A 118,391-nucleotide genomic window follows, 5' to 3' on the forward strand; every position below is an offset into this window, starting at 1 on the left:
ACCTATCTATCCACTCACATACAGACCCACACTGACCTATCTATCCACTCACATACAGACCCATACTGACCTATCTATCCACTCACATACAGACCCACACTGACCTATCTATCCACTCACATACAGACCCACACTGACCTATCTATCCACTCACATACAGACCCACACTGACCTATCTATCCACTCACATACAGACCCACACTGACCTATCTATCCACTCACATACAGACCCATACTGACCTATCTATCCACTCACATACAGACCCATACTGACCTATCTATCCACTCACATACAGACCCACACTGACCTATCCACTCACATACAGACCCACACTGACCTACTATCCACTCACATACAGACCCATACTGACCTATCTATCCACTCACATACAGACCCACACTGACCCATCTATCCACTCACATACAGACCCATACTGACATATCTATCCACTCACCATACAGACCCATACTGACCTATCTATCCACTTACATACAGACCCCACACTGACCTATCTACTCACATACAGACCCACACTGACCTATCTATCCACTCACATACAGACCCACCACTGACCTATCCACTCACATACAGACCCCACACTGACCTATCCACTCACATACAGACCCCATACTGACCTATCCACTCACATACAGACCCATACTGACCTATCCACTCACATACAGACCCATTACTGACCTATCCACTCACATACAGACCCCACACTGACCTATCTACTCACATACAGACCCACACTGACCTATCCACTCACATACAGACCCACACTGACCTATCCACTCACATACAGACCCACACTGACCTATCCACTCACATACAGACCCATACTGACCTATCCACTCACATACAGACCCACACTGACCTATCCACTCACATACAGACCCACACTGACCTATCCACTCACATACAGACCCATTACTGACCTATCCACTCACATACAGACCCACACTGACCTATCCACTCACATACAGACCCACACTGACCTATCCACTCACATACAGACCCACACTGACCTATCCACTCACATACAGACCCACACTGACCTATCCACTCAACATACAGACCCACACTGACCTATCCACTCACATACAGACCCATACTGACCTATCCACTCACATACAGACCCACACTGACCTATCCACTCACATACAGACCCACACTGACCTATCTATCCACTCACATACAGACCCACACTGACCTATCTATCTACTCACATACAGACCCACACTGACCTATCCACTCACATACAGACCCACACTGACCTATCCACTCACATACAGACCCACACTGACCTATCCACTCACATACAGACCCACACTGACCTATCCACTCACATACAGACCCACACTGGACCTATCTATACACTCACATACAGACCCACACTGACCTATATATACACTCACATACAGACCCACACTGACCTATCCACTCACATACAGACCCATACTGACCTATCTATCCACTCACATACAGACCCACACTGACCTATCTATCCACTCACATACAGACCCATACTGACCTATCTATCCACTCACATACAGACCCACACTGACCTATCCACTCACATACAGACCCACACTGACCTATCCACTCACATACAGACCCATACTGACCTATCCACTCACATACAGACCCATACTGACCTATCCACTCACATACAGACCCATACTGACCTATCCACTCACATACAGACCCACACTGACCTATCCACTCACATACAGACCCACACTGACCTATCCACTCACATACAGACCCATACTGACCTATCCACTCACATACAGACCCATACTGACCTATCTATCCACTCACATACAGACCCATACTGACCTATCCACTCACATACAGACCCATACTGACCTATCCACTCACATACAGACCCATACTGACCTATCTATCCACTCACATACAGACCCATACTGGACCTATCCACTCACATTACAGACCCATACTGACCTATCCACTCACATACAGACCCATACTGACCTATCTATCCACTCACATACAGACCCATACTGACCTATCTATCCACTCACATACAGACCCATACTGACCTATCCACTCACATACAGACCCATACTGACCTATCCACTCACATACAGACCCATACTGACCTATCCACTCACATACAGACCCATACTGACCTATCCACTCACATACAGACCCATACTGACCTATCTATCCACTCACATACAGACCCATACTGACCTATCTATCCACTCACATACAGACCCACACTGACCTATCTATCCACTCACATACAGACCCATACTGACCTATCCACTCACATACAGACCCACACTGACCTATCCACTCACATACAGACCCACACTGACCTATCTATCCACTCACATACAGACCCACACTGACCTATCCACTCACATACAGACCCACACTGACCTATCTATCCACTCACATACAGACCCATACTGACCTATCCACTCACATACAGACCCACACTGACCTATCTATCCACTCACATACAGACCCATACTGACCTATCCACTCACATACAGACCCACACTGACCTATCCACTCACATACAGACCCATACTGACCTATCCACTCACATACAGACCCACACTGACCTATCCACTCACATACAGACCCATACTGACCTATCTATCCACTCACATACAGACCCACCACTGACCTATCTATCCACTCACATACAGACCCACACTGACCTATCCACTCACATACAGACCCATACTGACCTATCCACTCACATACAGACCCACACTGACCTATCCACTCACATACAGACCCACACTGACCTATCCACTCACATACAGACCCACACTGACCTACCTATCCACTCACATACAGACCCATACTGACCTATCCACTCACATACAGACCCATACTGACCTATCTATCCACTCACATACAGACCCATACTGACCTATCCACTCACATACAGACCCACACTGACCTATCCACTCACATACAGACCCACACTGACCTATCTATCCACTCACATACAGACCCATACTGACCTATCTATCCACTCACATACAGACCCACACTGACCTATCCACTCACATACAGACCCATACTGACCTATCTATCCACTCACATACAGACCCATACTGACCTATCCACTCACATACAGACCCCCCACTGACCTATCTATCCACTCACATACAGACCCCCCACTGACCTATCTATCCACTCACATACAGACCCATACTGACTTATCCACTCACATACAGACCCACACTGACCTATCTATCCACTCACATACAGACCCACACTGACCTATCTATCCACTCACATACAGACCCACACTGACCTATCTATCCACTCACATACAGACCCACACTGACCTATCTATCCACTTACATACAGACCCACACTGACCTATCCACTCACATACAGACCCACACTGACCTATCTATCCACTCACATACAGACCCATACTGACCTATCCACTCACATACAGACCCATACTGACCTATCTATCCACTCACATACAGACCCACACTGACCTATCCACTCACATACAGACCCATACTGACCTATCCACTCACATACAGACCCACACTGACCTATCTATCCACTCACATACAGACCCACACTGACCTATCCACTCACATACAGACCCACACTGACCTATCTATCCACTCACATACAGACCCACACTGACTATCCACTCACATACAGACCCACACTGACCTATCTATCCACTCACATACAGACCCACACTGACCTATCCACTCACATACAGACCCACACTGACCTATCTATCCACTCACATACAGACCCATACTGACCTATCTATCCACTCACATACAGACCCACACTGACCTATCCACTCACATACAGACCCACACTGACCTATCTATCCACTCACATACAGACCCACACTGACCTATCCACTCACATACAGACCCACACTGACCTATCTATCCACTCACATACAGACCATACTGACCTATCCACTCACATACAGACCCACACTGACCTATCCACTCACATACAGGACCCATACTGACCTATCCACTCACATACAGACCCACACTGACCTATCCACTCACATACAGACCCATACTGACCTATCTATCCACTCACATACAGACCCCACACTGACCTATCTATCCACTCACATACAGACCCACACTGACCTATCCACTCACATACAGACCCATACTGACCTATCCACTCACATACAGACCCACACTGACCTATCCACTCACATACAGACCCACACTGACCTATCCACTCACATACAGACCCACACTGACCTATCTATCCACTCACATACAGACCCACACTGACCTACCTATCCACTCACATACAGACCCATACTGACCTATCCACTCACATACAGACCCATACTGACCTATCTATCCACTCACATACAGACCCATACTGACCTATCCACTCACATACAGACCCACACTGACCTATCCACTCACATACAGACCCCCACTGACCTATCTATCCACTCACATACAGACCCATACTGGACCTATCTATCCACTCACATACAGACCCACCACTGACCTATCCACTCACATACAGACCCATACTGACCTATTCTATCCACTCACATACAGAACCCATACTGACCTATCCACTCACATACAGACCCCCACTGACCTATCTATCCACTCACATACAGACCCCCACTGACCTATCTATCCACTCACATACAGACCCATACTGACTTATCCACTCACATACAGACCCCACACTTGAACCTATCTATCCACTCACATACAGACCCACACTGACCTATCTATCCACTCACATACAGACCCACACTGACCTATCTATCCACTCACATACAGACCCACACTGACCTATCTATCCACTCACATACAGACCCACACTGACCTATCCACTCACATACAGACCCACACTGACCTATCTATCCACTCACATACAGACCCATACTGACCTATCCACTCACATACAGACCCACACTGACCTATCTATCCACTCACATACAGACCCACACTGACCTATCCACTCACATACAGACCCACACTGACCTATCTATCCACTCACATACAGACCCACACTGACCTATCCACTCACATACAGACCCACACTGACCTATCCACTCACATACAGACCCACACTGACCTATCTATCCACTCACATACAGACCCACACTGACCTATCCACTCACATACAGACCCACACTGACCTATCTATCCACTCACATACAGACCCACACTGACCTATCTATCCACTCACATACAGACCCACACTGACCTATCTATCCACTCACATACAGACCCACACTGACCTATCCACTCACATACAGACCCACACTGACCTATCCACTCACATACAGACCCACACTGACCTATCTATCCACTCACATACAGACCCACACTGACCTATCCACTCACATACAGACCCATACTGACCTATCCACTCACATACAGACCCACACTGACCTATCCACTCACATACAGACCCACACTGACCTATCTATCCACTCACATACAGACCCACACTGACCTATCCACTCACATACAGACCCATACTGACCTATCCACTCACATACAGACCCACACTGACCTATCCACTCACATACAGACCCACACTGACCTATCTATCCACTCACATACAGACCCATACTGACCTATCCACTCACATACAGACCCACACTGACCTATCCACTCACATACAGACCCACCACTGACCTATCCACTCACATACAGACCCACACTGACCTATCTATCCACTCACATACAGACCCACACTGACCTACCTATCCACTCACATTACAGACCCATACTGACCTATCCACTCACATACAGACCCATACTGACCTATCACTCACATACAGACCCACCACTGACCTATCCACTCACATACAGACCCACACTGACCTATCTATCCACTCACATACAGACCCACACTGACCTATCCACTCACATACAGACCCACACTGACCTATCTATCTACTCACATACAGACCCACACTGACCTATCTATCCACTCACATACAGACCCACACTGACCTATCCACTCACATACAGACCCACACTGACCTATCTATACACTCACATACAGACCCACACTGACCTATCCACTCACATACAGACCCATACTGACCTATCCACTCACATACAGACCCACACTGACCTATCTACCACTCACATACAGACCCACACTGACCTATCCACTCACATACAGACCCACACTGACCTATCCACTCACATACAGACCCATACTGACCTATCCACTCACATACAGACCCATACTGACCTATCCACTCACATACAGACCCATACTGACCTATCCACTCACATACAGACCCACACTGACCTATCTATACACTCACATACAGACCCACACTGACCTATCTATCTACTCACATACAGACCCACACTGACCTATCTATCCACTCACATACAGACCCACACTGACCTATCCACTCACATACAGACCCATACTGACCTAATCCACTCACATACAGACCCACACTGACCTATCTTATCTACTCACATACAGACCCACACTGACCTATCTATCTACTCACATACAGACCCACACTGACCTATCTATCCACTCACATACAGGACCCACACTGACCTATCTATCTATACACTCTACATACAGACCCACACTGACCTATCCACTCACATACAGACCCATACTGACCTATCCACTCACATACAGACCCATACTGACCTATCTATCCACTCACATACAGACCCATACTGACCTATCTATCCACTCACATACAGACCCACACTGACCTATCCACTCACATACAGACCCATACTGACCTATCTATCCACTCACATACAGACCCACACTGACCTATCCACTCACATACAGACCCATACTGACCTATCCACTCACATACAGACCCACACTGACCTATCTATACACTCACATACAGACCCATACTGACCTATCTATCCACTCACATACAGACCCACACTGACCCATCTATCCACTCACATACAGACCCACACTGACCTATCCACTCACATACAGACCCACACTGACCTATCCACTCACATACAGACCCATACTGACCTATCTATCCACTCACATACAGACCCATACTGACCTATCCACTCACATACAGACCCATACTGACCTATCTATCCACTCACATACAGACCCATACTGACCTATCCACTCACATACAGACCCACACTGACCTATCCACTCACATACAGACCCATACTGACCTATCTATCCACTCACATACAGACCCATACTGACCTATCCACTCACATACAGACCCACACTGACCTATCCACTCACATACAGACCCATACTGACCTATCTATCCACTCACATACAGACCCATACTGACCTATCCACTCACATACAGACCCACACTGACCTATCTATCCACTCACATACAGACTCACACTGACCTATCCACTCACATACAGACCCATACTGACCTATCTATCCACTCACATACAGACCCATACTGACCTATCTATCCACTCACATACAGACCCATACTGACCTATCCACTCACATACAGACCATACTGACCTATCTATCCACTCACATACAGACCCATACTGACCTATCCACTCACATACAGACCCACACTGACCCATCTATCCACTCACATACAGACCCACACTGACCCATCTATCCACTCACATACAGACCCACACTGACCTATCCACTCACATACAGACCACACTGACCTATCCACTCACATACGACCCATACTGACCTATCTATCCACTCACATACAGACCCATACTGACCTATCCACTCACATACAGACCCATACTGACCTATCTATCCACTCACATACAGACCCACACTGACCTATCCACTCACATACAGACCCACACTGACCTATCCACTCACATACAGACCCATACTGACCTATCTATCCACTCACATACAGACCCATACTGACCTATCCACTCACATAACAGACCCACACTGACCTATCCACTCACATACAGACCATACTGACCTATCTATCCACTCACATACAGACCCATACTGACCTATCCACTCACATTACAGACCCACACTGACCTATCTATCCACTCACATACAGACTCACACTGACCTATCCACTCACATACAGACCCATACTGACCTATCTATCCACTCACATACAGACCCATACTGACCTATCTATCCACTCACATACAGACCCATTACGACCTATCCACTCACATACAGACCCATACTGACCTATCTTATCCACTCACATACAGACCCACACTGACCTATCCACTCACATTACAGACCCATTACTGACCTATCTATCCACTCACATGTACAGACCATTACTGACCTATCACTCACATACAGACCATACTGACCTATCCACTCACATACAGACCCATACTGACCTATCCACTCACATACAGACCCATACTGACCTATCCACTCACATACAGACCCAACTGACCTATTCCACTCACATACAGACCCACACTGACCTATCTATCCACTCACATACAGACCCACACTGACCTATCTATCCACTCACATACAGACCCATACTGACCTATCTATCCACTCACATACAGACCCACACTGACCTATCTATCCACTCACATACAGACCCACACTGACCTATCTATACACTCACATACAGACCCATACTGACCTATCTATCCACTCACATACAGACCCACACTGACCTATCTATCCACTCACATACAGACCCATACTGACCTATCCACTCACATACAGACCCACACTGACCTATCTATCCACTCACATACAGACCCATACTGACCTATCTATCCACTCACATACAGACCCACACTGACCTATCTATCTACTCACATACAGACCCATACTGACCTATCCACTCACATACAGACCCATACTGACCTATCCACTCACATACAGACCCATACTGACCTATCTATCCACTCACATACAGACCCATACTGACCTATCTATCCACTCACATACAGACCCACACTGACCTATCTATCTACTCACATACAGACCCATACTGACCTATCCACTCACATACAGACCCACACTGACCTATCTATCCACTCACATACAGACCCATACTGACCTATCTATCCACTCACATACAGACCCACACTGACCTATCTATCTACTCACATACAGACCCATACTGACCTATCCACTCACATACAGACCCACACTGACCTATCCACTCACATACAGACCCATACTGACCTATCCACTCACATACAGACCCATACTGACCTATCTATCCACTCACATACAGACCCACACTGACCTATCCACTCACATACAGACCCATACTGACCTATCCACTCACATACAGACCCATACTGACCTATCTATCCACTCACATACAGACCCACACTGACCTATCCACTCACATACAGACCCATACTGACCTATCTATCCACTCACATACAGACCCACACTGACCTATCCACTCACATACAGACCCATACTGACCTATCCACTCACATACAGACCCACACTGACCTATCTATACACTCACATACAGACCCATACTGACCTATCTATCCACTCACATACAGACCCACACTGACCCATCTATCCACTCACATACAGACCCACACTGACCTATCCACTCACATACAGACCCCACACTGACCTATCCACTCACATACAGACCCATACTGACCTATCTATCCACTCACATACAGACCCATACTGACCTATCCACTCACATACAGACCCATACTGACCTATCTATCCACTCACATACAGACCCATACTGACCTATCTATCCACTCACATACAGACCCATACTGACCTATCTATACACTCACATACAGACCCATACTGACCTATCTATCCACTCACATACAGACCCACACTGACCCATCTATCCACTCACATACAGACCCACACTGACCTATCCACTCACATACAGACCCACACTGACCTATCCACTCACATACAGACCCATACTGACCTATCTATCCACTCACATACAGACCCATACTGACCTATCCACTCACATACAGACCCATACTGACCTATCTATCCACTCACATACAGACCCACACTGACCTATCCACTCACATACAGACCCATACTGACCTATCTATCCACTCACATACAGACCCATACTGACCTATCCACTCACATACAGACCCACACTGACCTATCCACTCACATACAGACCCATACTGACCTATCTATCCACTCACATACAGACCCATACTGACCTATCCACTCACATACAGACCCATACTGACCTATCTATCCACTCACATACAGACCCATACTGACCTATCTATCCACTCACATACAGACCCATACTGACCTATCCACTCACATACAGACCCATACTGACCTATCTATCCACTCACATACAGACCCATACTGACCTATCCACTCACATACAGACCCATACTGACCTATCCACTCACATACAGACCCATACTGACCTATCCACTCACATACAGACCCATACTGACCTATCCACTCACATACAGACCCACACTGACCTATCTATCCACTCACATACAGACCCATACTGACCTATCCACTCACATACAGACCCACACTGACCTATCTATCCACTCACATACAGACCCACACTGACCTATCTATCCACTCACATACAGACCCACACTGACCTATCTATCCACTCACATACAGACCCATACTGACCTATCTATCCACTCACATACAGACCCACACTGACCTATCTATCTACTCACATACAGACCCATACTGACCTATCCACTCACATACAGACCCATACTGACCTATCCACTCACATACAGACCCATACTGACCTATCTATCCACTCACATACAGACCCATACTGACCTATCCACTCACATACAGACCCATACTGACCTATCCACTCACATACAGACCCATACTGACCTATCCACTCACATACAGACCCATACTGACCTATCCACTCACATACAGACCCACACTGACCTATCTATCCACTCACATACAGACCCATACTGACCTATCTATCCACTCACATACAGACCCACACTGACCTATCTATCTACTCACATACAGACCCATACTGACCTATCCACTCACATACAGACCCACACTGACCTATCCACTCACATACAGACCCACACTGACCTATCCACTCACATACAGACCCACACTGACCTATCCACTCACATACAGACCCACACTGACCTATCCACTCACATACAGACCCACACTGACCTATCCACTCACATACAGACCCACACTGACCTATCCACTCACATATATAAAGCCTGTCTTCCATAGACTCCATTATATGCAAATAATTTAAATTTACCTTTTTCTCTGTAATAATAAAACAGTACCTGTTCTTGATCCCAACTAAGATATAATTACCCCTTATTGGGGCAGAACAGCCCTATTGGGTTTATTTCATGGTTAAATGATTCCCTTTTCTCTGTAATAATAAAACAGTACCTGTACTTGATCCCAACTAAGATATAATTACCCCTTATTGGGGGCAGAACAGCCCTATTGGGTTTATTTCATGGTTAAATGATTCCCTTTTCTCTGTAATAATAAAACAGTACCTGTACTTGATCCCAACTAAGATATAATTACCCCTTATTGGGGCAGAACAGCCCTATTGGGTTTATTTCATGGTTAAATGATTCCCTTTTCTCTGTAATAATAAAACAGTACCTGTACTTGATCCCAACTAAGATATAATTACCCCTTATTGGGGCAGAACAGCCCTATTGGGTTTATTTAATGGTTAAATGATTCCCTTTTCTCTGTAATAATAAAACAGTACCTGTACTTGATCCCAACTAAGATATAATTACCCCTTATTGGGGCAGAACAGCCCTATTGGGTTTATTTAATGGTTAAATGATTCCCTTTTCTCTGTAATAATAAAACAGTACCTGTACTTGATCCCAACTAAGATATAATTACCCCTTATTGGGGGCAGAACAGCCCTATTGGGTTTATTTAATGGTTAAATGATTCCCTTTTCTCTGTAATAATAAAACAGTACCTGTACTTGATCCCAACTAAGATATAATTACCCCTTATTGGGGCAGAACAGCCCTATTGGGTTTATTTAATGGTTAAATGATTCCCTTTTCTCTGTAATAATAAAACAGTACCTGTACTTGATCCCAACTAAGATATAATTACCCCTTATTGGGGGCAGAACAGCCCTATTGGGTTTATTTAATGGTTAAATGATTCCCTTTTCTCTGTAATAATAAAACAGTACCTGTACTTGATCCCAACTAAGATATAATTACCCCTTATTGGGGGCAGAACAGCCCTATTGGGTTTATTTCATGGTTAAATGATTCCCTTTTCTCTGTAATAATAAAACAGTACCTGTACTTGATCCCAACTAAGATATAATTACCCCTTATTGGGGCAGAACAGCCCTATTGGGTTTATTTAATGGTTAAATGATTCCCTTTTCTCTGTAATAATAAAACAGTACCTGTACTTGATCCCAACTAAGATATAATTACCCCTTATTGGGGCAGAACAGCCCTATTGGGTTTATTTAATGGTTAAATGATTCCCTTTTCTCTGTAATAATAAAACAGTACCTGTACTTGATCCCAACTAAGATATAATTACCCCTTATTGGGGCAGAACAGCCCTATTGGGTTTATTTAATGGTTAAATGATTCCCTTTTCTCTGTAATAATAAAACAGTACCTGTACTTGATCCCAACTAAGATATAATTACCCCTTATTGGGGCAGAACAGCCCTATTGGGTTTATTTCATGGGTAAATGATTCCCTTTTTAATAGAAAGAGGTTTTGCACACAAAAAGTAATACAGGCACAGTGGTAGTATTTAGAAGAATATAGTCCTTTATATAGTATACAGATGGTGTAACAGCAGCCAATTTTAATTAGATTACAAACAGTACATAAATAATACATACCCCAAAATGTGCATAAGTAAAGAATTTCACACAGGTTAGCGGATACACTCGCCAAAGGATGAGAATTACCCCAACGTTTCGGCAAAGAGCCTTTCTCAAGGGGAATCCTGATGCATAAGTTCATGTGGAAAATATAAATTCCCTCCCTCATTAAACGCCAGTTTTTCCTCATAACGAACACCTGGCTTACTTCCGGGTACGTGACGTCACGTGTGCTGACATCACTTCCACAGGAAGACTTTCCCACAGGGTAACGCAGCTTTTTCGCGTAATTTTACACGTCCATATAGGTGTGCGACTTCTGGTGGGTCCCTGGGGTCCCAGTCCGACACTGACACCCACTGAGAGTTCCACGTCCTCATAAAAAGGTTCCTTTACTGTAAGGAAAATGGAATTCATCTTCCGTTGGTCTTGGTCAATGTTGAGTTGGACTATGAGTTTACATGGAGAGAATAAATTGGCCCCTTTCTGCTGGGGCTTTACTTTCCTTCTTCTCTGGGTCAAACGGGAAAGAGATTTGGAAGAACTGACCTTGAAGGACTTGATGGATAAATATGTTTCAGCCTTGCTTATTGGGTAGATAAGCCCTGGGTGACTTTTTGGTTCTTCTGCTGCTCTTCTCCTATCCCAAAAACTGTAAGGTCACGGGTAACTAGAGTCCTTATTGTCACTGTACTCAAACATTCATTTTATTTTATCGCCAGCCTAACAGGTTCCAGTAAATGAGAATGGGAAATATTTTACATTATTATTATTATTACTTCTAATCTCTCACCACCTCAGTAGGGAGCAGTAAAGACAACTCCAGAAAAGCCATCTGAAGGGCTTGGTGAGAAGAGATGCCATGATCTAAATGTTACTGAGCCCCACAGCAAATTCAGTTTGGGGGCAAAAGTTGACCTATTCTATCAAGATATACTGTAATTGCTCTAGAATTTGGGCCTTATTGGGCCCCCTACACTCCTGGGCTGCTCCTGGTTTGCTTCCTCTCTAGTTCCGCCCCCTGGCTAGGATATAATGTATCCCAGAATGTTTCCTTCATTTATGTTTATAACTCGTACAATATCTCATGCCTTATTTAAAGTCATATTCCCATTTTCACAAAAATAATCGACCTCCTCTGGTTCTACAGTTGTGAAGTGATGGTCTTCTGTAATCTAATAGGAAGAGATACTTAGACTGAAGTTCCGATATTTCTTTACAGGATCCCAGGTCCTGGAATCCAATCTCACACCAAATCGAGTCACTTGAACTTCTCATGTTCATAAAAATATGTTCAAAAGTTTCTAAGAAAAGCAATGCTATAATGTAAATCTTTCCATAGGTCCAACTTAGAGTTTCTGTTCCAAGTACCAATGAAAGAACAAAATCAAACATCCATCACGCGTTTCTTTTTGGTTGGCTTCGGGGAACTTCACAGCATGAAAATGATGTTTTTTTACATGATTCTGATCATCTATATCAGGGATCCCCAACCTTCTGTACCTGTGAGCCGCATACAAATGGAAAAAGTATTGGGAAGCAACACAAGCATGGAAAAAGTTGCTGGAGGTGCGAATAAGAACTATAATTGGCTATTTGTTATCCTGACTGGCAGCCTACAGAAGCTATTGTTTGGCAATTACACTGGGTTTTAATGCAATCAAAGCTTGCCTCCTACCCAGAAATTCAAAAATAAACACCTGCTTTGAGGCCACTGGGAGCAACATCCAAATAGTTGGGGAGCAACATGTTGCTCACGAGCCTCTGTTTGGGGATCACTGATCTATATCATGGTATTTAATGCCAATTTCCTGGTTATTATCTTGGTTGCGGCCTGCCCAACCCTCCATTTTCCAATGTATTTCTTCCTCAGCCAACTCTCCCTTTCCGAAATTCTATTCACCACTAATATTGTCCCCAACATGCTAAGGCTCATCCTGATTGGTGGAGGGACTATGTCAGTGAGAGGATGTATTGCACAGTTATGTCTTCTCGGCGCCCCAACCATAACCCAATGCTTACTTCTGGCCACCATGTCCTTTGACCGCTATGTGGCCATATGTATACGTCCATAATGACCTTCAAACTGCAGTTGAACATTGTCACCTTTTGCTGGATCTCTGGTTTCCTGTTGGCCCTTGTCATTGATATAGTTTCAAGCAGATTGATACTTTGTCCTTCCAACAAGATTAACCCTTTCTATTGTGATATCGCCCCACTCATAGCCCTTTCCTGCTCAGACACTACATATGTAGAACTGGTCGTTGCTCTGATTTCTGCCTTTCTAGCTTTCTCCCCATTTCTATTCATTACTATCACTTACATCTTCATCTTGGCCAACATTCTTCGGATCCCCTCAAGTTTCGGGAGGCAGAAGGCCTTCTCCACCTGCAGTTCCCACCTGGCCGTTGTGTGTATGTATTATGGGACCCTGACAGTGATTTATTTATATCCACCTGGGAACCATTCCCTAAGTATAAATAAGTTTCTCTCCTTATTGTACACACTGGTGACCCCATTGTCCAACCCAATTATCTACTGCTTGAGAAACCATGACATCCGAAGGGTCGTACATAACTTTCCTGCTAACTGCAGAAATAATGCTTGTGGGGTGGGCTTGCCTAGGCTATAGCTTGATATTTCTATTCTGCAATCTCCTCCTAAGGTAAAATCAAGACATTAATGTATACAATCTTTGCTGTTGAAGAGCTAAGCTTAGGGGTCAAAAAATTAATGGAGAAGTTATGTATTTCAAAGAAGTTGATGTTTTAGTCTGGTTATTTCTATGCTACTGTGTCATTTTAATCTGATTAATTACTTAAGTGCAGGTAAGTGCCAGCAGCCCAGAGCATGTCCTGCGAAAAAGGGGAAAATAAGGAGGAGCATTGTCACTCCATGGTGGCTTTGGGTTAAAAATCTTAACATGTTCAGAAGACTAAAGCTGGCAAAGTTCAGCTTTAGTATTAACAAAATGTATTTTTGTATAGGTTTATGCTTTATAGTCATAGTCATGGACGATGAGACTTATTGGGACAATATTACGTGTGTACAAATGGGTGGTTACTTGGGGTCTGCACCTTTTGCTCCATCCCACCACTTTCAAATCCCTAACCCCATTTTTCTTACAACTCTACTTAAACACTGAGTGGTAGGGGCTATTTTAGGGTTGATTAAGACCGGAAATGTTGCCTTTAGATGACTTCTTCTTTTTTGAGCCAATAAGGTCACTTTTGAAGCAGTTCTGTTGAGTGTTCAGTGTGCTGCAGTTCCCTGGACTTGATATACATGACGAACCCCTGGCAGATGGGACGCCTGATACCCAAAAGGGTTTGAAAGAGTTTTTAATAAGTGACATCCATCCATGGCCTTCTTTCCAATACCGGAGGTTCAATGAGGAGGGGAAAACTCTACTTTATATATCTAACTGCTGCTGCCTGACCTTATAAAGATCTTATAAAGAAGCATCACTGCCTCATTTTCTTTGTGGCTTAAAAACCACCAAGACGTAAATAAATTCAATCCTCACAGTTGTTGGAACTTGTTATTGCCTCACTGGGAGCAAAGCGACACCAACCACTGCCACCTTAGCATCTCAACCACCATAGAGCACCACTGCCACCTTAGCATCTCCCCGACCATAGCATCACTGCCACCTTAACATCTCCACCACCATAACATCACTGCCACCTTAGCATCTCAACCACCATAGAGCACCACTGCCACCTTAGCATCTCCCCGACCATAGCATCACTGCCACCTTAACATCTCCACCACCATAACATCACTGCCACCTTAGCATCTCAACCACCATAGCACCACTGCCACCTTAGCATCTCCCCGACCATAGCATCACTGCCACCTTAACATCTCCACCACCATAACATCACTGCCACCTTAGCATCTCCACCACCATAGCATCACTGCCACCTTAGCATCTCCACCACCATAGCATCACTGCCACCTTAGCATCTCCACCACCATAGCCTCACTGCCACCTTAGCATCTCCACCACCATAGCACCACTGCCACCTTAGCATCTCCCCGACCATAGCATCACTGCCACCTTAACATCTCCACCACCATAACATCACTGCCACCTTAGCATCTCCACCACCATAGCATCACTGCCACCTTAGCATCTCCACCACCATAGCATCACTGCCACCTTAGCATCTCCACCACCATAGCATCACTGCCACCTTAGCATCTCCAATACCATAGCCTCACTGCCACCTTAGCATCTCCACCACCATAGCATCACTGCCACCTTAGCATCTCCACCACCATAGCATCACTGCCACCTTAGCATCTCCACCACCATAGCATCACTGCCACCTTAGCATCTCCACCACCATAGCACCACTGCCACCTTAGCATCTCCACCACCATAGCATCACTGCCACCTTAGCATCTCCACCACCATAGCATCACTGCCACCTTAGCATCTCCACCACCATAGCATCACTGCCACCTTAGCATCTCCCCCACCATAGCATCACTGCCACCTTAGCATCTCCCCCACCATAGCATCACTGCCACCTTAGCATCTCCACCACCATAGCATCACTGCCACCTTAGCATCTCCACCACCATAGCCTCACTGCCACCAAAGTTGAGACTCTTGCAATATTGAGTAGACGACGTGTAAGGTGGTGCAATGGATGGAAGCTTTTGGGATTATTACATTTACATTAACATTTATTTATAAAGCGCCAACATATTCCGCGGCGCTGTACAATAAGTGGGTTACATACATTGGACATACAGAGTAACATATAAAGCAATCAATAACCGATACAAGAGGTGAAGAGGGCCCTGCCCAAAAGAGCTTACAATCTACAATACTGTATATTACCCAGCTAAACCAGCCCTCATGGGCTTCCCACACAAACTTGCTCCTCCTGCTTTTAACATTACCAATGGGCATGAGCATTAACCCCGCTCATCCCTCCATACTACTCCTGGAGCACTAGAACATTATCTGGCCCAGTCCCGGCACTTAAGGGCCAATGCCCAAACCTTTGTGCACTTTTGCTCAGCGCAGAATATGCCAGTAGGGCTTTATAAACAGAGCAGCACAGGGTGGGGCATTTGTAAATGAAACAATCTAATAAAGGCTGGCACTGCTGAGAGTCGAACTCAGGATCTCCTGTTTACTAGACAGGCGCTTTAACCAACTAAGCCACAGCGCCACCTGCTGTAGCTCAAAGGAACATATTCAATATTTTCTAAAGTTCTTGTTGAGAATTCAGTTTTTACATTTGACCTTAAAATTTGTGTAAATCTCAGGGACAAGATAGTTGAAAGCGTCTATTTATTTACAAATGTTACTCACTTTGGAAGATTCAGCGCAACACTAAGGGGCTGATTTACTAATCCACGAATCCGAATGGGAAAAATTCGGATTGGAAAACGAACATTTTGCGACTTTTTCGTATTTTTTGCGACTTTTTCGTAGCCATTACGAATTTCGTGAATTGTCGCAACTTTTTCATAGCCATTACGAATTTCGTGAATTGTCGCAACTTTTTCATAGCCAGTACGACTTGAGCACGTATTGAGCACTCGAAAAAGTCGCAAAATACAGATCATTACGAAAAAAACTCATTCGGACGCTTTTCAGACGTTCGTGGATTAGTACATGTGCCCCTAAGTATTCACATTAGGGCTTCGTATACAGTGGGTGGTTAAAAAGAGACAGCCAGGATGGCCAAGTGGTCAACAACTGCCCCCAGCTATCTCTAACTGCCCCCTAGCTATCTCCAACTGTCCCCTAGCTATCTCATATTGCCCCCTAGCTATCTCATACTGCCCCCTAGCTATCTCCAACAACTGCCCCCTAGCTATCTCATACTGCCCCCTAGCTATCTCATACTGCCCCCTAGCTATCTCCAACAACTGCCCCCTAGCTATCTCATACTGCCCCCTAGCTATCTCATACTGTCCCCTAGCTATCTCTAACTGTCCCCTAGCTATCTCATATTGCCCCCTAGCTATCTCATACTGCCCCCTAGCTATCTCCAACTGCCCCAGCTATCTCTAACTGCCCCCTAGCTATCTCATACTGCCCCCTAGCTATCTCCAACTGCCCCCTAGCTATCTCATACTGCCCCTTAGCTATCTCCAACTGCCCCCTAGCTATCTCCAACTGCCCCCTAGCTATCTCATACTGCCCCTTAGCTATCTCCAACTGCCCCCTAGCTATCTCATACTGCCCCCTAGCTATCTCTAACTGCCCCCTAGCTATCTCCAACTGCCCCCTAGCTATCTATAACTGCCCCCTAGCTATCTATAACTGCCCCCTAGCTATCTCCAACTGCCCCCTACCTATCTCCAACTGCCTCGTAGCTATCTCCAACTGAGATAAATGAGCATATGTATCTTGACATTTGTGAATTTAACCCTTTAAGTGCCAGCAGAATTCCACATTTCAGTTCCCCTCAGTGCCAGACGTTTTGTAAACATTCTGTAACTCTCTCATTTTAGGGGCATTTACTGGGGGAGGGTTAAGTTTAGGTGGGCAAATTATATATCATTTTTCAGGGGAACCTAAGCTTTCCAAATCTGTATTTCTACTTCTGGAACAAGATTTAGAGCTCAAAAGACAAAAAAAAAAGAAAAATTTATATTTTTCATGATATAGGGATTTATACCAGAAACATATTTTATTTTATGGACACAAATACAACTAATTTGGAAAGTCTCGAACGTGCCAATACCTGATATGTATAGTTTTATGGAGATTTCTGACTTCTATAGATCAATAACTCCCAGCAGTAAATTACCAAATTTTCAAAGCATTACAGCAGAATACGGCATACTTTACATTCCAAAGCCAAAACTCCTGGAACATTAGGTTTACCCCAGGAAACCATATATTTTTGAAAAGTACAGATTCTGCCGAATCCAAAATGGGTGACCGTGTCTTTCAACTCCTAAGTACCAAACAGCAATGCTTTCCTGAATTTAGAAGCTTCTATAAAAATTATGGAAATTCTAAAGAATTGCATCAAAGGTTCCACTTTCAATCCCCAATAACATTAGCGAGGAGGATGGGATTCAAACTCACACATGAAGAGCACAATGGATTAGTAGTCCATCACCCTAACCACTCAGCCACCTTGTCTTTCACTTTGGAGCTAAACCAGCCCTCATGGTCTTTCCACCAAAACTTGCTCCTCCTGCTTTTAACATTACCAATGGGTATGAGCCTTAACCCAGTTCATCCCTGAATCCCTCCATACTACTCCTGGAGCACTAGAACATTATCTGCCCAATCCCAGCGCTTAAGGGCCAATTCCCAAACCATTGTGTGCTTTCGCTTAGCGCAGAATATGCCAATAGGGCTTTAGAAACAAAGCACAGAACAGAATGTGCAAATTAAACTATCCTCCAAAGGCTGGCACTGCTGAGATTCGAACCCAGGACCTCCTGTTTACTAGACAGGGGGTTTCAACCAACTAAGCCACAGCGCCACCTGCTGCAGCTCAAAGGAATGTATTCAATATTTTCTAAATGTCTTGTTAGGAATTCAGTTTTTACATTCGATCATAAAATTCGTGTAAATCTCAAGGACAGGATAGGTCTGTTCTCTGTAGGTATCTGCCAGTTAAAGCATGGTTGAGGATTCCCCTTGAGAAAGGCTCTTTGCCGAAACATTGGGGTAATTCTCATCCTTTGGTGAGTGTATCCGCCAACCTGTGTGACCTTTTTTGTATTATTTGTATTATTTATGTACTGTTTGTAATCTTGTAATTAAAATTGGCTGCTGTTACACCATCTGTATACTATATAAAGGACTATATTCTTCTAAATACTACCACTGTGCCTGTATTACTTTTTGTGTGCAAAACCTCATTCCATTTAAAATTACTGTTTTTGGTGCCCTATATGGGGGTACTGTTTGTTGTTTTTTTGCACCAAAATATCTAGATTACTGTTCTTATGTGTGCGTGAGTGCCCTCCATTTATGTATATTTACTAAATGATTCCCTTTTCTCTGTAATAATAAAACAGTACCTGTACTTGATCCCAACTAAGATATAATTACCCCTTATTGGGGGCAGAACAGTCCTATTGGGTTTATTTAATGGTTAAATGATTCCCTTTTCTCTGTAATAATAAAACAGTACCTGTACTTGATCCCAACTAAGATATAATTACCCCTTATTGGGGGCAGAACAGCCCTATTGGGTTTATTTCATGGTTAAATGATTCCCTTTTCTCTGTAATAATAAAACAGTACCTGTACTTGATCCCAACTAAGATATAATTACCCCTTATTGGGGCAGAACAGCCCTATTGGGTTTATTTCATGGTTAAATGATTCCCTTTTCTCTGTAATAATAAAACAGTACCTGTACTTGATCCCAACTAAGATATAATTACCCCTTATTGGGGCAGAACAGCCCTATTGGGTTTATTTCATGGTTAAATGATTCCCTTTTCTCTGTAATAATAAAACAGTACCTGTACTTGATCCCAACTAAGATATAATTACCCCTTATTGGGGCAGAACAGCCCTATTGGGTTTATTTCATGGTTAAATGATTCCCTTTTCTCTGTAATAATAAAACAGTACCTGTACTTGATCCCAACTAAGATATAATTACCCCTTATTGGGGCAGAACAGCCCTATTGGGTTTATTTCATGGTTAAATGATTCCCTTTTCTCTGTAATAATAAAACAGTACCTGTACTTGATCCCAACTAAGATATAATTACCCCTTATTGGGGCAGAACAGCCCTATTGGGTTTATTTCATGGTTAAATGATTCCCTTTTCTCTGTAATAATAAAACAGTACCTGTACTTGATCCCAACTAAGATATAATTACCCCTTATTGGGGGCAGAACAGCCCTATTGGGTTTATTTCATGGTTAAATGATTCCCTTATCTGACTGGGAGACTGGGAGATCTCCTGCCCAACAGGGGGCGCCTCCTTGTCACACAACGTGAGTTTATCAGGCCTTAGGTTGATAATTAGACTTTACCCTTACCATAACCCCCATCTACCATCGCTTTATCCATTCCGCCCAACTATCTATTTTATTTCACAGTAAAGAGAAAGTCTAATTCAATAACTTTACAGAGATTATCAGGATCTGCAAACCCCCTTTTCTAACCACGTGACATTAATACAGACAGGACCCCCCCATGGCCGCTCCGTGACTGCGCTCCCAATCCTGGCGCAGCTGGAACAGGTTCAACTTGTGAGAAAAACAACATTCCAGTTCAGTTTTCTACTCAATAAAAACCGTACAACCCATTTTTGTTAGATAATGGATTTGGCAAGAACAAGAGAGAATAGAGTACTTCCATACAGGAATATAGGAATGGGCCGTATTTAGCAGAGCGCTGCCTTAATGCTACTGAAAAACATTGAAATGTGAAGCAAAGAAAAAGAAAAAACATTAGGTCTGTTCTTCTATTGAAATAGGTAACTATGGGAGACTGAATTGATGTTTTTCCCTATCTGGAGCTTTCGGTGCTGCCCTTACCGGCCCCGGCACTGACACATCACTAGACATTGTCGGCTCGACTGAAGAAACTTTTATCCATCATTATTTGCCTAATGTCAGTGGGCTGTTTTTGTATTAATGTATCCATATAAGAGCTTACGATCTAAAGGGTTAAAGGAGAAGGAAAGGCTAATAAAGAGTTAACCCCAAGCTGCAGGCATACCTTCAGTTCTCTCAATAGTGCCCTTAAGTCTCAGAAGATCAGAAGTCAAACAGGAAGAAAAAACGCTGAGCTGTGTAAAGAAAGTTCCCATAATGCCTCACTCCTGCACCGACACCGGGACCAAAGGAACATGCTCAGTTAGTAAGACTATGGGGGGAATTCACAAAAGTGCTGATATTCCGACAAAATAAATAGATTTGTCGGAGTTTCCACCTGATTCTCAAACCTCTATCTCCACTTTTGTGAATTTGTCTTTTAAACAGACGGTTTTCAGATTTGGTCGTTTTCCCGACATTTTGTTTATGAATTTGCCTTTAGCTGTTAGTAAATCCGTCGGTGCCACCAAACCCAGTCCCACGGCGACAGGAGCCTCGGGGGGAGGAATTTACCCGCAGGATTTTGTATTTCACTTTGGGGGCATTTCCTGAGGGGTAACTTTAGTTTGCCCAGGGAAACTATACAAAATTTTTTTAGGAGAATCTGGGCTTTCTAATGTTTTCTATATTTCTGTGTAATTCCACTTCTGTAACGATATGTAAGGGTCTAAATACCGTCTTCTCTAGCCCCTACTCATTACTGGGCAGCAGTGGCCCCCACACCAACATGCCCGGTGAATAGAGCTCCAACAGGACTAGGACCCCCCGGGTTTTTATCCAGCACCCTGTTGGGCCAGTCCAACCCTGTACCCCAATATCCCAGTTTGGGTGCCAGTGTGTATGTGCCACCAAGATGGCTGCTGGGAACAGGTGGGGCCAATGCTGTCGGGCAGCTCTGCAGTTCTGGACATGCTATGGGGGCACAGATAAGTTGGGGCAGTTGTCTCAATGATTAAAGAGGGGGCACTGCTGCTAAAACTAAAAATTTGCCTGGGAGGCTTTACTTTTCCTTTTAATAAAAATGTTTACAATATATTCACTCAAAATGTTGTTATTGCCTCACTGATTCAGCTAAAACTCCCATAATCCTGCCAATGTGAGGGGAAAACTTTTTATATATAAGATATAAATTGAATCAGTGTTTTCCTTGTTTATAAAATGTTATTGAGGCTTTTTGCACCTATTGTTCTAGGGTTAGACAGAGACTTGTCCCCTAACAATAGGCTGCTAATCCCCATTAATATGTTACTGATCCCCCAATGGGGCCCCTACCAGAGGTGTCAAATGGAGACTGGGTGAAACCAAACAGAAGAGCTTAGAATTGGTCTGACAGAGTTACACTGAGCTTTACTCCATTTTGAAAATGTCGGGGAAAAATGTCGTTAAAACGTCGTATAAATGTCGTTTAAACGACAGATTCACAAAAGTGTCTGTAAACTGTCTTTCTTTCACCAAAAACGGAAAAGTGGCGGTTGAGTCGGAATTTAGGCGGATTTCTGTTTGTGAATCTGGAGAAAGTGTTTTCCCACCACTTCTGTGAATTCCCCCCTATGAGGAAGCTTCCTGCTGATTGGCTCAGATCTACATTCCTAAGAGGGGGGGAGTGAGCTCTTAGTGTTCTTGAGGGAGGGGGGAGCAGGAGAAGGGAGAGAAGAGAGAACTGTGTGTCTCTGGCACAGGAAAACAGACACAACTAATCTTTTTACAGAGGACTCAGTGCAGCGTTTCTGTGAGTGCTTATGGCTGTAGTTACATAGACCTTTCTGATAAAGAGACTGAGTTTGTACCTTTCCTTCTACTTTAACGGTACATTTGAAACAGAAGGAATATAGAGACAGATATATAGAAATGTCTGAGCAATTGGGATACATTGAATATGCTTCCCTGAACTGATGGGGCTTTAAGGAAGGTTTGATGGTTTGGAAGGAAGGGGAGAGCCTGATGGGTTGAGGCAGAGAGTGCCAGAGACAGACAGAGAGTGCCAGAGACAGGCAGAGAGTGCCAAAGACAGGCAGAGAATTCCAGAGGCAGGCAGAGAGTGCCAGAGACAGGCAGAGAGTTCCAGAGACAGGCAGAGAGTGCCCGAGACAGGCAGAGAGTGCCAGAGACAGGCAGAGAGTGCCAGAGACAGGCAGAGAGTGCCAGAGACAGGCAGAGAGTGCCCAAGACAGGCAGAGAGTGCCAGAGACAGGCAGAGAGTGCCCGAGACAGGCAGAGAGTTCCAGAGGCAGGCAGAGAGTGCTCAAGACAGGCAGAGAGTGCCAGAGACAGGCAGAGAGTGCCCAAGACAGGCAGAGAGTGCCAGAGACAGGCAGAGAGTGCCCGAGACAGGCAGAGAGTTCCAGAGGCAGGCAGAGAGTGCTCGAGACAGGCAGCGAGTGCCAGAGACAGGCAGAGAGTGCCCGAGACAGGCAGAGAGTGCCAGAGAAAGGCAGAGAGTGCCAGAGACAGGCAGAGAGTGCCAGAGACAGGCAGAGAGTGCCAGAGAAAGGCAGAGAGTGCCAGAGACAGGCAGAGAGTGCCCGAGACAGGCAGAGAATTCCAGAGGCAGGCAGAGAGTGCTCGAGACAGGCAGAGAGTGCCAGAGACAGGCAGAGAGTTCCAGAGACAGGAAGAGAGTGCCCGAGACAGGCAGAGGGTGCCAGAGGCAGGCAGAGAGTGCCCGAGACAGGCAGAGAGTGCCAGAGACAGGCAGAGAGTGCCAGAGAAAGGCAGAGAGTTCCAGAGACAGGCAGAGAGTTCCAGAGGCAGGCAGAGAGTGCTCGAGACAGGCAGAGAGTACCAGAGACAGGCAGAGAGTGCCCAAGACAGGCAGAGAGTTCCAGAGGCAGGCAGAGAGTGCTCGAGACAGGCAGAGAGTACCAGAGACAGGCAGAGAGTGCCCGAGACAGGCAGAGAGTTCCAGAGGCAGGCAGAGAGTGCTTGAGACAGGCAGAGAGTGCCAGAGACAGGCAGAGAGTGCCCGAGACAGGCAGAGAGTGCCAGAGATAGGCAGAGAGTTCCAGAGACAGGCAGAGAGTTCCAGAGAGAGGCAGAGAGTGCCCGAGACAGGCAGAGAGTGCTCGAGACAGGCAGAGAGTTCCAGAGACAGGCAGAGAGTTCCAGAGGCAGGCAGAGAGTGCCCGAGACAGGCAGAGAGTGCCAGAGACAGGCAGAGAGTGCCCGAGACAGGCAGAGAGTGCTCGAGACAGGCAGAGAGTGCCCGAGACAGGCAGAGAGTTCCAGAGACAGGCAGAGAGTGCCCGAGACAGGCAGAGAGTGCTCGAGACAGGCAGAGAGTGCCAGAGACAGGCAGAGAGTGCCCGAGACAGGCAGAGGCAGGAGAAGTCTTGCAGTTGGGAATGGGATGAAGTCATCAGAGGAGAAGAGAGGTGTATATAAACTTTTGAATGACCCACCAGAAGTGGGATCCCTTCTCCATATTTTCTGGACTTGCCCTGGGACACAGCATTTCTGGGACGAGATAGTCCCGTTACTAACAATATTAACAACCCTTTCCTTGCCTAAAAGCCCACTCACATTTCTGTTGGGCAGACCATTCTCTAAACTCCACAAACAGTCCCAAACCCTAGGACAGTATATCATGTCCTCACTGCAGCTCGGCTGGCCCTAGCCAGCCAATGGAAATCCATAAATCCCCCTACATTACATGGGGTATTGGTAAGCAGGATATCACTAGATATAAAAACTAGATATAAATAAATAAACTAGATATCTGAGGATCTGGCCTGTTTGGGAGCTCAGAGGCCTTTCAACTCAAATGGTTTAGGGGCACGTTTACTGACATTTCTTTTTTTCTGGCCTTGAAAGTTGTGTAAACTCGACAATTGAACTTGATCGTTGTCACGATGAATCATTTGTACCAAAATTTGGAGTTTACATTCGAAAATCCCAAATTTGTTGAGTAGAAAGCATTCGATTCCATGAATCCTCTTGATTTTCCAAAACAATGAGTTTCATTTCCCCTTGAAACTGGGTGAAACAGAAAACAATGATGGGATTAATTTCCCCTTGAAACTGGGTGAAACAGAAAACAATGATGGGATTAATTTCCCCTTGAAACTGGGTGAAACAGAAACAATGATGAGATTCATTTCCCCTTCAAACTGGGTGAAACAGAAAACACTGATGGGATTAATTTCCCCTTGAAACTGGGTGAAAAAGAAAACAATGATGGGATTAATTTCCCCTTGAAACTGGGTGAAACAGAAACAATGATGAGATTCATTTCCCCTTCAAACTGGGTGAAACAGAAAACACTGATGGGATTAATTTCCCCTTGAAAATAGGTGAAAAAGAACACAACGAGGGGAGTAACTTCCCCTTGAAACTGGGTGAAAAAGAAAACAATGATGGGATTAATTTCCCCTTGAAAATAGGTGAAAAAGAACACAACGAGGGGAGTAACTTCCCCTTGAAACTGGGTGAAATAGAAAACAATGATGGGATTCATTTCCCCTTGAAACTGGGTGAAAAAGAAAACAATGATGGGATTAATTTCCCCTTGAAACTGGGTGAAAAAGAAAACAATGATGGGATTAATTTCCCCTTGAAAATAGGTGAAAAAGAACACAACGAGGGGAGTAACTTCCCCTTGAAACTGGGTGAAATAGAAAACAATGATGGGATTAATTTCCCCTTGAAACTGGGTGAAAAAGAAAACAATGATGGGATTAATTTCCCCTTGAAACTGGGTGAAACAGAAACAATGCCCAACCCCCAAACCCACCCCGACAGATTCTGCCGAATCCACCCTGATGGATTCTGCCCAACCCCCGAACCCACCCCGACGGATTCTGCCGAAACCCGAAACCCACCCTGACGGATTCTGCCCAACCCCCGAACCCACCCCGATGGATTCTGCCCAACCCCCAAACCCCCCGATGGATTCTGCCCAACCACCCCGACGGATTCTGCCCAACCCCCGAACCCCCCAATGGATTCTGCCCAACCCCCAAACCCCCCGATGGATTCTGCCCAACCACCCTGACGGATTCTGCCCAACCCCCGAACCCACCCTGATGGATTCTGCCCAACCCCCGAACCCACCCCGATGGATTCTGCCCAACCCCCAAACCCCCCGATGGATTCTGCCCAATCACCCCGACGGATTCTGCCCAACCCCCGAACCCACCCTAATGGATTCTGCCCAATTCCCGAACCCCCCCAACGGATTCGGCTGAATCCGAATCCTAATTAGCATATGTTAATTAAGACCAGGAAGGGTTAAAAATTGGCGCGCAGGAAAATTACCCCCCACCATTTAACCCTTACGAATGCTAATTAGGATTGGGATCCGGTTCGGCCCGGGATCAGTGCGTCCCCTATCTCCAACTGCCCCCAGCTATCTCTAACTGCCCCCTAGCTATCTCTAACTGCCCCAGCTATCTCTAACTGCCCCCTAGCTATCTCTAACTGCCCCCAGCTATCTCTAACTGCCCCCAGCTATCTCCAACTGCCCCCAGCTATCTCTAACTGCCCCCTAGCTATCTCTAAGTGCCCCCAGCTATCTCTAACTGCCCCATAGCTATCTCTAACTGCCCCCTAGCTATCTATAACTGCCCCCTAGCTATGTCTAACTGCCTCCTAGCTATATACAAAAATCCCACAGACTAACAGAATTGTTTTATTTGAGTAGAATCTTACCCCCTATTTAGGTGGGTCCAGGTGCTCATGCCCCAGACCATCAGCTCGGGGAGTCATGCAGAAACATACAGGAACAAATAGGCAGGCACATCTGGGGTCCCTTTTGCGTCAAAAAAGTTGTCAAGAAGCAGCTTGTAGTGTTGATAAAAGTATCAAAATGTATTTATTCCATAAAAAACAACTGCAAAAGCCTTACGTGTTTCGTACCTACCAGGGTACTTAATCATAGGCTAATTCACACATGAAGACACAAATTATTTAAAGGCACAATGACCAATCAGAGGAATCCTAAGATGGGCCAATCACATTGCATTATAAATTAACCAATCAATTGTGAAAGAGTCACAAATGGGCCAATCATATTCTAGACAGGATAAGAGGTGACTCATAATGAACTAATTCAATTGTATTATATGGTGCCTCTATCCAGTAGAATGAACACAGTTGTTAAAGATTAAAGTGTATTTCTTGAATAAAGTAACATGTCTATCATCAAAGTTACATTAGTATATCGCTTATTGGACAAATCAAACATAACAAGTAACATCATATTCGTAGTTGAGGCCGTTAGGTTGTCTAGTCTGCATGTAAAAAATCCATTTGGTTTCTGAGTGATATCCCCTCCACGAATATTTGGAAAAACTTTGCCAATGCCTCCAACGGATAGACATGACAAAGACCTATTAGAACGTTCCGCAAAGTGCTCAGCTACAGTGGTTTTAGAGTGTTCATTTGTTATGCTGAGAATATGTTCACGTATCCTGTCTTTTCATTTTCTGCTGGTTTGTCCTATGTAGTGATGGGCGAAAAGTTTCACCAGGCATGGATTCACGGCGAATTTCCGCGTTTCGCCATTGGAAAAATTCGCCGCACGTCCAAAAATTGTCGCCGGCGTCAAAAAAGAATAGTCGTGGGCGACAAAATAATAGCCGCGGGCAACTAAACAAGAGCCGCGCGACAAAACAAGAGCCGCGCGATGAAACAATAGCTGCGGGCGACGAAATAATAGCCGCGCGACAAAACAATAGCCACGGGCGACGAAACAAGAGCCGCGGGCGACGAAACAAGAGCCGCGCGACGAAACAAGAGCCGCGCGACAAAACAAGAGCCGCGCGACAAAACAAGAGCCGCGTGACGAAACAATAGCTGCGGGCGATGAAATAATAGCCGCGCGACAAAACAATAGCCACGGGCGACGAAACAAGAGCCGCGCGACAAAACAAGAGCCGCGTGACGAAACAATAGCTGCGGGCGATGAAATAATAGCCGCGCGACAAAACAATAGCCACGGGCGACGAAACAAGAGCCGCGCGACGAAACAAGAGCCGCAGGCGACGAAACAAGAGCCGCGCGACAAAACAATAGCCGTGGGAGACGAAACAATAGCCGTGCGACAAAATTATAGCCGCGGGCGACAATTTTTTTTTGTCGCACGACATTTTCGCCGTTTCGCGAATTTTTCGCCGTTTCGCTGATCTTTTCAAAGATTCGCGAATTTTTCAGCGAAGTGAAACGGAACAGATTCGCTCATCACTAGTCCTATGTACTGTTTTTTACATTTTGTGCAAGTAAGTAAATAAATCACATTTTTAGTGTTACAATTTATATACTGATTAATCTTATAAGTTTTATTGGTCATAGTAGAGGTAAAAGACTGTGTTTTTAACACAAAATTGCCCGTAATGCACTGACGGGAACCACATCTGTACATGCCATTAGTGGCTAGCCATGTCTTAGTGGGTGTATCAGCTTGAATGAGACTCGGGGATAGTTTGTTCTTAAAGGACAAGGAAAGTCTAAAAACAACATGAGCTCAATAACTTAGCCTTAACACAGTCCTTAACATATTTCCTGAACTCACCGTGCTGTTGCTTCATCTGGCTCTGACATGGAAAAATCTTGTCAGTAAATGCAGTACCTGCTCCAAGCCTGTGCAGCTTCCTGTCTCACTGAACACAGATTGTCCAGGACACAGACATGCTCAGTGCACAGCAGAGAGCTCCGTTTTTTTTTTTTTTTTCCTTTCAAGATCTGCAGTCTCTGAAGAAATGTTTGACCCCTTAGCCCCGCCCACTTCACTCTACTGTCCAATCGGAATGCTCCTGTGTTTTTTCTAGTCCTGCACAGTGCCTCTGGCTGCATTTGCTGTGCTGAAATCGAGTTGGATAGAGCAGAAAGACTTTCCTGTGCCAATTTGAAACTGCATTACAGACTGAGTAAGTAAAATGCTATTTACTGTCTTATATTACTGCTTTGTAATTGATTTATTAGGATTAATTTCAGGCAAAATGAATAGGACTGTAATCTTTTTAACTTCTGCACAGTTCTCATTCTGCTATATTTTTCATGCTCATCACATATAGTAGTAATTCTGGCTATTAGATAAGTGCATGAGGTGTGCTGGTCACTCTCAGGGGCAATGTTTAGATTTTCTGGCTAAGCCTGTAGTGTGTATATACTGGGCAGTGTTTGTGGGCAATACTGTGTGTGCTGGTCACTCTCAGGGGCAATGTTTAGATTTTCTGGCTAAGCCTGTAGTGTGTATATACTGGGCAGTGTTTGTGGGCAATACTGTGTGTGCTGGTCACTCTCAGGGGCAATATTTATATTTTCTGGCTAAGCCTGTAGTGTGTATATACTGGGCAGTGTTTGTGGGCAATACTGTGTGTGCTGGTCACTCTCAGGGGCAATATTTATATTTTCTGGCTAAGCCTGTAGTGTGTATATACTGGGCAGTGTTTGTGGGCAATACTCTGTGTGCTGGTCACTCTCAGGGGCAATATTTTTATTTTCTGTCTAAGCCTGTAGTGTGTATATACTGGGCAGTGTTTATGGGCAATACTGTGTGCTGGTCACTCTCAGGGGCGATGTTTAGATTTTGTGGTCAACACATTTTTGCTATTGTTAAAATTTTTATAAATAGATTGTGGTGTAATGCCATTTCTTCACAGATAAACTACATTATCCTGTTATGATGATGAGACAGCATAGGCAGTCAGGTTCCCTATTTGTACTTACTTTACATTTATAATTGTATATAAAACACATGCTTACTTTTCAGTCAATTATTGGGGCTTTATTCATTTAGAAATGCTTAACCTTCAGTTGTAGTAAGTATTGTCTTTACTAATCAGATAGAGTCAATAATCCCTTTGTAGTGTTCACAAAGGCCAGACAGTCTGCAATGTGATTAGTAATCACAATCCACATCTTTTTGGTTAGGCAAAAGCAGAGGTGTGCTTCAAAGACAAACAAACCAAAAAGATGTGGATTGTGATTGCTAATCACATTGCAGACTGTCTGGCCTTTGTGAACACTACAAAGGGATTATTGACTCTATCTGATTAGTAAAGACAATACTTACTACAACTGAAGGTTAAGCATTTCTAAATGAATAAAGCCCCAATAATTGACTGAAAAGTAAGCATGTGTTTTATATACAATTATAAAAGTAAAGTAAGTACAAATAGGGAACCTGACTGTCTATGTGTGTCAGTGTGCTTCTATTTTTATTTTTTTTACCATAACCATATTACCGTTTCTCATACTTATCACGGTCAGGTTGATACACTATTACCATAGCAACCATAACCATAACTTTATGAAAAATTGATCACCAATCAATATATAATGTAACCTATTTATAACTGTTAAACTTTTATATACTTAGAAATGTTGTTTTTTGATAATTGCCACACTGGACTGCTTGTACTTCTCCTCTTGTATAAACATTGTTGTTGAAAGTAGCAGATACACATAATAGTTGGTTCAAAAAACTGACTGCATAATAATGGTTTTTACTAAATAAGTCTACATTGTGTGCAAGCAAGCCTGATGCCTTTTCAAGTTTATTAGCAGGAAAAGACTAATAGTACAGGTATTGGACCCCTTATCCGGAAACCCGTTATCCAGAAAGGTCCGAATTACAGAAAGCCCGTCTCCCATAGTCTCCATTTTAATCAAATAATTCAGAATTTTAAAACTGATTTCTTTTTTCTCTGTAATAATAAAACAGTACCTTGTAATTGATCCCAACTAAGATATAGTTAATCCTTATTGGATGCAAAACAATCCTATTGGGGTTAATTAATGTTTTATTGATTTTTTAGCAGACTTAAGGTATGGAGATCCAAATTATGGAAAGACCCCTTATCCGGAATACCCTTGGTCCCGAGCATTCTGGATAATGGGTCCTATACCTGTACAATAATTGATGAATATTGCCAAGCATTTATCTGTACCCTGAAAATTAGCCGTGTGGTATTATTTTTAGATAAGGAGTAAGTTATTAGAAAATAATGTGATAAATGTATCTTTATAGTAATGGTAGTACTGCAAACACCTTATTACATGATTAGTATTGTTAATAACACTTTTTACCAATTCTGTTTCAACAGATCCCTGATAAAATGCCATACTGCATCGTGAAAGGGTGTCCTCACCGAACAGGTCAAAAAGTGAAATATCCCGATGTGGTTCTACATCCATTTCCAAGTGATATTCATTCAATTAAAAAATGGTTAATGCAAACCGGACAACATAATGAAGATATCGATACCTTATCCGAAAGGATTTTTAACGGAAAAAAAAACAATACTTTTAGAATGTGTTCTACACATTTCACACCTGACTCTTACATGATGAGGGGTTCAAGAAGACTTCTAACACCAACAGCGGTTCCCACTCTTTTTGCAAATATACCAACTCCAGCTATTATTAATGTTCCTTTGGAAGCAACTCTGCCTTCCCAAAAAAGGAGAAGAGTCGATGACGAGGAAGCATCCACCTCCACACAATTGGTCCGAATTGTGTCACATCTTATCACTGTAGCAACACAAACTGAATGTTATACAAAGACTTGCTCAACAATGACATCAAGAAGGATGTTTTCTCGTCAAGCAAGTACGCAAACGACTGCAAATGGAGGAAACGTAGTTTCTACACAAACGGAAGATATATATCAAGCTGATGTAGTGCAAGTTAGAAAGGATCATACTTATCCAGTTTGTTTTTCTACACCTTTAAAAACTACACAGCCAGTTACTGATATATTATCTGCATCTCCCATTTCAACAACCTTACAATCTCAGGAGAACCCAGAAACACCATTGAAAGATCAGGGTTCACTCATTACACACCCATCCTCAATATTTTCATCACCTACAGTAACAGAACCTAGAGATACTACTTTTGAAATATCTGAACCATCATCTTCTGAAAAATCAGAAGAAGAACAAGAAACTACGAAAAGTGGGCCATCCAAGTATTTCAGAGCGAGAAAATTTCTAATCTTTGAAGACAATTTAGATGCCCTACTACATCTTGTCAGATGCCAGCATGCAGTAAAACCACCATGTCAGGCACCTATAGTAGAAATTAAAAAAAGTACTGACGGAAGCTTACTCAAGGTTCAATTGTGTTGTATAGATGGACATACTTCTTTGAAATGGTTTTCACAGCCTGTGGTGGACCAAACATCTATTGGAAATGTAGCTCTGGCTAACGCTATCATTCTCAGTGGTTCAACATATAGAAAACTGAGAGATATCTTCACCATTCTCAATGTACCCTTTTATTCCCATACCACGTTTTACCACTATCAACGAAAATTTGTTTATCCAGCAATAGATATACAGTGGAAAAAAGAACAGGCTGCTATAATGAAATCGTTATCAGGACAATCCGTCGCCTTGGCAGGCGATGGACAATATGATAGTCCTGGACATTCTGCCAAATATTGTACATATTCAATGATGGACCTTATGTCCAAAAAAATTGTCCATTTTGAAATTGACCAGGTCGGTCCTGGCAAAAATGCAAACAAACTGGAACCATTAAACTTTGAGAAAGCATTGAACTGGTTGATCCATGAAAAAGTTGATGTTAAGATAGTTGCTACAGACAGGCACAACGTGATCAAAACTATCATGTCAAGTACATTTAAACATATAGACCACCAATTTGATGTGTGGCATCTGTGCAAGAGCATACATAAAAAATTATTGGCAGCAAGCAAAAAAAGGAATTGCCGTGACATTGCATCCTGGATCAGTCCCATTACCAATCATTTGTGGTGGTCATCACAAACCTGCAAGCAAAACGTCAATGTTCTGATCGACAAATGGAAATCATTACTATTCCATATTGCCAACAAGCACACTTTTAAATCCCTGCGATACTATAAAAAATGCCAGCATCGACGGCTGACTGCAGCACAGAAAAAAGATATCAGGTGGATTGGTTCAAATCATCCTGCACACAACAGTCTCAAACTTATTATTAATGGCAATTCACTGTTACGTGATATTGGTAAAATTGAGAAATTCTGCCACACCAGTGATTTAGAAAATTTCCATAGCAAAGTGCTGAAATATAAGCCCAAGAGATTATGCTTCAAAATGGATGGGATGATTGCCAGAACAGCACTAGCGGCTTTGTCACACAACAGAAATGTCAACAGACAACAGGCTGTTGTAAAATCTGGCAAAAAATCAACCTTGGCTGTAGGCAAAAAACGATTTAAAATTGTGTTTCCTAAGCAAAAAAAACAATGGGTAGCCAAACCAATATATGAGGCACTTTTGGATGAACACCTTTTTGAGATCATGTCAGATTCAATAAAAATCTTGAATGGTGAAATCACCCATGAATGGCTTTCTATGTCAAAAAGGATGCCCAAAAATATTGCTACTTGTGAAAGACCAGCAAAATCTGAAGTAATTGAGCAATATTTGTCACGATTTGAAAAATCCTGACATATGTCAAAGGACTAGCAACGTGCACATAAATATTCCATATTACCTTTACAGTAATGTAAATAAGTAATAAAAGTCATGAGACAAATATTTTTTACAATTTACGTTTTTTTATATAACAATCATGTGTTGGATATTACACAGTAGTCCAATACATTCAAACAACTGAAAAGACTTTGTTTGCCAAAGTAAAATATTTTGTTTCAAAATAAAACTATTTACAAATGTATTAATGGTGCTTTGCATTTTTTTTTTCAACTGTCATCAATACAATTTTATGATGTAATTTACATTGTACAGGTAGGGGACCTGTTATCCAGAATGGTCGGGCTACAGAGTACATCTATTTCTGAAAATTGGAATCTTCATTCCTTATTTATACTATAAAAACAGTAATCTAAGGTATGAAGATTCAGATTTTCAGAAAAATACTTTATCAGGAAAAATCTGTAGCCTGAACATTTATGAAAACAGGTCCCATACCTGTCAAAAAAAAAAAAAAAACCTGTATCTCTTCAACATACACTTAAGTTACTAAAAACAATGATAAAGTGCACAACCTTTATTTTTAATTAACTGTAATGAAAGAAACATGTAGAAAACAATTAGTCGGTGTCATAAGCCATATCTTCGGCAAAATAGTCACGTGCACTTAGAAACCCGGTATATTTGCCCTTGGGATCTGGAAACTTGCTTCTTATTTCCCGAACCACACAGGATGGTATTGGCTTTCTGTTGCGAAATCCCAAGAATGTGTAAATCCAAACAGTGAATGCTCTATAGGCTATTTTACGCATCGACCTGAAAAATAAAAATCTTATTTGTTATATATACAGTATAATACACAACAATTACATTTAGAAAGAGTATACGGAAAATATACTATACATTATTATAAAGGGATACAATAATTATGTTGAAAAATGCCATATCAGGGTTTTCATTACGTTTTAGAGGTGAAGAAACATTTTATCCACTGTGTGTGGTGGTGGAGGGGAATGATAGATTACTGTGTACCTTGGAACGTTGCTTCCATGTAGAAAAAAATGAACCTGACTGCATTTGTTATCGACAAGCACCACAGAGTGACAATTTTCCAAATCTTATTCTTTCTACAATACCCTTAGGCCCATGTTGATAAAATAATGGGTTTTGATTGTTTTTATTATCTTTTATGTGTACTAAAAATAGAGGGGGGGTATTCACATTTAGCAGTTGATGTAATTAAAAGAGAAGTACAGTTCGAATCAATTAAATATTGTATCTATAGTCTGTTACAACTAACTTGAGAATAAATGCATATTGCATTTTCATACAAAAAAAACTATAACAAATGAGCATTCATTTTTTTTTGAAAAAAGTGCAACATTACCTCATATAAGCATCACAACGTGGCTGCTTTGTGATTTTAAAGTTGGACATTCTTAAACCCCAGTCAAGTCGTTCGTGATTGAGAACTTCTATTTCGAAATCTGGGTTGTCTATTATACAAAATGCATCTTCTGGGATTTTTTCAAATATTTTTGGAATTTCGTAACAGCAGATACTTTCCACTCCAGTAGGCATGGGGTTACATAGGCCACACTGGCACCAATCCGTATTTCCAACTCTGGTGGGCTCATTGAGAAGGCTTCCAGTTTCAGCTGTTCCTTGAGCTTCATTTTCTTCATTTTCAGACTGGTCTTCACCAGACGCATGTTCTTCACCTTCCTCATTTTTTGCCATTTTAGATTTTACCATTTTTTTTTTTTGGGATGGGTTCATAGGAGAACATCCCTTAGCATTTGTAATCTCCGGTCTCCGGAGCATTCTTTTAAGGAGAATCTGAAACTATTGGGAGAAAGAAAATTCATTTAAATTGACTTTTATAATAATTGTATATGCAAGTTATGTACAGACACAATCATCCGTGCATTTTAACTCCAGGCATAGAGTAGCTGCTGCTCCTCATTCTGCTCCACTGTGTATCTGCTATGACTGACATAATGATGCTGATATCAAAAGTAAAATGCATATTTATATGTTTTATAAGCTTTAGGGCTCTGGCACACGGGGAAATTAGTCGCCCGCGACAAAACTCCATGTTCGCGGGCGACTAATCTCCCCGAGTTGTCATGACCCGCCATCCCACCGGCGGGATGGCACACACGGCGGCGCGATTTCATGGCAACTCGGGGAGATTAGTCGCCCGTGACAAGGGAGATTTGTCGCGGGCGACTAATCTCCCCGTGTGCCAGAGCCCTTACTGTCTAGCAGGAGCAGAAGATGGTACAGCACTGGCTACTTAGTGTCTGAAGATTAGATACAATAGAAGATGAGACTGTCCCTCATTTGACTCACCCCTTCATCTTCAGCTGTAGTTGAAGCTTTAGGTGCTGATTCCTCATCTATTTGTGCAATAGATTGCACTTCCATTTCTGTAACAGATTCCTCTTCCATTATTATAAATGTGTCTGTAAAACAATGTCTTTATAAAAATAATAATGACATAGCTAATAATTATATAAGAAATAAATCTTTCTGGGAGGGGTATAAAAATATATTAAAACCCAAATCGAAATTGCAGTGAATGTGAACCAAAAAAATCCTCACTGCACTATCGGCATCATCTCTCCCTACTATACCTGCTATCCCACAGCCCCAGTCCCTTCCCAGAGGCTATTATCCCACTGCTACTATAGGCACCATCTCTCCCTACTATACCTGCTATCCCACAGCCCCAGTCCCTTCCCAGAGGCTATTATCCCACTGCTACTATAGGCACCATCTCTCCCTACTATACCTGCTATCCCACAGCCCCAGTCCCTTCCCAGAGGCTATTATCCCACTGCTACTATAGGCACCATCTCTCCCTACTATACCTGCTATCCTACAGCCCCAGTCCCTTCCCAGAGGCTATTATCCCACTGCTACTATAGGCACCATCTCTCCCTACTATACCTGATATCCTACAGCCACAGTCCCTTCCCAGAGGCTATTATCCCCCCACTGCTACTATAGGCACCATCTCTCCCTACTATACCTGCTATCCTACAGCCCCAGTCCCTTCCCAGAGGCTATTATCCCCCCACTGCTACTATAGGCACCATCTCTCCCTACTATACCTGCTATCCCACAGCCCCAGTCCCTTCCCAGAGGCTATTATCCCCCCACTGCTACTATCGGCACCATCTCTCCCTACTATACCTGCTATCCCACAGCCCCAGTCCCTTCCCAGAGGCTATTATCCCACTGCTACTATAGGCACCATCTCTCCCTACTATACCTGCTATCCCACAGCCCCAGTCCCTTCCCAGAGGCTATTATCCCCCCACTGCTACTATAGGCACCATCTCTCCCTACTATACCTGCTATCCCACAGCCCCAGTCCCTTCCCAGAGGCTATTATCCCCCCACTGCTACTATAGGCACCATCTCTCCCTACTATACCTGCTATCCCACAGCCCCAGTCCCTTCCCAGAGGCTATTATCCCCCCACTGCTACTATAGGCACCATCTCTCCCTACTATACCTGCTATCCCACAGCCACAGTCCCTCTTCCCCAGCCATCCCACAGCCCCAGTCCCACAGCCACAGTCCCACATCCGCAGCCATCCAACAGCCACAGTCCCTCATCCCCAGCCATCCCACAGCCCCAGTCCCACAGCCACAGTCCCACATCTGCAGCCATCCCACAGCCACAGTCCCTCATCCCCAGCCATTATCCCACAGCCACAGTCCCTCATCCCCTGCCATCCCACAGCCATTATCCCACAGCCACAGTCCCTCATCCCCAGCCATTATCCCACAGCCACAGTCCCTCATCCCCAGCCATCCCAGAGCCATTATCCCACAGCCACAGTCCCTCATCCCCAGCCATTATCCCACAGCCACAGTCCCTCATCCCCAGCCATTATCCCACAGCCACAGTCCCTCATCCCCAGCCATTATCCCACAGCCACAGTCCCTCATCCCCAGCCATTATCCCACAGCCACAGTCCCTCATCCCCAGCCATTATCCCACAGCCACAGTCCCTCATCCCCAGCCATTATCCCACAGCCACAGTCCCTCATCCCCAGCCATTATCCCACAGCCACAGTCCCTCATCCCCAGCCATTATCCCACAGCCACAGTCCCTCATCCCCAGCCATCCCAGAGCCATTATCCCACAGCCACAGTCCCTCATCCCCAGCCATTATCCCACAGCCACAGTCCCTCATCCCCAGCCATTATCCCACAGCCACAGTCCCTCATCCCCAGCCATTATCCCACAGCCACAGTCCCTCATCCCCAGCCATTATCCCACAGCCACAGTCCCTCATCCCCAGCCATTATCCCACAGCCACAGTCCCTCATCCCCAGCCATTATCCCACAGCCACAGTCCCTCATCCCCAGCCATTATCCCACAGCCACAGTCCCTCATCCCCAGCCATTATCCCACAGCCACAGTCCCTCATCCCCAGCCATTATCCCACAGCCATTATCCCACAGCCACAGTCCCACAGCCACAGTCACTGTCCCACAGCCACAGTCCCACATCCCACAACCACAGTTCCACTATCCCACAGCCACCAGCCATCCCACATAAAACAGTATCAAACATAATTAAAAGTTTTTATCAAAAATATCAGGGGATCAGGGGAGAGCGTCAAATTAATTACTGGGTGTGCTATCTACAATATATACACATACGCATCTTGGGAACAGTGTCAATGGAGTGGTGCTACAGGCCCAAGTGGTAGTCAAATGCATATAACATTTATTTATAAATTCTTAATTACGCTCCACCTAAATGACTGAGAATGCTCAGAACCAAAAACCCCTCTCAATCGCTATTAGTAAGCGATTAAAAAGTCAAGATCAGGGCGCTTTAAACCCTCCTGCCACAAAACTCACTCTGCGCAAATATGGCTGCTTGACAGTCGAGCGCGCCAGACAGTACTCTGACGTCACAGGGTTCACGAAGCGGCGCATGCGCAGTAGAAGCGGCCGGAGAGGGAAGTGACGTGTACAGTTTGAAAATGTCGGCGCCAAAGTTAGAACGCAGGAGAATCTTCTCAGGCACGGTGCGCGGATCCACAAGCAGGGGCTAACTTTTAAATGTAGCGGTTCAAGACAGGGGCTGATGCCCTAATCAAAAATAGGTAAATCATTTTTTTGCTTTCCTTCTCCTTTAAGGGTTTCTGTCCTTCTTGACGCATATCTGCAGCCATTGTCTAGTATCTGTCTTAGTACGGGGTCAGTTCTTAAGATATTAAGATTGTTATTAATAATCTTTTTAATTCTATTATATTGTGGACTGAATGTTAAGATACAAGACAGGGGTTTTGTATTTCTTTTTTCAGTTTGATCAGATTGTTGATATCTAGTATGTTTTGAGCCGGATGAAGTATCTACAGTGCCGGCTTTGTATTTATGGAAGAGACGTGATCTATTTGTATTGGCCGCTCTTTCAAAGGCTTTTGTTAAGTTATCATGTGTATTAGCTCTGTCTTTTAGTCTTGAAAATAAATCTTTTGCTTTAGATTGAAAATCAGCTTCCTCGGAGCAGATCCTTCTAAGCCTTAGGAATTGGCTATAGGGGATGTTATATATCAAATGCTTGGGATGGCAAGATTGAGCATTTAATATGGGATTGGCTGAACCTTCTTTTCTGAATATTGAGGGGATTATGTGTTCATTTTCAGTTGTTAAAGTGATATCCAAAAAATGAATACATTTTTCATTCATTTCTGACGTGAATTTTAAGTTGTACTCATTAGTGTTGATATTAGTGATAAACTCAAAAATTGTTTTTCAGTGCCGGACCAAATGAGGATAATATCGTCAATGAAACGACCAAAATATTTAATGATGTGGGAATGTGCATTGTCTTCATTATATACGTGCATTTCTTCCCCCCAACCTAAGAAAAGGTTGGCGTAAGATAGGGGCAAACTTTGCACCCATTGCCGTGCCGCAACATTGCAAGTAATATTTCTTATTGAAATAGAAAAAATTGTGAGTTAATCAGTATTGGATAGATTTTAATATAAATGTGATCAGATTAGACTCATATGTGCTCTAGTGAATTAGATGATGCTCTATAGCTTTCAGACCTAAAACATGAGCCTTTGAAAGAGCGGCCAATACAAATAGATCACGTCTCTTCCATAAATACAAAGCCGGCACTGTAGATACTTCATCCGGCTCAAAACATACTAGATATCAACAATCTGATCAAACTGAAAAAAGAAATACAAAACCCCTGTCTTGTATCTTAACATTCAGTCCACAATATAATAGAATTAAAAAGATTATTAATAACAATCTTAAGAACTGACCCCGTACTAAGACAGATACTAGACAATGGCTGCAGATATGAGACAAGAAGGACAGAAACCCTTAAGAACAAACTATCCCCGAGTCTCATTCAAGCTGATACACCCACTAAGACATGGCTAGCCACTAATGGCATGTACAGATGTGGTTCCCGTCAGTGCATTACGTGCAATTTTGTGTTAAAAACACGGTCTTTTACCTCTACTATGACCAATAAAACTTATAAGATTAATCAGTATATAAATTGTAACACTAAAAATGGGATTTATTTACTTACTTGCACAAAATGTAAAAAACAGTACATAGGACAAACCAGCAGAAAATGAAAAGACAGGATACGTGAACATATTCTCAGCATAACAAATGAACACTCTAAAACCACTGTAGCTGAGCACTTTGCGGAACGTTCTAATAGGTCTTTGTCATGTCTATCCGTTGGAGGCATTGATAAAGTTTTTCCAAATATTCGTGGAGGGGATATCACTCAGAAACCAAATGGATTTTTTACATGCAGACTAGACAACCTAACGGCCTCAACTACGAATATGATGTTACTTGTTATGTTTGATTTGTCCAATAAGCGATATACTAATGTAACTTTGATGATAGACATGTTACTTTATTCAAGAAATACACTTTAATCTTTAACAACTGTGTTCCTTCTACTGGATAGAGGCACCATATAATACAATTGAATTAGTTCATTATGAGTCACCTCTTATCCTGTCTAGAATATGATTGGCCCATTTGTGACTCTTTCACAATTGATTGGTTAATTTATAATGCAATGTGATTGGCCCATCATAGGATTCCTCTGATTGGTCATTGTGCCTTTAAATAATGTGTGTCTTCATGTGTGAATTAGCCTATGATTAAGTGCCCTGGTAGGTACGAAACGCGTAAGGCTTTTGCAGTTGTTTTTTATGGAATAAATAAATTTTGATACTTTTATCAACACTACAAGCTGCTTCTTGACAACTTTTTTGACGCAAAAGGGACCCCAGATGTGCCTGCCTATTTGTTCCTGTATGTTTCTGCATGCCCCCAACTATCTCCAACTGCCCCCTAGCTATCTCTAACTGCCCCCAGCTATCTCTAACTGCCCCCTAGCTATCTCCAACTCCCCCTAGCTATCTCTAACTGCCCCCTAGCTATCTCTAACTGCCCCCTAGCTATCTCCAACTGCCCCCTAGCTATCTCTAACTGCCCCCTAGCTATCTCCAACTGCCCCCAGCTATCTCTAACTGCCCCCTAGCTATCTCTAACTGCCCCCTAGCTATCTCTAACTGCCCCCAGCTATCTCTAACTGCCCCCTAGCTATCTCTAACTGCCTCCTATCTATCTCCAACTCCCCCTAGCTATCTCTAACTGCCCCCTAGCTATCTCTAACTGCCCCCTAGCTATCTCCAACTGCCCCCAGCTATCTCTAACTGCCCCCTAGCTATCTCCAACTCCCCCTAGCTATCTCTAACTGCCCCCTAGCTATCTCTAACTGCACCCTAGCTATCTCCAACTGCCCCCAGCTATCTCTAACTGCCCCCAGCTATCTCTAACTGCCCCCAAGCTATCTCTAACTGCCCCCAGCTATCTCTAACTGCCCCCTAGCTATCTCCAACTGCCCCAGCTATCTCTAACTGCCCCCTAGCTATCTCTAACTGCCCCCTAGCTATCTCTAACTGCCCCCTATCTATCTTCAACTGCCTCCTAGCAATCTCTAACTGCCTCCTAGCTATCTCCAATTGGATGAACCAAGGCCACCTCAAACCCTTTATTATATTGATGTCACACTCATTAACCCTTTCAACTTGGTACATTGTTTGGGGGGGATCTTTCACTCCTCTTCCTCCATATTAACATCACTATCAAAACCTGTTACTTTTTCTTATGCAATTTTGCCATAATCCGTCCCTTTCTTTCACCTGCAACAGCTAAGATGCCGATATCCTATCCCAACTAGACTACTGTAACCTGCTACTAACTGGCCTCCCTAACTCCCATGTTTGCATGTTCCAGATCCTATGGTTAAGACTAAAGCAGCAGTTTTGCTACAGGTATTTACACAGAGCTTGAGACGCCTGACTAACTATTTCATTTAGCAGGCAATAACTGTTCATTTAATGAGAACATCCAATGAGGATGGGATAGGAACCCACACATGCAGAGCACAATGGATTAACCACTCGGCCACCTCGCATTACATGAGAGCTTGTAAATCCATGAAAAGTTGTCAGTACATGAACGGGATATCAGCCCCTTGGCTAAGTTCTTCTCAGCAATGCTAACGGCACATTATACAACACTGTTAGGTCAGCCTATGTAGCATGGGGTGTGTAACATGTATTGCGGATTACGGCACTGCTGAGAGTTGAACTCAGGATCTCCTGTTTACTAGACAGGCGCTTTAACCAACTAAGCCACAGTGCCACCTACTGCCTCTATCAAGGGCATAAAAATGAAAAATGGGCACATGCAGAAGATTGCACCAAGATCAGGATTATTGGGCAAGTATTACTTGCTGTTAAACTCTCGAGATATCTGTTAGACAGGTGGATAATTAAGAAGAAGAAGAAGGCCTTGATTGAAACATATTTGTCAGCTCTGCATTAAAACTCATGACAAAGTGTTGATTGAGGTGTGAGCCTTGCTCCTTGGCAGGCGTGAGCAGTGCTCATTAGCAAAACCAAATCAACAACCTGAACACATCCTTTATAACCAAGGAATTTCCCCCCAACGCACACGTTTTACCTCCAACCACCAATACCTTTCGTCCCCAGTCTGCAGCTTGAAGCTCAGTAAGACGAGCTACTTTGCAATCTTCCTGCCTTGACAGGAACATTATTCGGGCTAAGCATGAAAAGATGTGTCTAATTGGCCCAAGACACAGTTCCACACTTTGATAGGAAGCGGCCGTTGCTTGGTTGGTAGGCATACACTTGCCAGGAGACTGACATCTGCATGTAAAATAGGCTGGGAGTTTTCAGAGGAACCATGCTTTAACGGGCAGATACCTACAGAGAACAGACCTAAAGGAAGAAGGCAGGCACTGCTGAGAGTCAAAAACAGGATCTCCTGTTAAAAGACAGGCGCTTTAACCAACAGCACCAACGGTTTGGGGCAGTGAACCCAACGGACATGTTTTATCTTTCTCCAACGTACAGAGAACCAACATGGGTAAGAGCATCAAAGACACGCTCAAGCCATTCTTTAGAGGAAGAAGGCAGGCACTGCTGAGAGTCGAACTCAGAATCTCCTGTTTACTAGACAGGCGCTTTAACCAACTAAGCCACAGCGCCAACTGTTTGGGGCAGGGAACCCAACGCACATGTTTTATCTTACTCCAGCGTACAGAGAACAAACATGGGGAAGAGCGTCAAAGACACGCTCTAGGCATTCTTTAGAGGAAGAAGGCAGGCACTGCTGAGAGTTGAACTCGGGATCTCTTTTTTACAAGACAAGCGCTTTAACAACTAAGCCACAGCGCCTACCGTTCGGGGCAATGGACCCAACGTACATGTTTTATCTTTCTCCAACGTACAGAAAACCAACACAGGCTAGAGCATCAAAGACACGCTCAAGCCATTCTTTAGAGGAAGAAGGCAGGCATTGCTGAGAGTCGAACTCAGGATCTCCTGTTTACAAGACAGGCGCTTTAACCAACTAAGCCACAGCGCCAACTGTTGGGTGTTTGTGAACCCAAAGCACATGTTTTATCTTTCTCCAACGTAAAGAGAACAAACATGGGCAAGAGCATCAAAGACACGCTCAAGCCATTCTTTAGAGGAAGAAGGCAGGCACTGCTGAGAGTTGAACTCAGGATCTCCTGTTTACAAAACAGACGCTTTAACCAACTAAGCCACAGCACCAACTTTTGGGGGGGCCATGGACCCAACGCACATGTTTTATCTTCCTCCAATGTACAGAGAACCAACATGGGCAAGAGCGTCAAAGACACGCTCAAGCCATTCTTTAGAGCAGTGCTGTCCAACTGGCGGCCTGCGGGTTCTCACCTCAGATTCAGGCTGTAATCCCTCTGTATTGTTTAAATATGTAATCCCCTGTGTTGTTCATGCCTATTAATCTCTGCATTGTTAACCCCCTGCAGTGTTCACACCTCAGGCTCAGGCTGTAATCACCCACATTGTTCCCCTGTTCACACCTCAGGAGCAGTAGAAACCCACAAATAATCCCTGCACACTACAAAAAGAACATATACTGAGGTGGTACTGCAATTAAAAAGTTTTTTAATATATAGTTATTGTGCAGACTGTAGGAGCAGTGCCAGCATTGTGTCACTGTAGGCTGCCTGTGTGTGAGCATAGGGCAAGCAGAGTATGGCACACACAGGCAGGGTAGGGAAGGCAGAGTATGGCACACACAGGCAGAGTAGGGCAGGCAGAGTATGGCACACACAGGCCAAGTTTGGCACAAACCAGCCAAGAATGGCACACACAGTGAAAGTATGGCACACGCAGGCTTGGAAGGGAAGGCAGAGTATGGCACACACAGGCAGAGTAGGGCAGGCAGAGTATGGCACACACAGGCAGAGTAGGGCAGGCAGAGTAGGGCACACACAGGCCAAGTTTGGCACAAACCAGCCAAGAATGGCACACACAGTGAAAGTATGGCACATGCAGGCTTGGAAGGGAAGGCAGAGTATGGCACACACAGGCAGAGTAGGGCAGGCAGAGTATGGCACACACAGGCCAAGCATGGCACAAACCAGCCAAGAATGGCACACACAATGAAAGTATGGCACGCAGGCAGGGTAGGGCAGGCAGAGTATGGCACACACACAGGCAGAGTAGGGCAGGCAGAGTATGGCAGGTTTTTGCTGTACTACAACCATTAAAATGGGTATGGTCATGTGATAACATGGGTGTGGTTTCAAGTGGGTGCGGTTTTAAAAAGGGGAGTGGTCAAAACTGGCTTCCATTATCGGCCCTCCACCACGTAGGTCGGAAAAATTCCGGCCCTCGGTACAACAGAAGTTGGACAGCACTACTTTTGAGGAAGAAGACAGGCACTGCTGAGAGTTGAACTCAGGATCTCCTGTTTACTAGACAGGCGCTTTAACCAACTAAGCCACAGCGCCAAATGTTGGAGAGCAGTGAACCCAATGCACATGTTTTATCTTTCTCCAACGTACAGAGAACCAACATGGGTAAGAGCGTCCAGAAAATTGAATATATAAACGCTCAGCCTTACTGCTCACACGGCACGATGCGTCAATCCCCAATAGCCCACCGCTATCAACGGTTGGCGCTGTGGCTTAGTTGGTTAAAGCGCCTGTCTATTAAACAGGAGATCCTGAGTTCAACTCTCAGCAGTGCCTGCCTTCTTCCTCTAAAGAATGGCTAGAACATGTCTTTGACTCTCTTGCCCATGTTGGTTCTCTGTACATTGGAGGAAGAAAAAACTTTTGGGTTCACAACCCCCCAACAGTTGGCGCTGTGGCTTAGTTGGTTAAAGCGCCTGTCTTGTAAACAGGAGATCCTGAGTTCAACTCTCAGCAGTGCCTGCCTTCTTCCTCTAAAGAATGGCTTGAGCGTGTCTTTGATGCTCTTACCCATGTTGGTTCTCTGTACGTTGGAGAAAGATAAAACATGTGTGTTGGGTTCACTGCTCTCCAACAGTTGGCGCTGTGGATTAGTTGGTTAAAGCGCCTGTCTTGTAAACAGGAGATCCTGAGTTCAACTCTCAGCAGTGCCTGCTTTCTTCCTCTAAAGAATGGCTTGACCGTGTCTTTGATGCTCTTGCCCATGTTGGTTCTCTGTACGTTGGAGAAAGATAAAACATGTGTGTTGGGTTCACTGCTCTCCAACAGTTGGCGCTGTGGCTTAGTTGGTTAAAGCGCCTGTCTTGTAAACAGGAGATCCTGAGTTCAACTCTCAGCGGTGCCTGCCTTCTTCCTCTAAAGAATGGCTTGAGCGTTTCTTTGACGCTCTTACCCATGTTGGTTCTCTGTACGTTGGAGGAAGATAAAACGTGTGCGTTGGGTTCAATGCCCCAAACGGTTGGCGCTGTGGATTAGTTTGTTAAAGTGCCTATCTAATAAACAGGAGATCCTGAGTTCAACTTTCAGCAGTGCCTGCCTTCCTCCTCTAAAGAATGGCTAGAGCATGTCTTTGACGCTCTTACCCATATCACAAGAAAAGAGGAGAGCACCTTCATGCAGATGAACTGCTTCAGCCTTTATTCAAACCACAGCACACAACATGTTTCGGGCTGTATCAAGCCCTTTCTCAAGTGTAACTAGTTAACAACAGAGTGAACATTTGAACCCATAGCCCCACCTCCTAAGCACTAATTAGTGCACTAACTAGTTACACTTGAGAAAGGGCTTGATACAGCCCGAAACATGTTGTGTGCTGTGGTTTGAATAAAGGCTGAAGCAGTTCATCTGCATGAAGGTGCTCTCCTCTTTTCTTGTGATATTCCAAAAAAGCCAAGCGGTGGGCTATTGGGGATTGACGCATCGTGCCGTGTGAGCAGTAAGGCTGAGCGTTTATATATTCAATTTTCTGGACTCCATTACCGTGTGTGAACGCCGCCACGCTTGTTGGTGAGTTATACCAAAATGACCACTAATAGTGAACAAGACCCTTGCAGCAATACTTTTGTGTATTTGGATAGTGAAATTCAACGCATCCTATATGAGGCGGAACAAAGCCTAGAAGGTAATAAGGAACTTTGTTTGTTTAAAGACCCTGCTAAAGATTTATTGTATTTGCAGAAAAAAGAAGTGAGTCTGTCATTGCATCAAAGCACTTTGATTCGATATGTTAAAGCAAAACAAATTCCAAGAGGTTTAAGATTGGATCTCACCCCTAATTTATGCACAGATGATGCGGTCTTTATGCAACGTTGGCATGAGATAACTAATAAATGCAGCCTAGATTTGATGATTCTAATGATTGATAGGCTGCATGTTAAATTAATGGAGTTGAAAGGACAGATTGCACAGATAAAATCGGAGATTACCTTGAATGTGGGGATGGAAGAAGCAGAGCGTATATATGCCCGGCAAAAGGATGCGCTTGATAAATTGCGACAAAGCATCCTTACACGTAAACTGACGAAGTTTGAGCGTGACTCAGAGGATTATGCCAAAGAGAGGGTGTACACCTGGCGCAAAGACCACCAAAGATCCCCGAGGATCGGTGTGGGAAACCGCCGGCGCCATTGGAGAAACCGGAATGAGAGACACAGCCTTGCAGTTCCAACAAGCAGCGAGGAAGAGTCATCTGGTATTCCACAGAGGGCACCTTTTTTAGGCACCGCACGCATCAAGGACGAAGGCGTGGTAAGGCCAAAACAGCGTATCAATCCCAGGCTACCGATCGGGAGAGAACAGTACCCCAGGAGAAACAGACATCAGCAGAGGTAGAAAATTTGGTTATTAACATCTCTTCCTATGAACTTTCAGCAGCTGAACTGTCCTTATTAAATAAAGGGTTAGGTTTTGTTCCCACATACCTTACAAGTATAGAGGACTTGGAAATTGACTTTCTAAAATTTATACGGAAACTTAAGTTAAAAATGTGTCATTCTAATGATGTGAGTGCTAGTTCAACAAGCACGTCTAAACAGGTAAATACTCAGCTATTGGGTAAAAGTGATGCTAGTTTGACAAGTATGTTTAAGAAACCTAGCACAGTTACATAGTTACATAGTTACATAGGGTTGAAAAAAGACCAGTGTCCATCAAGTTCAACCCATCCAAGTAAACCCAGCACACCTAACCCACACCTACCAATCTATACACTCACATACATACACTATATATACACCCACTAGTACTAACTGTAGGTATTAGTATCACAATAGCCTTGGATATTCTGATTGATCAAGAACTCATCCAGGCCCCTCTTATAGGCATTAACAGAATCTGCCATTACCCCATCACTAGGAAGGGCATTCCCCAACCTCACTGCCCTCACCGTGAGGAACCCCCTACCCAACATCCCCCGGCAGGGCATTCCCCAACCCCCTCACTGCCCTCACCGTGAGGAACCCCCTACCCAACATCCCCCGGCAGGGCATTCCCCAACCCCCTCACTGCCCTCACCGTGAGGAACCCCCTACCCAACATCCCCCGGCAGGGCATTCCCCAACCCCCTCACTGCCCTCACCGTGAGGAACCCCCTACCCAACATCCCCCGGCAGGGCATTCCCCAACCTCACTGCCCTCACTGTGAAAAACCACCTACGCTGCTTCAAATGGAAACTCCTTTCCTCTAATCTAAAGGGGGGACCTCTGGTGCGTTGATTGTTTTTATGGGAAAAAAGAACATCCCCCTCTAATGTACTTGTACAGAGTAATCATGTCCCCTCGCAAGCGCCTCTTTTCCAGAGGGAACAACCCCAACCTGATTTACAAAATGATTCTGTTGATGCTTTTGAAAAAATTGTTATTGCTGAAATAAGAAAACTAGATAGTAATAAGTTGGTAAGGCACCAAAAGAATTTAACGTTAAGTGAGAGACAAGCTCTGCATACATAAAAAAATAACAGTGATATCATTATTCGTAAGGCAGATAAGGGGGGAGGTATAGTTGTACTTGATAGGAGCCAATATGTGATGGAGGCCCTTAGACAACTAAATATACCAGGACATTATGCCCTTATAGCCAATGACCCTACAGGTAAAATCAAAAAAGAGGTTGATATGATGGTTAATGAAGCGTGGTTGAATGCCATAATTGATAATGTTGAGAGGGAATTCCTTACGACTACACATCCACGGGTCCCTGTTCTATATTTTTTACCAAAAATACATAAAACTTTGGAAAACCCCCCTGGGAGGCCGATAGTCTCTGGCATAGGGTCTGTTTTGGAACCTTTATCAAAATATGTTGATTTTTATTTACAGAAGGAAGTACAAAAAGTCAATATATGCTTGAAGGACACAACAGACCTGTTAGTCAGATTACAGCAGATGGGACCAGTACCGCCAGATTTGATTCTGTGTGGGATAGATATTCAAAGCCTCTATACTTCTATCCCCCATGAAGAAGGTATGGTATATATAGAGGAAACATTACTTGAAACCAATCTGGCCAATCAAAAAATCTACTTTATACTTGATTGTCTTAACATGGTCTTAACTAGGAATTACTTAAGGCTGATGCCACACGTGGCGTTTTTACGCTGCGTTTTTTCTCAGCCTAAAAACGCCGCACAAGCCACACATGGCGTTTTTCAGCCTAGAACTGGTGACGTAAGCAAATCCCGTTGCCATGGTGCTAATTGTGTGAAATAGCAAAAAACGCTGCGTATTTCTGCTAGGTCTGGCAGCTGCCTTTGCGTATACATAGGAATAGCTTGCTTTGCAAGTACTGGCGTATTTCAGCCTACGCTTGAAAAATCCGTGCTAAGGCGTTTTCTAGCGTATTTACGCTTTGTGTGGTTTGCTTCGCGTCTTTTCAAGTTATTTCTATGGATGATGATATCAGGCGTTTTTCAGCCGCCGAGAGAATTAGAAAATACGCAGCGTAAAAACGCCACGTGTGGCATCAGCCTTAACTTTGAAGGTGCCTATTATTGGCAGACACAAGGTACGTCAATGGGGGCGACGGTCGCGCCGTCTTTTGCTAATATTTTTGTCAACCATTTAGAAAAAGTATTCTTTTTGGAAAAAGCACCTTTTTGTCACTTTATACACGCATATTTTAGGTATGTGGATGATATTCTTTTGCTTTGGAAAGGTTCGCTAGAGATGCTGCATGAAATGATGAGTGAGGCTAATGGAAGCCATAATACTATTAAATTCACGTACGAGTGGTCTAGGTCAGAATTAAATTTCTTGGATGTGAAGATATCCTTGCACAATGGCATATTGCAGACAGACCTGTATAGAAAAACAGTGGATAGAAACCATTTGTTTCATGCTAAAAGTTATCATAATCCAAAAGTAATGCGCGCAATACCTAAAGGGCAGTTTATGCGTGTAAAAAGGATCTCTTCCCGTCCAGAGAAATATGAGGAATAAAAACTGGGCTTGTAGAGAGATTTGCTGAAAGAGGGTATAAGAGATGCAAAATACAGACTGCAATCAATGAAGTAGATAAATCGGATAGAAATGATTTGTTATGTAGTAAAAATAAGAGGCAAAATAATCAGAGAATAACTTTTGTTTCTACTTTTAACCAACATAGCAGTAAGGTACAGAGTGTGATCCATAAGTACTGGCCTTTGATACAAAATGACAAACACTTTGGTAAATTGTTTCAAGATACTCCCCTGTTCTGTTATAAACGGGGTTCTACAATAAAAGACATTTTATGTCCTTCTGACACTAGACTAGAGAGACCAAGATTTAAAAGGGTACGAGATCCCTGTTTACTAGATAGGCACTTTAACAAACTAAGCCACAGCGCCAACCGTTTGGGGCATTGAACCCAACGCACACGTTTTATCTTCCTCCAACGTACAGAGAACCAACATGGGCAAGAGCGTCAAAGACACGCTCAAGCCATTCTTTAGAGGAGGAAGGCAGGCACTGCTGAGAGTCGAACTCAGGATCTCCTGTTTACTAGACAGGCGCTTTAACCAACTAAGCCACAGCGCCAACCGTTGATGGTGGTGGTGAACCCAACGCACATGTTTTATCGTCCTCCAACATACAGAGAACCTACATGGGCAAGAGCATCAAAGACACGCTCAAGCCATTCTTTAGAGGAAAAAGACAGGCACTGCTGAGAGTTGAACTCAGGATCTCCTGTTTACTAGACAGGCGCTTTAACCAACTAAGCCACAGCGCCAACTGTTGGAGAGCAGTGAACCCAACACAATACAATAAAAGACATTTTATGTCCTTCTGACACTAGACTAGAGAGACCAAGATTTAAAAGTATGCCCAAAATAGGTACTTTCTCCTGTCTAAATTGTAACTGCTGCTCCTCAATAATGAGAGGTAAAGTTATACATCATCCAACAAAAGGGTACGAGATCCCTTTAAAAAAAAAATCTATGCAACGTGTAATTCCTCATATGTGGTCTACCTATTGAAATGCCCGTGTGGCTTAGGCTATGAGGTAAAATTAAGAATTCAAGAGCATAAAGGGAATATTAGGAACTTTAAAGCAAATACACAAACTGACACACAAGTATCTAGACACTTTATGGAACATAAGCATAATGTAGCACAACTTAGATGGTGTGTTTTAGATGAGGTGACTTTAAAATTGAGGGGTAGCGATCGAAAGAAAGAGCTCTTAAAGTGTGAAGGTAAATGGATAAAGAAACTCAATACATTGGTGCCAGATGGGCTTAATGACGCTGGGAGTTTAAAACCTTTTCTATGAAATTCTTTAGCTTATCTATACACTGATGGTTCTATATATGTGTTATCTTTTTGCAGGCTTTGAAAATCTTATTTACCAGAAATGGTAGCTACATAAAATTAAGGGTAAGATTGTTTTTATAATAGTTTTTATCGTGCTATTAGTTATACATGGTGCTTATTTGGTAGGCATGGTGATGTGCAGTCCCGAGCACCCTGGTAGATGTATGTTTAATTGGTGATTTTCTGATTTTAATATTTTTTCACAGTTTCCTGTGCACAAAGGATGGATCATCTAAGGATTTTCTATACAGTATTTTTCTAATTTTTCTATAAATATTTTGTAAAAGAAAATATATGGTGATCTAAAGTAATTTGGCTGGATATTTGCAAGCACTAATTAGTGCTTAGGAGGTGGGGCTATGGGTTCAAATGTTCACTCTGTTGTTAACTAGTTAAACTTGAGAAAGGGCTTGATACAGCCCGAAACATGTTGTGTGCTGTGGTTTGAATAAAGGCTGAAGCAGTTCATCTGCATGAAGGTGCTCTCCTCTTTTCTTGTGATATGGGTAAGAGCGTCAAAGACATGCTCTAGCCATTCTTTAGAGAAGGAAGGCAGGCACTGCTGAAAGTTGAACTCAGGATCTCCTGTTTACTAGATAGGCACTTTAACAAACTAAGCCACAGCGCCAACCGTTTGGGGCATTGAACCCAACGCACACATTTTATCTTCCTCCAACGTACAGAGAACCAACATGGGCAAGAGCGTCAAAGACACGCTCAAGCCATTCTTTAGAGGAAGAAGGCAGGCACTGCTGAGAGTTGAACTCAGGATCTCCTGTTTACTAGACAGGCGCTTTAACCAACTAAGCCACAGCGCCAACCGTTGATGGTGGTGGTGAACCCAACGCACATGTTTTATCGTCCTCCAACATACAGAGAACCTACATGGGCAAGAGCATCAAAGACACGCTCAAGCCATTCTTTAGAGGAAAAAGACAGGCACTGCTGAGAGTTGAACTCAGGATCTCCTGTTTACTAGACAGGCGCTTTAACCAACTAAGCCACAGCGCCAACTGTTGGAGAGCAGTGAACCCAACACACATGTTTTATTTTTCTCCAACGTACAGAGAACCAACATTGGCAAGATCGTCAAAGCCACGCTCAAGCCATTCTTTAGAGGAAGAAGGCAGGCACTGCTGAGAGTTGAACTCAGGATCTCCTGTTTACAAGACAGGAGTTTTAACCAACTAAGCGCCAACTGTTGGGTGGTTGTGAATCCAAAGCACATGTTTTATCGTCCTCCAACGTACAGAGAACCTACATGTGCAAGAGCGTCAAAGACACGCTCTAGCCATTCTTTAGAGAAGGAAGGCAGGCACGGCTGAAAGTTGAACTCAGGATCTCCTGTTTACTAGATAGGCGCTTTAACCAACTAAGCCACAGCGCCAACTGTTGGAGAGCAGTGAACCCAACACACATGTTTTATCTTTCTCCAACGTACAGAGAACCAACATGGGTAAGAGCATCAAAGACACGCTCAAGCCATTCTTTAGAGGAGGAAGGCAGGCACCGCTGAGAGTTGAACTCAGGATCTTCTGTTTACAGGACAGGCGTTATAACCAACTAAGCCACAGCGCCAACTGTTGGGTGGTTGTGAACCCAAACGTTTTTTCTTCCTCCAAAGTACAGAGAACCAACATGGGCAAGAGAGTCAAAGACATGTTCTAGCCATTCTTTAGAGGAAGAAGGCAGGCACTGCTGAGAGTTGAACTCAGGATCTCCTGTTTACTAGACAGGCGCTTTAACCAACTAAGCCACAGCGCCAACCGTTGATGGTGGTGGTCAACCCAACGCACATGTTTTATCGTCCTCCAACATACAGAGAACCTACATGGGCAAGAGCATCAAAGACACGCTCAAGCCATTCTTTAGAGGAAAAAGACAGGCACTGCTGAGAGTTGAACTCAGGATCTCCTGTTTACTAGACAGGCGCTTTAACCAACTAAGCCACAGCGCCAACTGTTGGGTGGTTGTGAACCCAAACGTTTTTTCTTCCTCCAATGTACAGAGAACCAACATGGGCAAGAGAGTCAAAGACACGCTCAAGCCATTCTTTAGAGGAAGACGGCAGGCACTGCTGAGAGTTGAACTCAGGATCTCCTGTTTACTAGACAGGCGCTTTAACCAACTAAGCCACAGCGCCAACCGTTGATGGTGGTGGTCAACCCAACGCACATGTTTTATCTTCCTCCAACGTACAGAGAACCAACATGGGCAACAGAGTCAAAGACATGCTCTAGCCATTCTTTAGAGGAAGAAGGCAGGCACGGCTGAAAGTTGAACTCAAGATCTCCTAGATGGGCACTTTAACCAACTAAGCTACAGCGCCAACTGTTTGGGGCAGTGAACCTAACGCACACGTTTTATCTTCCTCCAACGTACAGAGAACGAACATGGGCAAGAGAGTCAAAGACATGTTCTAGCCATTCTTTAGAGGAAGAAGGCAGGCACTGCTGAGAGTTGAACTCAGGATCTCCTGTTTACTAGACAGGCGCTTTAACCAACTAAGCCACAGCGCCAACTCTTGGGTGGTTGTGAACCCAAAGCACATGTTTTATCGTTCTCCAACGTACAGAGAACCTACATGTGCAAGAGCGTCAAAGACACGCTCAAGCCATTCTTTAGAGGAAAAAGACAGGCACTGCTGAGAGTTGAACTCAGGATCTCCTGTTTACAAGACAGGCGCTTTAACCAACTAAACCACAGCGCCAACTGTTGGAGAGCAGTGAACCCAACACACATGTTTTATCTTTCTCCAACATACAGAGAACCAACATGGGTAAGAGCATCAAAGACACGCTCAAGCCATTCTTTAGAGGAAGAAGGCAGGCACTGCTGAGAGTTGAACTCAGGATATCCTGTTTACTAGACAGGCGCTTTAACCAACTAAGCCACAGCGCCAACTCTTGGGTGGTTGCGAACCCAAAGCACATGTTTTATCGTTCTCCAACGTACAGAGAACCTACATGTGCAAGAGCGTCAAAGACACGCTCAAGCCATTCTTTAGAGGAAAAAGACAGGCACTGCTGAGAGTTGAACTCAGGATCTCCTGTTTACTAGACAGGCGCTTTAACCAACTAAGCCACAGCGCCAACTGTTGGAGAGCAGTGAACCCAACACACATGTTTTATCTTTCTCCAACGTTCAGAGAACCAACATGGGTAAGAGCATCAAAGACACGCTCAAGCCATTCTTTAGAGGAAGAAGGCAGGCACTGCTGAGAGTTAAACTCAGGATCTCCTGTTTACAAGACAGGAGTTTTAACCAACTAAGCGCCAACTGTTGGGTGGTTGTGAATCCAAAGCACATGTTTTATCGTCCTCCAACGTACAGAGAACCTACATGTGCAAGAGCGTCAAAGACACGCTCTAGCCATTCTTTAGAGAAGGAAGGCAGGCACGGCTGAAAGTTGAACTCAGGATCTCCTGTTTACTAGATAGGCACTTTAACAAACTAAGCCACAGCGCCAACCGTTTGGGGCATTGAACCCAACGCACACATTTTATCTTCCTCCAACGTACAGAAAACCAACATGGTCAAGAGCGTCAAAGACACGCTCAAGCCATTCTTTAGAGGAAGAAGGCAGGCACTGCTGAGGGTTGAACTCAGGATCTCCTGTTTACAAGACAGGCGCTTTAACCAACTAAGCCACAGCGCCAACTGTTGGGTGGTTGTGAACCCAAACGTTTTTTCTTCCTCCAAAGTACAGAGAACCAACATGGGCAAGAGAGTCAAAGACATGTTCTAGCCATTCTTTAGAGGAAGAAGGCAGGCACTGCTGAGAGTTGAACTCAGGATCTCCTGTTTACTAGACAGGCGCTTTAACCAACTAAGCCACAGCGCCAACCGTTGATGGTGGTGGTCAACCCAACGCACATGTTTTATCGTCCTCCAACATACAGAGAACCTACATGGGCAAGAGCATCAAAGACACGCTCAAGCCATTCTTTAGAGGAAAAAGACAGGCACTGCTGAGAGTTGAACTCAGGATCTCCTGTTTACTAGACAGGCGCTTTAACCAACTAAGCCACAGCGCCAACTGTTGGGTGGTTGTGAACCCAAACGTTTTTTCTTCCTCCAATGTACAGAGAACCAACATGGGCAAGAGAGTCAAAGACACGCTCAAGCCATTCTTTAGAGGAAGACGGCAGGCACTGCTGAGAGTTGAACTCAGGATCTCCTGTTTACTAGACAGGCGCTTTAACCAACTAAGCCACAGCGCCAACCGTTGATGGTGTTGGTCAACCCAACGCACATGTTTTATCGTCCTCCAACATACAGAGAACCTACATGGGCAAGAGCATCAAAGACACGCTCAAGCCATTCTTTAGAGGAAAAAGACAGGCACTGCTGAGAGTTGAACTCAGGATCTCCTGTTTACAAGACAGGCGTTTTAACCAACTAAGCCACAGCGCCAACTGTTGGGTGGTTGTGAACCCAAACGTTTTTTCTTCTTCCAATGTACAGAGAACCAACATGGGCAAGAGAGTCAAAGACACGCTCAAGCCATTCTTTAGAGGAAGACGGCAGGCACTGCTGAGAGTCGAACTCAGGATCTCCTGTTTACTAGACAGGCGCTTTAACCAACTAAGCCACAGCGCCAACCGTTGATGGTGGTGGTCAACCCAACACACATGTTTTATCTTTCTCCAACGTACAGAGAACCAACATTGGCAAGATCGTCAAAAACACGCTCAAGCCATTCTTTAGAGGAAGAAGGCAGGCACTGCTGAGAGTTGAACTCAGGATCTCCTTTTTGCAAGACAGGAGTTTTAACCAACTAAGCAACACAGCGCCAACTGTTGGTTGGTTGTGAATCCAAAGCACATGTTTTATCGTCCTCCAACGTACAGAGAACCTACATGTGCAAGAGCGTCAAAGACACGCTCAAGCCATTCTTTAGAGGAAAAAGACAGGCACTGTTGAGAGTTGATCTCAGGATCTCCTGTTTACTAGACAGGCGCTTTAACCATCTAAGCCAGAGCGCCAACCGCTGTTGGTGGGGGTGAACCCAACGCACATGTTTTATCGTCCTCCAACGTACAAAGAACCTACATGGGCAAGAGCATCAAAGACACGCTCAAGCCATTCTTTAGAGGAAAAAGACAGGAACTGTTGAGAGTTGAACTCAGGATCTCCTTTTTACTAGACAGGCGCTTTAACCAACTAAGCCTCAGCGCCAACTATTGGAGTGCAGTGAACCCAACGCACATGTTTTATCTTTCTCCAACGTACAGAGAACCAACATGGGTAAGAGCATCAAAGACACGCTCAAGCCATTCATTAGAGGAGGAAAGCAGGCACTGCTGAGAATCAATCTCAGGATCTCCTGTTCACTAGACTGGCACTTTAACCAACTAAGCCACAGCGCCAACCATTGGGGGGGCAGTGAGCCAGACGCACATGTTTTCTCTTTCTCCAACGTACAGAGAACCAACGTGGGCAAGATCGTCAAAGCCACGCTCAAGCCATTCTTTAGAGGAAGAAGGCAGGCACTGCTTAGAGTCTCCTGCTAGCTAGACAGGCGCTTTAAACAACTAAGCCACAGCGCCAACCGTTGGGGGGGGCGGTGAACCCAACGCACATGTTTTATCATCCTCCAACGTACAGAGAACCTACATGGGCAAGAGCATCAAATACATGCTCTAGCCATTCTTTAGAGGAAAAACACAGGCACTGCTGAGAGTTGAACTCAGAATCTCCTGTTTACTAGATAGGCACTTTAACCAACTAAGCTACAGCGCCAAACTTTTGGGACAGTGAACCCAACGCACACGTTTTATCTTCCTCCAATGTACAGAGAACCAACATGGGCAACAGAGTCAAAGACACGCTCTAGCCATTCTTTAGAGTAAGAAGGCATGCACTGCTGAGAGTTGAACTCAGGATCTCCTGTTTACAAGACAGGCGCTTTAACCAACTAAGCCACAGCGCCAACTGTTGGGTGGTTGTGAACCCAAAGCACATGTTTTATCTTCCTCCAACGTACAGAGAACCAACATGGGCAAGAGCGTCAAAGACATGCTCTAGCCATTCTTTAGAGGAAGAAGGCAGGCACGGCTGAAAGTTGAACTCAGGATCTCCTAGATGGGCACTTTAACCAACTAAGCTACAGCGCCAACCGTTTGGGGCAGTGAACCTAACGCACACGTTTTATCTTCCTCCAACGTACAGAGAACGAACATGGGCAAGAGAGTCAAAGACATGTTCTAGCCATTCTTTAGAGGAAGAAGGCAGGCACTGCTGAGAGTTGAACTCAGGATCTCCTGTTTACTAGACAGGCGCTTTAACCAACTAAGCCACAGCGCCAACTCTTGGGTGGTTGTGAACCCAAAGCACATGTTTTATCGTTCTCCAACGTACAGAGAACGTACATGTGCAAGAGCGTCAAAGACACGCTCAAGCCATTCTTTAGAGGAAAAAGACAGGCACTGCTGAGAGTTGAACTCAGGATCTCCTGTTTACTAGACAGGCGCTTTAACCAACTAAGCCACAGCGCCAACTGTTGGAGAGCAGTGAACCCAACACACATGTTTTATCTTTCTCCAACGTACAGAGAACCAACATGGGTAAGAGCATCAAAGACACGCTCAAGCCATTCTTTAGAGGAAGAAGGCAGGCACTGCTGAGAGTTGAACTCAGGATCTCCTTTTTACAAGACAGGCGCTTTAACCAACTAAGCCACAGCGCCAACTGTTGGAGAGCAGTGAACCCAACACACATGTTTTATCTTTCTCCAACGTACAGAGAACCAACATGGGCAAGAGCGTCAAAGACACACTCAAGCCATTCTTTAGAGGAGGAAGCCAGGCACCGCTGAGAGTTGAACTCAGGATCTCCTGTTTACAGGACAGGCGCTTTAACCAACTAAGCCACAGCGCCAACTGTTGGGTGGTTGTGAACCCAAACATTTTTTCTTCCTCCAATGTACAGAGAACCAACATGGGCAAGAGAGTCAAAGACACGCAAAGCCACGCTCAAGCCATTCTTTAGAGGAAGAGGGCAGGCACTGCTCAGAGTTGAACTCAGGATTTCTTGTTTACAAGACAGGAGTTTTAACCAACTAAGCAACACAGCGCCAACTGTTGGGTGGTTGTGAATCCAAAGCACATGTTTTATCGTCCTCCAACGTACAGAGAACCTACATGTGCAAGAGCGTCAAAGACACGCTCTAGCCATTCTTTAGAGAAGGAAGGCAGGCATTGCTGAAAGTTGAACTCAGGATCTCCTGTTTACTAGACAGGCACTTTAACAAACTAAGCCACAGCGCCAACCGTTTGGGGCATTGAACCCAACGCACATGTTTTATCTTCCTCCAACGTACAGAGAACCAACATGGGCAACAGAGTCAAAGACATGCTCTAGCCATTCTTTAGAGGAAGAAGGCAGGCACGGCTGAAAGTTGAACTCAGGATCTCCTGTTTACTAGACAGGCGCTTTAACCAACTAAGCCACAGCGCCAACTATTGGAGAGCAGTGAACCCAACACACATGTTTTATCTTTCTCCAACGTTCAGAGAACCAACATGGGTAAGAGCATCAAAGACACGCTCAAGCCATTCTTTAGAGGAAGAAGGCAGGCACTGCTGAGAGTTGAACTCAGGATCTCCTGTTTACTAGACAGGCGCTTTAACCAACTAAGCCACAGCGCCAACTCTTGGGTGGTTGTGAGCCCAAAGCACATGTTTTATCGTTCTCCAACGTACAGAGAACCTACATGTGCAAGAGCGTCAAAGAAACGCTCAAGCCATTCTTTAGAGGAAAAAGACAGGCACTGCTGAGAGTTGAACTCAGGATCTCCTGTTTACTAGACAGGCGCTTTAACCAACTAAGCCACAGCGCCAACTGTTGGAGAGCAGTGAACCCAACACACATGTTTTATCTTTCTCCAACGTTCAGAGAACCAACATGGGTAAGAGCATCAAAGACACGCTCAAGCCATTCTTTAGAGGAAGAAGGCAGGCACTGCTGAGAGTTGAACTCAGGATCTCCTGTTTACAAGACAGGCGCTTTAACCAACTAAGCCACAGCGCCAACTGTTGGGTGGTTGTGAACCCAAACGTTTTTTCTTCCTCCAATGTACAGAGAACGAACATGGGCAAGAGAGTCAAAGACATGTTCTAGCCATTCTTTAGAGGAAGAAGGCAGGCACTGCTGAGAGTTGAACTCAGGATCTTCTGTTTACAGGACAGGCGTTTTAACCAACTAAGCCACAGCGCCAACTGTTGGGTGGTTGTGAACCCAAACGTTTTATCTTCCTCCAATGTACAGAGAACCAACATGGGCAAGAGAGTCAAAGACACGCTCAAGCCATTCTTTAGAGGAAGAAGGCAGGCGCTGCTGAGAGTTGAACTCAGGATCTCCTGTTTACAAGACAGGCGTTTTAACCAACTAAGCCACAGCGCCAACTGTTGGGTGGTTGAGAACCCAAAGTTTTTTCTTCCTCCAATGTACAGAGAACCAACATGGGCAAGAGAGTCAAAGACACGCTCAAGCCATTCTTTAGAGGAAAAAAGCAGGCACTGCTGAGAGTTGAACTCAAGATCTCCTGTTTACTAGACAGGCGCTTTAACCAACTAAGCCACAGCGCCAACCGTTGGAGAGTAGTGAACCCAACACACATGGGTGGTTGTGAATCCAAAGCACATGTTTTATCGTCCTCCAATGTACAGAGAACCTACATGTGCAAGAGCGTCAAAGACACGCTCTAGCCATTCTTTAGAGGAAAAAGACAGGCACTGCTGAGAGTTGAACTCAGGATCTCCTGTTTACTAGACAGGCGCTTTAACCAACTAAGCCACAGCGCCAACTGCTGGAGAGTAGTGAACCCAACACACATGGGTGGTTGTTAATCCAAAGCACATGTTTTATCGTCCTCCAACGTACAGAGAACCTACATGTGCAAGAGCGTCAAAGACACGCTCTAGCCATTCTTTAGAGAAGGAAGGCAGGCATTGCTGAAAGTTGAACTCAGGATCTCCTGTTTACTAGATAGGCACTTTAACAAACTAAGCCACAGCGCCAACCGTTTGGGGCATTGAACCCAACGCACATGTTTTATCTTCCTCCAACGTACAGAGAACCAACATGGGCAACAGAGTCAAAGACATGCTTTAGCCATTCTTTAGAGGAAGAAGGCAGGCACGGCTGAAAGTTGAACTCAGGATCTCCTAGATGGGCACTTTAACCAACTAAGCTACAGCGCCAACCGTTTGGGGCAGTGAACCTAACGCACACGTTTTATCTTCCTCCAACGTACAGAGAACGAACATGGGCAAGAGAGTCAAAGACATGTTCTAGCCATTCTTTAGAGGAAGAAGGCAGGCACTGCTGAGAGTTGAACTCAGGATCTCCTGTTTACTAGACAGGCGCTTTAACCAACTAAGCCACAGCGCCAACTCTTGGGTGGTTGTGAACCCAAAGCACATGTTTTATCGTTCTCCAACGTACAGAGAACCTACATGTGCAAGAGCGTCAAAGACACGCTCAAGCCATTCTTTAGAGGAAAAAGACAGGCACTGCTGAGAGTTGAACTCAGGATCTCCTGTTTACAAGACAGGCGTTTTAACCAACTAAGCCACAGCGCCAACTGTTGGGTGGTTTTGAATCCAAAGCACATGTTTTATCGTCCTCCAACGTACAGAGAACCTACATGTGCAAGAGCGTCAAAGACACGCTCTAGCCATTCTTTAGAGAAGGAAGGCAGGCATTGCTGAAAGTTGAACTCAGGATCTCCTGTTTACTAGATAGGCACTTTAACAAACTAAGCCACAGCGCCAACCGTTTGGGGCATTGAACCCAACGCACATGTTTTATCTTCCTCCAACGTACAGAGAACCAACATGGGCAACAGAGTCAAAGACATGCTCTAGCCATTCTTTAGAGGAAGAAGGCAGGCACGGCTGAAAGTTGAACTCAGGATCTCCTAGATGGGCACTTTAACCAACTAAGCTACAGCGCCAACCGTTTGGGGCAGTGAACCTAACGCACACATTTTATCTTCCTCCAACGTACAGAGAACGAACATGGGCAAGAGAGTCAAAGACATGTTCTAGCCATTCTTTAGAGGAAGAAGGCAGGCACTGCTGAGAGTTGAACTCAGGATCTCCTGTTTACTAGACAGGCGCTTTAACCAACTAAGCCACAGCGCCAACTCTTGGGTGGTTGTGAACCCAAAGCACATGTTTTATCGTTCTCCAACGTACAGAGAACCTACATGTGCAAGAGCGCCAAAGACACGCTCAAGCCATTCTTTAGAGGAAAAAGACAGGCACTGCTGAGAGTTGAACTCAGGATCTCCTGTTTACTAGACAGGCACTTTAACCAACTAAGCCACAGCGCCAACTGTTGGAGAGCAGTGAACCCAACACACATGTTTTATCTTTCTCCAACGTACAGAGAACAAACATGGGCAAGAGCGTCACAGACACACTCAAGCCATTCTTTAGAGGAGGAAGCCAGGCACCGCTGAGAGTTGAACTCAGGATCTTCTGTTTACAGGACAGGCGCTTTAACCAACTAAGCCACAGCGCCAACTGTTGGGTGGTGGTGAACCCAAACGTTTTTTCTTCCTCCAATGTACAGAGAACCAACATGGGCAAGAGAGTCAAAGACATGTTCTAGCCATTCTTTAGAGGAAGAAGGCAGGCACTGCTGAGAATTGAACTCAGGATCTTCTGTTTACAGGACAGGCGTTTTAACCAACTAAGCCACAGCGCCAACTGTTGGGTGGTTGTGAACCCAAACGTTTTTTCTTCCTCCAATGTACAGAGAACGAACATGGACAAGAGCATCAAAGACACGCTCAAGCCATTCTTTAGAGGAAGAAGGCAGGCACTGCTGAGAGTTGAACTCAGGATCTCCTTTTTTCTAGACTGGCACTTTAACCAACTAAGCCACAGCTCCAACCGTTGTAGGAAGGGAACCCAACGCACATGTTTTATCTTTCTCCAATGTAGAGAGAACCAACATGGGTAAGAGCGTCAAAGACACGCTCAAGCCATTATTTAGAGGAAGAAGTCAGTCACTGCTGAAAGTCGAACTCAGGATCTCCTGTTTACAAGACAGGCGCTTTAACCAACTAAGCCACAACGCCAACAGTTCTGGGGGCAGTGAACCCAACACACATGTTTTATCTTGGGATAGCAGCAGGAGGCGCTGTGGCTTAGTTGGTTAAAGCGCCTGTCTAGTAAACAGGAGATCCTGAGTTCGACTCTCAGCAGTGCCAGCCTTTATTAGATTGTTTCATTTACAAATGCCCCACCCTGTGCTGCTCTGTTTATAAAGCCCTACTGGCATATTCTGCGCTGAGCAAAAGTGCACAAAGGTTTGGGCATTGGCCCTTAAGTGCCGGGACTGGGCAGATAACGTTCTAGTGCTCCAGGAGTAGTATGGAGGGATTCAGGGATGAGCGGGGTTAATGCTTATGCCCATTGGGAGCAAGTTTGGGTAGGAAGCCCATGAGGGCTGGTTTAGCTGGGTAATATACAGTATAATCCCAAAAGCTTCCATCCATTGCGCCACCTTACATATCGTCTACTCAATATTGCAAGAGTCTCAACTTTGGTGGCAGTGATGCTATGGTGGTGGAGATGCTAAGGTGGCAGTGATGCTATGGTGGGGGAGATGCTAAGGTGGCAGTGATGCTAAGGTGGCAGTGATGCTATGGTGGTGGAGAATCTAAGGTGGCAGTGATGCTACAGCGGTGGAGATGCTAAGGTGGCAGTGGTGCTATGGTGGTGGAGATGCTAAGGTTGCAGTGATGCTATGGCAGTGGAGATGCTAAGGTTGCAGTTATGCTATGGTGGTGGAGATGCTAAGGTGGCAGTGATGCTATGGCGGTGGAGATGCTAAGGTGGCAGTGTTGCTATGGCGGTGGAGATGCTAAAGTGGCAGTGATGCTATGGTGGTGGAGAATCTAAGGTGGCAGTGATGCTATGGCGGTGGAGATGCTAAGGTGGCAGTGATGCTATGGTGGTGGAGATGCTAAGGTGGCAGTGATGCTATGGTGGTGGAGATGCTAAGGTGGCAGTGATACTATGGTGGTGGAGATGCTAAGGTGGCAGTGGTGCTATGGTGGTGGAGATGCTAAGGTGGCAGTGGTGCTATGGTGGTGGAGATGCTAAGGTGTCAGTGATGCTATGGTGGTGGAGATGCTAAGGTGGCAGTGATGCTATGGTGGTGGAGATGCTAAGGTGGCAGTGGTGCTATGGTGGTGGAGATGCTATGGTGGCAGTGGTGCTATGGTGGTGGAGATGCTAAGGTGGCAGTGATGCTATGGTGGTGGAGATGCTAAGGTGGCAGTTTTTGGTGTTGCTTTGCTCCCAGTGAGGCCATAACAAGTTCCAACAACTGTGAGGATTGAATTTATTTACGTCTTGGTGTTTTTTAAGCCATAAAGAAAATGAGGCAGTGGTGCTTCTTTATAAGGTCATAAAGGTCAGGCAGCAGCAGTTAGATATATAAAGTAGAGTTTTCCCCTCCTCATTGAACCTCCGGCATGGATGGATGTCACTTATTAAAAAACCCTTTCAAACCCTTTTGGGTATCAGGCGTCCCATCTGCCAGGGGTTCGTCATGTATATCAAGTCCAGGGAACTGCAGCACACTGAACACTCAACAGAATGTCTTCAAAAGTGACCTTATTGGCTCGAAAAAGAAAAAGTAATCTAAAGGCAACGTTTCCGGTCTCAATCAACACTAAAATAGCCCCTACCGCTCAGTGTTTAAGTAGGGTTGTAAGAAAAATGGGGTTTAGGATTTGAAAGTGGTGGGATGGAGCAAAAGGTGCAGACCCCAAGTAACCACCCATTTGTACACACGTAATATTGTCCCAATAAGTCTCATAGTCCATGACTATGACTATAAAGCATAAACCTATACAAAAATACATTTTGTTAATACTAAAGCTGAACTTTGCCAGCTTTAGTCTTCTGAACATGTTAAGATTTTTAACCCAAAGCCACCATGGAGTGACAATGCTCCTCCTTATTTTCCCCTGATTCGAAGGACATGCTCTGGGCTACTGGCACTTACCTGCACTTAAGTAATTAATCAGATTAAAATGACACAGTAGCATAGAAATAACCAGACTAAAAGCTTAGCTCTTCAACAGCAAAGATTGTATAGATAAATGTCTTAATTTTACCTTAGGAGGAGATTGCAGAATAGAAATATCAAGCTATAGCCTAGGAAAGCCCACCCCACAAGCATTATTTCTGCATTTAGAAAGAAAGTTATGGACGACCCTTCGGATGTCATGGTTTCTCAAGCTGTAGATAATTGGGTTGGACAATGGGGTCACCAGTGTGTACAATAAGGAGAGAAACTTATTTATACTTAGGGAATGGTTCCCAGGTGGATATAAATAAATCACTGTCAGGGTCCCATAATACATACACACAACGGCCAGGTGGGAACTGCAGGTGGAGAAGGCCTTCTGCCTCCCGAAACTTGAGGGGATCTTGAGAATGTTGGCCAAGATGAAGATGTAAGTGATAATAATGAATAGAAATGGGGAGAAAGCTAGAAAAGCAGAAATCAGAGCAACGACCAGTTCTACATATGTAGTGTCTGAGCAGGAAAGGGCTATGAGTGGGGCGATATCACAGTAGAAATGGTTAATCTTGTTGGAATGACAAAATATCAATCTGCTCGAAACGATATAAATGGCAAAAGACAACATGAAACCAGAGATCCAGCAAAAGGTGACAATGTTCAACTGCAGCTTGAAGGTCATTATGGACGTATAATGCAGGGGATTACATATGGCCACATAGCGGTCAAAGGACATGGTGGCCAGAAGTAAGCATTGAGTTATGGTTGGGACACAGAGAAGACATAACTGTGCGATACATCCTCTCACTGACATAGTCCCTCCACCAATCAGGATGAGCCTTAGCATGTTGGGGACAATATTAGTGGTGAATAGAATTTCGGAAAGGGAGAGTTGGCTGAGGAAGAAATACATTGGAAAATGGAGGGTTGGGCAGGCCGCAACCAAGATAATAACCAGGAAATTAGCATTAAATACCATGATATAGATGATCAGAATCATGGAAAAAAATATCATTTTCATGCTGTGAAGTTCCCCGAAGCCAACCAAAAAGAAATGTGTGACAGATGTTTGATTTTGTTCTTGCATTGGTACTTGGAACTGAAACTCTAAGTTGGACCTATGGAAAGATATACATTATAGCATTGCTTTTCTTTTGAACATATTTTTATGAGCATGAGAAGTTCGAGTGACTCGATTTGGTGCGAGATAGGATTCCAGGACTTGGGATCCTGTAAAGAAATATCGGAACTTCAGTCTAAGTATCTCTTCCTTTTAGATTACAGAAGACCATCACTTCACAACTGTAGAACCAGAGGAGGTCTATTATTTTTGTGAAAATGGGAATATGACTTTAAATAAGGCATGAGATATTGTACGAGTTATAAACATAAACGTAGGAAACATTCTGGGATAGATTATATCCTAGCCAGGGGGCGGAACTAGAGAGGAACCAACCAGGAGCAGCCCAGGAGTGAAGGGGGCCACAAAGGCCCAAATTCTAGGGCAATTACAGTGTATCTTGATAGAATAGGTCAACTTTAGTGGCCCCAAACTGAATTTGCTGTGGGGCTCAGTAACATTTAGATCATAGCATCTCTTCTCACTAAGCTCTCCAGATGGCTTTTCTGGAGTTGTCTTTACTGCTCCCTACTGAGGTGGTGAGAGATTAGAAGTAATAATAATAATATTGTAAAATATTTCCCATTTTTATTTACTGGAACCTGTTAGGCTGGTGATAAAATAAAATGAGTGTTCATTACCCATGACCTTACAGTTTTTAGGATAGGAGAAGAGCAGCAGAGAACCAAAAATTCACCCAGGAGCTGCAACAAAAAGTATCCGGTTTAAGTAGCTGCATATCTACCCAATAAGCAAGAGTGAAATATATTTATCCATCAAGTCCTTCAAGGTCAGTTCTTCAAAATCTCTTTCCAGTTTGACCCAGAGAAGAAAGAAAGTGAAGCCCCAGCAGAAAGGGGCCAATTTATTCTCTCCATGTAAACTCATAGTCCAACTCAACATTGAACAAGACCAACAAATGGAAGATCAATTCCATTTTCCCTACAGTAAAGGAACCTTTTATATGCAGACGTGGAACTCTCAGTGGGTGTCCTCGTGTCGAGGTCTTACCTTGATAGTTATAATATTGTTTCCAACTTTTTTCATGATCTGTGTCTTGTGTGTACAGCAGAAACATGCCCAATCCCTTACTCCATACTCATGGGAGGTCCATCAGACCTTATGTTTTCTTATATTATTCCAGATATTATCTGGAATGCTTAGAACCTGGGATTAAATGGTTGTTTATGTGCTTCTCTCCGCTAACCCAGGCACTTATATATCAGTAGACATTGCTGCCTCCAAGCAGAAACCTTTATTCACTGCTTAATCCCCTGGGAAACTGTCCCAGAATCCCTCATTGTGGGAAATCATCTCCTTGCCTATTGTCACGGGGCTAATTGTTTTATTAGTATAAGAACACATTTATACCATCATTTCATGTATTTATTTTGGAAAATTTCATTTCATTTTTGTTTAGAAAAAAGGTAGAAATGAGATCACTGAAGGAACCCATTGGGGGTCTATGACAATATGAAATGAAACAACATAATAAAAATGTTGAGCAAATAACCAGAAAGGCAACCAGAGGCGGCTTTTTGCCTACGGCGGCAGTGAGTGGCCCTGCTATAAATTCCCCAGAACCTGTTCCCACCTATGGAACTCTGCACTGGGAGGTCCAACATGAGCAAGGAAATGGTGAGATGAGCAGAACCAAGAGGCGCTGGTAAAATAGAAGGAGATGTATATCTGGAATATGTGATGTGGAGGCAGGGATTATGGGATTCTGTTATTGGGCCCCAGAGTAGACTTGGTCCTCTTTATGTCTCAGCCCTTGGGCTTTGTGGTTCTGCTTTTGTACTGAATATGGGGAATACCAGCCCCTTGGCTTTTTACAAGGATAAAGACATTTGAGAACATTGCTATATTGGCCATTTGCCTTATATCTAAGAATAATGACCTTCCAAGTAGACCAACTAGTCATTATCCCCATCATTGCCATTATTCCTCTCTTGACAACAGTGCCGGACAAAGCCAGGTGGGCCCCCTAGCCCAGCCCAACCACCTTGCCACCTCATTTGTGCTCTGAGGGTTAGCAAACCTGGTCAAGGAGTAGGCAGAATAGGTACCTGCCCAACCCCGCTGTTGCACCCTAGGCAAGTTCCTCCTCTACCTACCCCTAGTTCCGGCCCTGCTTGCCACGTTTAGGCACAAATTAATCTTGGAACTATCGGTGGCTGTGATTGGTATCTCAATGGGTTGAAGAAAATAAAACACAACATTGGTTCTTAGAAGGACCCTAGGCTCCCCAAGAAAGCACCCTAACCACTATTGGATGCATAGATATATATGGGTCATATATCAATATCTTGTAGAGGGCATCTCTTTTCTATGAGCACTGCCAACCCTTTCCCCTTGTTAGTGCCAGAGGGCACAAAAAGAAATATTCCTGACTACATAAGTTGGATGGTTCAATGGCTCATAAGAAGACTAGAATTCTTTCAAAGCTAAGAGATGTAGTTTCATGGTGTTAAAATCCTATAGCTATTATTGTATTAAGCAGTTTAAATAGGGCAACAAGGTGTATGCACAAAAAAGGGTACAACTAGACATGTTTCAAAACACAGTTGGCATGATGTCCCTCTCCTGAAGAGCTTACGGTCTTCAAAATGGAATGGAAACAAGAGAATATGTTGCAGAGGAAGACTAATAATAGGGATCCCTATGTAGGTTGAGCAGACAATTGGTGAGTATCTCAGAGCCATGGGTCAATTAGGAAAATGGTTTCATGCACCAATCATCTCTTGTGCTGAACTGTATGGGCAATGGATCCTCCTGAGCTGGGAGTAAGGACCTGGTGGGAGGGTATGGGGACACGAGAGCAGATACCATTGGCTGTGAGTCAGGATGGAGCATTTGGGAATAGTAGGAGAGCAGATTAGATGCAATGGTAGGGGTGGCAGCAACATTACATGAAAAATAAGTCTAAACAAAGCATTTCGGCTAGATATAATACACCAGATATATTTTTGGTTTCAATATTAGTCCAAAACCACCATGGAGTAAAGATACCCGAGTAGCCCCCCATCTTCTCTTCTACTGACTCCCAGCATATACTCTGGGCTGCTGTCACTTACCTGAGCTTAGGGACCTGATACAGGGCATGGACATGATCCAGGCTGAATGTTTAGATGATTTCCCACAACCCCTAACAGCAATGATTGTCTGTATGAGTTAAGCAGTCTATGACAGGATAAGGAGATAAGAAGAAGGAGATAAGACTCAATAGTATATGTTTAGATATGTCTACTAACCAGTGATACAATAATCTTTTCTGCATTTAGAAAGAAAGTTATGTACGACCCTTCGGATGTCATGGTTTCTCAAGCTGTAGATAATTGGGTTGGACAATGGGGTCACCAGTGTGTACAATAGGGACAGAAACTTATTTATACTTAGGGAATGGTTCCCAGGTGGATATAAATAAATCACTGTCAGGGTCCCATAATACATACACACAACGGTCAGGTGGGAACTACAGGTGGAGAAGGCCTTCTGCCTCCCGAAACTTGAGGGGATCCGGAGAATGTTGGCCAAGATGAAGATGTAAGTGATAATAATGAATAGAAATGGGGAGAAAACTATAAACACAGAAATCAAAGCAACGACCAGTTCTACATATGTAGTGTCTGAGCAGGAAAGGGCTATGAGTGGGGCGATATCACAGTAGAAATGGTTAATCTTGTTGGAATGACAAAATTCCAGTTGGTTTAAGACTATATCAATGACAAGAGCCAACATGAAACCAGAGATCCAGCAAAAGGTGACAATGTTCAACTGCAGTTTGAAGGTCATTATGGACGTATAATGCAGGGGATTACATATGGCCACATAGCGGTCAAAGGACATGGTGGCCAGAAGTAAGCATTGGGTTATGGTTGGGGCGCCGAGAAGACAGAACTGTGCGATACATCCTCTCACTGACATAGTCCCTCCACCAATCAGGATGAGCCTTAGCATGTTGGGCACAATATTAGTGGTGAATAGGATTTCGGAAAGGGAGAGTTGGCTGAGGAAGAAATACATTGGAAAATGGAGGGTTGGGCAGGCCGCAACCAAGACAATAACCAGGAAATTAGCATTAAATACCATGATATAGATGATCAGAATCATGGAAAAAAACATCATTTTCATGCTGTGAAGTTCCCCGAAGCCAACCAAAAAGAAATGTGTGAAGAATGTTTGATTTTGTTCTTGCATTGGTACTTGGAACAGAAACGCCAAGTTGGACCTATGGAAAGATATACATTATAGCATTGCTATTGCATGTGACTCAATTTGGTGCGAGATAGGATTCCAGGACTTGTAGGAACTTCAGTCTAAGTATCTCTTCCTTTTAGATTACAGAAGACCATCACTTCACAACTGTAGAACCAGAGGAGGTCTATTATTTTTGTCAAAAATGGGAATATGACTTTAAATAAGGCATGAGTTATTGTATGAGTCATAAAGTATGAAACATTCTGGGATACATTATATCCTAGCCAGGGGGCGTAACTAGAGAGGAAGCCAACCAGGAGCAGCCCAGGAGTGTAGGGGGTCCAATAAGGCTCAAATTATAGAGCAATATCAGTAGAATAGGTCAACTTTAGCCCCCAAACTGAATTTGCTGTGGGGCCCAATAACATTTAGATCATAGCATCTCTTCTCACCAAGCTCTTCAGATGACTTTTCTGGAGTTGTCTTTACTGCTCCCTACTGAGGTGGTGAGAGATTAGAAGTAATAATAATAATAATGTAAAATATTTCCCATTCTCATTTACGGGAACCCGTTAGGCTGGCGATAAAATAAAATGAATGTTTGAGTACAGTCACAATAAGTACTCTACTTCTCTACTTACCCGTGACCTTACAGTTTTTGGGATAGGAGAAGAGCAACAGAAGAACCAAAAAGTCACCCAGGGCTTATCTACCCAATAAGCAAGGCTGAAACATATTTATCCATCAAGTCCTTCAAGATCAGCTCTTCCAAATCTCTTTCCAGTTTGACCCAGAGAAGAAAGAAAGTAAAGCCCCAGCAGAAAGGGGCCAATTTATTCTCTCCATGTAAACTCATAGCCCAACTCAACATTGACCAAGACCAACAAACGGAAGATGAATTCGTCTATGAAGATTTTCATTCATCCAGGTCATGGTATATCTAGTATAAATAAATTTAAAGCAACTGGACTTGTTTGGTAATCATTGAAGACGTTTCACTACTCATCCGAGCAGCTTCTTCAGTTCAACGGTTGAACTGAAGAAGCTGCTCGGATGAGTAGTGAAACGTCTCCAATGATTACCCAGCAAGTCCAGTTGCTTTAGATTTATTTATACTGGAAGATGAATTCCATTTTCTTTACAGTAAAGGAACCTTTTTATGCAGATGTGGAACTCTCAGTGGGTGGACTGCAACCCCAGGGGCCCACCAGAAAACCTTAGACCACAGGCCCACTATCCAAACTATTTTTCCTCCTTTCCTCACCCAACCTCTTCATTCTCCAAGTCTCTTTTATTTACATGCTAGCATCTATTCTTCCATCTATTTCTCCTCTTTGTTCCCATTCAGAAATAGGGAAAGACCATGAACCAGACCAAATGGTCAGAAGCAGAAGGGCCCACTGACACCTGGGCCCACTGGGAGTTTTCCTTGTATCCTGGTGGGCCAGTCCAACACTGGTGGGGGTCCTTGAGTCACCTCCGCTGGCAAAAAGAGGTTCTCAATCTGATTTTTACCAATAAAATCCCCTTTTCTACGGAGAATAGATTCAGTGTGTCGAGGTCTTACCTTGATAGTTATAATAATGTTGTTTTCCTCCTTTTTTCACAATCTATGTCTTGTGTGTACAGCAGATACATGCCCAATCCCTTACTCCATACTCAAGGGAGGTCCATCAGATCTTATGTTTTCTTATATTATTCCAGATATTATCTGGAATGCTTAGACCCTGGGATTAAATGGTTGTTTATGTGCTTCTCTCCGCTAACCCAGGCACTTATATATCAGTAGACATTGCTGTCTCCGAGCAGAAACCTTTATTCACTGCTTAATCCCCTGGGAAACTGTCCCAGAATCCCTCATTGTGGGAAATCATCTCCTTGCCTATTGTCACGGGGCTAATTGTTTTATTAGTATAAGAACACATTTATACCATCATTTCATGTATTTATTTTGGAAAATTTCATTTCATTTTTGTTTAGAAAAAAGGTATCATTACTGAAGGAACCCATTGGGGTGTCTATGACAATATGGAAGTAAACATCATAATAAAAATGTTGAGCAAATAACCAGACAGGCAACAGGAAGGGGATCTCCACCCAAACACGGCCAATAACTTGCCAATACACCTTACACGTCTTTAAAGGTTCAATTGTTATGTGTATGTACCGTATATACTCGAGTATAAGCTGATCTGAATATAAGCCGAGGTACCTAATTTTACCTAAGAAAACTGGAAAAACTTATTGACTCGAGTATAAGCCTAGGGTGGGAAATGCAGCAGCTACTGCTAAGTTTCAATAATCAAAATAAATACCTATAAAATTACATTAATTGAGGCATCAGTGGGGTATATGTTTTTCAATATTTATTTAAAAGAAGAACAGTAAACTAGCTCTGGAATCGTAGAAGAGGGTCAACAAAAACAATATGAGTACTACCCCATGCTCATTGCATATTGGCAAACTGGCAGCAGACCCAGTCCCGGAGGAGATGTAAGGGGAAATAAGTATTGCTAGTGGGAGCCTAGGCCAGGGCACTGGAGGGTCTGGTTGCGGGAGGCCTAATCTGCACACAAAGGAGAGAGGGTGCTAGTCTAGAGGGACCCATGGCACCCGACTCGAGTATAAGCCGAGGGTGACTTTTTCAGCACATTTTGGGTGCTGAAAAACTAGGCTTATACTCGAGTATATACAGTATTTATAAAGTGCTACTTATGTACGCAGCGCTGTACAGTAGAATACATTAATACAAACAGGGGGTTAAAGATAATGGATAAATACAAAGTATAATAATAAATACAAATAAATACAAGGTGCAGTTGCAATAAGAGTCAAAAACACAAGAGGATGGAGGTCCCTGCCCCATAGAGCTTACAATCTATATGGGAGGGGTAACTAACAGACACAAATTGGCAAATGTAAGTGCTATAGGTCACAGTGGGTGACATTACAGTATAAGTGCCAGTTCCCAGATCAGGTGCTGGGCGAGTGCTCCAAAAGGCAGTCTTTAAGTTTAGTTTTAAAAAGACTGAGGGAGAATTCTCTCCGGAGGAAATCAGGGAGGGCATTCCAAATGTAGGGGGCAGCAGGGCAGAAAGGTTTGAGGCGGGAAACAGCAGTAGTAGTGGGGGGCGCAACCAAACGATTGCTCTGCGAGGAACGAAGGAGTCGGCCGGGAACATACGGAGACACAAGGGAAGAGATGTACTGAGGAGCAGAGGAATGGAGGGCTTTGAAGGTTAGGAGAAGGAGTTTGTAAACTATTCTTTGTTTGATAGGAGCCATGATAAGGCCTTTAGCAGGGGAAGGGCCTGAACTCTCCTGGATGAGAGGAGGAGAATTCTGGCAGCAGTGTTTAATATAGACTGTAGGGGGGAAAGATGGGAGTTAGGGAGGCCGGTTAGCAGCAGGTTACAGTAGTCCAGTCGGCATAGGATGAGCGCGTGCATGAGCAGCCTAGCTGTTACAGTAGAGAGAAAGGGACGAATTTTGGCAATATTGCGTAAGAAAAAGTGACAGGTTTTGACAGTGGTGTTAGTATGGTCAGAGAAGGAGAGACTGGAGTCAAAGATCCCCCCCAAACAACGGACCGAATCGATGGGGTTGATGAGGGTGCCATCAATAGAGATAGAAAAGGGGGGGTAGGACCAGGCTTAGGCGGAAAGATCATTAGTTCAGTTTTTGTTAGGTTCAGTTTGAGGTGGTGTTGGTTTATCCAATTGGAGATAGCCAGGAGGCAGTTAGAGATAGCCAGGAGGCAGTTAGAGATTTGAGTCTCAGTTTCAACTGTTAATGAAGGGGTCGAAAAGTAAATTTGGGTATCATCAGCATACAGATGATATTTAAAACCAAATGAACGGATAAGATCTCCCAAAGACAGCGTGTAAAGGGAGAACAACAACGGCCCAATTACAGAGCCTTGGGGTACCCCCACATTAAGTACAGAGCCTTGGGGTACCCCCACATTAAGAGGAACTGGAGATGATGTTTTGTTAGCATAGGAGACAGTGAATGAGCGGTTAGAGAGGTAGGAAGAGACCCAGGATGCAGCCTGACTGCGGAGACCAATCGAATGCAGAATTTGCATCAGGAGGGAGTGGTCAACCGTATCAAACGCAGCCGATAGATCTAGGAGGATTAGTATGGAAAAGTGACCACTGGCTTTGGCAACCTGAAGATCATTCGTAACTCTGTGTAAATGTAATTTTCCTTATCTACCCCAAGAGAAGAGCAAAAAATGCAAAAAACTACAGCACCATTGCCCCTGTGGAATGGAGCACAAAGACTTGTAGTTCCTCCATAAATACAGCTCTATGTTAATGACGGGGTGGACCAGGGTCAGACTGGACTGGTGGGTCACTGGGAAAAAACCTGGTGGGTCCCGTTGGCCCAGACCCAATCCACGTTGGCACTTCCCCGGCCCGTAGATCTCCTTCTGGGGTACTGGGGTGGGGCCTTATTGTAAAGGGGTTACATTTAGTAAAGTGGTTTCTGTTTAGGAGGCTTCATCCACATTATCATTACATTATTCCCTCTGTATTTGAGTGGCCTTTTGGAGTAGAAGTTGCACTGTATCTCATCATCAAGACTGAGGGCAAATACATGTAAATGACATGGCTGAATATGTGGCTTCCTTGGCTCTTACAGTTACCAGAGGCGGCATTTTGCCTACGGCGGCAGTGAGCGGCCCTGCTATAAATTCCCCAGAACCTGTTCCCACCTATGGAACTCTGCACTGGGAGGTCCAACATGAGCAAGAAAATGGTGAGATGAGCAGAACCAAGAGGCGCTGGTGATATAGAAGGAGATGTATATCTGGAATATGTGATGTGGAGGCAGGGATTCTGGGAAGTGATATATACTGTATTGTTATTGGGCCCCGGAGTAGATTTGGTTGTGTTTATGTCTAAGGGGAATCTAGAGGCCCAAGAACAGGCCTGATAAGGGGGATACTGTTCTCACTTAATTCCCCCCACTATAACCCCATTGTATTTTTAACATAAGATTAAATAATGTTTTGTTGTTTTCCAATTTGTGTTGTGCTTTTTGTGCCTTCTTTGCTGGAATTTCCATATCAGTCCCAACCCCTTGGTCAGGGGCCCCCTTAGCTTTTAACAAGGATAAAGACATTTGAGAACATTGCTATATTGGCCATTTGCCTGATATCTAAGAATAATGACCTTCCAAGTAGACCAACTAGTCATTATCCCCGTCATTGCCATTATTCCTCTCTTGACGACAGTTGCGGACAAAGCCGGGTGGGCACCCTTGGCAGCCCAGCGGTCATCTTGCCAACTTATTTGTGCTCTGAGGGTTAGCGAACCTGGACAAGGGGAAGGCAGAATAGGTACCTGCCCAACCCCGCCGTTGCACCCTAGGCAAGTTCCACCTCTACCTCCGGCCCTGCTTGCCACATTTATGCACAGATTAATCTTGTAACTATCGGTGGCTGTGATTGGTATTTCAATGGGTTGAAGAAAATAAAACACAACATTGATTCTTAGAAGGACCCTAGGCTCCCCAAGAAAGCACCCTAACCCCTGTTGGATGCATAGATATATATGGGTCATATATCAATATCTTGTAGAGGGAATCTCTTTTCTATGAGCACTGCCACCCCTGTCCCCTTGTTAGTGCCAGAGGGCAAAAAATAAATATTCTTCATTACATAAGCTGGATGGTTCAATGGCTCATAGAAGACAAGAAGACTAGAATTCTTTCAAAGCTAAGAGATGTAGTTTTATGGTGTTCAAATCCTACAGCTTTTATTGTATTAAGCAGTTTATATAGGGTAACAAGGTGTATGCACTGTCTTACAAGGTGTAAACACAAAAAGGGGTACAACTAGACATGTTTCAAAACACAGTTGGCATGATGTCCCTCTCCTGAAGAGCTTCTGGTCTTCAAAATGGAATGGAAACAAGAGAATATGTTGCAGAGGAAGACTAATAATAGGGATCCCTATGTAGGTTGAGGAGACAATTGGTGAGTATCTCAGAGCCATGGGTCAATTAGGAAAAATGGTTTCATGCACCAATCATCTCTTGTGCTGAACTGTATGGACAATGGATCCCCCTGAGCTGGGAGTAAGGACCTGGTGGGTGGGTATGGGGACACGAGAGCAGATACCATTGGCTGTAAGTCAGGATGGAGCATTTGGGAATGGTAGGAGAGCAGATTAGATACAACGATAGGGGTGGCAACAACATTAGATGAAAAATAAATCTAAACAAAGCATTTTGGCTAGATATAATACACCAGATATATTTTGGGATTCAGTATTAGCCCAAAACCACCATGGAGTAAAGATGCCCCAGTAGCCCCCCATCTTCTCTTCTACTGACTCCCAGCATATACTCTGGGCTGCTGTCACTTACCTGAGCTTAGGGACCTGATACAGGGCATGGACATGATCCAGGCTGAATGTTTAGATGATTTCCCACAACCCCTAACAGCAATGATTGTCTGTATGACTGTCTATGACAGGATAAGGAGATGAGAAGAAGGAGATAAGTATTTGTTTAGATATGTCTACTAACCAGTGATCCAATAATTATTTCTGCATTTTGAAAGAAAGTTATGTACGACCCTTCGGATGTCATGGTTTCTCAAGCTGTAGATAATTGGGTTGGACAATGGGGTCACCAGTGTGTACAATAAGGAGAGAAACTTATTTATACTTAGGGAATGGTTCCCAGGTGGATATAAATAAATCACTGTCAGGGTCCCATAATACATACACACAATGGTCAGGTGGGAACTGCAGGTGGAGAAGGCCTTCTGCCTCCCAAAACTTGAGGGGATCCGGAGAATGTTGGCCAAGATGAAGATGTAAGTGATAATAATGAATAGAAATGGGGAGAAAGATATAAATACAGAAATCAGAGCAATGACCAGTTCTACATAAGAAGTGTCTGAGCAGGAAAGGGCTATGAGTGGGGCGATATCACAGTAGAAATGGTTAATCTTGTTGGAATTACAAAATTCCAGTTGGTTTAAGACTATATCAATGACAAGAGCCAACAGGAAACCAGAGATCCAGCAAAAGGTGACAATGTTCAACTGCAGTTTGAAGGTCATTATGGACGTATAATGCAGGGGATTACATATGGCCACATAGCGGTCAAAGGACATGGTGGCCAGAAGTAAGCATTGGGTTATGGTTGGGACACAGAGGACACAGAACTGTGCGATACATCCTCTCACTGACATAGTCCCTCCACCAATCAGGATGAGCCTTAGCATGTTGGGGACAATATTAGTGGTAAATAGAATTTCGGAAAGGGAGAGTTGGCTGAGGAAGAAATACATTGGAAAATGGAGGGTTGGGCAGGCTGCAACCAAGACAATAACCAGGAAATTGGCATTAAATACCATGATATAGATGATCAGAATCATGGAAAAAAACATCATTTTCATGCTGTGAAGTTCCCCGAAGCCAACCAAAAAGAAACGCGTGACGGATGTTTGATTTTGTTCTTGCATTGGTACTTGGAACTGAAACTCCTAGTCTCTGTGTCTCTTCCTCTGAGGCCAGAGAAGGCTATTTCTTCACAACTGTAGAACAAAAAGAAGCCATTATTTTTGTGAAAATGGGAATGTTACCTGCTCAGGCATCAGACACTGTATCCAAACACGAAAGTATGATTTGCCTCTTACAGTATATCCCAACTTCTCTTCTCACCAAGGTCTTTTGATGGACTTTCTGGGGTTGTTTTTATGGCACCCTACTGAGGTTACATAGATACACAGTTGAAAAAAGACCAGAATGCCGTCCCCCGTACTTAAGGCAGGTTCATCAAATAATTTGCACATGGCGCACAGTGCTGGATATAACAACCTTCCACCTATAGGTCCCTCTTTGGTTTTCCTTAGATAATGGATTCAGAGAAAACAGCTTGAGTGATAGAGGTGAGGGGAATATGCAAGTCAGTAAGTAGAAATGAATAAGAAAACTATTATTCCTCAAGTCAAAAAGGTCCCAAAACCAACAGAAATAAGGGAAATAAGAATTAGGAATGTTCTGTGATGACAATGGGAAACAAAGGGAAATTGTATTGAGGCTCTTCTGTATCTGAAGGTTCAGTAGACATTGCTGCCTCCGAGCAGAAACCTTTATTCACTGCTTAATCTCCTGGGAAAATGTTCCAGAATCCCTCATTGTAGATAATCATTATTGGCCTATTGTCAGTGGGCCAATTGTTCTTCATTTATTTAATTAGTTTCCAAAACCTTTTTCTGTAGCATTTCATTTAACTAGAAAAAAAGCTAGAAAAGCAGAACATTTGAGGAACCCATTTAGGGGTATTGAGCAGCTAAGCAGCAGGGCAACCTGAAGGCTCACGGAGAAGGGAAGGGACATATGGCACTTGGGGGGCCATTGACTAACGTTCGGATTTTATTTTTTTTATGGTTCGAAATAAACTTTTTTATGATTTCATATATGTCCAAATGGCAGCTGGAAGCTTTCCAAGATCATTTTGAAGATCATGTAGAAGATCATGTAGAAGATCATGTAGAAGATCATGAAGAAGATCATGTAGAAGAGCATGTAGAAGATCATGAAGAAGATCATGTAGAAGATCATGTAGAAGATCATGAAGAAGATCATGAAGAAGATCATGTAGAAGATCATGTAGAAGAACATGTAGAAGATCATATAGAAGATCATGTAAAAGATCATGTAGAAGGACATGAAGAAGATCATGAAGAAGATCATGCAGAAGATCATGAAGAAGATCATGTAGAAGATCATGTAGAAGATCATGAAGAAGATCATGTAGAAGATCATGAAGAAGATCATGTAGAAGATCATGAAGAAGATCATTTAGAAGCACATGTAGAAGATCATGTAGAAGATTATGAAGAAGATCATGTAGAAGATCATGTAGAAGATCATGTAGAAGATCATGAAGAAGATCATGTAGAAGATCATGTAGAAGATTATGAAGAAGATCATGAAGAAGATCATTTAGAAGCACATGTAGAAGATCATGTAGAAGATTATGAAGAAGATCATGTAGAAGATCATGTAGAAGATCATGTAGAAGATAATGAAGAAGATCATGTAGAAGATCATGAAGAAGTCAATGGCAGAGGTCCCTTCCCTTCCCTGGAGGATCCTACTTTTGCTTCAAAACTTTAGAGGTTTTCAATCTTTGACACTTGATATTTGTGCAACAATTTAAAAAATTGGAGGTTTCGATACAACAATTCTAAAAAGTCGCAGTTTCAAGACTATCCTGCAATTTTTTCTTGCACAGACTTTTTCAGTTCAGACTTTTAAGTAAACGTAGTTATTCGAATTTCAAAATGCAAAAAGTAAGAGTTTAAATAAATATGACACTTAGAAGGGCATTTACTAATGGTTGAATTTTTTTCTACAATTATTATTTTCTATTGGGTTTTGCTGGCAAGTCTTTGCATTCTAGCACCATTGCAAGTTGGAGTGAAATCCCCCCCCTCACCCCCAGCAGCTGATCAGCAGAACAATGGGAAGGGAGCAAGATAGCAGCTCCCAGTAGGTATCAGAATAGCACTTAATAGTAAGAAATCCAAGTCCGGCTTGGGACTCCTCCAGTTACATGGGAGTAGGAGAAACAATAGGTTAGCTGAAAGCAGTTCTAATGTGTAGCGCTGGCTGAAAGCTCAGACTCAGGCACACTTTACTGCTGCGCTGCAAGTTGGAGTGATATCCCCCCTCACCCCCAGCAGCCGATCAGCAGAACAATGGGAAGGGAGCAAGATAGCAGCTCCCAGTAGGTATCAGAATAGCACTTAATAGTAAGAAATCCAAGTCCGGCTTGGGACTCCTCCAGTTACATGGGAGTAGGAGAAACAATAGGTTAGCTGAAAGCAGTTCTAATGTGTAGCGCTGGCTGAAAGCTCAGACTCAGGCACACTTTACTGCTGCGCTGCAAGTTGGAGTGATATCCCCCCTCACCCCCAGCAGCCGATCAGCAGAACAATGGGAAGGGAGCAAGATAGCAGCTCCCAGTAGGTATCAGAATAGCACTCAATAGTAAGAAATCCAAGTCCGGCTTGGGACTCCTCCAGTTACATGGGAGTAGGAGAAACAATAGGTTAGCTGAAAGCAGTTCTAATGTGTAGCGCTGGCTCCTTCTGAAAGCTCAGACTCAGGCACACTTTACTGCTGCGCTGCAAGTTGGAGTGAAATCCCCCCCCTCACCCCCAGCAGCCGATCAGCAGAACAATGGGAAGGGAGCAAGATAGCAGCTCCCAGTAGGTATCAGAATAGCACTTAATAGTAAGAAATCCAAGTCCGGCTTGGGACTCCTCCAGTTACATGGGAGTAGGAGAAACAATAGGTTAGCTGAAAGCAGTTCTAATGTGTAGCGCTGGCTGAAAGCTCAGACTCAGGCACACTTTACTGCTGCGCTGCAAGTTGGAGTGATATCCCCCCTCACCCCCAGCAGCCGATCAGCAGAACAATGGGAAGGGAGCAAGATAGCAGCTCCCAGTAGGTATCAGAATAGCACTTAATAGTAAGAAATCCAAGTCCGGCTTGGGACTCCTCCAGTTACATGGGAGTAGGAGAAACAATAGGTTAGCTGAAAGCAGTTCTAATGTGTAGCGCTGGCTCCTTCTGAAAGCTCAGACTCAGGCACACTTTACTGCTGCGCTGCAAGTTGGGGTGATATCCCCCCTCCCCCCCCCCAGCAGCCGATCAGGAGAACAATGGGAAGGGAGCAAGATAGCAGCTCCCAGTAGGTATCAGAATAGCACTCAATAGTAAGAAATCCAAGTCCGGCTTGGGACTCCTCCAGTTACATGGGAGTAGGAGGAACAATAGGTTAGCTGAAAGCAGTTCTAATGTGTAGCGCTGGCTGAAAGCTCAGACTCAGGCACACTTTACTGCTGCGCTGCAAGTTGGGGTGATATCCCCCCTTCCCCCCCCCAGCAGCCAATCAGCAGAACAATGGGAAGGGAGCAAGATAGCAGCTCCCAGTAGGTATCAGAATAGCACTCAATAGTAAGAAATCCAAGTCCGGCTTGGGACTCCTCCAGTTACATGGGAGTAGGAGAAACAATAGGTTAGCTGAAAGCAGTTCTAATGTGTAGCGCTGGCTGAAAGCTCAGACTCAGGCACACTTTACTGCTGCGCTGCATGTTGGAGTGATATCCCCCCTCACCCCCAGCAGCCGATCAGCAGAACAATGGGAAGGGAGCAAGATAGCAGCTCCCAGTAGGTATCAGAATAGCACTCAATAGTAAGAAATCCAAGTCCGGCTTGGGACTCCTCCAGTTACATGGGAGTAGGAGAAACAATAGGTTAGCTGAAAGCAGTTCTAATGTGTAGCGCTGGCTCCTTCTGAAAGCTCAGACTCAGGCACACTTTACTGCTGCGCTGCAAGTTGGAGTGATATCCCCCCTCACCCCCAGCAGCCGATCAGCAGAACAATGGGAAGGGAGCAAGATAGCAGCTCCCAGTAGGTATCAGAATAGCACTCAATAGTAAGAAATCCAAGTCCGGCTTGGGACTCCTCCAGTTACATGGGAGTAGGAGAAACAATAGGTTAGCTGAAAGCAGTTCTAATGTGTAGCGCTGGCTGAAAGCTCAGACTCAGGCACACTTTACTGCTGCGCTGCAAGTTGGAGTGATATCCCCCCTTCCCCCCCCCAGCAGCCGATCAGCAGAACAATGGGAAGGGAGCAAGATAGCAGCTCCCAGTAGGTATCAGAATAGCACTCAATAGTAAGAAATCCAAGTCCGGCTTGGGACTCCTCCAGTTACATGGGAGTAGGAGAAACAATAGGTTAGCTGAAAGCAGTTCTAATGTGTAGCGCTGGCTCCTTCTGAAAGCTCAGACTCAGGCACACTTTACTGCTGCGCTGCAAGTTGGGGTGATATCCCCCCTCCCCCCCCCCAGCAGCCGATCAGGAGAACAATGGGAAGGGAGCAAGATAGCAGCTCCCAGTAGGTATCAGAATAGCACTCAATAGTAAGAAATCCAAGTCCGGCTTGGGACTCCTCCAGTTACATGGGAGTAGGAGAAACAATAGGTTAGCTGAAAGCAGTTCTAATGTGTAGCGCTGGCTGAAAGCTCAGACTCAGGCACACTTTACTGCTGCGCTGCAAGTTGGAGTGATATCCCCCCTCACCCCCAGCAGTCGATCAGCAGAACAATGGGAAGGGAGCAAGATAGCAGCTCCCAGTAGGTATCAGAATAGCACTCAATAGTAAGAAATCCAAGTCCGGCTTGGGACTCCTCCAGTTACATGGGAGTAGGAGGAACAATAGGTTAGCTGAAAGCAGTTCTAATGTGTAGCGCTGGCTGAAAGCTCAGACTCAGGCACAAGGCACTGAGATGGCGCCTACACACCAATATTACAGCTACAAATACATTTGTTGGTTCAAGAATAAAAGGTTAAATGGCAGAGGGAATTATTTGCTGTGTAACAGTGTCATTTAGAAATAAAAAGTGCCCCATAAATATCATGACAGTGTCCTTTATATGCTCTGAAATGTGATTTTTCTGTCATACTTGAAATTGGCCACTAGATGGCAGAAAAGCCAGATTATCTGTTTCTCCATAGACACTTGGAACTGCTGTTTCCAGTTCAAACATATATATCAATATATATCGAAGCTCTATCCCTGTATTTTTAAACTCCCGAGTTGGTTGGTTTGCCTAATTGTACCTCAGGCAAAATTGGTACAGAATGTTAACTCATGCAATGCCAAGTGCCAGCCCCTTTGTTCAGTATTAAATATCAAGAAAGAGAGACAAAATTTTGCCACACATCGCCAGGCTTCATTGTGTAAAAAATAGTTTTTTTCTTCCCTAGATCAAGGGATCAAGTACAGGTACTGTTTTATTATTACAGAGAAAAGGGAATCATTTAACCATTAAATAAACCCAATAGGGCTGTTCTGCCCCAATAAGGGGTAATTATATCTTAGTTGGGATCAAGTACAGGTACTGTTTTATTATTACAGAGAAAAGGGAATCATTTAACCATGAAATAAACCCAATAGGGCTGTTCTGCCCCAATAAGGGGTAATTATATCTTAGTTGGGATCAAGTACAGGTACTGTTTTATTATTACAGAGAAAAGGGAATCATTTAACCATTAAATAAACCCAATAGGGCTGTTCTGCCCCCAATAAGGGGTAATTATATCTTAGTTGGGATCAAGTACAGGTACTGTTTTATTATTACAGAGAAAAGGGAATCATTTAACCATTAAATAAACCCAATAGGACTGTTCTGCCCCCAATAAGGGGTAATTATATCTTAGTTGGGATCAAGTACAGGTACTGTTTTATTATTACAGAGAAAAGGGAATCATTTAACCATTAAATAAACCCAATAGGGCTGTTCTGCCCCCAATAAGGGGTAATTATATCTTAGTTGGGATCAAGTACAGGTACTGTTTTATTATTACAGAGAAAAGTGAATCATTTAACCATGAAATAAACCCAATAGGGCTGTTCTGCCCCAATAAGGGGTAATTATATCTTAGTTGGGATCAAGTACAGGACCCTTATCACATATGTTTATTTTCACTTACAATTTGGAGGTATGTTCTCCATGTATATATTTTGAATAGATTTTGCTTTCTGACACTAGGTGGCATTACACCAACAACTGTTAACAGAGAAATATTCTGCAATTGCTACAGACAACAATGAAACCCTTTTACTTGTTATATATATCACCCAATCATGAGCTGCCCATCTAGAACCCTGCACTGTTGGTCAGACTGTTGTTGGTTGGACTGTCAGTGGTTAGACTGTCGGTGGTTGGAGTGTCATTGATTGGACTGTCGGTGGCTTGACTGTCATTGGTTGCACTATTGTTGGCTGGATTGTCGGTGGTTTGACTGTCATCGGTTGGACTATTGTTGGCTGGACTGTCGGTGGTTGGACTGTCGTTGGTTGGACTGATAGAGGTTGGACTGTCGTTGGCCGGATTGTCAGTGGTTAAACTGTCGGTGGTTGGACTGTCATTGGTTGGACTGTCAGTGGTTTGACTGTCATTGGTTTGACTGTCATTGGTTTGACTGTCATTGGTTTGACTGTCATTGGTTTGACTATTGTTTGCACTATTGTTGGCTGGATTGTCGGTGGTTTGACTGTCATTGGTTGGACTATTGTTTGCTGGACTGTCGTTGGTTGGAAGGTTGGTGGTTGGACTGTCGTTGGTTGGACTGTCAATGGTTGGACTGTCGGTGGCTTGACTGTCATTGGTTGCACTATTGTTGGCTGGATTGTCGGTGGTTTGACTGTCATTGGTTGGACTATTGTTTGCTGGACTGTCAGTAGTTGGACTGTCCTTGGCTGGACGGTCGGTGGTTGGACAGTCGTTGGTTGGATGGTCGGTGGTTGGACTGTCATTGGTTGGACTGACGGTGATTGGACTGTTGTTGGTTGGACGGTCGTTGGTTGGACTGTCGTTGGTTGGATGGTCAGTGGTTGGACTGTCATTGGTTGGACTGATAGTGGTTGGACTGTCGTTCATCGGACTGTCAGTGGTTTGACTGTCATTGGTTGGACTATTGTTGGCTGGACTGTCGGTGCTTGGACTGTCATTGGTTGGACTGTTGTTGGTTGGACTGTCGGTGATTGGACTGTCGTTGGTTGGATGGTTGGTGGTTGGACTGTTGTTGGTCGGACTGATAGTGGTTGGACCGTCGTTGGTCGGACTGTCGGTGGTTTGACTGTCATTGGTTAGACTATTGTTGGCTGGACTTTTGGTGATTGGTCGGTGGTTGGACTGTTGTTGGTTGGACTGACGGTGATTGGACTGTCATTGGTTGGATGGTTGGTGGTTGGACTTTAGTTGGTTGGACTGATAGTGGTTGGACTGTCGTTGGTTGGACTGTTGTTGGTTGGATGGTCAGTGGTTGGACTGTTGTTGGTTGGACTGATAGTGGTTGGACTGTCGTTCGTCGGACTGTTGTTGGTTGGATGGTCGTTGGTTGGACTGTCGTTGGTTGGATGGTCAGTGGTTGGACTGTCGTTGGTTGGACTGATAGTGGTTGGACTGTCGTTCGTCGGACTGTCAATGGTTTGACTGTCATTGGTTGGACTATTGTTGGCTGGACTGTCGGTGCTTGGACTGTCATTGGTTGGACTGTTGTTGGTTGGACTGTTGTTGGTTGGATGGTTGGTGGTTGGATTGTCGTTGGTTGGACTGATAGTGGTTGGACCGTCGTTGGTCGGACTGTCGGTGGTTTGACTGTCATTCGTTAGACTATTGTTGGCTGGACTTTCGGTGATTGGTCGGTGGTTGGACTGTTGTTGGTTGGACTGATGGTGATTGGACTGTCGTTGGTTGGATGGTTGGTGGTTGGACTTTAGTTGGTTGGACTGATAGTGGTTGGACTGTCGTTGGTTGGACTGTCGTTGGTTGGACGGTCGGTGTTTGGACTGTCGTTGGTTGGACTGATAGTGGTTGGACCCTCGTTGGTCGGACTGTCGGTGGTTTGACTGTCATTGGTTAGGCTATTGTTGGCTGGACTTTTGGTGATTGGACTGTCATTGGTTGGACTGTCGTTGGTTGGGCTGTCATTGGTTGGATGGTCGGACTGTCGTTGGTTGGACTTTCGTTGGTTGGACTGATAGTGGTTGGACTGATAGTGGTTGGACTTTCGTTGGTTGGACTGTATTTGTTTGGACTGATAGTGGTTGGACTGTCGTTGGTTGGACTGATAGTGGTTGGACTGTCGTTGGTTGGATGGTCGGTGGTTGGACTGTTGTTGGTTGGACTGATAGTAGTTGGACTGTTGTTGGTTGGACTGATAGTGGTTGGACTGTCATTGGTTGGACTGCTGATGGTTGGACTGTCAGTAGTTGTTTAGGGCAGTAAATCTTCATAATGCTAGTTGCTTGGTTATAAAACCCTCTTCTTATAATTTTACCTGTTATTTTTTTTATTTCCCTCCATTGGTTCTTGCTCTTTTCTAACATTTTTTAATTCTGACCTGTGTACTAAACTGTTTGGCATTCCCCCAAGCACCATAAATGACCCCTATAGATTTTCAATCAGCCAAAGATTGAAGGCTTTAGACCTGTCTACCACTATACTAAGTGCTCTCTGCATTTAGAAAGGTATTTATATATGACTCTTCGGATATCCTGGTTTTTCAAGCTGTAGATAATGGGGTTAAAGAGTGGGGTCACTAACGTGTACAATAAGGAGAGAAACTTATTTGCATTGAGCGAATGGTTCCCAGGGGGATATATATAAATTAGCGTCAGGGTCCCATAATACATACACACAACAATGAGGTGGGAGCTGCAGGTGGAGAAGGCCTTCTGCCTCCCAAAGGTTGAGGGGATCCGGAGAATGGTGACCACAATGAAGACGTACGTGACAATAATAAATATAAATGGGGAAAAAACGACAAACACGGAAGACAAAGTCATGAGCATTTCTACATGGGAGGTGTCCGTGCAGGAAAGTGCCAGGACTGGAGCAATATCGCAATAAAAATGGTTGATTGTGTTGGAATGACAAAATCCAAGTCTGTTCAGGAATATACAAATGAGAAGAGCCAACATGAAGCCAAATAACCAGCAAAAGGTAAAAATGTTCAACTGCAGTTTGAAGGTCATTATGGACGTATAATGCAGGGGATTACATATGGCCACATAGCGGTCAAAGGACATGGTGGCCAGAAGTAAGCATTGGGCTGTCGTTGGGACACAGAGAAGACAGAACTGTGTGATACAACCTCTCACTGACATAGTCCCTCCACCAATCAGGATGAGCCTGAGCATGTTGGGGACAATATTATTAGTGAAGAGAATTTCAGAAAGAGACAGTTGGCCGAGGAAGAAATACATTGGGAAATGGAGGGTTTGACAGGCAACAACCAAGATGATAACCAGGATATTGGCATTGAATGCCATGAGATAGAGGGCCAGAAACACCAGGAAAAACACAACTCTGAAACCGTCAAGTTCCCCAAAGCCGACCAAAAAGAAATAAGTGACAGATGTTTCATTTGTTTCCATTGGTGGAAACAGTTGGAAAGTGCAACGAAAGTGCCAAATCAGGGATTCTATGCAGGGACAGAATAGTTTCTGGGGGTGGATGAGAGAAGAGAATTTTTATGATGTTTGAAGAATTGCTATTGCTCAACACATTGCCGGAATGTTAAACAGGAAAACACGATCATCTTTCTTGAATTTCCTCTTCTGAAATGTTTTCCTTGACCCTACTGGGCTGACAATGAATCTGTTGAAAAAAAAAATCTGAGTAATATTTTTGATCATGTCAGGCGCTACCCAATATAAATGGTGCAATTTATACCCCCTTTGTGTCCTTCCTGGGACTTGCAGTGGCCCAAAATATTTTGTATTCATTGATCCTCTTGAAAACATAATTTCCAAAGAGATAAATAATGTTCCAGAACTTTTAATAAAAGTAAGATCATTAGCGATGAGCGATTTTTTTCGCCAGGCATGGATTTGCAGCCAATTTCCGAATTTCACCATTGGTGAATCCTTTCGCAAAATTTCCGTGAAAATTTGTCGCGTAAAAATTCGTTGCACCAAATTTTTTTCGCCGCTCGTCAAATTGCCCATGGTCGCGTCAAAAAAGTGCATGTCTCATCAAATCAGGCGCGGTCACATCAAAAAGGGGTGCAATTGCATCAAAAAGGCGCTGTTGCATAAAAAAAGCGCGGGCGACAAAAAATAGACGCAGGAGACAAAAAAGAAACAGATGACCAAAAAAATGCGGGACAAATACGGTTAGCAAATTTTTTGCCGTTTCACAAAATTTTCTCACCATTTCGCAAATGTAATGGCGAAGCAAAATGGGACAGATTTGCTCATCACTAAATATCATTATTTATCTTAATTAATGTTATACCCAGCATGGAAACCCATCTAACTAAAGGCTTAAAGATTCGTCAAATTCTGATTTCAGCCTCTCAATCAAATCAATGTTTTATTTATGGTTTTATTAAACTTGCAACTGAGATCTGTGATTCTCATTCAGTCTGATGCATAAATGTTCCCAAAGTTCTGAACTAAATGCAATGGCAGTTCAACAATTAGATGTTTTGCTAATTTGGGAAATCATCACTCAAAAACACACATTCAGATATTTTCAAATTTCACTTTTGTGAACTCAAATTTTTTAGATTTATCAATAAAATAAAATCACAAAAATGAAAATGAAAACATTTGGAGACAAAAAACCTAGCAAACAGGGAGGTGTATTTGTGTATTTTCAAATTCATTTTATAATGTGTGATTCTTTGTAAAGTCGCTTTTTTATAAGATGAACAAAAAATAATTGATTTTTGTTGTACAAATTTAAAAAACAAATACATTTACATCCAGTTTTCCCATAAGGTCTAGAAAAATAAAAACATGATTGCAAACAAATGTGAAAATAAATTGGCTGCAAGGGGGGACAGATTTGTTATTATTTGGGCTTTGGGGGTCAGGGGATACAAAAGTAAAAAAAAAAAAAAAAAGAAGTGTGTTTTAACTCACTTCATTTTTCAGACATCACTTCCAGTTTTTTGTCACAAGATTTGTCACAAGATTTTTTCCACAATCCTTTAAAAAAAAAAATTACAAATTTTTCCAGGTTTTAGGTGGTGAGATTTACTTTTAAAAAACAAGATCATGGAAAAGTAATCTGAGCCCTGAAAAAAAAGTAAAAGAAAAGCTGAGATGGTTTTTGTATCCCTAGACAAAAAAAAACAGAATAAAAAGTAATAAAGTAATAAATAAATAAAATAAATAAAAGTAATATAAAAAAATATTAAAAGTAACGAATATGCAAAAGGGCTCCAAATGCACCGGACACAGTGGCTTGCTTAAAACTCGATTTTTATAACTCCATTTAAAAACAATATGCCTGACGCGTTTCATGTAAATATACACTCAAGTTTATATTTACACGAAACGCGTCAGGCGTATTGTTTTTAAATGGAGTAATAAAAATCGAGTTTTAAGCAAGCCGCTTGTGTCCGGTGTATTTGGAGCCCTTTTGCATATGCGTGATTTCGCCTTCCCCAGCTACAGGTTCGGGGCTCTGAGCACCTGAACCACTTCTGAACAACGGTGAGTTCTTTGCATTTAGGATTTCACATTGTGAGAGCTGATATGATGGTGTTGGGAATTTGACCTAGATCAACTGTGAGACAGATCCGGGGTTTATACACCCGGATCTCTCTTTTGTATTTGGTACGTTTTATTTACTTGATTTCCTGACATTTGAGATATTTAGGTTAAATTAATTGAGCCATTTCTAAGTTTAGGTTACTACCATTTCTTAGTTTGTAGTTTAAAAGTAACGAAGAATAAAAAACCAAGTGAGTTAAAGTATAAAAAGTAATAAATAAAAAAAGTAATATAAAAAATATTACAAAAAATTATTTAAAAAAAATATGTATAAAATATTAAAAGTAACAAAGAATAAAAAGCCAAGTGAGTTAAAGTATAAAAAGTAATAAATAAAAAAGTAATATAAAAAATATTACAAAAAATTATTAAAAAAAAATAAAATGTATAAAATATTAAAAGTAATGAAGAATAAATAGTAAGCTGAAAAGCTGAGTGAGTTAAAGAACTGGGTTCGCATCCCTAGAATAAAAAAAAAATAAAAAAATAAAGACTAAAAAGTAAAAGTAATAATTAAATAAAATAATATCAAAATAAAACAATAAAACAAATATATATAACTAAAATAATTCAAGTAATGAATAATAAAAACTAACCTGAAAAGCCAAGTGAGTTCCAGAATAAAAAGTAATAAAGTAATAAAAGTAATAAATAAATAAAAGTAATATAAAAATATTCAAAATATATTATTAAAATAAAAAAAATCTATATAAATAAAGTTAATAAATGTAATGAACAATAAAAACTAACCTGAAAAGCCAAGTGAGTTCAAGAATAAAAAGTAATAAATTAATAAAAGTAATATAAAAAATATTAAAAAATATTTATCTATATAAATAAAAATAATAAATGTAATAAGGAATAATAACTAACCTGAAAAGCCAAGTGAGTTAAATAAGTAACAAAGTAATAAAAATAATATAAAAAATATACATTATTAAAAATAAAAAAAATATATAAACAAAAATAATAAATGTAATGAAGAATAAAAAGTAACCTGAAAAGATGAATTAGTTATAGAACTCCTGGTTTTTGTATCTCCAGAACTGGATCTGCCACTAAGGGGCTGATTTACTAATCCACGAATCTGAATCCGAATGAGAAAAATTCGGATTGGAATACGAACATTTTGCATTTTTTTCATAATTTTTTCAATTTTTTCGTCGCCGTTACGACTTTTTCGTAAATTGTCGCGACTTTTTCGTAACCGTTACGACTTTCATGAATTGTCGCAACTTTTTCATAGCCATTATGACTTTCGTGAATTGTCGCGACTTTTTCATAGCCATTACGACTTTCACGAATTGTTGCAGCTTTTTCGTATTGAGCGCTCGAAAAATTTGCGACTATTCGCGAAAAAGTCGCAAAATACCGATCTTTACGGAAAAAAACGCATTCGGGCGCTTTTCGGACGTTCGTGGATTAGTAAATGTGCCCCTAAGTGTTCTTTTCCTAAATTGATTTGCCTAAAGTAATATATTTACACAGGCTTCATTGAAATACAGATTTTTTCAAATGAATTGGCAAAAGGCTATTATGGCAGATGGGAGAATTCTGTACGGCTCTTACCTGACTCAGGTGCTGATATTTAATGAGATCCTGCCCCGCTGCCTCCCAGCTAAAGGTTTTATTAACCTGTGTAACCCCCGGGGGATCCACATTACTGTCTGTGGGATAATTGCTGCTATTTTTGTTCAGCAATATAAATAAATACTCATTTCACTTATTTTAATATTTTATTTGACTTCAACGCTGTCACTTATATAGAAGTTGAATTATATTTTCAAAAAATTATAAAAAAAATGTACTTTACATTATTTCAAAATAACGTTTTCATTTTATTATGAAATGTAAAATTTGTTTCAATTTAAAGAAATAAAAACCCCCACAAGAGTAAAAGTACAAGAGAAGAAAAAGAAGCACTATTCATACAATATGCAGTTGGAAACCTTTTTCTTCACCTGTGAGTGCCAGTCCTCCGGTTTTCCCATACTCGAGGGGGGCTGATTTACTAAACTTTGTTTTTTTTTCCAGCCTTGAAAGTCATATAAACTCGACATGGTATAAATTTGAATTAAACTCTGAAAGCTGAAAGAATTCGAGTTTAAGCAGATGTTCTTTTCCACGAATCCACTTTATTTTTCCAAAACGTCAAAGCTCCAGCAGCCAGTTTAATAGCATTGGTGCTCATTCTTGTAAAAACAATAATGTGTTTAAGTTTCATTTGAAACTGGGTGAAATAGAAAACAAAGAGGGGATTAATTTCTCCTTGAAACTGGGTGAAATAGAAAACAAAGAGGGGATTAATTTCTCCTTGAAACTGGGTGAAATAGAAAACAAAGAGGGGATTAATTTCTCCTTGAAACTGGGTGAAATAGAAAACAAAGAGGGGATTAATTTCTCCTTGAAACTGGGTGAAATAGAAAACAATGAGGGGATTAACTTCTCCTTGAAACTGGGTGAAATAGAAAACAAAGAGGGGATTAATTTCTCCTTGAAACTGGGTGAAATAGAAAACAATGAGGAGATTAACTTCTCCTTGAAACTGGGTGAAATAGTAAACAATAAGGGGATTAACTTCTCCTTTAAACTGGGTGAAACAGAAAACAATGAGGGGATTCACTTCTCCTTGAAACTGTGTGAAATAGAAAACAATGAGGGGATTAACTTCTCCTTGAAACTGGGTAAAATAGTAAACAATGAGGGGATTCACTTCTCCTTGAAACTGAGTGAAATAGAAAACAATGAGGGGATTAACTGTCCTTGAAACTGGGTAAAATAGTAAACAATGAGGGGATTCACTTCTCCTTGAAACTGAGTGAAATAGTAAACAATGAGGGGATTCACTTCTCCTTGAAACTGGGTGAAATAGAAAACAATGAGGGGATTAAATCTCCTTGAAACTGGGTGAAATTGAAACAATGAGGGGATTAATTTCTCATTGAAACTGGGTGAAATTGAAACAATGAGGGGATTAATTTCTCCTTGAAACTGGGTGAAATAGAAAACAATGAGGGGATTAACTTCTCCTTGAAACTGGGTGAAATGGAAAACAATGAGGGGATTCACTTCTCCTTGAAACTGAGTGAAATAGAAAACAATGAGGGGATTAAATCTCATTGAAACTGGGTGAAATTGAAACAATGAGGGGATTAATTTCTCCTTGAAACTGGGTGAAATAGAAAACAATGAGGGGATTAAATCTCATTGAAACTGGGTGAAATTGAAACAATGAGGGGATTAATTTCTCCTTGAAACTTGGTGAAATAGAAAACAATGAGGGGATTAACTTCTCCTTGAAACTGGGTGAAATAGAAACAATGAGGGGATTAATTTCTCCTTGAAACTGGGTGAAATAGTAAACAATAAGGGGATTAACTTCTCCTTGAAACTGGGTGAAATAGTAAACAATAAGGGGATTAACTTCTCCTTTAAACTGGGTGAAACAGAAAACAATGAGGGGATTCACTTCTCCTTGAAACTGTGTGAAATAGAAAACAATGAGGGGATTAACTTCTCCTTGAAACTGAGTGAAATAGTAAACAATGAGGGGATTCACTTCTCCTTGAAACTGAGTGAAATAGAAAACAATGAGGGGATTAACTCTCCTTGAAACTGGGTAAAATAGTAATCAATGAGGGGATTCACTTCTCCTTGAAACTGAGTGAAATAGAAAACAATGAGGGGATTAAATCTCATTGAAACTGGGTGAAATTGAAACAATGAGGGGATTAATTTCTCATTGAAACTGGGTGAAATTGAAACAATGAGGGGATTAATTTCTCCTTGAACCTGGGTGAAATAGAAAACAATGAGGGGATTAACTTCTCCTTGAAACTGGGTGAAATGGAAAACAATGAGGGGATTCACTTCTCCTTGAAACTGAGTGAAATAGAAACAATGAGGGGATTAAATCTCATTGAAACTGGGTGAAATTGAAACAATGAGGGGATTAATTTCTCCTTGAAACTGGGTGAAATAGAAAACAATGAGGGGATTAAATCTCATTGAAACTGGGTGAAATTGAAACAATGAGGGGATTAATTTCTCCTTGAAACTTGGTGAAATAGAAAACAATGAGGGGATTCACTTCTCCTTGAAACTGGGTGAAATAGAAAACAAAGAGGGGATTAATTTCTCCTTGAAACTGGGTGAAATAGAAAACAAAGAGGGGATTAATTTCTCCTTGAAACTGGGTGAAATAGAAAACAATGAGGGGATTAACTTCTCCTTGAAACTGGGTGAAATAGAAAACAAAGAGGGGATTAATTTCTCCTTGAAACTGGGTGAAATAGAAAACAATGAGGAGATTAACTTCTCCTTGAAACTGGGTGAAATAGTAAACAATAAGGGGATTAACTTCTCCTTTAAACTGGGTGAAACAGAAAACAATGAGGGGATTCACTTCTCCTTGAAACTGTGTGAAATAGAAAACAATGAGGGGATTAACTTCTCCTTGAAACTGAGTGAAATAGTAAACAATGAGGGGATTCACTTCTCCTTGAAACTGAGTGAAATAGAAAACAATGAGGGGATTAACTCTCCTTGAAACTGGGTAAAATAGTAAACAATGAGGGGATTCACTTCTCCTTGAAACTGAGTGAAATAGAAAACAATGAGGGGATTAAATCTCATTGAAACTGGGTGAAATTGAAACAATGAGGGGATTAATTTCTCATTGAAACTGGGTGAAATTGAAACAATGAGGGGATTAATTTCTCCTTGAAACTGGGTGAAATAGAAAACAATGAGGGGATTAACGTCTCCTTGAAACTGGGTGAAATGGAAAACAATGAGGGGATTAACTTCTCCTTGAAACTGAGTGAAATAGAAAACAATGAGGGGATTAAATCTCATTGAAACTGGGTGAAATTGAAACAATGAGGGGATTAATTTCTCCTTGAAACTGGGTGAAATAGAAAACAATGAGGGGATTAAATCTCATTGAAACTGGGTGAAATTGAAACAATGAGGGGATTCATTTCTCCTTGAAACTTGGTGAAATAGAAAACAATGAGGGGATTCACTTCTCCTTGAAACTGGGTGAAATAGAAAACAATGAGGGGATTCACTTCTCCTTGAAACTGGGTGAAATAGAAACAATGAGGGGATTAATTTCTCCTTGAAACTGGGTAAAATAGTAAACAATGAGGGGATTAACTTCTCCTTGAAACTGAGTGAAATAGAAAACAATGAGGGGATTAAATCTCATTGAAACTGAGTGAAATTGAAACAATGAGGGGATTAACTCTCCTTGAAACTGGGTGAAATTGAAACAATGAGGGGATTAATTTCTCCTTGAAACTGGGTGAAATAGAAAACAATGAGGGGATTAACTTCTCCTTGAAACTGGGTGAAATAGAAAACAATGAGGGGATTCACTTCTTCTTGAAACTGGGTGAAATAGAAAATAATGAGAAAATAATGGATTTCTCCTTAAAACTGAGTGAAACAGAAACAATTAAATTCCCTGTCACTGAATATTCTATTCCCCTACTATTCTAAGCCTCCATAGGACTCCATAGGATTCAACAAGAAAAAGTCAACTAAACATTAATCATGAATTATGAGAGTTATTTTCAAAAAACTCAAATTTGATATACAAATTATATACAGTAGCCATGTCCTTGAAATCCACCCAGGGCTATCTAGAGCTCTGATTACCAGTCCAATACTTGTACCAAATAACATAAATAACTGAGATATTGCAAGACAATGTATGACTTCTCTGAGAACTTTTGATTTGATTACCATGATCCTTCCATCTAGAATTCATACAAATAATAATGAGTTACTACAGCAGCTTTATCTGTATATTGCGCTCAGAGCATAATTTAGATTTAAACCTAATGGTATCAGGCGTATGTTATAGAATGACATATTCTTAGCAACTTTTTTATTGGTCTTCATTATTTATTTTTGAATTATTTTCCTTCTTTTTCTGACTCTTTCCAGCTTTTAAATGGGGGTCGCTGACCCCGGCAGCCAAACCCTATTGCTCTGTGAGGCTCCAGTTTTATTGTTATTGTTACTTTTTACTCCTTATCTTTTTATTTAGGCCCCTCCCCTATTCATATTCCTGTATCTCTTTCAAATCAATGCCTAGTTGCGGCATAGAGGCGGGGCTGGCAATATATGATTGACAGCTCGGATTTTTAAATACATTTATAACAGGTATGGATGATTTCATAAAAAAAAGGACTAAAGGACTTTTTTATACTGCTTTTTATGTCTGGTTAACAGTTATAAAGAGCAGCTTTTACAGTGGCCTTTTTGCTCTTTTACTTTTTTTTTTTTTAATAAAAAATTGATTTGACACACTGAGAGCATTGTTGGTGGTTACATAAGATTTGGACATGGAAGGTGAACAACCTCTTTAAAAATGATCATTTAAAGAGGCTCTGTGAAAAAGGAAATGAGAGTCTGAAAGTCAGGCCCTATTAGGTTTAAAGGGCATGTAAACCCCACACACAAATATCAAATTAGTGAACAGCCTTTGAAATCTTTCAATACCTGTGTCTCTGGTTGTCCAGAGTCCAATAGTAAAGCTACAGCTTCCTCTAAAATTAGATTTCCTTCTCCTCCTGTAACCCACTCAGCCTCCTCCCTCAGGAATTTACTTTGGCCCTGGGCTCCTGGGCATGCTCAGTTTTTCTCAGCTCAGATTACTAAACACACCCACCATTCTAGCAGCCAATAAAGAGATGTTCTTGCTGATTCCGACAGAAACTCAGCTCTAGCTATCTGCTCCTATTTTTTTCTCCTAACCTCCTCTCCTAAGCTTAGCTTAATTATTACAGTGCTCAAACAAAGCAGACTTTTTTTTTTATCAAAGACAGTTCTGCCTGTGTAAGCCTGCATTCTTGTTTGCAGATGTAAATGTCACTGATTATTGTTTTTATTTATTTTAGATGGAAATATCATTGTAATCAAGCCAGAAGATCTCTGATAAGTGATATGAATGAATATGTATGAATATCAAAGACATTGCTGCCTGTGTAAGCCTGCATTCTTGTTTGAAGAAGTAAATGTAACTGCTTATTATTTCTATTTATTTTAGATGGAAATATCATTGTAATCAAGCCAGAAGCTCTCTGATAAGTGATACATTTTTTTTTATAATATATCAATGATGTATTTGTATGAATATCAAGGACAGTTCTGCCTGTGTAAGCCTGCATTCTTGTTTGCAGATGTAAATGTCACTGATTATTATTTTTATTCATTTTAGATGGAAATATCATTGTAATAAAGCAAGAAGCTCTCTGATAAGTGATACATATTTTTTAATAATATATCAATGATGTATTTGTATGAATATCAAGGACAGTTCTGCCTGTGTAAGCCTGCATTCTTGTTTGCAGAAGTAAATGTAACTGCTTATTATTTCTATTCATTTTGGATGGAAATATCATTGTAATCAAGCCAGAAGCTCTCTGATGAGTGATACCTTTTTTTATAATATATCAATGATGTATTTGTATGAATATCAAAGACAGTTCTGCCTGTGTAAGCCTGCATTCTTGTTTGCAGATGTAAATGTCACTGATTATTATTTTTTCACTGATATTTATTTTTTTATAATATATTAATGATGTTTTTGTATGAATACTGAGGCTGGTAGATGGCACTTGGGGCAAGTGGATTGCCAGGAAGTGGCTATTGTGTATAAGAAACTTGACACTAAGCTGTGAAGGCTGGAAATACTGCTTTCTGTGCCATAAAAAAACCTGCTGTATAAAGGCCTTGTAACTTGGGTTGTTGTTGTGCTATTGACGAGAAAGAAACACACACACAGCACCGGGTCACACAGTTAAAGGGAAACTATACCTTTATGGACTGAAAGTACAAAAATGATTAACAGTAAAGACAGGAAATGCTGAATATAGAAATGAATCAATGTACATATGAAAATAAATCAATGTGCAGAGGTCTCCTTGAAATAATATTGTTTTTTTAATTAAATGTCACCCTGTGTGCCAGCCCTTCCTTTACCAGGACAACCCCGGGGACTAAGACAAGCCAGCCCCTTCAAGTTCAATAAATGGGCAAAAGGGGCAATTGTCCAGGACCCACCAGATTTTCATCTGCTATAACATTGGACTGAAACACCCCCCCTAAAATGGCAAATCTCTCATTTTAATCAGCTGAAAGATCTCAAATAACCATTGGTTTTACTCTATTAAAACAAATTTTCCTAAAGGATATATTTTTTAATATCTAAGGCATTTATAGGAGCACTCTTGGGGGCCCAGCAAATGAGATCTTTGCCCTGGGCCTACTGGTGCCTTACAATGGCCCTAATGGCAAGATCTGTTCGTACTGAGACCTTCTAATCCAATGGTGGGCACCATCAAGCTGATCCAAATCATTCTGTCCTGCCAATGTCTGGAACTTACTGGGTACCAGTGCCAAGTTTCCATCTCTCCCATATATAAACACCTAAAGGTGTCCCTGTAAAACCCCCTTCCAGCAGGCTTAATCTCCCACAGTTTCCCCTGTTCATCAGTGCCGGCTGCAGGATTAATTGCCCTCCATGAGAATAATGAACAAAAAGAGTGAGTAGTTGAGCAATGCGCATTCCCCCTGTTGCATTAGTTATGTAGTTTCTGTACAAGGACATACTTGCCATATGGTGGCATTTACAGTACCTATGGTCATATGTTTCATAGGCTTGGTTTCCTGCCCCAAACATAGGGAAGAGATCTTCATGACCAACACACATTTTTAAAGCCATAAGACCATGAACCATGGGTAGGTCTTTTTTTCTTTTCTCTCTTTATCCAGTTTAATATCTGTTATCTGGAAAACTTTTATTCAGAAAGGCCATCTCCCATAGACTTAATTTTAATCAAATCAACCTGTACTTGATCCCAAGATATAATTACCCCTTATTGGGGGCAGAACAGCCCTATTGGGTTTATTTAATGGTTAAATGATTCCCTTTTCTCTGTAATAATAAAACAGTACCTGTACTTGATCCCAACTAAGATATAATTACCCCTTATTGGGGCAGAACAGCCCTATTGGGTTTATTTCATGGTTAAATGATTCCCTTTTCTCTGTAATAATAAAACAGTACCTGTACTTGATCCCAACTAAGATATAATTACCCCTTATTGGGGCAGAACAGCCCTATTGGGTTTATTTCATGGTTAAATGATTCCTTTTTCTCTGTAATAATAAAACAGTACCTGTACTTGATCCCAACTAAGATATAATTACCCCTTATTGGGGCAGAACAGCCCTATTGGGTTTATTTAATGGTTAAATGATTCCCCTTTGTCTGTAATAATAAAACAGTACCTGTACTTGATCCCAACTAAGATATAATTACCCCTTATTGGGGCAGAACAGCCCTATTGGGTTTATTTAATGGTTAAATGATTCCCTTTTCTCTGTAATAATAAAACAGTACCTGTACTTGATCCCAACTAAGATATAATTACCCCTTATTGGGGCAGAACAGCCCTATTGGGTTTATTTCATGGTTAAATGATTCCCTTTTCTCTGTAATAATAAAACAGTACCTGTACTTGATCCCAACTAAGATATAATTACCCCTTATTGGGGCAGAACAGCCCTATTGGGTTTATTTCATGGTTAAATGATTCCCTTTTCTCTGTAATAATAAAACAGTACCTGTACTTGATCCCAACTAAGATATAATTACCCCTTATTGGGGGCAGAACAGCCCTATTGGGTTTATTTAATGGTTAAATGATTCCCTTTTCTCTGTAATAATAAAACAGTATCTGTACTTGATCCCAACTAAGATATAATTACCCCTTATTGGGGGCAGAACAGCCCTATTGGGTTTATTTCATGTTTAAATTATTTTTTACTAGACTTAAGGTATGGAGATCCAAATGAGGGAAAGACCCCAGGTCCCGACCATTCCAGATAACAGGTCCCATACCTGTAGTATATATGGAGCACAGACCTATGTTTAGCTTACAATCCGCACACTGACGTCATCCGTACCCACCCAAAATCCTGTGTGAAGAGGTTTGGTGAAGGTAGCCTTAAATATGTGTAAGAGCTTTATTGGGTTACTCAACTCGTAGAACATTAGACGCCCCCCCTCGTAGTCCAGTGAGACTCGAATTCTGTGGCAGGAGGGAGAATGGGGTAAACCGATTCTGCCACTTTTATGTCTCACTGAGTAGGATCTATTCCCTCCACATAAAGCCCATGACTTGCTGTTATACCCAAACTTAGACTGTTGTCCTGCTCTATTTATACTTGGGTAGGCAACGCCAATACCCCAACTCTCTGATATAGGGCCCTCAACATCCCAGTAATGTCTCCCTGAGTTAAAACTCAAGCAGCTTAAAACCTGATTGTGCTCAAATCTCTGTGATGTTTGCTGGCAGCGATGAGCCGAGTCTGACAAAGTTGCACATTTCTTGTCTCCCGATATAGATACATATATACCAGCAGTGTTTACATCCAGTGTCAGGCCGGTAGCCTCCTGCCCATACATCTTTTTGTTTACCTCTGTTGCAATACCAGCCAGGCCAGTGAATAATGTCTCTGAGAACAGGTCCTTGTTCAGAAGATGTGCAGCATGGAACATATAATAGTCAGCCCATATATCCCCCTGTTCCTCATAACACAAGACAGTTAGAGGATCAGCCATGTTGCAGAGCTCCTCAATGTGACTGATCTTCTTAGTCAACTTGTCCTTCACTATTTCTTGTTCTTGGATTAGTTTAGAGACTTGGCACAAGACTTGCTCTTGTTCCTTGGAGATGTTGCTCAAGACTTGCTTCTCCAGGGCTTCCAGCTGATCTCTCATGTCCTTAAATATGGAGGTTGCTCTCTCCATTTCTTTGGCTGCTTTATTTTGGACTCTTCTTTTGTGATCCTGAAGGCTCTGCAGTCCTTGTTCTGTAGCTGCCATCTGTGGATTAAGGTTCCCTAATACATTTCTCAGTTTCTCTTTCTTCTGCTCAACCCCTTCAGCCAGGAGCATCACCTTGTGTCCCCGATGCTCTCCGGCCAGGCAGCAGGACACGCAGATACAGACAGCATGCTCAGAGCAGTAATATTCCAGAACCTTTTTGTGGATGGAGCATTTTCTGTATCCCAGGGAAGTGGTGGGTTCCATTAAGACGTGCTCCTCAGACTTGCTGTGGACCCTCACATGGTTGACACAAAGAGATGCCTCACAATGCAGACAGGTTTTTACGGCAGGTACAGCCGAGTGAATGCAGTAAGTGCAGAAGATCCCAGTCTCCTCCTTCTCAGATGGAGTCGACAGAAATTGCTCTGCTATGTTTCTCAGTTTCCTGCTGCTCTGTAGGGTTGGACGCTCTGTATACTCGGCTCTGCATTCAGGACAAGTAAAGAGTCCATGTCGCTCCTGGGCATCCAGGGCGCTCTCGATGCAATGCTGGCAGAAGTGATGCCCACAGGGCAGCATTACCGGATCTTTATAAATGCTCAGGCAAATGGAGCAGTTGAGCTCATCTATTAGATTAGAGGACGCCATGGCCAAGTCACTGGGAATGAAACCGAAACCACAATCCTAAAGGGATGGGCTGCAGTCACACCTTTTACTGTACACAGGGGGAGGTTTAATCCTTAGTTTACCTTTGGCTCACTGTTAACCTTTCCAGTTTCTGCTTGCAGCAGATACTTAGTTCAACCCAAACAATGGGCCATATTTATAAAGGCAAATCAACTATTTTATGATCCAAAATAAACGAAATGTTAAAGGGGTAGTCCACCTTTAAATTATTTTTTAGCATGTTGTAGAAAGTGATATTTTTAAAGGGACACTGTCATGATTTTTATAGGGTACTTTGTATTTCTAAATGACACTGTTACATAGCAAATAATTCCCTCTGCCATTTAACCTTTTATTCTTGAAGCAACAAATGTATTTGTAGCTGTAATATTGGTGTGTAGGCGCCATCTCAGTGCCTTGTGCCTGAGTCTGAGCTTTCAGCCAGCGCTACACATTAGAACTGCTTTCAGCTAACCTATTGTTTCTCCTACTCCCATGTAACTGGGGGAGTCCTAAGCCGGACTTGGATTTCTTACTATTGAGTGCTATTCTGATACCTACTGGGAGCTGCTATCTTGCTCCCTTCCCATTGTTCTGCTGATTGGCTGCTGGGGGTGAGGGGGAGGGATATCACTCCAACTTGCAGCGCAGCAGTAAAGTGTGCCTGAGTCTGAGCTTTCAGAAGGAGCCAGCGTTACACATTAGAACTGCTTTCAGCTAACCTATTGTTTCTCCTACTCCCATGTAACTGGAGGAGTCCCAAGCCGGACTTGGATTTCTTACTATTGAGTGCTATTCTGATACCTACTGGGAGCTGCTATCTTGCTCCCTTCCCATTGTTCTGCTGATCGGCTGCTGGGGGTGAGGGGGGGATATCACTCCAACTTGCAGCGCAGCAGTAAAGTGTGCCTGAGTCTGAGCTTTCAGCCAGCGCTACACATTAGAACTGCTTTCAGCTAACCTATTGTTTCTCCTACTCCCATGTAACTGGAGGAGTCCCAAGCCGGACTTGGATTTCTTACTATTGAGTGCTATTCTGATACCTACTGGGAGCTGCTATCTTGCTCCCTTCCCATTGTTCTGCTGATCGGCTGCTGGTGGTGAGGGGGGGATATCACTCCAACTTGCAGCGCAGCAGTAAAGTGTGCCTGAGTCTGAGCTTTCAGAAGGAGCCAGCGCTACACATTAGAACTGCTTTCAGCTAACCTATTGTTTCTCCTACTCCCATGTAACCGGAGGAGTCCCAAGCCGGACTTGGATTTCTTACTATTGAGTGCTATTCTGATACCTACTGGGAGCTGCTATCTTGCTCCCTTCCCATTGTTCTGCTGATTGGCTGCTGGGGGTGAGGGGGGGGGGGATATCACTCCAGCTTGCAGCGCAGCAGTAAAGTGTGAGTGAAGTTTATCAGAGCACAGGTCACATGGCTGTGGCACCCTGGGAAATGAAGAATATGGCTAGCCCCATGGGAAAAACAGATTACAATGCAGGATTCTGCTGGAGAAGCTCTAGTAGCTGATGGGTTTTTTTTAACAAACAGGTTTTCCCATGACAGTGTTGCTTTAAAATGTATCTACAAAGGCCCCAATGGCTTTCTACAAGACCTTGATGTTATAAGTTTACCCTGAATTATCTTTTTGTAGCAAAAATTAGCCAAAAAGACAATTCTTTGCCTATTTATTAACTAGCGGAACTTTGTGCCAGTTTGCCACAATTTTTGCCCGGGTGAAGAAGTGCAAATTCCTTATTCCTTCATTAATGTAATATTGAGGCTGGTAATGGCGGCCGCTCGATGGCACTGGGTGCAAGTGGATTGCACGGAGATGGCTATTGTGTATAAGAAGCTTGACACAGAGCCATATAGACTTAAACTACTGCTTTCTGTGCCAAAAAGAGTCTAAATAAAGGCCTTGTAACAAGAGTTGGGTTGTTATTGTGCTTCTGAAGAGAAGGAAACACACGCGGCACAGGATCCCATGGGAACTCTAGTTTTGGTGTCAGTGTAATAAAAGCATAAAAAGGATTATCAGTCAACTGAGATAATGAGAAATGTGGAAATGACTTTAGATCTGCGGCAATAAACAAATGAGCAGATTCCTATAGTCAATGTATTTATTGTAATGATATCATTTTACAACATTTAGTCATTTTACTTAAATACAAGTTAGAGACTCGCCAAACAGTTCCCTGAAGGAATATGGTCAGTCCCATTCTTTCATATGGTGCCAAATATCACTGCAATGTTAATCACCTTAAACGCCAGGACAGTCCCAGAGCTGACCTACTCTATTAGCCCCCAGCAGTTACAACAGGATTGCCCACCAGGTCCCACAGAACTAGCTCCATGCACAATGATTAAGATAAGCCAACCCCCCCCATTTACCTTCTCAGATAGTTTTGATTAAAAAGACATTCTGGGCGTATGTGGCAAAATATGTTTGTACTGAGACCTCTACCCCCAAATGGAGGGCACCAATCATTCCATCTTTGCCAATGACTGGAACATATTGGTGGCCAGTGCCGATCCTCCAGTCTCCCCCATATATATCCAAATAAGCCACAAAGGAGGGTATCAATTAGGCCATGGAGTTGTCTCTTATATCTGTCCCTGCTATCACAACTTTACCCCCTATTTGGCTATAAAATAGTCAAACCCAGGCTAGTATAGGTGTTAGAGCATGGGGTACATGCAACTCTCTTAGCCAGGATGGGCCTTCACAAGATGGAAGAGACCCGTGGAGCTGGGGTGTAGTGTAACTACAACTCACTGTAGCTGTGTGCAGTGCAATTTAGCAAATAATGGACTCCAGAAGGTTCTTGCAATTTAACAATAGATTAGATTTATTGTCAAAGACAATTAAAGAGGCAGGGTTAAATCAAATACTCACAAACAGATGATATGTGATAGTACACTCTGAGGACAACAAGAGAGGATGCAGACTGGTTTATCCCACCTCCATTAGAGTCTGGGCAGGGTAAATGCAGGTCAGCTTGGCACCCCTTTGGAAGCAGTCTAATAGATACCTCAGCCCTCAGGTTGATAGCCCCCAGCTTGAGAGTCCTACAGCCAACTGTGGAACAGGGTTGAGATACTGCCAGTCTCCTGTGTCTTAACCATGGCCCTATGCTGAGGCAACAGTGCCTGTATGGAAGGTACTTCCAGCTACTTTCCTTGGTGGAGCCCAAACTGCTCTTGCTTCCTTCCCTCTCTATCTCACTGTCCTAGAGAGTGCTCTTACAAATTTCGGCTCATTCATGGGGTCCCTATCCCCAACTTCACCAGAGTGGATGTTAATCTCTGGGGCAATGACTTGGCTTTACTGGGGCCTATTCTGACCCCAGACTCAATGACCTGTTTCCTGAGACACAGAGGCAGCCAAAGAGGAAGGCCCACCCTCCTGCTAAACACTATAGTGGAGTGCAAGGGGTGTGATCAACCCAATAACCAAACTATAAACTGATACATGGGTCTCTGCCCAGTAACAGTACAATTCAGAAAGAGGTAGGGTTTAAAGCCATAGGGGAGCTTAACCCTATGGGTCACTACACACCATTTCAGCAGGCTTAATCGCCCACAGTTGAATTGCCCTCCGTGAGAATAAAGAACATACAAGAGGGGGTATTTGACTAATGTACTTTCCCTGGTCTACTGTTGCATTAGTAATTTAGTATCTGTGCAAGTACATACTAGCCATATGGCGGCATTTACATCTAGTCATATGTTTCATAGGCCGTCACCTAACTGCTTCGTTCTTTTTTTGGGAAAAAGTGCCTCCTTCTCAAAGCACTGGTCTCTCTGGCTGATCCTTCTCCACTGTAGCCCCTATATCAATGGTTCTCAACCTCCCTAATGCCGCGACCCTTTAATACAGTTGCTCATGTTGTGGTGCCCCCCAACCATAAAGTTATTCCTAAGACCATCGGAAATATGTGTTTTCCCATGGTCTTAGGTGACCCCTGTGAAAGGGTAATTCAACCCCCAAAGGGGTCCCGACCCACAGGTTGAGAACCGCTGCCCTATAGGGAAAGATCTCCAAAAGCAACACCCAATTTTAATGGCATTATATAACATAATAACAATATCAAAATCTAAGATTCTTATCCTAGTAAAATAAAAATGTGCAAAGAGGGCAGGGTGCAACAAACGAGCACAGGTCATATTTTTGCACTTGGCCGACTATGCTTATTGGATTAACTTTAAGGGGGTGCAACTTTGTTCCCCTTAGTGCTTTTTGTAGTAAGGAAATATCTAGTTTTTAATGCACACGCTGCCATCTGCTCTACCCACCCAAAATGCTGCATGAAGAGGTTCGGTGAAGGTAGCCTTGAATATGTATAAGAGCTTTATTGGGTTACTCATCTCATAGAACATCAGACGCCCCCCCTCGTAGTTCAGTGAAACTCGAATTCTGTGGCAGGAGGGATAATGGGGCAAACTTATTCTCTGACTATTATGTCTCACTGAGTAGGAATTATTTACTCCGCACAAAGCCCATGACTTGCTATTGTACCCAAACCTAGATTGTTGCCCTGCTCTAGTTATACTTGGGTAGGCAACGCCAATTCCCCAACCCCTTCCTATAGGGCCCTCAACATCCCAGTAATGTCTCCCTGAGTTAAAACTCAAGACGCTTAACACCTGATTGTGCTCAAATCTCTGTGGTGTTTCCGGGTAGCAAGATAAGTCTGACCAAGTTGCAAGTTTCATGTCTCCCGATATAGATACAAATATACCAGCAGTGTTAGTATCCAGCGTCAGGCCGGTAGCCTCCTGCCCATACACCTTTATGTTTAACTCTGTTGCAATACAAGCCAAGCCAGTCAATAATATCTCTGAGAACAGGTCCTTGTTCAGAAGCTGTGCAGCATGGAACATATAATAGCCAGCCCGTATATCCACATTATCCCCCTGTTCCTCATCACACAAAACAGTTAGAGGATCAGCCATGTTGCAGAGCTCCTCAATGTGACTGATCTTCTTAGTCAACTTGTCCTTCACTATTTCTTGTTCTTGGATTAGTTTAGAGACTTGGCACAAGACTTGCTCTTGTTCTTTGGAGATGTCGCTCAAGACTTGCTTCTCCAGGGATTCCAGCTGATCTCTGATGTCCTTGAATATGGAGGTTGCTCTCTCCATTTCTCTGGTTGCTTTATCTTGTACTTTGCTTTTGTTATCCTGAAGGCTCTGCAGTCCTTGTTCTGTATTTTCCATCTCTAGGTTAAGGTTCCTTAAAACATTTCTCAGTTTCTCTTTCTTCTGCTCAACCCCTTCAGCCAGGAGCATCACCTTGTGTCCCCGATGCTCTCCGGCCAGGCAGCAGGACACGCAGATACAGACAGCATGCTCAGAGCAGTAATATTCCAGAACCTTTTTGTGGATGGAGCATTTTCTGTATCCCAGGGAAGTGGTGGGTTCCATTAAGACGTGCTCCTCAGACTTGCTGTGGACCCTCACGTGGTTGACACAAAGAGATGCCTCACAATGCAGACAAGTTTTTATGGCAGGTACAGCCGAGTGAATGCAGTAAGTGCAGAAGATCCCAGTCTCCTCCTTCTCCGATGGAGTCGACAGAAATTGCTCTGCTATGTTTCTCAGTTTCCTGCTGCTCTGTAGGGTTGGACGCTCTGTATACTCGGCTCTGCATTCAGGACAAGTAAAGAGTCCATGTTGCTCCTGGGCATCCAGGGCGCTCTCGATGCATTGCTGGCAGAAGTGATGCCCACAGGGCAGCGTTACCGGATCTTTATAAATGCTCAGGCAAATGGAGCAGTTGAGCTCATCTCTTAGATTAGAGGACGCCATGGCCAAGTCACTGGGAATGAAACCGAAACCACAATCCTGTTTGTTTCCTAAAGGGATGGGCTGCAGTCACACCTTTTACTGTACACAGAGGGAGGTGTAATCCTTAGTTACCGTTAGGCTCATTTTTAACCCTTTCAGTTCCTACTTGCAGCAGATACGCGATTCAAAACAAACACGAGGGGCCATATTTTTAACCCTTTAATGGCCAGCAGAATTTCACATTTCGGTTCCCCTCAGTGCCAGATGTTTTGTAAACATTCTGTGCTCAATTTAGGGGCTTTTACTGGGGGCAGGGTTAAGTTTAGGTAGGCAAACTATACACTCACCAAAAGGTTTATTAGGAACACCTGTTCAATTTCTCATTAATGCAATTATCTAATCAACCAATCACATGGCAGTTGCTTCAATGCATTTAGGGGTGTGCTCCTGGTCAAGACAATCTCCTGAACTCCAAACTGAATGTCAGAATGGGAAAGAAAGGTGATTTAAGCAATTTTGAGCGTGGCATGGGTGTTGGTGCCAGACGGGCCGGTCTGAGTATTTCACAATCTGCTCAGTTACTGGGATTTTCAAGCACAACCATTTCTAGGGTTTACAAAGAATGGTGTGAAAAGGGAAAAACATCCAGTATGCAGCAGTCCTGTGGGCGAAAATGCCTTGTTGATGATAGAGGTTAGAGGAGAATGGGCCGACTGATTCAAGCTGATAGAAGAGCAACCGAGGTATGCAGCAAAGCATTTGTGAAGCCACAACACACACAACCTTGAGGCGGATGGGCTACAGCAGCAGAAGACCCCACCGGGTACCACTCATCTCCACTACAAATAGGAAAAAGAGGCTACCAAAATCGGACAGTTGAAGACTGGAAAAATGTTGCCTGGTCTGATGAGCCTCGATTTCTGTTGAGACATTTAAATGGTAGAGTCAGAATTTGGCTTAAACAGAATGAGAACATGGACCCATCATGCCTTGTTACCATGTGTAGGCTGGTGGTGGTGGTGTAATGGTGTGGGGGATGTTTTCTTGGCACACTTTAGGCCCCTTAGTGCCAATTGGGCATTGTTTAAATGCCACGGCCTACCTGAGCATTGTTTCTGACCATGAACATCCCTTTATGACCACCATGTACCCATCCTCTGATGGCTACTTCCAGCAGGATAATGCACCATGTCACAAAGCTTGAATCATTTCAAATTGGTTTCTTGAACATGACAATGAGTTCACTGTACTAAAATGGCCCACACAGTCACCAGATCTCAACCCAATAGAGCATCTTTGGGATGTGGTGGAACGGGAGCTTCATGCCCTGGATGTGCATCCCACAAATCTCCATCAACTGCAAGATGTTATCCTATCAATATGGGCCAACATTTCTAAAGATGCCATGTAGAATTAAGGCAGTTCTGAAGGCGAAAGGGGGTCAAACACCATATTAGTATGGTGTTCCTAATAATCCTTTTGGTGAGTGTATATTGTTTTTTTCAGGAGAACCTGAGCTTTCCAAATCTGCTTGGGTTTTTGTGTATTTCCACTTCTGGAACAAGATTTAGAGCCCGAAATAAAAAAAAAAGCAAAGCAAAGCTTTCCTGAATTTATCTCCCACATAGCATTAGATACAGAGAAAATACACCCTAAATATGAAAGCCAAGGGTCCACTGAACAGTTTGATGCCCATTGTGCATAGGATTACTAAAGTATCTGGAATTTAGAGACCCCAAAAGAAGTTAGTGCATAGAAATTGCCCTGGAGATCTCTTTATCTACTGAAAATTCAACATGTTTACTGCATTTTCTGTGGGGTAAAAACACAAAAAAAATGCATTAACCCCCTCCCAAAACCATATATTTTTGGAAAGTACACATTCAGGTGAATTCAAAATGAGTATCCATGTCTTTCTACTCCAAACTACAGAGTCGCAATGCTTTCCCAAAATTGACGGTTTTGATGAAATACCTAAAAATTGCATCAAACCTTCCACTTTCAAGCACCTTATCTCCCACATAACTTTAGGTACCAAGAAAACAAATACTAAATATGAAAGCCAGGGGGCCACTGAAGAGTTTGATGCCCATTGTGCATAGGATCACTGATGTATCTGGCATGTAGAGACCCCAAAAGAAGTTAGTGCATACAAATTGAATACGCTGCAATATAAGCTACCGCCATGTGTATTATGTGCCATAAGACGGAAACCCTAGAAAACCATACATTTTCCGAAAGTACACATTCTGACAAAACAAAAATGGGTAAATACATCTTTCTACTACAAACTACCAAACTACAAAGCTATGCTAAACAGAACGGTTTTTATGACATTTCTGAAAATCGGCACAAAGCTTGCATTTTACCTCATTATGTACCCCCACATTTTGTAACGTATCAACATAAAACACTCTAAATATGAACGCCAGGGGTCTACTGAACAGTTTGATGCCCAATATGCGTAGATTTACCAAACTATGTGGCGTACAGGGGCACCCACATAAAAATAGTGCATATGAATTTGCTCCGGCTCATGCAGTCTTTGCACCCGGTGTGTGTAGTATGTGCCATAAGACCCCCTAACAGTACCGAGACCCTAGAAAACCATACATTTTCTGAAAGTACATGTTCTGACAAAACAAAAATGGGTAAATACATCTTTCTACTGCAAACTACCAAACTACAAAGCTATGCTAAACAGAACGGTTTTTATGACATTTCTGAAACTCGGCACAAAGCTTGCATTTTACTTCATTATGTACCCCCACATTTTGTAAAGTATCAACATAAAACACCCTAAATATGAACGCCAGGGGTCTACTGAACAGTTTGATGCCCAATATGCATAGATTTACCAAACTATGTGGGGTACAGAGGAAGCCAAATTGAAATACAGCAGACAAAATGTCTATGTGCAAAGACAACGTGAAATGCAATAAAATTGCTAAAAATGCACCAAAATCACAGAAAATGTAATAAAAACACCAAATTAATACACAAAAGGTATTGTGCAGTGCAGTTAGCGAATACGCAGGGGCCACTCGTTCCCCACCTCTGCTCATTGTCTAGGGGCTGGGGAACGAGAGAGGAGCAAAAAGTGCAGCAGGATGTAGAATCTACATCCTGTGCCACTTAGGTACTTTCATACACGGGACGTAGATTCTACATCCTGTGGCACTTAAAGGGTTAAAGGTGAATCAAATATTTTATAAACTGAATGTTAAAGGGATAGTTCAATTTTAAGTTGACGTTTAGTATTGTAGTGACCCATCGGTTTAACAATCCCTGTAGCTTTGAACCCTACACTTATTTCACTGTTACGAGACTATTTCTCCCAGGTGTGAGCCCTCGCGCGGAGGGTGTTGTGCAACTGTAACTCACAATGATAATGGGCGCCAGAGGTTCTTGAACTTAAATAGGAACGTATTTATTGAAGGGATCCACAAAGAAGCATTAACAGTCTCTTGTATATCACAGGTTAGGCTTATACTCACAGTACTTGGTCACAATGACTCTCTCCCCGCAGGGCAACAATGGGTTACTCCCAGATTTCAGGTTATACTTCTCCCCAGTGGAACCCAGGCGATTCACTATCTAGCCCTGAGTCTGTACACTGGGAACCCCACTCTGGGCAGCAGTACAGCCAGGATAATAATCCCTCTATGATCCTTGTTGGAGCCAGAGCTGCTCACTAACTAGCCCTAACTATCTGTCACACCTAGTGTGACCTATAACAGAACTTTTCTGACCTGTCTGGGCCTAAACCTAAACCCAGGTTCCACTCTGGTCTATCTGCCGGCTTTAGATAGCCCTTCCTCATGGCTGCTAAGCCTTTATATTATATCACAGTGCCACCTTATGGCCGAATTGTAGAACACCAAAGGCCATATTATGACCCAGGAAGAGGGACTAACTTCCCATTATATTGAGGACCCGCTATAGCTGTCCAAATACCTAGGGGACTAGAGACCAGAAAGAAAGGGGCATAATTTACCAGTTCCCTACATAGTGACTAAGCGCCATGTGGTAAAAGGCACATTTGGAAGGAATCCCTTCCCTGCGAAGATGAATCTACCTGACTTGTGTTTCAAATTGCACTTTCCACTCTGCACTTGCAGTACAGTTGCCACCTATCCAGTTTTGACCCGGGTTTTGGAAGGGCTATTTGGGTCAAAACCTCCTGCCTGGTTTCCCAAATTAGGAAAACTGGGCAGGACTCATTGAGATTGATGCAGTGATTGGCTGATCACCACGTCATGGCCCCATCCAGTGGTGTCACTGCCCCGCCTCATCTCTGCCCCTGTTACATCATGTCCCTGCCTAGTCCCCACCCCATGACATAATTGCCCGCCCCCTGCCTCTGTAAATAAAGCCTGCATGGTTGGCAACCCTAACTTGCTCCTACAGTGCCGTCAGCTTATCACTTTAAACACAACTTGTCGGGTTCTCCAGGTTCTGTAGAACAAACTGTATATGTTATCACATTAGGCAGTTTGTTTTTCAGGTACAGCAGCTGCTAATATTTCCCTACCTGAAATGTTATACCTCTCAATTCTTATCGGTTAGGTTTGGCACAGTGTCCCCTCCTTGGAATTCATATGGAAGCCACCGAGAACCAGAAGTGAATGGTTTAGTCCATTCCAGATGGACCCGAGTGCTTTTAGTGAGATCCTGTTACAAACAAATAACGTCTCACAGAGGAACAATGAAACCACTTGGCTACAAACCCTCCCCGACAGGTGCAGAAAGCATTATTTAGGAATAAGCCCCCTATCAGGTTCCGCCATCTTCCTCTCCACCCAAAGCACCTGCACAAAACCTCAGGAACGAGTTTAACCCCGCAATGTGCCTTGTGCCCCAGTCTTATCTCCATTTATAGAAAGGGCTTGTCAATTGTCCCTTTACATGGGAAATATCATGAAAACAAAACTGTACTTGATCCCAACTAAGATATAATTACCCCTTATTGGGGCAGAACAGCCCTATTGGGTTTATTTCATGGTTAAATGATTCCCTTTTCTCTGTAATAATAAAACAGTACCTGTACTTGATCCCAACTAAGATATAATTACCCCTTATTGGGGGCAGAACAGTCCTATTGGGTTTATTTCATGGTTAAATGATTCCCTTTTCTCTGTAATAATAAAACAGTACCTGTACTTGATCCCAACTAAGATATAATTACCCCTTATTGGGGCAGAACAGCCCTATTGGGTTTATTTCATGGTTAAATGATTCCCTTTTCTCTGTAATAATAAAACAGTACCTGTACTTGATCCCAACTAAGATATAATTACCCCTTATTGGGGGCAGAACAGTCCTATTGGGTTTATTTAATGGTTAAATGATTCCCTTTTCTCTGTAATAATAAAACAGTACCTGTACTTGATCCCAACTAAGATATAATTACACCTTATTGGGGCAGAACAGCCCTATTGGGTTTATTTAATGGTTAAATGATTCCCTTTTCTCTGTAATAATAAAACAGTACCTGTACTTGATCCCAACTAAGATATAATTACCCCTTATTGGGGCAGAACAGCCCTATTGGGTTTATTTCATGGTTAAATGATTCCCTTTTCTCTGTAATAATAAAACAGTACCTGTACTTGATCCCAACTAAGATATAATTACCCCTTATTGGGGGCAGAACAGCCCTATTGGGTTTATTTAATGGTTAAATGATTCCCTTTTCTCTGTAATAATAAAACAGTACCTGTACTTGATCCCAATTAACTCTTTTTTATTTATTTCATAGCAATATTCACCCTTTATATCTAAGTGAATCCCGTGACCTTCCCAAGGACACATTTCCGTATGGCTCTTTTGATGTCCTGGTTTCTCAGGCTGTAGATGATGGGGTTGAACAATGGGGTCACCACAATGTACAGTAAGGAGAGAAACTTATTTGCGTTTAGTGAATGTTTCCCGGGTGAATAAAGGTAAATGGCGGTCAATGTGCCGTAATACACAAACACGACAGACAAGTGGCTGCTGCAGGTAGAAAAAGCTTTTTGCCTCCCACAACCTGACGGGATTCGGAGAATGGTTCGGAGAATGGAGACATAGGTGCCAATAATGAAGACGAATGGAGAAAAGAAGACAAACATGGAATCCAGGGAGACAACCAGTTCCACTATGGAGGTATCGGAGCAGGAGAGCTCGATGATGGGTGCAATGTCACAGTAGAAATGGTTGATAACGTTGGCCAAACAAAACACCAATGGGTGTAAAAAGGCAAAGGCAAGAAGGGCGGTCAGAACCCCGGAGGCCCAACAGTAGGCGGCAATGTAAAGCTGCAGTTTGAAAGTCATGACAGACATGTAATGGAGCGGATTGCAAATGGCGGCGTAGCGATCGAAGGACATGGCCGCTAGGAGCAGACTCTGGGCTATGGTCGGGACACAGAGCAGATAAAACTGGACCATACAGTTGGTGACGGACATATTTGCCCCCCCTTGAAGGATGAGGTGGAGCAGGTTGGGCACAATATTTGTAGTGAACAAGATCTCAGACAAAGACAATTGACTGAGAAAGAAATACATGGGAGAATGGAGGGCGTGGTGGGTTGCGACCAACAGGATGACAAGAAGGTTTCCAGCGAAGGCCACAATATAGATGATCAGAAACATGATGAAAAAGAACATCCTGAAGTTGTGAAGGTCCCCAAAGCCAAGGAGAAAAAATTCCGTGATGGACGTTTGGTTTTCTCCATGTGTTGTCTACAGGAAGGATGATAAAGTACCAAGTAATCAATCAGTTAAATATGGGGGCAGCTATAGGGGGCACCTGTTTCCCCAGCCCCCCATGACCACTGGGTCTTCTTTCTCAATAGAAGTTAACTTGGGTCAGAGAAGTAGTAAGAGGGAGGCCAATGGACGGAGATGGGCACATATGCCCTGTAATTTAACTGGCAAAATATTGAGCCCTACAGGCTCAACCACTGGTAGTGGGGGTCCAATAGGGAGAGAATCTCCCCAAACTGGAATATATCAGTAAATATTGCCCTTTTACATCCTTTCCCTTGAGCCGCCATTTTGTAATGGGCTGTGTGCTCCCTCAGAGATCAGCTGACGGGAAGTGATGCAGCTCTAACTGTAACAGGAAGTAGTGTGGGAGCAAAAGGCAGAACTCTGCCCATTCATTGGCTGATGGGGCCTAGCATGTATGTGTGCCTTGGCTTGTTTGTGTGCACTGTGACTCCTATGATCCCAGGGGGCAGGGCTTAGTACATAAAATGGCAGTTTTCTATTTAGGATTACCCAATGGCACATACTGCTTAAAAAGTATATTTTTATGAAGGTTAATGTTTTTAGGGGCACGGTTTATATGGGTTTAAAAATTAGTTTTTTGTGTGACCATGTAGTTTTTTTTAGAAAGAAGAGGACTGCCATGGTTACCGGGGGAAGCCTATGGTTACCGAGAGAAGTCAGTGGTTACTGGGGGAAGCCTATGGTTACCGAGAGAAGTCAATGGTTACTGGGGGAAGCCTATGGTTACCGAGAGAAGTCAGTGGTTACTGGGGGAAGCCTATGGTTACCGAGAGAAGTCAGTGGTTACTGGGGGAAGCCTATGGTTACCGAGAGAAGTCAATGGTTACTGGGGGAAGCCTATAGTAATTGGGGGTAGCCTATGGTTATCGGGGGAAGCCTATGGTTACTGGGGGAAGCCTATAGTAATTGGGGGTAGCCTATGGTTACCGGGGGAAGCCTATGGTTATTCGGGGAAGCCTATGGTTACTGGGGGAAGCCTATAGTAATTGGGGGTAGCCTATGGTTACCGGGGGAAGCCTATAGTAATTGGGGGTAGCCTATGGTTATCGGGGGGAAGCCTATGGTTACTGGGGGAAGCTTATAGTAATTGGGGGTAGCCTATGGTTACCGGGGGAAGCCTATGGTTACTCGGGGAAGTCAGTGGTTACTGGGGGAAGCCTATGGTTACCGAGAGAAGTCAGTGGTTACTGGGGGAAGCCTATGGTTACCGAGAGAAGTCAGTGGTTACTGGGGGAAGCCTATGGTTACCGAGAGAAGTCAATGGTTACTGGGGGAAGCCTATAGTAATTGGGGGTAGCCTATGGTTATCGGGGGAAGCCTATGGTTACTGGGGGAAGCCTATAGTAATTGGGGGTAGCCTATGGTTACCGGGGGAAGCCTATGGTTATTCGGGGAAGCCTATGGTTACTGGGGGAAGCCTATAGTAATTGGGGGTAGCCTATGGTTACCGGGGGAAGCCTATAGTAATTGGGGGTAGCCTATGGTTATCGGGGGGAAGCCTATGGTTACAGGGGGAAGCTTATAGTAATTGGGGGTAGCCTATGGTTACCGGGGGAAGCCTATGGTTACTCGGGGAAGCCTATGGTTACTGGGGGAAGCCTATAGTAATTGGGGGTAGCCTATGGTTACTGGGGGAAGCCTACTTTTACCGGGGGAAGACTATGGTTACTGGGGGAAGCCTATAGTAATTGGGGGAAGCCTATGGTTACCGGGGGATGCCTACTTTTACCGGGGGAAGCCTATGGTTACTGGGGGTAGCCTATGGTTACTGGGGGAAGCCTACTTTTACCGGGGGAAGCCTACTTTTACCGGGGGAAGCCTATGGTTACTGGGGGGAAGCCTACTTTTACCGGGGGAAGCCTATGGTTACTGGCGGAAGCCTATGGTTACTGGGGGGAAGCCTACTTTTACCGGGGGAAGCCTATGGTTACTGGGGGGAAGCCTACTTTTACCGGGGGAAGCCTATGGTTACTGGGGGGAAGCCTACTTTTACCGGGGGAAGCCTATGGTTACCGGGGGAAGCCTATGGTTACTGGCGGAAGCCTATGGTTACCGGGGGAAGCCTATAGTAATTGGGGGAAGCCTATGGTCACGGGGGATGCCTGTGAAACATCCATGTCTTTGATGTATTTAATATGAACAATAAAGGATCGACAGACTGCTCCACGATGCCTTCCGGGGGGGCTGGGTCACATGTCGCAGCCAGTAACCATTTTGGGCTCCTGGTTTTGTTACATACACTAGAATTCTGGGAAAGGGATGTTGCAAGTTGATAAAACCACGGGGAACTGATGATTATTTGCACTTGGGCAGCAAACCCACCCTATAGCCCTCTCTGGCACACTAGCCGTGCTTACCTGATTGCCCTGGGCCATCTTGAAGTCTATACAGAAGCGACATTGGTGCGGTGACACCACTTCAAGGTGGGCTTGTAGGGTAACAGGGATGGCTCTGCCCTAGGGAAAAAAAAGTCAGTTTGATTGACAGTTCAGCAGAGTAACACCAAGCGTGGCACCCGCAATCCCCCCATGGACCCCTGTGAGGCTCCAGTTTTATTGTTATTGTTACTTACCTTTCTCGGCAGCCCCTCTACTATTCATATTCCCATCTCTCATTTTAACCACTGCCTGGTTGCTTGGGTAAACAAGACCCTAGCAACCAGATAGCTGCTAAAATACCAAACAGAGAGCTGCTGAACAAACAGCTAAATAGCTGAAAAAAACATAAAAAATAAATAATGAAGACCATTTACCACTTTGTTTCTTTTCCCTAAAACCTGTTTATTTTGACAGCGTGACTATTGGATCAGCTATTCTGACCACTGATTACACAGTGTGATTTATTGTTGTTTTACTGATTTGCACAATTTTTGTGGTTTGCAACATTTTTAGGCTATTTTCTGAAATGTCATAAAAACCACTAACTTTAGGAAAGCTTTGCAGATTGGTACTTTGGTGTAGAAAGGACTCTTTACCCTTGTTGGATTTGTCAGAATGTGTACTTTCCAAAAATATATGTTTTTCTGGGGGTCTCTGTATAGTTAGGGGGGGTTACGGCACATAATACACTGACAGGGGGCTCTGTGTGCAAAAGCTGAGTTGGCGAGAAATCCATATGCGCTATTTTCATTTTGGGGTCAGTACACACCACAGACTTTGGTATATCTATGCATATTGGGCATCAAACTGTTCAGTAGACCTTAGGTGTTCCTATTTGGGGTGATTTGCCTTTGTACGCAAGAAATTGTGTGAGATAAATGCGGCAAATTGCAACACTTTTAGGCGATTTTCTGAAATGTCATAAAAACCAATAACTTTAGGAAAGCTTTGCAGATTGGTACTTTGGTGTAGAAAGGACTCTTTACCCATGTTGGATTTGTCAGAATGTGTACTTTCCAAAAAGATATGGTTTTCTGGGGGTCTCTGTATAGTTAGGGGGTCTTACGGCACATAATACACTGACAGGGGGCTCTGTATGCAAAAGCTGAGCTGGCAGGCGAGAAATCCTTATGCGCTATTTTCATTTTGGGGTCAGTACATACCGCAGACTTGGGTATATCTATGCATATTGGGCATCAAACTGTTCAGTAGCCCTTAGGTGTTCCTATTTGGGGTGATTTGCCTTTGTACGCAAGAAATTGTGTGAGATAAATGCGGCAAATTGCAACACTTTTAGGCGATTTTCTGAAATGTCATAAAAACCAATAACTTTAGGAAAGCTTTGCAGATTGGTACTTTGGTGTAGAAAGGACTCTTTACCCATGTTGGATTTGTCAGAATGTGTACTTTCCAAAAAGATATGGTTTTCTGGGGGTCTCTGTATAGTTAGGGGGTCTTACGGCACATAATACACTGACAGGGGGCTCTGTATGCAAAAGCTGAGCTGGCAGGCGAGAAATCCTTATGCGCTATTTTCATTTTGGGGTCAGTACATACCGCAGACTTGGGTATATCTATGCATATTGGGCATCAAACTGTTCAGTAGCCCTTAGGTGTTCCTATTTGGGGTGATTTGCCTTTATCTGATCTTTATTAAGAAATTGTGAGAGATTTGTGGCAAATTGCAACATTTTTATGCAATTTTCTGAAATGTCATAAAAATCTGCAAACTTAGGAAAGCTTTACAGCTTGGTACTTTGGAGTAGAAAGACATGGGTACCCATTTAAGATTCGGGGGAATGTGTACTTTCCAAAAATATATGACTTTCTGGGGTGAGTGTACTTTTTACTAGCTTTATCCCACATATAATGATGTAAATGTGTTGGTTTTGCAGGAGCTGAAATGACAGAAATGACAGATCATATGGGGGTATGTTCCCATTGGGGCCCCTACATGCCACATACTTAGGTAAACCTATACATATTGGGCATCAAACTGTTCAGTGGACCCCTGGCGTTCATATTTA

At 43.2% G+C, this 118,391-nt stretch overlaps 5 protein-coding genes and 33 non-coding genes across 39 annotated transcripts; 5 read left to right on the plus strand and 33 right to left on the minus strand.

Moving 5' to 3' along the window:
* Positions 1-17,928: 17,928 nt before the first annotated feature.
* trnat-agu lies at positions 17,929-18,002 on the minus strand. The gene has a single exon. It is a non-coding gene; the product is annotated as a tRNA-Thr (tRNA).
* A 12,094-nt stretch (positions 18,003-30,096) lies between these two features.
* Positions 30,097-35,000, plus strand: LOC108644833. 2 transcript variants are annotated; one of them, XM_031899568.1, is made up of 3 exons: positions 30,097-30,232; positions 32,414-32,591; positions 32,626-35,000. In XM_031899568.1, exon 3 carries the CDS (start codon positions 32,654-32,656, stop codon positions 34,769-34,771), a length of 2,118 nt encoding a protein of 705 aa, XP_031755428.1. In that variant the 5' UTR covers positions 30,097-30,232; positions 32,414-32,591; positions 32,626-32,653; the 3' UTR covers positions 34,772-35,000. The 2 variants fall into 2 exon arrangements, with proteins under 2 accessions (XP_031755428.1, XP_017945200.2); XM_018089711.2 differs by having other exon boundaries at positions 32,414-35,000.
* An 8,423-nt stretch (positions 35,001-43,423) lies between these two features.
* On the minus strand, positions 43,424-43,497 carry trnat-agu. The gene has a single exon. It is a non-coding gene; the product is annotated as a tRNA-Thr (tRNA).
* A 1,174-nt stretch (positions 43,498-44,671) lies between these two features.
* On the minus strand, positions 44,672-44,745 carry trnat-ugu. The gene has a single exon. It is a non-coding gene; the product is annotated as a tRNA-Thr (tRNA).
* Positions 44,746-46,091: 1,346 nt separating this feature from the next.
* Positions 46,092-46,165, minus strand: trnat-agu. The gene has a single exon. It is a non-coding gene; the product is annotated as a tRNA-Thr (tRNA).
* A 166-nt stretch (positions 46,166-46,331) lies between these two features.
* trnat-agu lies at positions 46,332-46,405 on the plus strand. The gene has a single exon. It is a non-coding gene; the product is annotated as a tRNA-Asn (tRNA).
* Positions 46,406-46,517: 112 nt separating this feature from the next.
* On the plus strand, positions 46,518-46,591 carry trnat-ugu. Its single transcript has one exon. It is a non-coding gene; the product is annotated as a tRNA-Thr (tRNA).
* Positions 46,592-46,899: 308 nt separating this feature from the next.
* Positions 46,900-46,973, plus strand: trnat-ugu. Its single transcript has one exon. It is a non-coding gene; the product is annotated as a tRNA-Thr (tRNA).
* A 4,596-nt stretch (positions 46,974-51,569) lies between these two features.
* On the minus strand, positions 51,570-51,643 carry trnat-agu. Its single transcript has one exon. It is a non-coding gene; the product is annotated as a tRNA-Thr (tRNA).
* A 119-nt stretch (positions 51,644-51,762) lies between these two features.
* trnat-agu lies at positions 51,763-51,836 on the minus strand. The gene has a single exon. It is a non-coding gene; the product is annotated as a tRNA-Thr (tRNA).
* Positions 51,837-53,164: 1,328 nt separating this feature from the next.
* Positions 53,165-53,238, minus strand: trnat-agu. The gene has a single exon. It is a non-coding gene; the product is annotated as a tRNA-Thr (tRNA).
* A 119-nt stretch (positions 53,239-53,357) lies between these two features.
* On the minus strand, positions 53,358-53,431 carry trnat-agu. The gene has a single exon. It is a non-coding gene; the product is annotated as a tRNA-Thr (tRNA).
* Positions 53,432-54,110: 679 nt separating this feature from the next.
* Positions 54,111-54,184, minus strand: trnat-agu. The gene has a single exon. It is a non-coding gene; the product is annotated as a tRNA-Thr (tRNA).
* A 119-nt stretch (positions 54,185-54,303) lies between these two features.
* On the minus strand, positions 54,304-54,377 carry trnat-agu. The gene has a single exon. It is a non-coding gene; the product is annotated as a tRNA-Thr (tRNA).
* A 112-nt stretch (positions 54,378-54,489) lies between these two features.
* On the minus strand, positions 54,490-54,563 carry trnat-agu. The gene has a single exon. It is a non-coding gene; the product is annotated as a tRNA-Thr (tRNA).
* A 302-nt stretch (positions 54,564-54,865) lies between these two features.
* On the minus strand, positions 54,866-54,939 carry trnat-agu. Its single transcript has one exon. It is a non-coding gene; the product is annotated as a tRNA-Thr (tRNA).
* Positions 54,940-55,056: 117 nt separating this feature from the next.
* Positions 55,057-55,130, minus strand: trnat-ugu. The gene has a single exon. It is a non-coding gene; the product is annotated as a tRNA-Thr (tRNA).
* A 308-nt stretch (positions 55,131-55,438) lies between these two features.
* trnat-agu lies at positions 55,439-55,512 on the minus strand. The gene has a single exon. It is a non-coding gene; the product is annotated as a tRNA-Thr (tRNA).
* A 492-nt stretch (positions 55,513-56,004) lies between these two features.
* Positions 56,005-56,078, minus strand: trnat-ugu. The gene has a single exon. It is a non-coding gene; the product is annotated as a tRNA-Thr (tRNA).
* Positions 56,079-56,190: 112 nt separating this feature from the next.
* trnat-agu lies at positions 56,191-56,264 on the minus strand. Its single transcript has one exon. It is a non-coding gene; the product is annotated as a tRNA-Thr (tRNA).
* Positions 56,265-56,383: 119 nt separating this feature from the next.
* trnat-agu lies at positions 56,384-56,457 on the minus strand. The gene has a single exon. It is a non-coding gene; the product is annotated as a tRNA-Thr (tRNA).
* Positions 56,458-56,569: 112 nt separating this feature from the next.
* trnat-ugu lies at positions 56,570-56,643 on the minus strand. The gene has a single exon. It is a non-coding gene; the product is annotated as a tRNA-Thr (tRNA).
* A 305-nt stretch (positions 56,644-56,948) lies between these two features.
* Positions 56,949-57,022, minus strand: trnat-agu. The gene has a single exon. It is a non-coding gene; the product is annotated as a tRNA-Thr (tRNA).
* Positions 57,023-58,655: 1,633 nt separating this feature from the next.
* trnat-agu lies at positions 58,656-58,729 on the minus strand. The gene has a single exon. It is a non-coding gene; the product is annotated as a tRNA-Thr (tRNA).
* A 117-nt stretch (positions 58,730-58,846) lies between these two features.
* trnat-agu lies at positions 58,847-58,920 on the minus strand. The gene has a single exon. It is a non-coding gene; the product is annotated as a tRNA-Thr (tRNA).
* A 308-nt stretch (positions 58,921-59,228) lies between these two features.
* trnat-ugu lies at positions 59,229-59,302 on the minus strand. The gene has a single exon. It is a non-coding gene; the product is annotated as a tRNA-Thr (tRNA).
* Positions 59,303-59,998: 696 nt separating this feature from the next.
* On the minus strand, positions 59,999-60,072 carry trnat-agu. The gene has a single exon. It is a non-coding gene; the product is annotated as a tRNA-Thr (tRNA).
* A 117-nt stretch (positions 60,073-60,189) lies between these two features.
* On the minus strand, positions 60,190-60,263 carry trnat-agu. The gene has a single exon. It is a non-coding gene; the product is annotated as a tRNA-Thr (tRNA).
* A 117-nt stretch (positions 60,264-60,380) lies between these two features.
* On the minus strand, positions 60,381-60,454 carry trnat-ugu. The gene has a single exon. It is a non-coding gene; the product is annotated as a tRNA-Thr (tRNA).
* A 298-nt stretch (positions 60,455-60,752) lies between these two features.
* Positions 60,753-60,826, minus strand: trnat-ugu. The gene has a single exon. It is a non-coding gene; the product is annotated as a tRNA-Thr (tRNA).
* A 327-nt stretch (positions 60,827-61,153) lies between these two features.
* On the minus strand, positions 61,154-61,227 carry trnat-agu. Its single transcript has one exon. It is a non-coding gene; the product is annotated as a tRNA-Thr (tRNA).
* Positions 61,228-61,742: 515 nt separating this feature from the next.
* trnat-agu lies at positions 61,743-61,816 on the minus strand. The gene has a single exon. It is a non-coding gene; the product is annotated as a tRNA-Thr (tRNA).
* Positions 61,817-62,497: 681 nt separating this feature from the next.
* Positions 62,498-62,571, minus strand: trnat-agu. The gene has a single exon. It is a non-coding gene; the product is annotated as a tRNA-Thr (tRNA).
* Positions 62,572-63,039: 468 nt separating this feature from the next.
* On the minus strand, positions 63,040-66,457 carry LOC116409584 (olfactory receptor 476-like). The gene is made up of 2 exons (XM_031898312.1): positions 65,667-66,457; positions 63,040-63,234 (listed from the first exon to the last, which is right to left on the minus strand). Exons 1-2 carry the CDS (start codon positions 66,453-66,455, stop codon positions 63,040-63,042), a joined length of 984 nt encoding a protein of 327 aa, XP_031754172.1. The 5' UTR covers positions 66,456-66,457.
* trnat-agu lies at positions 63,574-63,647 on the plus strand. The gene has a single exon. It is a non-coding gene; the product is annotated as a tRNA-Thr (tRNA).
* Positions 66,458-69,845: 3,388 nt separating the features above from the next.
* LOC116409585 (olfactory receptor 10Z1-like) lies at positions 69,846-70,708 on the minus strand. The gene has a single exon (XM_031898313.1). The coding sequence runs from the start codon at positions 70,686-70,688 to the stop codon at positions 69,846-69,848; it is 843 nt and encodes a 280-aa protein (XP_031754173.1). The 5' UTR covers positions 70,689-70,708.
* Positions 70,709-77,330: 6,622 nt separating this feature from the next.
* On the minus strand, positions 77,331-78,281 carry LOC116409586 (olfactory receptor 5V1-like). The gene has a single exon (XM_031898314.1). It carries the CDS (start codon positions 78,279-78,281, stop codon positions 77,331-77,333), a length of 951 nt encoding a protein of 316 aa, XP_031754174.1.
* A 34,709-nt stretch (positions 78,282-112,990) lies between these two features.
* On the minus strand, positions 112,991-113,659 carry LOC116409587 (olfactory receptor 10R2-like). Its single transcript, XM_031898316.1, has one exon. It carries the CDS (start codon positions 113,657-113,659, stop codon positions 112,991-112,993), a length of 669 nt encoding a protein of 222 aa, XP_031754176.1.
* Positions 113,660-118,391: the final 4,732 nt, after the last annotated feature.

The sequence above is a fragment of the Xenopus tropicalis genome, chromosome 3 (assembly GCF_000004195.4).
Source record: "Xenopus tropicalis strain Nigerian chromosome 3, UCB_Xtro_10.0, whole genome shotgun sequence".
Classification (NCBI taxonomy): domain Eukaryota; kingdom Metazoa; phylum Chordata; class Amphibia; order Anura; family Pipidae; genus Xenopus; species Xenopus tropicalis.

Excerpts from the sequence above, each read along its gene's own strand:
- LOC108644833 (XM_018089711.2), top strand. The coding sequence starts at position 32,426 with ATGCCATACTGCATCGTGAAAGGGTGTCCTCACCGAACAGGTCAAAAA.
- LOC116409584 (XM_031898312.1), bottom strand. The coding sequence starts at position 66,455 with ATGGTATTTAATGCTAATTTCCTGGTTATTATCTTGGTTGCGGCCTGC. Across the intron at positions 63,235-65,666 it reads GAAACCATGACATCCGAAGG|AATGGCTTGAGCGTGTCTTT; the intron begins GTCGTCCATAAC and ends CTTCCTCTAAAG.
- LOC116409585 (XM_031898313.1), bottom strand. The coding sequence starts at position 70,688 with ATGGTATTTAATGCTAATTTCCTGGTTATTGTCTTGGTTGCGGCCTGC.
- LOC116409586 (XM_031898314.1), bottom strand. The coding sequence starts at position 78,281 with ATGCAAGAACAAAATCAAACATCCGTCACGCGTTTCTTTTTGGTTGGC.
- LOC116409587 (XM_031898316.1), bottom strand. The coding sequence starts at position 113,659 with ATGTCCGTCACCAACTGTATGGTCCAGTTTTATCTGCTCTGTGTCCCG.